This window comes from Pezoporus flaviventris, unplaced genomic scaffold (genome assembly GCF_033815535.1).
Source record: "Pezoporus flaviventris isolate CSIRO_AGI_PZ_B2104156 unplaced genomic scaffold, CSIRO_AGI_Pfla_v1 ptg000096l, whole genome shotgun sequence".
Taxonomy (NCBI): domain Eukaryota; kingdom Metazoa; phylum Chordata; class Aves; order Psittaciformes; family Psittacidae; genus Pezoporus; species Pezoporus flaviventris.
Window position 1 is genome coordinate 3,796,602 of NW_026892644.1, and position 140,530 is coordinate 3,937,131.

The window sequence follows — 140,530 nt, forward strand, 5'->3', positions numbered from 1 at the left end:
AGGCATTGCCCCAGGGTTTCTTTTTTTCTACTGGCTTTGTCTGTATAAACTACATGTTTAATAAATCAAGCATAAAATGTTTCATGGGCAGATTTAGCTTGATTTAGTATAAATGACTCTGCAAAATTCTAACATAAAACTGATTTTGCTTTAATGAGCTAAGAATTATTGCATAAAATTTTGCACTGGCTTTGCTACATCTGCATGAAGTTACAACCTAAAATAACAGACTTCATACACTTTGTGTTTCATTTTATTTTTTCTTCATTTTTAACTTCACCATCTCTGACACAAACAGTAGTTTCTATTTGTATTTTTTATCTGCAGATGTTAGAACAGTTTTCTCTTTTCACACCATCTTATCATTAACCCCTTGAAATTTAGCATGATCTGCAGCTTCCAGGTCTGCTTTGATGTTGTAGCCAATCTCACCACATACGTATGGATGTGAATAAGACAAACAGTCAACCTTACACATTTTTCTTCACTTCCTTTTAAAATATGTGTGCAGGTACCCATGTCCCCTCTGTTGCTGTTTGCACTGAAGACAAATCAGATCTGTTTCTGCCTATAGCAAGTCCTCTTAGCTGTGAATGCAATGGAGAAATATGTTATTCAAGCATAGCCAAACACAGTCGCATATATCAGTTGATGCGATGTGTATAGCATTTCTCGTAACTTCAGTCATTTTTGCTCCATTTAAGTTGTTCCTTGGTTTTCTCTGTTATTTTTGCCTGGTTTTAGATTCAACATATGCAGAAGTGAAAGTGCAGTCCCTAGACAGAAGCGCTGCAGTTAGCTACACGTCATCTGGTGAGTTTTTAGCTGTCTACTAAGTTTATATGAATTTAAACACTGAGAGGAGAGGATGTTGGTCCTTATTTTCAAAAAAATGCAGTGATATGAAACCTTATGGGAGACAGGAAGAAACAGATGTCTGCTTTACATAGCCAGAGCAGGGGGCTGTTCATGTGTTGTGTTATATGCAATGAAACACTTACGGGTTCACTGGTATAGGAACACACAGAAATTCTAGGCCAGACCAAGAAACCACAGCAGGCATACGTGAACAACTAGAGATGAGTAAGAAGAGGGTGGGTGTACACAATACCTTCCTATAATACTTGCTCATGTAGTCAGGGACTTCCCAAGGCAGGTGTATTTCTGTTTATGCACCCTCAGTGGATATCTCTTCTACAAACTTGCCCAATCTCCCCTTGGTTTTATACACAGCCCAGATTCCTACAGTGTCCTTTGATGAGGGGATCCATAGCTCTTTTTAATACCACATGAAGAAACATCTGATTTTTTCACTCTGAACTTGACTTCTATTAGTTTCAGCTGACGTTCCATGAAAGATACAGTAAGCAGCCATAGAATATCAAAGGTCCAAATGACACACAGGATTTTATATAACTCTGACATAGCTTCTTTCTGGTTATCTCTTTTCCATACTGCAGAACCCTAGCCTGCACCATCATTTACTGCTTCCCTTCTCTGAATCTTTTCCCATACTGGCAGTAGAATTGCATTCACCATTAAAAATAGAGGCAAATCATGATTTTATAAAACCATGTGGTAGACAAAACATCCTGTGTTTTGTTCATTTGCCTTCTGAATGATTCCTAAAGTGGGAGGCTGTAGAATGTTCATCCTAGGATATATTCAAAACCTGACTGTGCATGGTCCTGGACAACCTGCTGTAGTTGACACTGCTTGGACTAGATGATCTGGAAAGATGACTTCCAACCTAAATGACTCTGTGACCGTGTGGTCAGGACAGCTGACCTAAGTTCACAGATCTCCTCTAGAACATCCATCTGTTTTTTATTTTCAATGCACATTAGATCTGCTAAATTCCAGTCCCTGGGTGCAGAGATGATAGCTTTAAGACTGAGGTTACAAAACGGTTTAGCAACCCAGCTATCTCACACCTAATGTCTCTTCGAATTTTTTAGCTTATCCTTTTATTTGGGCCATACATCTTCCAGTTCATGCAGCTTCTCACAAGGAACTGCCCTGAAATGGGAGATCTACCCAGTTCTTACTCAGAAACTCTGCTATAAGGGATTAATTTAGCTTCTCTACTATGACCTCATCTTCTGAATGCTTCCTAGACAGCCTACCACCCACTGGCCTACAAAACAAATTATCTGTCCTCTCTTGGACCTGCCTGTGCTCTATAACACCCAGCCAGTATCCACTGAGTTGAGAGACTAATGAGTATTGCAAGGACCCTCTTGAACTAAATCCTAAACAAAAGTCCATAAACAGTAAAAACAAAAAGAGGAGACAGTTCACTTCTCTGAAAAATTTGCTTTTTTTCAGGAGTATAACATGGCAGAACCTTTTTCTGGTAGTCAGATTGGGCTTTGCTTTCATAGTATTTTGAGAGGGCAGATAAGGATCCCGGTGAGCACTTAACTCCAGTATCAAGTGCAGCAGAATATATCAAAGTATTGTAAGCAATGGCAGAAGGGTTCAGGTTGAATGTCTGTGATGGAAAAATATGTGTCCACAGTCTAACTATCACAAGAAGAACAAACATGTGAAGGGACAGCATCAAAGCGCTTTGTCTAACTTAAGAGTTCTCTCACTGTGAGCCTGGAAATGGCATCTTTGAATGAAGACAAAAGGTTCCTTTTCCAGTTGTTTCCCTAATCTTTGTCTTTTTTCTGTCTATCTGTAGGTAAAAGCTGTTGCTCCAGAACATGCGTTGCTGTATTGGTTGCTGTGATAATCCTCCTATTGGTCTTAGCAGTGTGTCTGATACTCATGTGTAAGTCCTACTAAAAATGTAATAACTGCAATTAATTTTGACCCTCACCCACCAACTGACATCTGAGTAATGCCATCCAAAGCCAGCAGCAACAGAAGGCCAGTCTGAAGGTACAAGGCAGTCGTTCTTAGCCAACCATGGCTGTAAGAGGAAATCCATAAAGAGTCAAGTGGTTTGGAAGTTTAAAACTCCAAAAGAAAAAAGCCAAAACACAATTAAAAAACTTGATGATGTTCAGACAGTTGTCATGGTTTAAGCCCAGCCAGCAACTCAGAATCATGCAGCTTCTCTCTCACTCCGCCCCCCCCCCCCCCCCCTCCTTTCTCCCCAACAGCTCCTGGAGGGATGGGGAGGAGAATCAAAAGAATGTAACTCCCACGGGTTGAGATAAGAGCACCCCAGTAACTAAGGTATAACACAAACCACTGCTGCTACCACCAATTATAATAATGATAAAGGAAATAACAAGGGAAGAGAATACACCCGCTCACCACCCGCCGACCGATACCCAGCCTGACTAAGCAGTGATCTAGCTCTTCCGGGTAACTGCCCCTAGTTTACATCCTGTGCATGATGTGCTGTGGTATGGAATACCCCTTTGGCTAGTTTGGGTCAGGTGTCCTGTCTCTGCTTCCTCCCAGCTTCCCCTCCTCCCTGGCAGAGCATGAGACTGAGAAGGTCCTTGGTCAGAGTAAACATTACTTGGCAACAACTAAAAACACTGGTGTTATCAGTGCTGTTCCCAGGCTGAAAGTCAAAAACACAGCACTGCACCAGCTACTAAGAAGGAGAAAAATGACTGCTACTGCTGAACCCAGGACAACAGTAAATAATTTATTATTTATTATTCAAATGTTTTGAAGAAACAAGTCAAGATTAGATAATGCCTATTAGTATTATGATTGCTATTTGTGAGAATATTTTAAGGTGATGACTTTGTAACATGTCACCATCACATCCATAACACCAAAAATCTTTACATAAATATGAATAAAAGCTCACTCATTTGAAAGAGGTAGCTAAGTCACAACTTAAAAGAATTTATTTGCACCTCACTCTAATAAAAGCTTAGTGCTAGGCCCCTCTGCATATATATCACTGAGTTCACAACTATCTTTGAACTACATAAAAAACTGTTTTTTTTTTTAGAAAGCAAGCATTCTTATCTCCATTAGAGAGGAAAAAAAACAAAACACCAACAAATTTTAATAGAGCCACATGGTACATTCCTTTGAATATTTTCAAGGAAATGTTTTTAAATTTCAGATGTGGTTGCTTGTTTCTTTTCATCCTTTAATAGTTAAGCAAGCTTAAAGAGGTTTCCACAGTCAATCACATTCAAGTCCCAGAGTTTACCACCTACTCTGGATGCATACGGAGAAACTCTTCTTGAAGACATGACAAAACCTTTGATCCATGGAACTTTAAAAATAGGGCTGGGGGAGGTAACTGTTTTTCAAGGCAAAAAGTAAAGGAGAGATGTCTAATAGTGCTGTGACCTTTATAAAATGCAAAATAGCACAGGAAGGGCAAAATAATATAACAAAAAAATCCTAACAATATCATAAGGTGAAATTACCACCATTTAATAAGACTTTTAATCAGGAGTTGAATGAGGAGCCACTAGACTCTGATTCAGGTATGGCTTCAGTTATAGTTACTTTGTTGGGTTCAGTACAGCCCCAGGGAACTGAAAAAAATAATCCTAAGAAACTTGAGATCTAGATAAAACTTGAGAAACTAAAGCAAATTAGTTTTTCATTTCAGTAGCATATAGTTTTTACTTGTACTCCAAATAAAAATTGTTGCCAGGTTGAGTGGTTTGTTTCCAAGTTTTTCTTTTAGATGAGTTTTCCATATGGTTTAGTTTTGCCAAATATACCGTTATTGATGAACAGCTTGTTCAAATGAACTAAACTGTCACCTCTTGATATTGCTCCATTTTACAAGAGCTCTGCAGGCCAGAAGGCATTTTCCATTTCTGTTAATGAAAATGACAACAGTCTTACTCAATGGAACATGAGCAGAAATTTTTATGATTTTTATAGTAGTATCATGTTCTTTTATTTTTTCTTGAAAGAAAAGTTATCTGCTGGTAAGTAAAAAATTAGCCCTGCAGTTCATGAGCTGGTCTTCCAATAACAGATAGGTCTGACTTTGAAATACTCTTTCATATGACTTAAATTTTGCTCTTTTCTTAAACCAGGAGTTGATATCTAGCCTCAAGATATATGCATATAAATGCATGTATGCATGGAAAACATACACTTTCAAACCTATTCTTCTGGTTTATTTTCCATTATTGCTCTAGGAGTTCAGTAAAGAGCAAAGAAAGCCTAAATGTTCACAACTAGTGTATGGCCAAAGCATGATAAAGTTCAGTATTAAGTTGCCCCAATTAGAAAATAACACATTATTGCTTTGTTAGTTTTTGGCGCCTTTGAACCATTTTCAATAACGGTGCTGTCTGATACAGCAGATTTCAGAGTTAAAGTTGACAATATTCCAGGAACAATCTCAATCTACCACTTATGTGTTTTAAACTGATTTCCATTCAGTAGGAGAATCAGTGTGATGGTGTTATTTTTTGCAGTGCATACCAGTATGCATTCATTTTGATTTTTTCACATAAATTAATGATTTTGAATTATGTTAGGTAGTTCTAGTACCAATATTTGGTACTATTATACACTAAAGTCTTCAGGTCACCTTTATAAGCAGTACTTCAAGCTTCCACCCACAGAATCAGGCAATGTGCAAAACCCAGCTTCTTCATCTTCTAAGATGAAATGGTCCTGACATTGGTTCATACAATGGTTTTGAGAACTTTTACTGAAGAATAAATTCTGATTCCCCCCTCTTCCAAAACAGGTGATTGTGTCTTCAACTTTTCAATCCTCAGCTTTAAATTCATTATTACAATCAGTGTTAATACTTCGTAAAATATAATGCGTACTTTATTGTGGGTATCTCTGTATACAGGTTTGGATGTAATTCTATATACCAGAACTTCAAGAACCTTTGTTTTCTAATGTTCAGACATACATCTTTCCTTGGTTTTTTTCGTTTAGTTTTGGTTTTGTTGGGTTTTTTAATAGTGGTATCTAAGACTCAACTACTCCTACAGCAATATATTTGAAGTTAATCCCTAAAAGGAACAGGGCAAATCATGCAAGTTAGTCTCTGCAAAATTAGACTTTTACTGATCAACTTTGATCTTTGAATTGTAAATGTAAAACCGGTATTATACATTGTCAGCATTTGGTTTTAGGTGCTACAGTGAAGCTTTTTCTCTCACAACTTTGAAAGTCTGGTTCTTGCTTGCTATTGGGAAAGAAATGTAGATTAAGAAATGTAGGTTTTCCTAGGCAATGTGTTCTTGAAGACCATAGTAGCTCTCACAATTCATACGCCAGCAATTTGTGAAAGAGTATTCAACAACTGTTTTGCACCAGGAGATGCCAGCTTGTTACTATCCCACTTAGAAAGAAAAAAGAAAAGCACACAGGCTCTGTAGGGTATTATTTAAAATGCAATTTATTAGAGTTAATAATATAAAGAAAGAGAGGACAATAGAAAAACCTAGATCTGATCAGATGCTAGGAAACCTGAGCAAAATTACAGAACAAAGGAATCTGGTCCAGTGGCTCTGTTTTCTGGGAAAACAAGTGTAGTCATTTCCCCAGATAATGCTGTTATTTCATACTTCCTTCCTTCCTGTTGCCACCCACTGTCTGGCTCTAGGCTTACGGAAGAAGCTGATTATTCCTTTGTACTAAAATTGAGATTCATATATATCACTGCTCAGTTTGGAGTCTCTGGTGGTCCTTGAAATCCTCCATTGGAGGAGGAAAAACATGAGGAGAAGGCATTCTGTATGGGGTGATGGTGGTAGTAAAAGAGGTCCAGAAGAGCCCTGAGAGTGTAGGGCAAGATGGTCAGACATTCAAAGCAGAAATCGCATTCTTATTTCCAGATCATCCAACCACAAGCAGACCAGCTGACTCAAAAACCTTCTCCATCACCTGTGAAGATGCACATGCACTAGGTAGGTAATACTCTGCCATTCAAAAGACAGTTTCCAGAAGTCTGTTCAATTGTCTTTTAAGGGGGTGGAGGCACTGGGGGAACGTATGTGTCCAGATTTTGTTCAGAAGAACAAACAAAGAATTTGACATCTCAGGAACAAACCATCTTATCATGTACACTCATAGGATAAGCTCTCTAGGCCAGAGACTTTTCATATCTTCATATTCTTTAAAAGTAGTGCTTGGTCAGCACTGCATTACTTTTTCAGAGGTAAGAACTGATTACTCTCTCATGCTAGCACAGAGGAGCTGATGGCTAGGTGAACAGACAAAAATATAACAATCCCTTTGATATCCCACCATTTTCATGAACATGATGCACATACTGCTTCTCAAGCACCTCTCCATTTTTAGCATTTTAACTAAGTGCAATTCCCTTTTGCTGTTTAGGAGCTGCTGGATAACCAACAAAACTATATCAAGCAGTCCCTGTCTCCCTGAATGATATCACCCTTTCCAGGCCTCATTCTCTGTTCCTCCTGGTACCCTGCCTGGCAATGGAGAGAAATGTTCTTTCTTTTAGTAATATCACTATTGCCATATTTTGCAGCAGGCAAATAGGACTTTTGAAAACTTAAAGCTGCTTTTTGACCTGGCCATTTCTCTTTACCTCCTCAGCAAATACTTTAAAGGCTGGATAACGTTATCTGTGATTCTACTTCTTTGACTTATGCCTAGGGCTGGAATTAACTACAGAGAATGGCAAGGATCCCTGGTGGTATGGTGAAAATCAAAAGCAGAAACACAAAGGTACTTCTCTGGCTGCAACTCACTCTCTTGCCTTTCTTTTCTGTTGGGATCCTTTTGTTAGTGTGAACATGGAGTTTTTCACAGCTGTTCTTCCCTCCTGCAGGCTGCCCCAAACACTGGGAAAAAAATGGGGGAAAATGCTACTTCTTTTCTCAAAGGCAGAATAAAGCCAATTGGAATGACTCCCGTAAAGAATGTACTGACATGAAGGCTGACCTGGTTATCATTGACAACAAGGACGAACTGGTAAGATCAAAATTCATGGGGTTTGACCTGTATGCCAAAGGGATAATGGGTTACACTTGCGTATTCTCATGTTAGATGTCTGCCTTCTCATGTTAGATGCCTTTGCACATCTATAATCCACTGCTAGCTGCATACACCAAGCACCCCTATATGGCAGCAAACACCTTCACAGTAAGATGCATCTTGGTGGTTCAAGTCTTGCACCTGGGAGCTTCCCTCTGCAAGCATGCTCCCATGGGAAGGACTAAACTCTCTGCCTAGATGACTTATGTTTTAAAGAGATTTAGCAAACAAACCAAGACATACAAGCAGACACTTATTTGTGAGAGTCTTTTTTTAATGAAAACTGAAAAGGCTTTCCTACCACAATCAGAATAGAAAAGTTATCTCCAGGTATCAGGTCATACATGGCTAACTATAGCATATAGTTTAAATGGTATCACAGGTGTATTATTCTTTTTATTCTATTCCTAAGAATCCCCAGGAAGAGAAATGAGAATAAATTGGAAAAATTTAGCACCTAAAGCCGTGCAAAGAGATGTGTGGCTGGATGCATGGTGTACTTGCAACGTTGGTTATTTAGCACTAAGCTTTCTCTGCACCTCTGGTGAAAACAACATAATTTTAATGTATTATTATTCTTTGTTTCCTTTCTAGAATTTTCTCTACAAACAATCTAGAAGTAGTTACTACTTACTTGGTCTCACATACTCTCACAGTGAGAAGAAGTGGAAGTGGATTAACAACACGGAACTTAGCTCAGACATGTAAGCCTTTTTCAGCAAGTCACTGTGATGCAATGTCTGCAAAAAGTAAAACATAAAAACACACAAACAAACCAAACCAATACAAAAAAACTCCAAACAAAATCCAGACCAAGCAACAGGGAGTACAAGCGAGGTCAGGGACCGTAATCTGCAGCAACCTGAGTCCTTTTGATTCAGGTGCTTCAGCACATCCCTGTGACAAGTCAAAGGGAGCCTGTAAGTCATGTGGGAACACAGGCATGTCACATCAGGATGGCAAGAGAGAACACAGCTGTAGTTCTGGTGAGTAAGGAGGAATCTGATTAGATTGAATTCAGTGAAGAAAGGAAGGGGCAAGGAAGTGTAATGTCAGCACCACTGAATGGAGGCTGCCAAAGAAGGGGAAGGTCTCCAGATAGGAAAGCATAGCCCATATACTTTTGTTGAGGTCTGGGGAAGAATATTAGGGAATGGGAGTGAGAGTCCAGCAAGGCAGCCTCTAATCCCACTGACAATAATACAGCTTAGCAGCAAGGCCAGGTGCCACTCTGCCTTTCACGGAAGTGATATGACTGCATTGAGTTCAGCTAGGTCAGGAATGCAACTAAATCTGGCTTTCTCTCCCTGTTCAGGTTTTGTATAGGAGGAGACTTTACTGACTATTTCTGCACTGTCATTGGATATGGCAAAGTAGAAACTGCACCTTGCAGTGGATCCTTATCAACACAAAATATGTGCGAAAAAGCTGCAGATATTTCAGAAAGCCAGAAGGAGAGCTAAAAAAGAAGAGATCCAAGCAGCAATGTGATCCCCAGCTTTCTGTAGGAATGGCAGATGGTATTTGTGTCATTTATCTCTAGCTGTCTAAATATCTAGTCCAAGGGACTCTTAAAGGATCCCTCTAGACACCCTGCCAAGCATAGCACATTCTTTCCCAAGATGTGTGTCTAAGACTGGATGGGTTCCCCTCTAGAAGGGCATTTTCACACATTAGGAGCCTGGGTGACTTCCTTATACCAGATGCCCAAGTTTCAGGCAGCCACTGTTACATGATATGAGTCCAGCCTTAGGGATAGGTGTGATCACAGACAGATCCTGTCTCTTATAGACACATGCATATGCACCCATACATTCAGAGCCCCGCTTATGAACGAGGAGACACTTCAAAGCCTTGATGTGCACTAGTCCTCCCTGCAGCCACAAGTGAAGGTTAGCACATATATGTATTTTGGATCCTGAAGAAAAGTGCAACCACACTCATTGCCATGTGTCATAGATATAATTGACAGGACAAAGTCAAAAGTGTGTGTGTATAAACCTTACTCTGTAAAAAACTGTCTTTGTTAAAAAACACACTGGATACCAAACCTAAAATGCCAAGGCTAAAATGCGATTCACCAGAACATCCAGAAATGAACCTTCACCACAGCTCTGTGCATAAAATCACCACCAGTCCTATGTAGGTGAGGGAAAGTTTATCAGATTTAAAGCGAGCCTTGCTGGGGAAGGGCACAGGATGAAGAGCATTAGAAACCACCAAAGCCTGAAAAACACAATCACAATAATAGCTCAATTGGACAGAAAATAGTCAAATCAAAAAACAATTATCTGTGAAGAAGCTGGTGAGAAGTATGAGAGTGACCTACAGAGAATGACAATACATTTGGATTATCCTGTTTTTCTTGGATAATGATCTAAGGAGAAAATTATGCATGACGGTTCTTCCTGCACAGAGAAGTTAGAGCCAACAGTGGAAACGGGTGGTATCGGTAGAGCAGAGATGTGACCAGCAAATGGTGAATATTAGCAAAGCTCTCCCACTGTGCCTCAGCAGCTCCTGGGACCCTGAGGCTTTTGTGACTCCGAGGATTGTCACTCTTATTGTCTCCATGGAGGCAGAATCATTTCTGCTTCAAATGGCACCATTCATGGCTCTCTCCATTTGCAGGATGGAGAAAGATCTGCAAATTCCTTGATGAAGTGGCAGTGACGTCATGCTTTCTAATTGGGGGAAAAAAAAAGGTTTTTTGCTTAATCAAAGAATTTATAATCAGAACATTGCAGCCAAGGGTAGTGAAAATGGAATCATACAGGAAAAATTCTCTCATTCTGATTTGAAAGCACATCTTGATGTCTCTCAGACAAGCAATACTCCTCGCTGTCCCCATTCACCAATGGCCAAGTTGACAGGTAAATTAACAGATGGCTAATATTGCCATTCTTCCAGCATATGAATGGAAAACACCTTGACATGCTACTTTCTCACAGCTTTCTTAGATGAACAGAATATCATTGAGGGGGAGTAAGGGAAAAAACCTCATTAGAATAAGCTTGTCAGTTGGAAATAATCTTGTCCATGGCAAATAACCAGAGGAAATGAGAAGCATCTCATAGAAACTGGCTACTCAGAAATAATTTACCATGGTTTTGTGTATTCCAGAGAAGACTGTGGGCCTTCAAAAGCAGGTATCTGTATTAAAATTATGGCAAAGCTAAAGGTCTCAGGAGGATTTAACATCCATAACTAGTAGAGCAATTATCATTAAATTTCAATGACATTCTCAAAAACAGACAGACACCAGACAATAAGGATGAAGATTTTTTCTTCTTTTTCTTCTCCTTTTTCAATTTGAAAGTCTGAAAGCAACAATTTCAGCTGTGCTGTAATTCCAGATACACCGAAAGATCTGTCTTTTGCTGATCCACCCTGTTAGATTGCAAAAGTATACTCAATTTCCATATTGGACAGGAGTCTGGGATTGGAGACAATGCCAGACCTGAAAACTAGACACAGGGACAGGTGACCTATAGACAAGCATACTCCTACAGGTTAGTAAGAATATGAACAGCATCACTATTTAACAGTTTACCAAGGTCCTTGGAAATGGATCTGACTTTGGTAGATGAAACTCTACTGATTTTTGCAATGAAATGTAGAGTTTCCATATTTCTATTGTTATCTATCCCAGACAATGAAGATCTGTATAATTAAGCTCAGTGATACGAGAAGCGCAGTTCACGACTGTTTCTCTAACAGTTTCTTCTTGTCTCAGTGTATTTTAGATAAAGCTTTTAAGAAATTTATCCCAAAATAAAAAACACATACAAAACCACTTTGTATGAGGATGTAAGTTGAGATCTTGTTGATGGAGAGCATCAGAAATGAGAAAGTGTAGATAAAGCGTCAAGAGGAGCAACTGAAGCTGTATTCAAGGCTATTTTAAAAATTTGCTCTAAAACTGCCCTCAGAGGAATCCACCACCAGTCACCTATTTTCAGTGGCAGAGAGGAGATTTTTTTATAAGCCAGATAGCTTTATCATACAGACATCACACTCAGATTCTCACTGAATTTCATCTTGAGAGAGATATCTCTTACAGGATTTTGTTACTTCAGCTGATGCACAATAGTTCAGGATTCCTGCTTGAAATTTACGATTTGCTTTTGACCATAAAAATACTATCATGTAAGACCGGTTGTCCTGGGTTCAGCAGTAGCAGTCATTTTTCTCCTCCTTGGTAGCTGGTGCAGTGCAGTGTTTTGACTTTCAGCCTGGGAGCAGAACTGATAGCGATGTTTTGGTTTGGCCAAGGACTTTGTGAGCCTCATGCTCTGCCAGGGGGGAGGGGAAGCCAGGAGGAAGCAGAGACAGGACACCTGACCCAAACTGACCAAAGAGGTATTCCATACCACAGCACGTCATGCCCAGGATGTAACTGGGAGTTAGCCGGAAGGGTTGGGAGACTGCAGGGTTGGAGGAGGTATCGGTCGGAGCTTGGTCGGGCTTGGGGGGCGAGTTATCGGTCAGCGGGTGGTGAGGTGTTGTATTCTCTTCCCTTGTTATTTCCTTTATCATTATTATCATTGGTGGTAGCAGTAGTGATTTGTGTTATACCTTAGTTACTAAACTGTTCTTATCTCAACCCATGGGAGTTGCATTCTTTTCGATTCTCCTCTCTGTCCCTCCGAGAGCAGGGGGAGGGCAAGAAAGGGGGGAAAGTGAGCGAACGAATTACCTGACTGGGTTTAAACCACGACACCGGTGTACCACTTTTCTATTAGATCATTTGATTCGTACTGTATCTTTCATTGTATCTTAGTGCATTAGGTTTAATTCTTTATATTTACACCACAAATGCCTGTAACATATCTTGAAATCTGTATTCTCCTTTCCTTCTGCTGCACTGCAAAGTTCAAATTGTGCAACTGAGAGATAAGTATCATGGCTGGGTGACAAAGGATACTTTTCCATAAGTTACGTTAATAAAAAAGAAATCAGCATCAATAAATGCATATGGAAAGGACAATCAGTGGGAATCTGAAGTACCTAAAAAACATTTTTTAAAGGAGTTGGCAAATACGGTGTCAGTCTTTTATCCACTGAACTTGCTCATGTAGCAGCGTATTCCAGTACTACCCTCTGAAAATACTGAAGTGAGACGTCACTGAAAAAAATACCAGCTTCAATAGCAGACAGCTCCTGCAAGATATCCCAGTGAAATTTCAGAGCAGCAAGAAAGGGGAAACAATAAGAGAAGCAAAATTGAGAAAACTCATGGCTTGAGATGAAGCCAATTTTATCCGTGAAGACAACAGAAAAAAAGGAAGTGATGCAAGAGCATCCACTCACCACCTCCCACAAGCAAACTTATGCCCTGTCAGTCTCTGAGCAACAGCCACCTTGGAAGCCAACAATCCTCCCTCATCTCCTTCTTTTATTGCTGAGTAAGATGCTATATAGAAGAAAAAACCTTTGATTAATTTGGGTCAGCTCTGCTGGCTATGTGTCCTCCCACCTTCTTGCCCACTTGTGGTAGATGGAGACAGGGCATAGAGTAAGAAAAAGGGAAAGCCTTGATGCCGTACAAGCAGCATTCAGCAACAGACAAATATTAGAGTGTTAGCAACACTGGTTTAGCCACAAATCCAAACCTCTGCATCATACAGCCTGCTATGAAGAAAGTTAACTCCATCCCAGCCATGCCCTGTACAATCTCCGCCCCTTATTCTCTATCATTTGCATCATGCTCATAACCCCTCATCAACACCCACGCTATCCTTTGACATATACATTGATGTCATTCCCTTAAGTCTACAGGGGACCATCAAATGTTAATTCTGATATACATCCAAATATCTATTAAAGTTTGTTCAGATAATTTAGTCTGTGACTCCCTATGTTACAGTGGTCACTCAGGACAAGAGGGGTGGCACGTCATCATGGACTGCTGAGTGCTAAACACCAGTCTTGGTAGGGTTGTTGCTGTACTTGCCCCAGTTCTTGTGAGGCACTTACCCTCCACTGGTTCAGGTGGTTCCTGCTATAGTACTTGATATAACATACAACTCAAATCCTGAATTATTTTCCCCCTAAGTTAATTCCCCTTAAGGTGCATGCCTGTTTTCCCCATCCTCCCACATCACCCTCTAAGCGCACCCACATCCTTGAGTGAAAGCAACCCCACAAATGGATTTAACTGTTCCCAAGGGAGGAGCAATCCTTGCTGTCTTTCCCAGGCAGTTCCCTTACATCTACTACGGTAACCTTACTTCCTCCTACAGTGTGTGGAGTGTTTGCCTGGGAAGGAACAGGTCAGTCAGCAGAACCACTGGTGTTAACCAGCAAAGTGGCTTCTGCTAAGTTTACATCCCAGTGTTTCCATGTCTCAGCACTTACCACTCTCAGGTTAGTCTTCAGCAAGTTCATTGTATTGCTCAATCTTTCCAGAGCAAGCAGGTGACAGGGGATGTGATACATGCAACGAATGCCATGTTCCTTGGCCCTGGTTGACTATGGAATTGTTTTGAAAATAGGTCCTGTTGCCTGACTCAGTACTGAGGTACCATGTTGCTAAACAACTTGCTTTTCAAGGCCCAGGATACTGTTCTGGACAGAGGCATGGGTTACAGGGTATGTTGCCAGCAACCTGAAAGTCATCTCCACCATGGCAAGTACGTAACACTTGTCTTGGCAGGTTCATGGCAGCAATTCCAGTTCAGAACATGCTTGTTATTGCAAACGGGCTGCCTCAGTAGCCTGCTGTTACGAAAGAAGTAAACTACAACAGAATTTCATAGCAAGCACCTGAACCTTTCCAGTTCCTCATTGCTGTCCTGTTCTTATCATTTATGAGTTTGAAGGTCCCTGGAAAGTGTGTGTCTTTGGAACTGAACAAAGCCTGGCCACCAATACCTAGAAGAGTGTTAATATCTATAAAACCACTCAGATATTAGCAGATGTTTTCAGAGCATTTACTCTTTCTATCCAAGAGAAGATAGTGACTGCCCACAGTGTCACAGGGGGCTTGGGAAGAGCTATTGCTCTGCCCTAGGCAGCTGCCACAGTGCTCATCATATTCCCCCTGGGACTGTCCCAACCACACGCTGCTAGGGTGTTGGCAGGCCACTCAGCTGTGCCCCACCCCACATTCATTTTATGAACTCCAGGCGCTGATACTAGCACACATCCTTGCCCTGATTTGTGCATGGTGCCTGCGCACCCACAGCCACTGCTTCCCTGCAGCGCGGGTTTCTGTGTGGGACCTCACCCCGTGTCAGGGGTTAGAAAAGAGGTACCTCTAGGCTACTCACCGCACTGTGTGAATCGCTGCCTCCTAGCTCCTGGGAAGGGACAGTCCCACGCAAATGGACTCATCCATCACAGTTACTCTCTTTGCTTAAAAGGCACCTTCTAGCCCAGGATATAATTTCCAACCATTTCTTGGTTTTCATGCTGCCACAGAAATAAGTAGGCAGTTTCCTTCCACATACCTCTGCCCCCACACGGTCTTATCTAACAGAAAAAAAAGGAAGCCCCTCTGCATAAATTGCATAATTCAGTTTCAGCTGTGAAACTGAATTATGCAAGATAGAATGAAAATCTTCCCATCCAAAATTAACAGCTCTGCAACAAATGCTTCCCTCTGTGATTTCATTGCCCCCTCTTCTGGTGTCATTTATTTGGCAACAGAACTTCTATTCCCAGCTAGATGTTTATAACACTTGCCTTGTGAGAAGTGCATTTGAGGAGGAGGACCGAGGTCAAGCAGTGTTCTTGTCCATCAGGAGTCAATGCTGTGACTTTCAAATGAGGTGTCCTCTAAAATAATTACTATAAAAAGGATGGATATCAGCGTTTGTTAATTAATTGATTTCTTGATACATTCCCAGAACTCCTTATATGAGTGGTATAGTGACTCAGTATTGCAGAATTTCACAGACAAGAAGAATGTGTATATATACGTATATATATACAAACACCAGCATTTAGTACTAGGGCAGTGTTCAGCTCCTCTTCTTTGCAGTAAACCAGAGACACAGTCATGGAAGAAATTTTACTCCATGCATTGGATATGTTTTATAAACCCAACTGCATCATATTTATTTGCACCTAGGCAGGACTGCAGAGGGTGCTTTGAGCCCTCTATTTTATATTTGTATACACAGTATCCAGTATTACTCGAGCTAAACGATAACTACTGGAAAAAAAAACCAACATATAGGTATGTCAGTAGAGTAGATAAGAAAGGAGTCTTGCATCAGCTCTGTGTGCATAATAATCAGTCAAGGAAACACCATACATCTGTTCAAACTACTTGTGCCCACTGATCTAGGATGTTTCAAATATCTTACAAGCAATCTACAAAAAAGCTCTTCTCCACATAGCACTTCTGCATGCTGCAGAGTGATGCCAGCATTTCAGCAAATCTCTCAGCAGCCACTATTGCACATTCCAGTCACATTCAACCATTTGTGGTGCTGGGACCCAGCAATTTTGGTCTGGGAAGTTGCACAACCCGTGGTGCCCAATGGTAGCAGTATGTCAGTGCAACTGTCCCACGCTTCTTTTCCTGCCACAGTAAGTCAGGCCCTTGCAGAACATCTCTTCCCTTTTTCTGTAATTGTATATACCCAACAATTGCCATCTGAAAATAACCAATGACCCACTGCAGTTTAGAAGGTCACTGAGATGCAGACGAGAGAAGGAACATCTTGAGGTAGCCAGAAATCAGTCCTGTAAAATGTTCTGTGTGGACTAAAAATGTTGTCCTGGAAAAAGACAAGTTAGGGATTCATCCTTCTGACAGACCACTGCTGTTCCCTAGCTGCTCTCACTGGAACTCTCCATGCCGGAATGTAAGGGGCACATCATCAATGGCATCCATCTAAAGACACTGCTGACCAGAAAGGATGAGTTTCCAGAATCCATCATGGTCTCTGATGATTCCACTGCTGCTCAGTTCTGCCCACTGCTGTCTCTCTCACTAGTACCCTTCTGTTTTGGTTCAGTTTGGTTTGGTTTGGTTTTCTTACCCCATACTCATATACAGCTAGGCAATTCCTTATGGCCTATTGTCAAGACTAGACTTGTCCTATCTGTTTTGTACAAACTACTGTGAAGATCAGTTAAAGGGGATGTAGTAAAGAACATGCTGTGCTCAAGCAACCTAGGCTCAATCACCTAGCCTTCTTTTCTGAATGCCGCTGCAAATAAGCCTAGAATGGAGGGTGAATAAAGTTCTCTAGTGGACATTTGTCCCTATAATAAAAAATACATGGTTCTAAATGATAAATGTAACAAAAGAAGAAAAGGACTATGCTGCCAAATGGACAGTTCAGCGATGATGCACTGCCAATGTAGATCTGCTGTCAAAAGAGCAAGCAGGCTTATAGAATACATGAAGGATAGTGCTGACAATATTACAGTACTCATAGAAATCAGTGATATTTCAGTTTCCTCTCTAGCGTGTACTCCTCACACCATGAGGCAGTCTGATGTCTTCTGCAGAACCATCACCCCATGCAGGCCTTTCACTGCATTTCTCATACAACATCCTTCCCTTGCTTTGGTCCACCAGGGAGGACAGTACTTCTTGCTACACTACCTTCACCACTATGGCAGGCAATGGTAAAATTGTATGGTAAAACTAGCAGGGAATAAAAACTGTTAAAGTGATACATATTAGGAGAAGAAATCTTTCTGAGCAGTCCAAATGTTATTCATGCCTTTGATGGAAGGTGCTTGGCCCTATCGGCTGCAGCCAGGAGACAACTGCACAGGATGCTGAACAGGAGTCAAGTAGCTCTGACAAGAGGATGACTCACCAATTCAAAAGTCACAGGTGAACACTGCACGAGCTTCTTTCTTCTCCTCTTTGGTCGACAATGGACCTATCAGTAGAAGCAATGGAGGTCTCTGGGTGATGATGTAGTGGCATGATCTCATTTCAGTTCTGGCCTCTAAGAGCTTCCTGGGGTAGATGCACAGTCTGCAGACACTCTGGTGTCTGCTACCCATACAGGAGACATGATGACACCAAACTCAACTGGCAAAATCTACAACTGGACTTTTTCAGACCTTTTTTTTGGTTTCTGCGAAGGCTTCAAATGGTGAGGGACTTTCATAGGGTTAAACGTGATGTTTGCTCTATGGTGAATCACTTAGTATTTAAAACAAATTCTGCACATTCCTGGAAGATAACATTTACAGAAAGTACAGCTACTAATCGGTACTGATGGCCAGACCAGAAGGTTCTGTAGATTAAGCCAAATAAGCTTCTTTATATCATCTGAGTTTTCAACTGCAATTTCCTGTCATGCTTATTTTTATATTCTTATCTGGGTTATTCAGCTTACTAGTGTTAATCGTTTTCATATCATTATAATGTTGTGATGCTTTTTCTTCCATACTCCAACCCTCCTGATTTATTTCTATCCTTCCCCAGGTAATTTTCAATATTAAGATTTTGAGTCCTTGAAGATGGAGGCTATGTCTTCTACTACAAGTGCTATAAACCAGTAAATAACAATCCTAGTGAATAACAGCATCACCAAAAATACAAACATGGCTGATAACATAGCTGGATTCCTTTCTCTTGTGCCTCCTATTCCAAAATAATGCTATTCAAGACTTCTGCAGATGAATGACTGAGCCTTTCTGGTGTAGATGTCTGATGCGGTACTCTCAACCTGGCACTTCATAAAATGCTTAGTACTTCACAAATACTAACTTAACTTCTGCAGTAAATACAATCTGCTAATACCTCTGTTAAACACTTTCTAAAGGAGACTTTTTATGTTCAAAACTACTAAGCACATATGATGTCCCATAAGCCACTTAACGTTATTTCTGCTACATTCATCCTTCACCTTTTTCTTTCATTTTATTGTCTAAAACATGGATATTTCCCATATTATTTTTACTTATCTGATTAGTTTCATGTTATACAGCAGAAATGTTTGCAACTTAAAGATAAGCAAATGCAGTTGTCTTTGCAGGCTGATGATTTCACTTTGGGAACTGCAGGAATCTCCCAATGCCATTCTGAAACTATATCGCCTCAAAAAGTTATAGGCACTAGAACAGTAAAAATGTTATAACTATTAAGAAAGAAATGTATTTTTGTTTAACTGAACACAAGGCTAATGAGAAATAAAGTTCAGGAACAGTAAGCAAACCCAAGTCTTTCAGCATCTTCCTCTTTATTTACTGGTAGCATTTCTATGGTACAGAGGAATATTGAGATCAGGAGTCTTTGATGAAGTACAGTAACAACAAACATAACAAATCAGCTTTGCTTTTAGCTGCATGAAAGGTACTGGTCAATAGATCAACTGAGACTTACAAGCTTTAAAAACAATGGAAGAAGAAACACATTAATTCAGCTCCTTTTCTAATAAATGGATTGGCCCAATTCAGTGGGACCTTAAGAAACTAACACTTGTCTGATATACATAGACTTTACAAGAGTTTCCAAAGCACCCTCAGATATCAGAAGTCAATGTCTCATCTGGGATACAAATGCCTCAAGGTCTGACTAAAGACCTGGAATTCACTAATAGTCCTTCCACTGACTGGGATGGGCAGGGGGAGACAGAGATGAAACCAGCCAAAAGCAGTGTAAATTAGTCCACCACACTCCATGCAATCACAGGGAAACTGCCACTACCATGGGAGCTGTTCAGTGGCAGTTGAACTCAGGTGTTTCTGCAGTACACAGCTATGACCAGAGCACAGATGTTTCCTACGAGGATACTCTGCCTCTACATTTCTGACATGCAGTGATTTCTCCTTGCATATTCTCACTATGTTCATAGCTTGCATTCAGTTCTTGAGAAAAGGTAGGGGTAGAATGTTAGTGGGTAGTAAGAGGCAATCAAAGATTGTGGTAGCAGTGAGCAGGAGGTGGCACTGCAGAATCCAACTGTAACTTTCTGAGTCAGTCCCTCTAGTATTGCAGAAGCTGTTGCTTTTTTCCATGGAAAACAATGGATTTTGTAAAATACCATGCTTTTTACTTAGCATGTTTGTATTTCCCCCTACAATGTGGCAATATTTTAAAGCAATTTTCCACTAATTCAGTTTGCAGGGTATTTTTGTCTTATGCCCTTAAGAAATCCCTATCTTCTTCTTCAATCTTCATTTTATAAAACATGGGAACATGCCACAAAACCAAATCTGCATGTAAAAAAGTAAATACATAGCCCTTGCACTGCCTTGTGGAAGACATTTTTTTCCTGCAAGAATATATTCCTTTCCCAATAAGCTATCCTCAGCACCCCAACAGCCTCTGTGAGGTCTGTGCGAGATGGCTGTGCAGAGGAATTTGCAGACTTACCTTTGCAGAGGCCCATACACCTCAAGCTGGTAAGACGCAAGAAAGGAGAGCCAGCAGCCCAGCGTGGGCCAGACAAGCGTCCCTCTTGCACTCAGTCTGTACATTGCATTCTGCTCGGGTGTAAGGATGAACTCTCCTCCTCCAACACCAGCCTGAACACTCCATGCAAATACTCAACTAGTCTATTGCAGTTCAGCAGCAGCACCCCCCCACAACACACTTCCCCCCCCCAGCCAAGGTGGTGGGAGCCTGCTCCTTACTCTTCTTCAGTCTGGAGGTGTCTTAGCCAAACTGATTGGGGAAAGTAAACGCTGTCTCAGCTACACATACCTGGGGTTAACAACTATAGCAGTTTTAGAACAACAGATGATTCACAATTGAGTATGTTACAGGTTCTCTTTTTTGTTGTTTTTGGTCAGCCTGGAGAATGCCTACAACTGTCAAAAGCATTTTCTGTATTTGTGGGTGAGTAAGGATGCACATAGCACCTGTGAATGCTCTGTGGTTATAAGCCAGAGTAAGTTATTTTTTACCTTGGTGGCAAGCAGGATTGAGCAGCAAGAGAGCAAACCACTTCTTCAGAGTGAATGAGTGCTGAATAACCTGTTCTTGGAATAACAGCTGTGCATACATTTGCATTCCACTATCTCTTTGTATGCAAAACCTGCTCTGTATGAAACAGGTCTTGAACCTCACGCTGCCCTAATTCCACACCCCACTCTCATTCTCTGTCCCTCTGGACTGGGGTCTCACAAGCCCTTTTGAAGTGTCTACAGCTTGTGCTCTCTGGACCCATCAGCTCTTCCCTCTCCCATTCTCCCTCTCCCAGGAATCTTCAGTTCCCTAACTTCCCTGAAGTCACTGTGCTTTAAGCCTTGTTCACACATATCTTTGGGATTCTTTTTAACTCCTGCCTGTTTCTTCTCAAGTGTCATCCCAGGCAGACTGGCCTGTCCATCTCTTCCAATTCATTGCTTAAATGAGCGTCTGCTGCAGACAAAGACTAAAATAAACTGCAAATCTGTTCATATTTATGGAAGTATAAAGTTTATGTGGTTCTCTATTACCTGTAAATATAAACACTTGGAGATCATTTTCAGCAACTGACTCTTGCTAAAAATCCTTGACAAAGTAATTGGAGACTGCAGTGAAAGCATAAAGTGTAACCCTCCATTCTAATGGCTTTCTATCTAAGGTTCTCTCCTGAGGTACAGATGAATGCCAGTTTTGGATAAAACATCACTGAATCCTCATCGGCCTCCCACAGACTTGAAACTGGAAGAGAGCCGTGGTCCTCTGGCTCTGCGAACACGCAGCACAGCCAAATTCTAACATAAGTAAACCAGTTGCTGTGCATAACACAGCAGCAAACTGCCCGTGCTGTGCACTAACCCTCCTGACTGATACGGAACCGGAGCCGAGGAAGTGGATCCTGGCCGCTGACCCCAGCGTCTCCCAACCCCGGGCGCTCCGCCAGTTCCGGCCGCGTGATTTCCCCCACCGGTGGGCCCCCGGCTCCGCATCCATGGGACCGGAGGAGAGAGCCTCCCGGGCGCGGGGGACGGGACGGCGCAAAGGTGAAGGGGCAAAAGGGAGAGGGGCCGGGGTGGACGCCGTGGGGGCTCCCATGGCGGCAGCAGGGCGAGCAGCCAGCAGCCCCCACCGGAGAGAAGGGCCGAGAGGCGCGCGCCGACGGGGGACTTAAGTGTCCGTGCAGCCGCGGAGCACGGATCGCTCCGCCCGGCTGCTGCCCTGCGGCCTCCCGGGAGCCTCCGGGCCTCTGGAAACGTCCCCCCGGCCGGTGCCGACCCGGCTCCGAGGGGCTTATCCGGTGGAGGTCCCGCCGTGCACCGGCGCCGGTCACCCTGGGCAGCCCTGGGCGGGCGGAACCCTAGAAGGAGCCGGGCTCCGCGCTGTGAGACCCACCCCAGAAATCCCGGAGGTACCGGGAATCAGCCCCGTGCCAGCATTCCGTGGGGCTCACCCTGTGCGAGAGGCTAGGTAACCCCCTCTGTGTGCTACGGCGCTTCACAGAGAGGGGAGGCTGCCCTGTGCTGGCAGTGGAGTGAGCACCAGTAGGAGGGACCATCCCTCCCTTTGCGGCCTCGCTGGGGCGCCTCATCCCCTGCTATCGCTTACCAAGTTGGATGCAGGACACGGCAGTGGCAAGTTGGTGAGTTCTTCCCGTCTCCACACCCAGACCGCTGGCTCCTGCAGGGGAGATGGGAAGAGAAGAAGACTCTGAAAAGCTATCACTGTGGGATAAGGCTGGATGTTCCTCAGGAGAAGTTTATGGCTCTGCAGCAGACAACTTATTTCTCTTTATGCCATATTTAGGCATCAGGTCAACCTCAGACACTGTTCATATTTATGTTCCATGCTTGCTTCTTTCTTTTTCAGTGCTTTTTGAGTGTCAGAAACTACCTCGCTATTAGGTTAAGGGCTGGATGAGGTAATGAAAATAAAGAGTAATTCAGAGTTCATGTTAGCTAACTAGCTTCATGACACTCTAAATGCCACACAGTTCCTAGTCTCCAGCCCTGCTCCCGGCTGGCTCTCCACAAAGAGTGACTTTTTGGGGAATAACGTCATGTATCCTGGGCTCTGCTCCTCTGTCAGCTGGTTGTGGTTTGGTTTCAGTTTTGGTTTTGGTTGTAATTCCTGACATTTCTCTTTTCAGGTCTGTTCTCAAATATCTGGTTATGGCAAGGTGTTGCTGGAGTCCTTGCTGTTGCTGTCATTTTGATTTTGTGTATTCAGTTTGGTAAGTGTGTAAATCAGTTAAAAGAAAATATAATTAGCCTTAGAAATTACCAGAGTTTTAGGTTTCCAGAGCCTCAAAAGGTTTATTCAGAACTTGCCTCATCTCAAACTTAAATAGATGTCTTGTGATAGACTGTTTAAAACTGTGGGCAGGTGCAACCCTTACAGAAACTATAGTTGTCAGAAATACGTAAGTTGTAGAAGAGTCCTTGGAGGGTACGTTTCTGTCACTTTCTTGGATACTTCTACCAGCCCACCTCTGATCATCACTTTAAAAGTATGTCAGCAACCATAGGGGTGCAGGAGGCAGGGTATATAATTAGTTTGCAGTAATTGTTTCTGCTCGGCAGAAGTAATAATGCTACAATTAGGCTTGGATGATTTTAGATGATGCAGTCAGAAACCACTGCGTCAGAAACCTTTTCCAGTTGTAAGAAATAGGTAGACTGGTTTATGTCTTTTTGCAGTAAACCGTTCTTCAGATTTTCCCATCTGTCCTTCCCTGGAACTCTGTCCATCAGATTGGCTGTATTTCCAGAGAAAATGTTACTACATCTCTGAGAGTGAAGCCAGCTGGAACTCCAGTCAGAGCTTTTGCTCTTTGCACAATGCTTCCCTCTTGGTGATAGAAAATCATCAGGAACTGGTAAGGAAACAAAAGGGGAAAGGGGAGGGGGAGTCCTGGTTTCACCCATCTCACTTCTAGGGAGTTGCACAATGAACCAGTGTGTTCTTCCAGCCTCTTAGTCCCGACCGTTTGAAGGCTGATGCAGAGACCATAACAAGTCACAGCATGCAGAAAGCTGTGTGCCTCCTTTCCCTGCGCACAGCAAACATCAGGTTTCAGCAGTTGATGTTTTAGAAAATGCCTGAGGGTTAATGCCCCAGTTAAATTTGGGGCTGCTCACAGCTGTAAGTACTCACATTGAAGGCAACTATCAGGGTAAACATTGTTGGGTGTCATTTATCTTAATTAGGTTCTTTCTTAGCTAGATAGGTTAATGACAGCTGAGTTTGTAGTTATGTTAGCCTTGACCTTTGGAATTAGGAGATAGTTATCACAGCTTGGAGCATCTGTTTCTGTATTATACTGCCATATTAAGAAAGATTTCACCTAGCACAAAGACCTAAGAATGTATTCTTCCACATCTGTTACAGACCTTGATATTTTTAAGCAGCCTCTCCTTAGGTCAGTCAGGCCTATCACAGACACCAGTATAAAGAGTGTGTTGGGTGCAGATGTCAGTTCTATTGCACACACTGGAGCAAGGATCTTCCTTAACTCATCTCTGCAATGTCTTTCACAAAGCTGGCTGATAATAAAAACTCAATATGATGAAGACATGTCAGCAATGGGGAAATGCATTAGCTGCAAAGGTGTTTATTGTTCTTCGAAAGCTTTCTTGTGGAGAGACACTAAAATGATGCATTTGCAGTTCCACAGGAGTTCTGAATATTCAGAAGCATATTGCATCCTCATAGCTGGCATTTTTGTCACTACAGTATCTGAGTGCTGCTTTGATCCTGTCTCAATTCATTTGATATCTGATCAGTTGTAACTTAGAATCATAGAATAGTTAGGGTTGGAAATGACCTCAAGATCATCTAGTTCCAACCTCCCTGCGATGGGCAGGGACACGTCACAATAAACCATGTCACCCAAGGCTCTGTCCAACCTGGCCTTGAACACCACCAGGGATGGAGCATTCACAACTTCCTTGGGCAACCCATTCCAGTGCCTTGCCACCCTCACAGTAAAGAACTTCTTCCTTATATCCAATCTAAACGTCCCCTATTTAAGTTTGAACCCATTGCCCTTTGTCCTGTCACTACAGTCACTGATGAAGAGTCCCTCCTCAGCATCCTTGTAGCCCCCCTTCAGATACTGGAAGGCTGCTATGAGGTCTCCATGCAGCCTTCTCTTCTCCAGGCTGAACAGCCCCAACTTTCTCAGCCTGTCTTCATACGGGAGGTGCTCCAGTCCCCTGATCATCCTCGTGGCCCTCCCTCTGGACTTGTTCCAACAGTTCCATGTCCTTTTTAAGTTGAGGACACCAGAACTGCACACAATACTCCAGGTGAGGTCTCCTGAGAGCAGAGTAAAGGGGCAGGATCACCTCCTTCGACCTGCTGGTCACACTCCTTTTGATGCAGCCCAGGATACAGTTGGTTTTTTGGGGTACGAGGGCACACTGAAGCTGGCTCATGTTAAGTTTCTCGTTGGCCAAAAGTTCTTTCAGTGATGTGCATCACAGGAGATCCAGACACTGCAGTACGTTGTAGATTTAATTTTCATTATTGTTTCTTCCAGGAGAAAGGCAGGATCATTGTTTTGCTTTCGAGCCCTGGGTCAAAGGCTGTGTTTTGATAGCTGCACTGAACATACAAAACTATTCTCATATGGGTTTATTTCTGCAGAGTTTTATGATGAAGATAACAAAGCAAGACCCCTGGATTGGACTCTGTAAAAGAAATGAAGAGTTCTTTTGGGTAGATGGGAAAGCGTTAGACACTACACTGTAAGTCAATGTTGAGGGGTTTTGCTGGTGATACTAGATTATAGGGGAGTAAGGAAGGATAACTAAATCCTTGAAAGAAAGAACTGTAGTGATGTTGAAGGGATGACTATGGAGAGAGCATGGAATACAAAAAAGATTTCACTTAGCATTGTTAAAACTAAACCAAATGAATGTTAGAATCTAAATTTGTGATGCCAGGTTCAGAAGCAACAAAGGAACCACCAAGATAGCAAAGCGATGAGGAGGAAGAATTACAGTAATACAAATTCCTCATTATAGAATACATTTTGCAAAAGTGCAAACCTACATGCAACCTGCACGAGGTTTATAGCTAATTATTTGGGAGGCTTTTAAGATGTTTTCCTGCTTCCTATAGGATGTGTCTACAGAAAAGGCTGCTGGAGGGAAAGGTGAAGCTGTGAATTTATGTTACATGAGCTGCTCTGTGGTCATGGCCCTGTCTTCTATCCCACCAATGGCAGGCCTGGGGAGGTTTGGTCCTCCTCCCAGTGGCTGTCCCATCTTCTCAGAGATTGCCGCTTCTTGTCCTGGGCGGCTGCTGGCAGGAGATGGTAGAATTACCGGTGGCAGTAATAAGCATTGAGATTTCAAAAGCCTGAAATTAACTTAAAAAGTGGAAAATTTAAATACTTTTAAGTTTGTGACAAGACTAGTGGTATGTGACTGTATTCAGTCCATTTCCAAGACTTGAGGGCTTGATCTGATAAAGACCTTACACATTTAATGTGAGATGTGAGCAACACCTAGGCATCTCAAGTTGAAAATTGTAGCCTTTCCTACTCTTGCTTATCCCCTGCCTGTGATACAGACATCCACTGAGGCTTTCATTTTCAGTGATGAAGTTCACATTCTTGGACTTCTGCTTCTGTGCTTGCCTCAGAATCCCCCTTCCATCTTTAGAAAGGCAAACATTTTAATGTCTAAGCTCAGTTGCTGCTGCTGTTACGTTAACACTGGCGGGGTTTGTCTCTTGGCTTTTCCAGAGACCACAGTAGTTTGGTTGCACTATTCACAGAATACTGTCACACTTGGTTTGAGAACAGAAATGGCAAAGAAGACCCTTACCCCTTATACAGGGACACCTACAGTGTGGAAATTGAATTTTGCTTCCTGTTTTCCACCACCCTCTTAACCATAGTACAATGTTCAGTTCTGAGGAAGAGGGAAATGAGAGAAGCATTTGTTTCCCAGCTTGTATTGGGATGTTTTAGCTGTATAAAAGGATGTGGAAGTCAAAGGTGGAGCCAGTCTTGATAGGACAGCGTCCTTGAGAAGGGCAAACCTGAATTCCAGTCTCTGCAATACGGGCATATTTGACATTAAGCGACCACTAGACAAGATGGGGGAGTACTGCAAGTCCTAGATTTTGTATTCTGGTGGCCAGGTCCCATTAGAAAAAGATGATCTTAGTGGTGTTCTCTTCAAAGCACAAGCTACCATCCTGTGATGCCTTGACTATGGTAAATCAGGCTTTGTACAAAGAGAACCTGTGATCCTGAAGTTCTCTTTGCTTTATTGCATTACTTGATTGTGGGTGTCAAAGTAATTGTCTTTCATTCTCTTATACAGGATTGAAGTAAAAGGCTCTGGAAACTGTGCCTATCTTGAATCCAAAGGAGTCTCGGCCTCTGGATGTTATTTAACCAGGAAGTGGGTCTGTAGTTTGAATATTGGCTTATCAGGATAAAGGGGGATGAAGCTACCACACCTGATACTTGGTGCTCTGATGTCTGCACAGACTATGTCTATACTCTGGGACCTGGGAACACATCTCAGCTCCTGCTTGTAGGTGAATGGCTTTTCTGGTAGCCAGAATTCTGCACCCATGGAGGAAGCCTCTGTTGTTTAAACGTAACCATTTAAAAGGCTTCAGCATCTTGATAAGCCATTTCATTGCCCCATTTTTCTAGCTACCACTCATCCTGTAGGTGCCTTTTGATGTGTTATCAGTATTTCTTCCATTAACTCTTCTCTTGTAGGATCAGGAGCAACTGCTCTTTTCCTTTTTGTTGTGCAGTCGGAGGTGTTTGTTCTGCATTTTCCTTAGCCAACCTCTGTGTGCAGGGATGGGTTGTGAAGTGTGGGTCTGCCTGAAATTCTGCAGTGCCTCTCAGATACAGGGTGATGCAGAAATGAGCACTGTTGGTTTGGACAGGATCATTGCAGATTCTGCTCTCCCAGTTTGATGAGGTGCATCTTGTGTGACTCTGCATTATATTGTGTTTTGTTAATGTTATTTTACATTAATCTTGCTAAATTAGCTTGACAGTATTAACACTGTGGGATTTATGTAGCTGCACTACATAACCTGAGGTTCTCCTTCCCACAGCAAAAAGAAAAGTCAGGATAGATAAGAGTATTCACCTGAGCATCTGCATGGATGGGGAAGAAGTTTGAGTTGAAACAGTAATAGTGAAGCTGCAGGCATTAATGTTGTAAAGTTAGCTATAGTTTTCAGTGCAAATAGGCGAAGTCATGAGTAAGGAATAAAAGAATTAACAGCAAAGGATGAATAAGAGAATTGAGAGAAAAGGATGTTCCTCCGCGGCTTTCTCATGGCCTGTGCCTGTCTGAGCACGAGGGTGGACAATCTATTTTCTGGAAGAACAGTAAGTGTTTTCTTCTGTGTGCATATTGTTTTCAGCAGCAACATCCCATGCTGTTGAATTGCTATGAGCCTTAAAGGAACTGAGGCACAATCCCGCTGAACCCTGTCCACTCGTGTCTAGCAGGTAACCTGAAGATTTAAAGTGCACTTTGACCCAGAGGAAGCAAAGCAGCTGGTTTTCCTGGAAGGACTACTCCTATCGGGTATCTAGAGAAGGAAAAAATGGGAAATTCACGTGTAAAGCAGGGCAAAAGAGCTTCCTTGCTCGGCATAAAGTCCGGACTGTTGTTTTTCTTGTGATGTGGATGCTATGGAGAGGACTATGGGCTCTGTGGGACTTCTTGAAGGAGCAAGTGGAGCAATTTTTGGAGTAGCCACTAGAGTGCACTGTAGTTCCAGAAAAGGGAAGCTAATTGCGTCTTCTCGATTGCTGAGAATGTAAAACTGCACCATGTTTGACAGCTCATTTGATGTATGTTTGTTCGTTGGGTTTTCTTGTCCTATTTGTCATTATTTTTGCCTTTACTGTGTTTTTATGCAGATTTAATTTCTGTTTACTTTTGTTCAGCATCTTGTTTATGGCTTCGTTATTTTCTGTGGCAATGGGACCTTGCTGTAACAGGACCATGCAGTATGGTTATTGTTAACAACTGACTTTACTATGGTTATTTATATCTGAGCACTAATTTTGCTGAGCTACCCTTTTAATAATTGCTTATATTCTTTATAGGCACAGTAACAGGACTCTATGGTCTGAACAGCCTAATAATCTATGTGTTAATTTATATGTAACTAGTTGGGGAGGTGTTATTCTGCAATCCTTTTAACTTAACTAGCTCTGAAGGATATGGTATGTGCAATAGTCCTGAAAAGGTACTTACTAAATATCTTTACAGAGCCTCTGAATTACAGTGGTTTGTGTCTTAGTATGGTGCCATTAACAGTATTTTTTTAGCTCAGGTACCATATGGGGGAAAAGAAAATCACCAGACTAAAGCAAAAAAGTTCAGGTTTTGAATATGAAAAGATCTTCAGTCATAATGTTGGCATTAACAGGAGACAAGACATTTCACCCAAAGAAGAGAGCATCTTACTTTCTAACGCTTCTGACACACTTTCATGTTTCAGAATGTGTCAGACTTTTAACAAAAGCATGTAACTGAAATGCTGAAGTACTCCTGTGGAAACTGTGCTGAAATGTACATAGAGAAACGCACAAACTACAGTAACCTTGGAGGGAAAGGTGGAATTTTCTGCGTTTGTTCTTGTAAGGTTTTCTAAATATTTGCATTAGGGGCATACTAGAGGTACATTTCACAGAATCAGTGGAAATCGTAAGGGATAAGGAGTATTCATGTACCATGTTGTGTCTTAGCCTTTCTTAATGAACTGATTTACCTGAATGTTGCCTTTAACTACAAAATAACATCACTTTTGCATTTCTTTTCCATCAGTGTCGTCTATAGGTAGAGTCCAAAAAAAGGGAAATTTTGGTTCTTAAAAGAGGTTTTGGAGCAACTGTGAGCACAGTAGGTTATAATGAAAGCTCTGTTGTAATCTTAAGGGGTGCAGTTAGCATCTTCTTCAGTATCCAAAGTCTGTCATGCTAAGAAATGAAGGGTCGAGAACTAATGATCTAACTTTACTCAGAGTAGGGTTTGATGAAGTACTTCAGTGACCATTTCTTTTTTTTTAATTGGTGGAATTACTCAAGACCTAGTGACTGTTTAAAATGTCAGTAAGAGCTTCCTAAGGCCCTGCAAAAACATGTTTAATTATGTTAGTAACAGAGATTGCTCAAATACTAGATGTTTCATGAATATTGTTAAAACCTAAACACCAAAACCAATTAGAGAGAAGGCAGCTCGGGAGTTTTAAGTTTTTCTTGTTAATTCAGCATGGCTCAAGAAACATCTGCCATAAAACCAGCAGTTCAGTGGTGAAGGATATGCTTTAAGTACCTTGAAGTTATATTTCCTCAACTGGAATATATCTATGTAAAAATACGTATGGACAGATATGTATACTGTAGATAGATAGATATATCTTACTCATTTCAGGCTCTTCCCTTGCCTTTGCTTGTCTGTTTAGAATAAACAAACCACTCCTTTTCCCCAAACACATGCTGCACTGAATTTGGGGGATTTTTCACTGTTTTTTTTTTAACATGAGAAAACCAGTTTTTCAAATGAGTCTTTAGCTGGTGATGCTGCATTCTGGAGGGAGTAATTCTGTGTTGTTTATTCATTTGAAAAGAAGTCAGCCACCCTGAAGATACTGTACTGTTCAATCTGTAGCCCCAAAGTAATGAAGATCCATTGTGCTGTGCCAGTGGAACACAGCAGACTGTGCTTGGTATCTCTTTCACTGAAGATCTCTTATGCCTTTTTAACTCTCACTTATACATGCCTACTACCTTCCTAGCATCTCTGTCCTAGCACCTCTGTTAAGTGCAATGTTGCCCATCAATGTGTGCAGATGGAGAGGTGTCAGTCTCTAGGTCTTACCATATTGCTCGTTTTGTTCCATAGCTGCAGTCATTTGCATGCAAAAGCCATAGGACTTTATACCAAGAGCTCATGTGCAAGCAAGCATGTATGTTGGTTACTCATCACAAGTTGCTAGACATTAACCACATCCCTCCACAGGGACACTACACATCTAGTGCAGGTATGAGACAATGTGCCTGGGAAACTGCAGCTGCCTTTAATTGTGTGTATCACAGCAAAGATGAGATAAATGCTTTAAATTTCAAAAGCCATGTTGGACTTGTTTCTCTCTCTCATTGTTAACAAAGACTCTAATTCCAGTCTGTGCAGTTGTGGCAGAGTTGCAGCTTGGATTTTAATGCTAGATTTTGTTTTGCTCTCTTTCCTCCAAACACAACTAATCCCATATGGTTAAGGTAAAAAGTACATGAAATTATAGTAAAACTCTGGAAATTTAGAATCTCCCGTTGACTGGCCCTGAAATTATTGCATAAATTCTAGGAAATGAGTAAGAATTCAGCTTCTAATTTCTTGCGCATCACACAGTTCAGGTGCACAGTGCTCATCTTCACATGAGTACCTCTTCTCCCTTGCCTTTTCCCAGAGGCAACTGCTGCCAGTGACTGTCTGTGAGAAGGCTCAGCACCCCCAGATCCAGACATGCTGATGTGCAGTCCTGTTGCATGACCTTCACACAGGCACCTGGCAGCTTCCGAGTTCCCTGTTTGCATCCAAACAAAAGTCTTAGGGATCACAGAACAGCAAAATACAGATTTCTGTGGAAATCTCTTAATTATTTACATCACATGTTGTTTTATCAGTAAAATGGGTCTTCTGAGAGAAAGCTCTGCCTGTTGGCTGATGATTGGGGGTTGGAACTAGATGATTTTAAGGTCCTTTCCAACCCAAACTATTCTGTGATTCTATGATTTGGCTCAAAGCACCAACAAAGTTGCATTCTTCTTACAGATCCACTTCTTTAAAGTCTGGCAGTTATCTACTTGGATCATGTTTTTTCTTCTGTAAACAGCACAGTTCTTGTCAGTCTCAATTCTCTTTATAGCTTTCCTGGTGAGAGAACAAAAGGAATGCAATGAGTTGACAGCTTTAAATTCAGTACCGAATAAAAATATTGATGATACTCTGAGTGAGGGGTTTGTGTGGTACCCAGTCTGTAACCTGCTGAAGCCCAGTTCCTCAACAGCCATGCATCGGTGGGATGAGCATCCACAGCAGAGATGACTGCAGGCTGCTGAGGGATGTATGCTCAGGAACATTAGTGTAAGAAGGATAAAGAAAGACTCCACATGCAGCCATGGTGATAAACTGTAATGGTAAGAGATCTGCTGCACAGATCCTAGCATCCATGCTATGTGACAGGCATCACTTTCAACAGAGGTGGTCAATATATGGTCTGTAAAGTCAGTTGAGTCTGTTGATAGCGATATCAGTGGGAGAAGTGTGTGTTAATGTCCCTCTACATTCATACATACATGAATTGTGACTGTGGTTGGTCTTGCAGGCAAAAACCAGATGTTTCCAAAGATGCCCAGCAGGACCCAGACAAGCTGGAACTGGCTGTGAAATAGACCCTGAATAGGTGCCTGACGCTGTAGGACTAGATCTGTGCTTTGGGAAAGTAGCTTGGATTCAGAGTTGAATTTCCATGCAAAGTACTATACTTTTGCTATTGCCAAAGACAGCACACACACACAAATCATGACCTGTTTTCTTTTACTCCAGGGTCTTCAACTGAACTCCATTGTTTCTTCATTTCTGGAATCTTCAAGCCAATCCAGATATATTTGGTATCTTTCTCTTTATTGTCTATGAATTCCTGTGGAACAAGCAGAAGCATGTTATCCAACAGTAGAGCGTTTCTGCTGTGCCCAAGTCACGATCCTATCTCATGCACAGCTTTTCATGTAGTCCTTCACATGGAGAGCAACGGCAGGAATCCAGCTGTGGCAAAGCAGCCCATTACAATGGCCCATACGCATGTGACCAGCCACAGTTTTAATCCCAGTTGGCGCTCAGGTTAACTAGCTTCAAAAAACCCCTCAGTGATGCTCCTCACCCTGATGAGCCAGGTTGCAAAGCCTGGGCTTTAGGGTGAGACCTGTTCCTCAGGGAATTCTGAGTTTCTCAGAAGAGCCATTCAGCTACTTTTCTCAAAGGAAAATGAGAAACAGGTCTGGCTGTTTGTATTCTCATTTAGTGGTTGAATCAGACCTCTCTTCCCAGAGCCAACTAATGGAAATGGGTGGGAATTCCCTGCCATTTCCTCCTCCTGGTCAAAAGTACTCTGGTTTCTACCCTTGCATCTCTTGTGCCTCTCCTCTTTAGCTCTACTCTCTTGACACTCTCAAAACAAGCTCCTGTCTGTGGAGAGTCAGATGCTTTGCACGTGATGGGGCTCTCACTTGCCTGCATGTACACCTGACATTTGGCCTATGTTCACCTGGTGAAATGTTTGGCTAAGGCAGATACCCATTGCACAATTTTAGGGCTGCTGAAAGACTCACCATTTCAATTTCATCTTCAATAACAAGAAGCTGGGATTTCCTGGCCAGACAGTTTTTCTGGCTATCATCCCAGCTTACAGCCTCCTCAGAGAAGTAGTAACATCTGCTCCTGTGCAGTTGCCACCCAGGAGGACACAGCTCGCATGTTCTTCCTGTGAGTGGAGAAAGGGAACAGTTAGCTCGCAGAGTGACTTGTTCCATTTGCCTTGTAGCATTTTATGTTCATGTGCCTGGGTAGCATGAAAGCAGCCTGTCCCCATTCCCAAGCCTATGTTCACTGGGTGTAGAGAGATATTTGAAGGCTCCAGTGCCATTCCTCTGCTCAAACTCCCACTCCCTTGCCATGGTGCTACGTGCTTCTGCACTCCCATTGCGCATCACTGGGCTCTCCACCTCCCTGGGCACCTGCCCGGTGGAGAGCATCAGCAGGAAGTACATAGAAGGCTGACAAGACACTTTTCATCTCCCCACATGCAGTCCCTCTGAGGAGACACTGTGTGATGTGGAGTGTGTGGATTTGACACATGATGTGACCAGAAAGCACAGGTGCTTATCCAAACCGTGTCCATGGAGCTGGAGAAAGAACATCCCCCATTATTTCCTTTAATGTTTACAAGCAACGCAGTTACAATCAGTTCTTAGAAAAGGATTGGTATTTGATAGCAAATAATAGATCCACAATAGAAAGACCACAAATTCTTCCCCTTCCTGATCCTTGCAAAAGGATAGGAAATTACCTCCCACTTATTGCAATTACTGTCTGAAAGGTGTTTTCCCGAACAATGGGAGGATCTACAAGATACGGCATTTCTGACAGAAGCTCCTGGCAGAAATAAATGTAAAGAAAGTACCAGAAAGTATTTATACCAAAAGAGGATCAAAACTATTGTCATAAACTGTTAATTCAGATCCTGTCATCACTTCTGTGCAGAATGCCATGTTCCCTGGGTAGAATCAGTGAGTCACCAAAAACTGCAGAGTGTCAGAGAAACAGGAACAGAGACAACAGAATTGTGCACCCAACACATCCTCTGTGCTGGGAAAGGACTAACTTTCCTCACCCTGTCCATCTTCACACAGTTCCTCCATGAGCCATTTCAGGAGCACTGCCAAGACAGTCTTCTCTGAGGAGGTGTGATTGCCAGTGCTATTTACACCAATATGGGACAAACTTTCTGATTTGCTTGCTCTGCACTTCAAAACTTGAACAAAAAAGAGATAATGGTTAGCAACAGGGTCAAGGAAATTTAGTCTTATACTGTGTGAATATGAGGATATGTGTATGTACATATACACTGGGGGGTAGCACTCAGTTATAAGCATACTCAGTGTGTGTATTCTGTGTATACTGCCATACCCTGGCAAAGGGTGTAGCTGCTAAATAATACGGACAGTATAGAAAGTTTATCATTACATAAAGAATACACAATATTTTGGTGAGATTTTAGGGACAGTTGGAAGGAATGTGTTTTCTGAAGTTTTCTTAAACTCTCTTCTCTTATGAGATGAATATCCCTCTGGAACAGTTCTTGTACAGCTGAAGCATGCTATGGATTATGATATTACTAGTACCAGGGAAGTCTCATTAAATGAAATTATCTGAGTCTGGGTTTTATTTCATTTGTTCAAACCTACAAAGAAATTAAGCAAAATGGTCTCAAAGTAGCATTATAGATGCAAGTTTTAACTTCTAAGTCAGGAAGTGCAAATGTTTTGATTGTCATAATGATTTGAAACCTTCTACACTTTTCAGCATCGCTGATGACAAGGTAGACTGCAGCAACTCCACCTCAGCTGCACAATATATGTTAAATGACAGGTAGCAAGTAGAAAGCCACATTTATTTTCCTGCATTTGTGTATAACTTGACACCTTTCATGCAACACTAAGGGAATTTCTCTTTTGGTGTGACTCTGCCTTTGAGGTTTCACCATGTATGCAATGAAGAGACAAAAGATCTACTCACGTTGCTTGGCTAGTACAGCTATGACACCTAGCAGGACAAGCACAAGGGCTCCCAGGACCAGTGCCATGTAGAACCAGGCTGAGCGCCTGTGTTGCCAGCCTGGAGGGAAGTGGGAAGAAAAGTGGCTTTAGGTCTTTGCACTGTTAACACTGCCTTTATCTATGTGAGTTTCTTACGTGGAAGCAAGAGAGAGATCAGTCTGCCGTTTGCAAGCATGCAGGGACATTTTACTCATTAAGAATTTGCATCCATTTTACATACATGCAAGTGAAACTGAAAGATCATTTGGTCAGATAGAACAAGTGATTTTCAATCAATCACTCTATTAAGAATTCACTCTCTCTCCTCTGAGTTAATTTTCTCAGGCATTGCCTTCTGCCACCCACCCACCCACACCTGGCAAGACCCTGCAGAGCAGTTCAGGGAAAGCATCGGGGATGGTCTGTGGTACATTGCTCCTCTCTGGCTGCACTCTCTTGTGTTAACCTGCCTGAAAGCTAACTTACCTGAATTCACTGAAAAGACAACACAACACATACTGACACCATAGCACAGTGAAGTACATCTGACAAGCGTCTCTCCAGCTGTTTGACACTCGTCAGCTTGTGAGAGTGAATCACTCAGGAAGAGGCAGAGCCTGAGGAAATTTGAGGTCATGGTGCTATTTCCACAAGCCACAGGGTTGCACTTTCATACTGCTGTTTTCCTGACCTTGCCTGCATGAGATAGATAGGCAACTCCCCCACTCTCCAGCTGCCTGAGATATGTTTTGTAATGTTCCCTTGCAGCTTTCTGGGGGCCTGATCTTGCCTGGAACATGTCCTTCAATACAGGGAGGCTGGCAGTCCATCAGCACACTAACTGCACATGGGGAGCTGGGTATTACACTACTTCCAAAGCCAAAGGTGTCCCTGTTACTGTTCCTGCAGAGAAACTTAACAGCAGGGCTCCTAAAATCTGTGGAATTTTACTTTCCTTCGCTAAATTTTCAATGTAGGGCACAAAGGCATTTTTAAAAATTATTTTTAAAATCTCTTTCAATATTATTTTTATAGGGTAAATGTATTATCTGAGAACCCAGGAAAAGAAAAAAGAAACCTTATTAAGTGATAAATCAGTTCTTTATCGAGAGATTGTATGTAAAGACTCTTTGATAACAACTTTTACTGTTGGGTAATAGGAAAGATTACATCTATAGTTAGTAACCAACGGCCAAACAAAATAGCACACTACCAGAAGCGGAAGTCTCTGATCTGCTGCTCCTTTTGGGTTTCATCTTCACACGCAGTTCAGCATATGTGATCATGTTTCCTGTTAAGGAGTAGGGAAATGCTGACATTTGTGGTTGTACAAGCCATTAACTGGAGAAACAGTAAAGAATTACACAGAAGACCTAGTCTGCATAAAAAGGGGAATGTGTTTCCATAGCTGCTAGTTCAGCATTTTCTTTTAGGAAAAATCAGTTGAGATGATGACTGATCATTTCCTGCTGCTGCCAGGAAGTAACTAAAAGCCTCCTCCATAATCTCTGCTTGAACGACTTGTGTCCTGTATGGCTGGACCAGGAGGCAGGCAGACAGGCTAAAAGATGGGTAAGACCTGGGTACTATCCATCACAAATATTCCATTGTTGCTAAGCCACCTCAGGAGATATCATAGGGACTTAACAGCCATGACCCCTTTGTGGACCAGGGAGGTCCCAAAGGGAAAACTGCCACTCAGAGAAATGTTTCTGCAGCAAGGTGACTCCTGGGGGCATTCCTGACTTGTGAATGTTTACGCTGGGATATTATGTGATGCCTGTAATAGCAGAGGAAGGGATCTGGTGGTTGAAGATACCATTTCCAGGTGCACATTGCCAAAGCAACAACAAAAAAAAAGCTATTAAAACAGCATGGTGTGAGTTAGATTCTTTATGAAAACATTTAAAATTCTGTTTTATTGGGGTATTTTGTACAGCTACTCCCTGGTTTTATAGATGGTATTTGGACCTTTGGTAGACTCATCTTGATTTCATAAATGGTGAAATTTTACCAATCTGAATCAAGAATAAGCTTCATGCTACAGTCTTAGTTTGTGATCACTGGGGCTTTTAAAACAAAGCAAGCAATTTGTGTTGTGTAAAATCTCACTGATCAGGGAAAAACTTGGAAGAAGAGGGTCTTACTCTGTTAAATGAGGTAGTTTTTGATATGAGAATTACTGAAGTGTGTTGAGGTTTTGCAGTAAGAAAAATAGTGAGGACCTGAGGCAAATAAGATTTATTCATACAGGTAAGCTGTTCTGTGGTTTAGAGAACCTGACCTAGTACACTTTGCTGCTTGCTTTATTGCAATTTATTAGTTCAATGAATTGCAGAAGTGTGTAAGTTCTATTTACCTGCATGGATAAGTAACTGCTCTCAAAAGAAATGCTTATAAAAGTTTTTCTTCTTAGAGTGTAACTATTTTTCAAGCAACAGTTAGGACTTTCAAACTTTTCAGTGCACGAGCCTTATAAATGGAGACACTTCTTATAAAATATGTACTTTAGAAAATCTGCTCCTGTTACTAAGTATTTTCTCTCTCAAATAAAGATCCATTCCTTTAAATAACATCTCTCAGACTGTATGAAAAAGAAATTATTATCCACATGAACTGAATATTGAAAAAAAAGGATTACTTCTATCATGGTGTGTATTGGCACATGGGCATCTGAATGTCAAGTCCTCAGAAGGCAGCATTTTTAAAATACCACATAAACTTAATTTTACCGGATGCTTATGCTCCCTTACCTAGTTTAGCAACAGGTAGCCCTGGTATTAGGTGGAGATCTCTGTCACTTACTTATACTGAAATTTCACTTTATTTCTATATGCAAATTTTCAAGTGCAGAAAGACATCTCTATTTACTGGAAGGTTATACGTGGTGAATGTGCAGACAGGGAATGCTTCTGTCAGGTCAGTCACTCAGAAGTGTCAGGCTTTACAGACACCAGGCTCTTGGGTTTCACTGGACATCAGGTTGAGTGTGAGCCCACAATGCACCCTCATCGTTACAGATCATGCAAGCCACCAGCGGGGCTGAGTTAAGAGACCTCTGGCTTGCAAAGGAGGGGAAGTTCCTGTGCTGCTCCACTTGCTCCTGCTGCAGCCACACCTGGAACACTGTCTCCAGATGTGGTCCACTCCATTCTGGATGGACCTGGGGGAAACTGGAGAGGGTCCAACAGAGAGTGAGCCTGGTCAAGGATTGGACAGGCTGAGGATGGTAGGGAGGGGAACAAGAAGCTAAGGGGAGAACTAATAGCAGCCTACAACTATTCATGGGCTACTTTGAGAATGGAGTTGAACTCTTCTTGGTTTGTTTTTCTGCTAGAGGAAAGGTCTTATAGGTAATCATTTATGAATCATAATGAAGTAACTCTCAAATTATTCTTGAGTAAACTAGGAACTTGAGTCTTTCATTAGAAGATGGATTTCCAGTCTGTAATTATCTTTGTTTGCATTTTTGTAACACTTTTCTACTTTTGAACATCTGTTCTGAAGCACTTGCTAGCCCACCAAAGCATGTTCACAGATAGTACCAAGTACTAACTCCTCCTCAACCTGCTCTAGTAGAGCATCCAAAAATCACCTTGTCCTTGTAATTCAGAGCACCTGACTCACACCTGAAGTCCAACTGGTTGTGCAACAATCTGGTATGGATCTTCTCATTGGAACAGGATCACAACAAATCCATTTTGACCCCTTTTCTGGGTGCAGCCTCCCAAACTGGGAGCTGCAGACATTTTTTATTGATACATTGTGTTAAACATTATTTAACACAGTTTTCCCACTCTATAGATTTCAGTGAGTGAGCTTTCCTTGGCATTATATTGCGAATCTATGCATGTTTTGCAATTATGCCACCAGTGATTTTTATATCACTTTTCTGTACCCTCACAAGACTTGATGATCTTAAAGGTCTTTTCCAACCTAGTTGATTCTACGATTCCATGAAAATACATTGAATAGATTTTGAGATAAGAACAGAAACTCTGTAACTTGACCAAACCAAATCCCTTTAGCATGGATAGGGAAAAACAGAAAATATGATCTATAAAGAGACTTTTATTCTCAAATCCAAATTTTACATATTTAAAACACCTACTCAACTACTAGAAACCTTGGCAGAAATTCAGGTTCCTTCATGTTTACCTTTCATGTGTACCAGATCTTGACAGAAGCTACATGTTAGCAAGGTAAATTACCTATGCTCCCCACTCATAGTTTTTGGTATCTACTCCAGTATGCAGTTTACAGCCTAACTTACACAAAGTGCAGCCAGGAGGAGCTGGGCACATTCTACTTTCTGATAGCCTTGTGATCTTGCCTAAAGTCTGGGAATCTGCTACTCAGAGCATTCATCTGCTGAATCTGCAGTGGCATTTAAATCCAGCCCTCCCTCCCTCCTCCATGGTGACAGTTTTACCCCCTATGCAGTGCTTTCCCTCATGCTCATCTTGAAGCCGCTTCTGTTTTTTTGCAAGAAAGGCAGATATCCCTGGCCAAGAGCAACACCGGCAAAAAATCTGGCAAAGGTAGGGATGTGGGTATGAGCCATTCTCCAGCAGGCATTTCAATGTGTCGTAGAGACAGTGCCAAAGGGAGAGCTTGTGATGCTTGCCACAGCTCCCACCTTGGAGCTGAGAATCCTCACTTTGAGGATCAGATTCAAATTCCCATTCCAAAGGAGGAAGCATTGAAACCTCTTCATGAACAGTGGGACATGCTATAAGTGTGTTTGGCATGTGGATGCTGTCCTGTCTGAAGCAGCTTTGAGCCCAGTCAATGTAGGAGAGAGCACCTTCTAGCTCCTAGAGAAGAATCTAATTCCCAGAAATGGTTGACCGAGCAGCACCTTCTGACATTGCTCTATCCTATTATGCAGCCACTTTGGGCAGTTCATTGCTCACCATGCTAGGATCCCGGACTCTCCTCCGTTAGGTGTAAAGAGCTGCAGGGCATCTCAGGGAGTCATTACTATGCAGTGGGGAAACTTAACACTAACCACTGCTGTACTTACACTGAGCTTAAGTCTGTTTTATGAATATTGCTCAACATGTCCATCACATTTCAGGATTATTTCCTGAATTTCATACCAAGTATTTAAAAATTACAGAACTTATTCTGTGGAAAAAATCCATTTTCTCCCTTTCTTCCTGAAAGTTACTCTTTTCTTTTACAAGAATTTCTTGTCATAAAAGAACACTCACCACCTGGATGACTATGTGTGAATTTCAGTCAGTTTTAAAACATCAAGGAACTGGAATTGTTCATTTGCATTTTTAAAGCATGATGATATGGCTCAAGTTCTTGTCTGTTTTAATAGTGATAAAAGTCATGTTAATGTATGTTAATGATGAAGACAGAGAAAGAATTGTCATCAGGGAGGTATTTCTAGCATGTTCTATGCTTATATGAAGTCCAATATTGCTTAATACTATTTGGTGCTTTTTCCATTTGTGTCAAAGTAGAAAAATAATTGCTAATAAAATCCAAAATAACAGGAAGGTTAACAAACAATAAAAAAAAAAAAAGCCAGCCATAATGATAGCCCTGTAAGTTCAAGCCCTGTCAAACAAACCGTGTTTTAGTATAAGCAGACAAAGGTGGGGAGAGAGAAAGGGCAAGGAGACACCAGGCATTATAAACAGTGAAGGAAGGATTATTTAAGATACTTTTGTCTCTGTGTAACTGAGACAGAATAACTGCGACTTGTGGAAATACTGGGTGCATCTCTAGTGCCCGTATTTTGGTAGGAGATGGAAACACTGGAGAATGACCAGAAAAACTTCAGAAAGCTAGAATGAAAGACTTGAAAGCAAAAGAACACTGAGAAATTACTTTATTACTGTGGCCAGTAACTTCATGTGAGAATATACCGAGTGCCAAAAGCTATCTGATAAAGTCTTAACAAGAACTATCTAGATGTTAATGAGAACTTGAATTGGAAATTAAAGCCTAGCCTATTTAAATTGAAGTTTTTCCTTCAGACAGCATGATCAAGGGACATACTTTGATGTCTTCAAATCAAGATTTGATGTCTTCTTAGAAACTGGGTAAAATTCTAGGCAAACCCTCTGTGGTTTGTGTTGTACAGGTTATGGGAGTACAAACAACATCCATGGATGCATAAACATACAGTCTAAGGTAGTACTTTATGTTAGGTATATAATTAAGTGAACTTTTATTTTTTAGATACACGTCTTGTAAAAATATAATTTTCCCCCTCTGCCCCCATCCTTTTCATGATGGGGGGGAAGAATCATATGGAATCATATTCTATGGTAGAATCATAGAATCACAGGATAGTTAGGGTTGGAAAGGACCTTAAGATCATCTAGTTCCAACCCCCTCCATGGGCAGGGACACCTTGCACTAAAAAGTACATGCATTCAGAACACCATCATCACTATTAATCTACATTGTAAGCAGAACATCTTCTAGAAATGCTCATCACACAATATTGTTTCTTTAAGTAATTAAATGCTCATAGTGAGAAGCTGTTATTCATATTAGCTGTGATCCAGAATTTTGACAAAATGCTTTCGTGAATTAATTTCTTTTTTCCAAGTAGTGGAAATCTTAGCTCTTAAAAAAACAAAAATCATCTCTTTTCCCTGAATACTGACTTAATCCTTTGTAGTCTTTTACAAATATATGAAGTGATCACAGATTGATAATGTGGTTTTAGGAAAATCACTACTGGAAAATTAAAGAGGAAGAGCAGGAGGGTTTTAGGAATCATTCAGTACTTCCTTCAGTGATAGTGACTGCACTGCCACTAGCTTTCTGATTTACTAGATAATGTTCTACTCTTTTTCCATGAAGACATTATAAAATGCATAGATCTGATTTAAAAAGAGAAAAAAAAAAACCAAAAAAAAAAAGGAAAGAGATTATGCTCATTATTCAAAAATATCCAGTTTTTGTTTTGCATACTGTTACTTGAAATAATGGCCAGAACCAAGACACTACTCTGTAGCAATAGTGACTGAGGAGTAGCTTTGCCAATCGGTATCTCATGAGTATCTCTTCCACCACTTGCGAATTTTCACCCTTTTGCATGCAGCATTTTATAGCATTCTTCTAATATTACCCATAGATAATTCTAAAAATTAAAAAGAGAGAAAGAGAGCACTTGAGAGAAGACAGTGTGTGCACAAGAGCTGATTAGGTATTTTACCTGGAACTGATGTCTGAGAAGGAACGTGTGGTCTTTCCCTCGGTAGCATTGCCACGTCTGCATATGTGATATCACCTGCCATTGATGAGTAAGTCCCTCTGTCTTATGGAAAGAGCTGGTTTAATATAGTAAGTTGCATCCTGTATTAGCTTTGCCTGCCTCCAGAAGTATACAGACACTGTGCTATGGCTCTGAGGAAGGCTGAGAAACAGATAAAAGGAAGGAAGTTACATCTTTCAACACACTTTCAAAGTGTATTGACACCATTCTGTCTCTTGTGTGATGTCTTACCCTTCAGAATACAGGAGAAAATGAAGATTAAAAAACAATCTTCTTATTAATATAAAAAAAAAATCTTTTTGGCCAAAGCAGAGCCAGGTTTCTAAGGAATATCCAAACCCAGACTTACACAGGTACAAAAGCTTTGCTGGTTCTCACGAGAACGGCTGAAGCAGTACAGTCTGTGTTGTGGATGTATTATGCTTGTATGCATGATCTTACATAGCCTATTCACCTAAAAGGAAGATAAACAAGATATATATCAGTACAAGATGTTTTGGGGCTAATGCAACTGCAACCATGGTTAAAGCTACAAAAATGTAACTCAAATTTATACCTGCTCTATCCAACAAGTGCTATAATGGTTTAACAACTGAATTTGGATTATGTTAATGATGCATAAAATTTAATTTAAAATCAAATTAAAACTAATTTTGTTTCAATATTTCAGTGTAAGAGTAGTTACGACCAGACTAGAGCCACTCTTCCTAACTTGCTTGAGCTATCCCCTGCTTGAATCAGAAACTCTACAGGCAGAAAGCCTGAGTTGCCTTTAACTCCTTGTTCATGATCCATGTGTTTGCTGCAGGCTATTTTCATGGCAGTGGTATTGTCTTCTATTTTGGAGGAAAAAACAAGCAAACAAAAACAGCAAAAAAAAAAACCCACAGATTTGAATTAAAGCCCTTCTAAAACCTAAAACCACATTTCAGAACACACAGACATGGAGCCCTGTGCATGCACAGTCCAGACTTTCCCTGCTAAGAGCTACATTACTGGGTTTGTGGTTTATTCCCACCTAGAAAATTCCTTTAGATTTTGATGCAGATAGACTCTACAAACCTACATGGGTCAACTGAAAATAATGTTTGTTCTGTGATATAGTCTACTCACGTTTTCTGTTACATACAATAGGCCTTCAACGCTCTGGATTCGAACAAAAAATAATGTTTGGTTTTGTGACCTGTTACTGATCTTTTCCTTCCTACTCTCAGCATTGGTAACAATGTTAAATGCAGAAACAAAAGGTTTAAGGAAAAAAAAAAAAGAGCCCTTGACAATCATGGAACAGATTACTCAGAAGTGCCACTCAGGTACAATTTATATGCACCGTACCTAAATTTTTGTTCCTTTACCATCAGCCACAAAGTGATCAGTATGCAGATGTGGATACTGTTAACTGGATACCAATAAGGTTTGTTTCATGGCAACTACACACCAGCCGTGTCACTGGTCCTAACATGAAACAGAGCTTTTGTCTTCTGATTGAATCAGTTTCCATTGCTTCCCCCTGAACTTCTCACCATCCTTTACAGCAGGCTCTGAAATGGAAAAACAAACACACACACACATACAAACAAAACCAAACAAAAAATACCCCCAAAACACCCAACCCCAAACCAAAACCCGCTTTCCTTTTTAATTTTTCTTGGGGGTTTTTTTTGGTTTGTTTTTTTTTTAATTTTAGTCCAAGAGCTAGATGGCCAAACAGGTTGCTTAAACTCTCATTCTCTCTGTCACTGCATATACACCTAAGCAGTTATTTCTCACATCAGTCTCTCCTAAATTACTCAAGATCATCAAGATGTAATCATGTATACTTGGTGTAAGCATGGGTCTTTCTGAACTAGTGGAAAAAAAATAGTGTTTCTGTTTTAAGGGAACATGTCTCGCCTCTTCTCTCTTCTCCTCTCCTCTCTCCTCTGAAAAATGCATTTTCAGACAAAAGAGGAATCTCAGTAAGTGCAGTGCAGACAAGGCAATTACATCATTTGTGACCTTGAAGATTCTCACTTGCCTAAAGAAAATGACAAATGCACACAGTTATTTTTCAGAGCAAACTTACAAAATAGCCATAAGAGTTTCTCAGTTTAGATTTTAAAGTCTACATGACGTGCTCATTGTTAGGACCGATCACAAAAAGGTAGGATAATTTTAATTTCTATAAGGAATAGGTGATTAGAAGCCTTTGCAAGGCATTTTTCTTGAATTCTTTATATCATACTGTAAAATTATGGTTTTTCCTTACTTTTAAAATGGATACTGCACTGCTACAGAATTTTCATTTGATAATCTTTTTTTCTTTTTATTTTAGCTCTGTAAGTATTTTCATCATTTTCTTTGCTTTCCATTTAAATTCTAGCTTTATTGCTAAATACCCAGATGTGGGTCATCAGGTCTGACCCACTGATCTCTCAGTGCCAACAGTACTTTAAGAAGAAAAAATCCAGGCTGTTGTAGGAAATGACCACAGTAGAACTAGGAGATATTTGTTAGCAAAATGACCCACTGCTCATAAAGACAATAGAAAGCCCCCTCTTTCCTGCCCATGAGTCTGGGGATGAATGAGTCAGATATCCAAGGCTAAGCAGTGTTGCCAGCATGCATATTGCAGGTTCATGGAGTCATCTGGGGAGGGAGGGAGGGACATCTGGAGGCCTCTAGTTCAACCCCTGCTCAGAGTAGGGCTGGTTCCACAGATACATCAAGTTGCTCATGGTTTTGCCCAGGCAGGTTTTAGAAATCCCTGTGGACAGAGATCCCATGGCCTCCCTGAGCACATGTTGCAAGTTTTTTTCTTCTGCCTGGTCACAGTCTCTGGACTGCAACTTGTACACCTTGATTCTTGTGGTTTTGCTGTGCGCCTCTGCAAAAAGACTGCATTTGGTTTCTCTGTAAGCTTCTTCTCTCTAACAGAATACTGCAGACAAGCTAACAGGCAACCGTTAGATTTTATAAAGCAAGCCACTTTCACTATGTGCCATTACATCTTAAAATAAATCAGTGTTCTTGTAAATTCATCTAAACTGAGTTCTTCTGGTTTGTTTAGATGGTGTCACAGGTGCACTTTTATCACATGAACATCTCCAGCCTCTGAAAAAACGTTTTGCTTGTGACAACGCACTGCTGTCTACTGTTGTATTTTGCAGAACAAAAGCTTTAGAAGCACAGCCTGTTTCAGCCTTGTCATTAACCTCTGTCATCTTGTCACAGCCTTTTTGGTTTGTTACTCCTGTGGAAAAACGTCATCTGAATATCAAAATGCTTCTTTACAAGCTATAATCTGGGTTGGGCATCCACGTGGCTTAACTCATCCCAGGATTCACAATCACCTCGTGTCTTCTCGTTTCACCAGGTAGAGCCTTGCCTCAACTTCCTCTTTTGTTCCAGCCACCTGATTAATACACTTAGCTTACAGTACACGAATGCTGGTGAGGCCAGTGAAACAGCAGGGATTGCTGTGTATGTCAGCCACATGTCAGGGAAGGGGAGAGTGATTTTATAGCCTTGAGCTTTTAGGCTGTTTGCAGGAGCATGGAGAGGCAGTTCAGACTTTCTTGCAGCATCTGCAAGGAAAGATGGTGGGGTTGTTGTGTAGGAGTTCTTTGTACATCATTTAGAGTTTGGCAGTTTGGAGCTACACTGGCTCTGTTGACGTAGGCAAGTGAATGCATGCTCACATTCTTCCCCATCTTGACACGTGCTCCTGATTGCACATAGACTCTCCACTTGTAACCATCATGTTAACGTTGCTTAGTAATGTTCTGGTGTTAGCACAGTTACCAGTTCCAGTTCTGCACAGAGTAAATGTGATAACAGCTGTGATAACCCCTTCTGTGGGTGTGACAGTGTGTCCTTCATTGCATGCAAGGGCAAAAGTAGACTTGAAACAGTGATGTGGGCTGCAAAGTAGAATTCAGCACCTTCAGCCACAGAATAGGCAGCTCAGCACAGGGCTCCAGCAGCCTCGGGGTGCACATTTTGAAGAACTTGAACTGCTGCTCTGACAACAAAATGGACCTTTCCACTTCTCGAAGGCTGAGCTGCAACACTGACTTCCAAGCTCAATTGAGTGAATGCCATGAGTTGATCTCCACAATGGGTTTCAGTTCTAAACCCTATGTCACAGAAAAGCCTGTGTGTACAATGAGGCACCCAGAAGACAGACATGATTAGAGCTAAGGCTACAGCCAAAGACCCTTCCTGCCATAAATGAAAGACCATGCATTGTTATCCCACACTGCAGCAAAAAAGATGTCATCTAAACAGCAAACCCATGAATTTCCATGCCAGTAGCTTCATGCTCAGCATGTGGGTCTTTGAGTAGGTAGGAAGCAAACAAGGTTTGAAGCCTGTGAAATACGTTTCATCCCTATGCAGGGTTTTGGGTGGTTTTAGGGCATGTCAACTCTTTTTGAATTTCAGGTTAATACTCAAAGATGTTGCTGTGTAGATTATTTTTCTGAGTGCCATGGATTCCCTTGGATGCATTTTTCAATGCTAAGCAGTACTGGGGTGAGTATGTTTCAGTGTCCTAAGCAGTTTGATGACAGCATGTCAGGAAGGAGCTAGTGAACACCCCTTCCAGCACACTGCCAAATTGCCTTCTCTCCTTTCTTTCATTCTCATATACTTAGTTTTCCTTCAAAGGACTGAAGCAGTGAGCCTGCTGGAACCACTTCCATAGGTAGCATGTTCTTGGTGATGATGTAAGGTATATTCTGGAATGGTATAAGGTCTTCTGGAACCCTGTATCTGTGACTTGGAGAACGACTGGTGGGGAAAAAGTGGTGTATCTCCCTGCAGACCATATGTCTGCACAACCGCATCCAGTGCTTTGGACAACAGAGGATGTCTTTGCAAGGTGAGACACAGCAGAGGTGCTGTTACAGTTGTAGATCACCCTGGCATGACCACAGCCCAGTGGTTGAGTGAGCACATCCTGGTTCAATACCAACAGACTGTAATGCATGGTGCTGGATGTGCCCCTACAGCAAAGTGCAGCACTGCACAATGTGGACTTACAGCATGAAGTCTGCTTGTTTGGCCTTCCATGATGTCCTCTATTCTGCCACACAGGCATAGCTTGCTTTCTTTCAGATCTACCCTGTATCTTACCCTCATGTATTAGAAAGTGTTATCTCTTGAGCAGCATTTTAACCTGGGGGTGTGAGAGTATTTAGCAAAGAAGGGCATGTCACTCTTGCCAGGACACAGTTGGAAAGGCAAAAGTAAAAGGACTTGCCCCAGATCACTCAAAAGGCCAGTGGCAGAGGCTGGAAGATTGCTCAGCATTCCTGTCGCTTAGCACAGCACCCTTTTCAGTAGGCCAGGCTCATTATTAATGCATCATATACTTGCAGAGTATAAAAGTATATAGACATGTATATAATACATATATAATATATAATAGTATTAAGCCTACAATACCAGTCCCCAGAAAAGTGGCTAGCTATCCAAACACAGAAAAGCAGCACCATAGTCCATGCAATAAAACATGCTGTGCAGTGAATAGGCTGTGTGCCCCTATAGCAAAGAAAAATAAGTGCATAAAGGCAGGACTTGCACCAGCAAAAAAAAAAAAAATGCATGAAGGCTTCCAGAGGTCCGATTTATTTGATGGCTTTATGATTCTGTAATGATTTTTGTCCCCTCTGGTAATTTAAAGGAGCACGGAGGCATATAGCCAACATCAGACTGGGAGCTCCGTTTTGGCGCTCTCCAGCTCTTAACTTACTATGTTTTTTTCAGCTCAGTTGTCATAATAAATGAGACCACAACGAGTACTTCCTCCCACAAAACTTGCAGTGCTCTCTAGCGTTATTTCTTTACAACTACAAGTGTGCGACAACTTTATATTGGTCCCTAGAAGGCACAAACACAATCATGAATGAATTTTTCTGGGCCATATAATTTCAAGATTCAAAAGGTAATTCTTTCAGTTACAGCTCTGTAGAGCACCAGTGCTTGTTCGTCCTGAGATCCACTTGCATGAAGCTAAGGGATTTGTTCTCAGCTTTCAACTGAGTGATTGTGCTGGAACTGGACACTGTGCTTCAGTCTTTACAGAACTTTTTGTCAGGACTAGCTAGGAATCCATTAAGAAGTCCATGCCTTTTATATTTTTCATAATATGCTGTATAAATTTTAAGTGCATATATTTTTTTCCAGTGGAAGGAAACATCTTAAACCCCAGAATATAAATGGTGATCAAAATGCCTTGAAGAAGAATAATATATTATACGACCTTACCACATCCAATGTGAGGTAGTGGCACAGTTCTCAGTCACAGGGAGTCAAAGTCAGCAGAACTACAGTGTACAATGTGGGGTGGTACAGAACAGTGAGAAAAGGCTGAACTCAGCCCCTGAAGAATTTTCAGTAGTAAAGCCTGGATCTTGATTTGTTTTCTCTGCAAGTTTAGGTCCCTACAAAAACACCATGTAAAACATTGCAGGGAAAGTAACCGAGCAAGCTAACTAAGAGTTTACTGTCTGACTGCATGGCTTCTACAGCTAGAAGTCTAGACACATAGTGATGTATATATCTAGATGCATAGCCTAGATCAAGACACTGATCATGACATTAAGATTTCAGAAGCAAAGAGGAGAAATTAAAAGCTGAAATAGGAGCCTGCTGAGTTAAAGCACTGAAGAAAGAAAATTCTAGAAGTGTCGCTGTAAAGCAACAGTATGTGCAAAGCAAGCCATGGACAGATCTTGCCAAAGCATCCTCTTGTGATGATGTCGACTTAAAGGGTAGCAGTTAATGGTTTGATCAATAATAGTGACCCTTCCACAGAGAAGTATAAGGCTAAAAGTCCACTTTAAGCTAGGTAGAAAACAGATGTTATACAAATCTCTGACTCTATAATGTACTTAAAATTAACAAGCTGCTTATTTTAATAGCTGTAAGGTCAATGCATCAGCTTGCACAAAGACATGTAGATTATATACTTTCATCCTGAAGAGAGACAGAAGCCTGAAATCTGTCTGGATTTTAATCACAAATAGAATCACAACGCATTGATTCATCACAATTCAGGTCTACAATTTCCCCTTAATCTGACATCAGATATCCTGTCCACTGTAAAGTAGTGTAAACCTTCAAAGACCCTTCAGAAATCCTATTCACTTTCACTTTCCAGTATCTTAGATACCCAGGACTGCACTCTTCTTGCAAATCCACTTGTACAGGGAGTGGCAATTATCAGCATACACTTGTGTCAACTTATAAGCAGCACATTTCTTTTCTTTCTTCCCTTCTTTTAACATAAAACTGCAAGAGACAAGCAACACACAGATATGAAAATCATTGAAAAGTTTTGTAGCATATCAAAAGAGTGAAACCACAAAGACTGGGTATTTTTTCGTCTTATGCTGTCTTTCTTTTGATTCTCTGACACACACACAGGTTTTATTTGTTTAGTAAGCTTCACCCTTTCTCTGTTTCCTTACCTGTTACGCAGCTGGAAGTAAAAAGTTTACACAGCACAGGCACCTACTAATAAAATCAGTTCCTTTTTGAGAGCTATCAGGGGATTTCATTTTTCAACTGCATATATTGACCAGAATTCTGTACTAAGGAAAATCAAAATAGGCTGAGCAGCCTAACTGGAGTATGGGCTTTGTTATCTTACTACTGCTTTCTCACGGTCTAATGGCTGAACAGCCCAGGCACAGAGAGTGGAAAACATGTCACAGAAGCCAACACATATTCACTCCAGAATGAACCTACCTGTACTCTGTATCACTCCAGAATGAACCTACCTGTGCCCTGTAGAAGCAGCTGAAAAACTCCTGCAGCTATAGCATGCTGTGCTTTCATACTTGAACTGTTAAGCCACATGCCTTCATTTGAAGGTGTAACTTCTAATGACAAGTTTATTCACTGCTAAGACAGCTACCGACTGTCTTCCTTTTTTTTTTATAGTCGTGTTTTTTTTTCTCTTCTCCAGGCTGAACAGCCCCAAATTCATCAGCCTGTCTTCATACGGGAGGTGCTCCAGTCCCCTGATCATCCTCGTGGCCCTCCTCTGCACTTGTTCCAACAGTTCCCTGTCCTTTTTACTGTGAGGACACCAGAACTGCACACAATACTCCAAGTGAGGTCTCACAAGAGCAGAGTAGAGGGGCAGGATCACCTCCTTCGACCTGCTGGTCATGCTCCTTTTGATGCAGCCCAGGATACAGTTGGCTTTCTGGGCTGCAAGCGCACACTGAAGCCGGCTCATGTTCATTTTCTCATCAACCAGCACCCCCAAGTCCTTCTCCACAGGGCTGCTCTGAATCTCTTCTCTGCCCAACCTGTAGCTGTGCCTGGGATTGCTCCGACCCAGGTGTAGGACCTTGCACTTGTCATGGTTAAACTTCATGAGGTTGGCATCAGCCCACCTCACAAGTAGGTAAAGGTCCCTCTGGATGGCATTCCTTCCCTCCAGTGTATCAACCAAACCACACAGCTTGGTGTCATCAGCAAACTTGGTGAGGGCGTACTCAATCCCACTGTCCATGTCAGTGACAAAGATGTTAAACAAGACCGGTCCCAACACCGATCCCTGAGGGACACCACTCGTTACTGGTCTCCAGCCGGACATTGAGCCATTGACCACAACTCTTTGTGTGCGGCCATCCACCCAGTTCTGTATCCACCGAGTGGTCCATCCATCAAATTGATGTCTCTCCAATTTAGAGACAAGGATGTCGTGTGGGACACTGTCAAACGCTTTACACAAGTCCAGGTAGATGACATCAGCTGCTCTACCCCTGTCCATCAGTTCTGTAGCCCCATCATAGAAGGCCACCAGATTGGTCAGGCAGGATTTCCCCTTAGTGAAGCCATGCTGGCTGTCATCAAGCACCTTGTTGTTTTTCATGTGCCTTAGCATGCCATCCAGGAGAATCTGCTCCAAGATTTTGCCAGGCACAGAGGTGAGACTGACTGCTCTGTAATTCCCCGGGTCATCCATTTTCCCCTTCTTGAAAATGGGGGTTATATTTCCCTTTTTCCAGTCACCGGGAACTTCACCTGACTGCCATGATTTCTCAAATATGATGGCCAGCGGCTTCGCAACTTCATTCGCCAGCTCCTTCAGGACCCGTGGATGGATCTCATCAGGACCCATGGACTTGTGCACGTTCAGATTTTTAAGATGGTCTCGAACCAGATCCTCTCCTACAGTGGGAGCCAGGTCTTCATTCTCACAGTCCTTGTGTCTGCCTTCCAAGACTTGGGTGGTTTGGTCAGAGCCTTTGCCAGTGAAGACCGAGGCAAAGAAGTCATTCAGAACCTCAGCCTTCTCCAAATCCTGTGTAGGCAGTTCTCCTGAGAGCTTCCTGATGGGGCCTACGTTCTCCCTCGTCTGGTTTTTATTTGCTATGTACCTGCAGAATCCCTTCCTGTTATCCTTAATACACCTAACCAAGTTTAATTCCAACTGGGCCTTAGCTTTCCTAATCTGGTCCCTAGCTTCCCAGACAACATCCCTGTACTCTTCCCATGCCACCTGTCCTTGCTTCCACCTTTTATAAGCCTCTTTTTTCCTTCAATTTTTCCTCAGCAACTCCTTATCCATCCAAGGAGGTCTCCTGGCCCTCCTGCTGCACTTCCTTCTAGTTGGGATGCAACACTCCTGAGCTTGTAGCAGGTGATCCTTGAATATCAATCAAGAGTCTTGGGCCCCCCTGCCCTCTAGGGCTATATCCCATGGAACCTTCCTAAGCAGGTTCCTGAAGAGGCCAAAGTCTGCTCTTTTGAAGTCCAGGCCAGGGAGCTTGCTGCACGCTCTTCTCACTGTCCTGAGGATCTCAAATTCGACCATCTCGTGATCGCTGCATCCAAGGCTGCCCTGGAGCATCACATTTCCAACGAGCCCTTCCCTGTTGGTGAGCACGAGGTCAAGCATGGCACCTCTCCTTGTCAGCTCCTCTATTACTTGCAGAAGGAAGTTGTCTTCCACACAATCGAGGAACCTCCTGGATTGCTTGTGCCTGGCCGTACCGTCCTTCCAACAGATGTCAGGGTGGTTGAAGTCACCCATGAGAACAAGGGCCTGCGAGCGTGAGGCTTTTCCTATCTGTCTATGGAGTGCTTCATCTGCAGGTTCTCCTTGATCAGGCGGTCTGTAACAGATCCCCACAGTAATGTCTCCCATAGCTATGTTCCCTTTAACCCTGACCCACAAACTCTTTGTTGACTGCTCACCTGTCCCCAGACAGAGTTCCATACTCTCCAGCCTATCCCTAAGATAAAGGGCAACTCCCCCTCCCCATCTGCCAAGTCTGTCTTTTCTAAAAAGCCTGTAACCTTCTATTCCAACACTCCAGTCACAGGAGCAATACCACCATGTTTCTGCGATGCCTATTATATCATACCCACGTAGACGTGCACATGTCTCTAATTCCTCTTGTTTGTTCCCCATGCTACGGGCATTTGTATCTTCAAAGGTCACCTAGTCCAACCCCGCTGCAATAAGCAGGGACATCTTCAACTAGATCAGGTTGCCCAGAACCACATCCAGCTTGGTCTTGAATGTCTCCAGGGATAGTGCATCCAACCACCTCTCTGGCCAGGAGTGGGGGCAGTGGAGGAACAAAACATAATAAATATAATATAATATAATATAATATAATATAATATAATATAATATAATATAATATTGTCAGGCAGAGTGGAGGAATTCTGAAAACTGACAACATGGGGAAGGCCTTTGGTAACAGAAAATAGCTTAGTTCATCCTAGAAAAACACAAAACAATATCTGTAGTTGTACTCAAGTGCAATTTATTCAAGACAACTCTTGGTTACCTTCTCTTCCTCAGAGTCCCAGAGAGAATATTCACATTACAGCAGCCAAGAGCCCCAAACTGTCTTATACATCCTCCTCCTCTCTCAAACAGCCCCTTCCCAGGAATTCAGTAAGGGAGCTTTTCACTTGCAAGTATATGAGACTTACATTCCTCTTCGCATTCTGTTTGTATCAAAATAAATTATTGACATAGGTCATAATGACCTGCACAGCTTTTGAAATGCAGAGTGTAAGTTCTGACTTCATTTGCATCAGTGTAAAGCAGGGATAACCTTGGTGCAGGTGGCTGTTGGGTCTGAAGTTGGCATCAGTGAGACCTGATTCAGGATGTGTGTTCTTACACACAGCATCTTAAAAAGCAATTTAGTGACACAGCCTGTCACCTTTAGCACCATGTATGTATTGGCCATTTTACAGGAATTTCTTAAGGCTGTCGAATCATAAATACTAGTCATAAATGCTCTGGAGAGAAAGACAAGGGGAACTGCTATTTGATGGGCCTAAAGCAGATAGGATTTTTCTTATGAGGCTGCTTAATCCACCTGTAAATGATCATACCCTCATACCTGTCACTTCATTCTCCTTCATCCCTAGAAAATATATGTGTATTTGTTAGACAATGTGTATTTCAGGAAGACAAGCATACAGAATCACAGTGGAAACCAAAAATTCTCAAGATCTGAAAAGAGACTGAAATGTCTACTGAAAAACATGTATAAATTAAAGTAAACAGGGATGATCAATAACATTGTCTGGGTGTGCTAAGCTACCAAAAACCCCTTCTTGAATCAGGGACTTCTCTATGTTGCTGCAGTTGGAGTTAGGTCAATAGTTCATTTTCAAAGTCATAGTTATAAATCACGGCGGGGGTGGAGGGGAAGATTCCTGATAGAAATAACATTGTACTGTAGCAAATTCTACATTTGCTTAAGTAAATGTTAGACAATCACAAGGAACTCACAAGGCCCCTCTCAAGGCAGGGCCATTCTCCCAGTAGAAGGTTTTACCTTTTCTTGTGCAACCCAATCCAGCACTTTCAAATGCTTGGCTAATGAATGCTAAGAAAACAAAAAAAGAGTATTTTGGATTTTTGTAAATGTGAGCTCTCACAATGAGATGCAAATTCCTCCAGTGACTTTTGAGTAGAACTAGTTAATCACTCTGTCAACTAGAACACCCATAAGCATTTCACTGATCGTTTTAGAGCTTAATTCTGCCTTTGAATTGACCCTTACAGTATCACAAACTTAAGTGAAGTTGTTCAATTCTACTCTATTGAAAATTATTACTGTTCACTACTCACAAAAATAGCCAAACACCATGTATTGGTTGTGTCTGTCTATATACGTATCAATCTCTATATATGCAGCAATTCAGTCTAAATAAGCTGGTATATACAGGTGCTTCCTGCATTTCAGATGGGCATACTGGGACATCTCCCATTCCCAATGTAATTTATATTTTAAAAATTTTATCAGTGGATGTACAAATAAAAAGAGTAAGACAGTTCAATGCTCCAGAAGTTTGCAACAACCTGTAGCAAACAAAGCAAAGAATGATGGAAGGCAACAGAAACAGCACTTGCAATGGGTTAATGTTTCCCCATGAGATGACTATTAGCTGCCAGCATGGCCTCTAATGGACATGGAAAGAGTGCACCTTTATACGCCTCCACTCTTCCCAGCAACTTCAGGTCAATAGCAACTAACTTTCTGATTCAACTAGTTTATCACTGATCAAAAGACCACAGATCTGTAAAAGTACTGTACACTTTCAGTAGCATGCAGTACTAATATGTCACTAGCATTCACTCACTAAATGCAACTGGACCATAACACAGGAAAATCCAAGTATTTTACAAATTTATTAGCATGAGAAAATGTCCAAACCAGCTTCAGCAGCAGTATATTCCTACAATTGATATAAGAATGCTCCTCTAAAAGGCATTAAGGCACATCTAAAGATGCAAGCAGACAAAGATGCATAATTTCCACTATGCTGAAGAATGGTTTTAAATGTTTGGTTTCCTATAAAAAACAACGTATCTATTTATTTGTCTGTACTGAATGTTGGAGAGATTCATACCTGCTTTGAAGATGAACATCCAGAACAAGAATAAAACTAGGCAAACTGATCTATTACAAACAGCTTTTCATAGTCATTAAAATCAAATCCAGGCACCAAAGCAGTGTGGAGCAGCTGGTACTGCTGCTGCACTTACTGCAGCCACATACATACAAAGTACTTCCTACTATCTAAATTCACACAGTTTACTTATTTTACAAGGATTTAAAGGATAACCATGGCATGCAAAATCAGTGAATGAATGAATGAATGAATGAATGAATGAATGAATGAATGAATGAATGAGATACAGAAGTTGCATTCTGTTTTGTTGTTGGGGTGTTTTCCTCTGCTTTAAGAGGAAGGCTCAAATTCTCTCTTCTGCTCAGTAGAAGAGTATGCTTACCAGTCACAGTTCCTTCTGTGACTGCATGCTACCTTTGTGACTTGCTTTGAGCAAGGTTCAGGGTGCTGGGCAGTCATGCCTGCCCCTAATTCACAGAAATACTGAAGATGAATATTCACCCTGAACCAATTTGGACTCCTGTTTTAGCCACTGGTCCCTCTCTGGATTGTTCTTTGAGTGTAGCTGCCTTCATGGATAACAGAGGAAGCTGAGGGAGTCCAGCTAGTTTGTTTAGGTGCCTGCAACCTCCAACATCACAGTTACTCCTGACCTCCTCTCTAAATTCTCCTTTCTGTTGGTCCTTTGCTCCTCTCTTTAGCCATTGACCTTGTCCTAGGAAAGCAACAGACAGGTCTCCAGGCACTTCTCTAGGCCTTGTGCAGAGCTGCAGCTCTGGAAGCTAGCTTGTTTGGGTGAAGAATTATAGCAAGGGAGCTATAAATTAAGAGGGCAGTCCCTCTCAGAGACGATGCCAAGGAAGAAGGAATCAAAATACATGTGATTTTTGCAGCCCTGCTGTGGTGCTGGCAATGATACCTAAAGCTCAGTGCAACCTCCTATATCCCCTTTTACCTATTTTAGACAATAGGAATGATGTGAAAAAAAACAAAAAATCTAATTATTGTAGCCATGATACTGAAGTGATAGGGTAACCACCAGTATGCAATAAGACACTAGAAAACAGATAACTCCACAGAACATCTTTTGTCCATGAAAGTGCTGGTGAAACTCTACAGAAGGCACCTATGGTACCATAAGAATAAGAGGGCTGGAGCTGCCTTCCTATGAAGACAAGCTAAGAGAGCTGGGTGTGTTCAGCCTGAAGAAGAGAAGGCTCCAGGGAAGTCTTAGAGCCTTCCAAGTACCTAAAGGGGGCCTACAATAAATTTGAAGAGGGACGTGTTACAAGGGCATGTAGTGACAAGACATGGGGGAATGGATTTCAACTGAAAGAAGATGTTCTTTACTACGAGGGTGGTGAGACACTGGCATAGGTTGCCCAGACACTGGCACAGGATGCCCACAGAAGCTGTGGCTGCCCCATCCCTGGCATTGTTCAAGGCCAGGTTGGACGGGGCCTGGAGCAACCTGGTCTAGTGGAAGGTGTCCCTGCCCATGGCAGGGGATTGGAACTGGATGAGCTTTAAGGTCCCTTCCAACCCAAACTGTTCTATGATTCTATGAATGAGAAGACTGGGAAACGTATCATTCAAATGTCTCTCAGGCACAGAGAACCTAGAGTAGATGTAACCCCTGGGGTATCTGTCAGGTCATGGCCCACGTATGGCTGCTTACTCATGCCTCCTCAAGCAGCTGCAAAGCACCCTGTCTCAGCTGTACAGTGGGAGGAGTACTATCCAGGAGTGGCAACTCCTTCATGTGCCAGGGTGTAGGTACTGCCACCTAACAGATTGATACCAGAGCTGTTGCCTTGCTGATGTAAGTTCACAGGGTTTGTCAACATGGTATTTTCTTCACTGAAGTGTCTCATGCTGCCTGCGTTCCCTGATTTAAAAGGTCTAAGGTTTAGATATAACAAGGAGGCACAGGCCCATCTCCCCCTAACAGCCCAAGCCATCAGCGGAGCCTTGCAGGCACAGTGAAGCCATTACACAGCTTCTGCCACCCTGTGCGTTGAGCCTCATCGGGGTGGCTGTGCCTGCACCCTGCACTTGTTAGGCGTGGACACAGCAGCACAACCCTGCCACTCAGCCCCTGCTGCCCGGCTGGCCCGAGGCAGGGGCTAACAAAGCAAAGTGCCAGGTCCTGCACTTGGGCCACAACAGCCCCATGCAACACTCCAGGCTTGGGGAAGAGTGTCTGGGAAGTTGCTCAGAGGAAAAGAACCTGGGGGTGATGACTGACAGCCACTCAACAAGAGCCAGCTTCTGCCCAGGAGGCCAAGAAGGCCACCAGCATCCTGGCCTATATCGGCACTGGTGTGGCCAGCAAGGCCAGGGCAGTGAGCATCCCCCTGTACTCAGCACTGGTGAGGCCACGCCTTGAATGATGTGTTCAGTTCTGGGTCCCTCACTACAGAAGAGACATTGAGGCACTGGAGTGGGTCCAGAGAAGGGCAATGAATCTGTTGAAGGGCCTGGAGCACAAGTGTGATGAGGAATGGCTGAGGGAATTGTGGTTGTTTAGTCTGGAGAAGAGAAGGTGCAGATGGGACCTTATTGCTCTCTACGACTGCCTGAAAGGAGGATGGAGGGAGGTGGGTGTTGGTCTCTTCTCCCAAGTACCAAGCAATATAAGAGGATGTAGCCTCTATCTGGGCCAGGGGAGGTTTAGACTGGGTATTAGGAAAAACTACCTTCACTGAAACAGTACTCGGGCATTTTTCTTGGAGCAGGCTTCCAAAGTGGTGGAATCACCATCCCTGGAAGCATTCAAAAAACCATGTACACGAGGCCCTTGACGACATGGTTTAGTGGTGGACTTGGCAATGCTGGGGGGACGGCTGGACTTTATGATCTTCAAGGCCTTTCCCAACTTGGTTGATTCTGTTCCCGTAACGCCCGCCGCGCGACCCACCCCAGCTGGCACACGTACGGCGCTCCGCAGGGCCCGCACTGACCTCTCGCGAGAGCGGGGGGTTGATGCGGGCGGTTGTGCTGCGGCCCTGCGCGCTCTGTCATGGAGGCGGCAGGCGTCTGCTGCGGGGGACGGGGGGACGTGGCCGTCCCTTGGAGGGTGGGCTCACGGCGGAACCGCTACCTCCCCGGTATGACCCGTTCCGCCGCCAGAGCCCCTCGGCAGCGGGACGGACTCGGGAGAGCCTCTCCGTCAGGGAGGCAGCTTAGTAAGTCCCATTGGTCCCCCTTTGAGGTGGTCCCAGGTCGTGGGTAAGTTAGCTGTCATTAGAACCAGCTGCATCTTATGAGAAAATCAGTAAGCAGCTCAGGTAACAGACCGTTTCTATAAGCACCCGGAATGCATTGCAGAGCACGTTTGGCAGTAAACTAAATTTGGGGACCTTGCTGTATATAGCAGACATAAAAATCAAGCTCCCGATCAGGTGGTGGACTAGCAGGCTTTTAGGAATCCTCTATTACGTTTGCAAATACGGTGAATGTACATTGGAGCAGTAAATAATATTCTTACTAGCTGCAAAATGTGTATTGTGTTACCAGCATTCGTATTTAAGGAAGGAAATTTGCCTCTTGATTGAATATGGTATTTATGAAGGGGGACTAGATTGAAAACCCAGGACATAAAAGTTCTGTTACGTGCAGCGAAGGGGGGCAGGCACTATTATTTCAGTGCTGCCTTGCCAATGTGCTTCAAATTTAACACAGGGTCGCTGATTGCTTTTCATGGCTCCCATGCACTTTGGCTGCAGAGCTGTGCTTTTTTAAGTTTTGCCAAGTGTTATGCCTCAGTTCCCCAGCATCAAGTTCACATATTCATTATTGCTTTCGGATAATAGTGACATGTATCTCACCTGCCACCAGAAGGGCTATGGTAGCTGTTGGTTTTCTTTGCCTCTCCTACTCTCAGGCTTACTTGATGAGTGGGATCAGAGGGTTAATTAATGCAACTGAGAAACAGTTGCTGCTTTAGCTTTTCACACAACAGTAGGGATACTGGTACTGCATGAGAGATGCACTGGGGAAACGAAAGAGGACATGGGGAAGGGTCCAGAAGTCCTTGAGCAGTGGACAGGAATAATGACCATGCAGATTTGGCTGAATTCTCACTCTGACCATAAGCCAAAATAAAACAGAGGGAGCCGTTGTCTTTGACAGTAGACAATTGCACGCTGTCCTACTGTGGACTTCTGATTTTATTTTAGTATTTTTAAATTTTTTTTTTGCCCCCTAACTCACTTGTGACAGAAGACAGTCAGCAATGTGCTGTTCTTACTGGTTGAGACCCTTTCAGTTATCCCCCTACATTTTCCCTGTAAGACCACAGGGTGCAAGGAAGGGGAAGGAGGAAGATACGAGTTTTCACATAACTGTCAAGCTCTAAACAAATCTGGAGGTAGGTCTAGTCACACTTTATGGATCTTAGGTGAGTAGTTATCTTAGTTCTATCTTGCAGCATGCCCTTGATCACCAGTTACTGATTTGCGTTTTAGCAGCCAGTTATCTGTTAGAGTTAGGTATCCACTGGAGTTTAAAAATAGGTCTGGGTTTTTCTTTACTTTCCACAAATGATGCCATCTAAACCAGATCTTTCAGGTGAAGCTCTTTTGCTTGCTACATTCTTTTGTTTATTGTGACAAGAATTGGATCTAGAAACTAGGTCTAAAGCTGATGAGATTTATTTTTTTTCTGGTAACATAGGTCTTACGGTGCTGGTGTGTGATTCAGACCCAAAGTAAATACAGAAAATGTGCCATGGAACCAAACTCTTACCATTTGGCCTACTATAAGCAGATAGAAGGAAGGACAGGGAATGCTTTGAAAGGGGATCTTTTCATACCTATGACAAAGAAAAGTTATTAACTTTAGGCCAGTGCTGAGGTCACTGCACAATACCTCAGTCCTAATCATCTGATTACTAGATTTTTTCCAAAGCTTTTTCTTTGCCTATCATGTTTTCATTCAAGTGGCTTCTCACAACTTTCAAAAATTCCTCGCTGACGAGCAAAATAATCCTCAACCTCCTCCAAATGGCTCTGTTTCCTTACAGAATTTGATAGCATCAGATTGTTACCTCTCCTGTTGTGCTAGCCAGTACTATCTTGTTGTTGCATACATGCTGTGTAATAAGTTTTGTAGGAATAAGCTTTGTTTGTTATTTGTATAATACTGCATAGTACAGATTTTGACTCGGGCATTGAGACTGTAAGCATTACCATAACACACTAGTAATAAAGCAGTAATAATAAAAGGTGCCAACATTTTCTATAAGAACCCAGGTAAGCTATTCCCTGCTGCAGTTGGATGCTTGATGTGCTTTGTGGTTTAATGAATTAACTGTTCATTCAACGCTATTTTTAAATTCTGTGTGATTTTAAGATACGGAGCATAATGATAGGATGAAGCATTATATTTCCATTTTAGTGGGATATAATTTTATTGTGTCATGCTTAGTTACGTTATTTTTCATGTAGGTAATCTCTGCAGCCTGTTTCCACTTGGAAGAGCAATAGATTTTCTTATAGATTCTGTTTGTGCTTATCTTTTTCCAATGGCAGAACAGATTCTGTCACCATCTGACTCGGAGGCAATGGTACTGCAACCTGGGGAGCCTCAGAATCAGGATGACTTGTCAACTGCCAGCCAATTTTCCCTAGTGTACTGGCCACACCAATGTGAAGTCATCAGAGACAGAATCGAGCACATTGGTAAGTTATTGTGTTATGCTTAAAATCTTGTGTATGGGCAAAGAGGAAGCACACCAAGAATTTGTTGTCAGTTTAAGTGAAATCTTAAAAAACAAATCATTATTAGTCCAGATCTGATTGCTACAGAGAAGAGAAAAATAATAATGTAGTTTAAAATGTTGTATGTATGCTTCACCCAAACCCTTCTGGCTTTCTTTTCACTGCTCCTTCTGTTCCTGTGGCCAGCAGTTACATAGTAAAGGTTTCCTTTGGGTGGAAGCAAGAAGCTATTTGTTCAGAATTGTCAGCGTCTGGAGTCTTTTGCTGGGAGAAATACAATGAAGATGTCTTCTTCCTTATTCTAGTATCGAGACAACTCTGGGATCATTTATGTTTGCACACTCAGTCATACACCTTTCTCTTTCCTCATCAGTCTGCAGCAATAACAACAGAGAGTTTGTGGGTCAGGGTTAAAGGGAATATAGCTATGGGAGACATTACTGTGGGGATCTGTTACAGACCGCCTGATCAAGGAGAACCTGCGGATGAAGCACTCCATAGGCAGATAAGAAAAGCCTCACGCTAGCAGGCCCTTGTTCTCATGGGTGACTTCAACCACCCTGACATCTGTTGGAAGGACAGTACGGCCCGGCACAAGCAATCCAGGAGGTTCCTCGATTGTGTGGAAGACAACTTCCTTCTGCAAGTAACAGAGGAGCCGACAGGGAGAGGTGCCATGCTTGACCTCGTGCTCACCAACAGGGAAGGACTCGTTGGAAACGTGATGCTCCAGGGCAGCCTTGGGTGCAGTGATCACAAGATGGTCAAATTTGAGATCCTCAGGACAGTGAGAAGAGCGTGCAGCAAGCTCACTGCCCTGGACTTCAAAAGAGCAGACTTTGGCCTCTTCAGGAACCTGCTTAGTAAGGTTCCATGGGATACAGCCCTAGAGGGCAGGGGGGCCCAAGACTCTTGATTGATATTCAAGGATCACCTGCTACAAGCTCAGGAGTGTTGCATCCCAACTAGAAGGAAGTGCAGCAGGAGGGCCAGGAGACCTCCTTGGATGGATAAGGAGCTCCTGAGGAGAGTTGGGGTCAATGGCTCAATGTCCGGCTGGAGACCAGTAACGAGTGGTGCCCCTCAGGGATCGGTGTTGGGACCGGTCTTGTTTAACATCTTTGTCGCTGACTGGACAGTGGGATTGAGTGCGCCCTCAGCAAGTTTGCCGGTGACACCAAACTGTGTGGTTCGGTTGATACCCTGGAGGGAAGGAATGCCATCCAGAGGGACCTTGACACACTTGTGAGGTGGGCTGATGCCAACCTCATGAAGTTTAACCATGACAAGTGCAATGTCCTACACCTGGGTCAGAGCAATCCCAGGCACAACTACAGGTTGGGCAGAGAAGAGATTCAGAGCAGCCCTGTGGAGAAGGACTTGGGGGTGTTGGTTGATGAGAAAATGAACATGAGCCAGCAGTGTGCGCTTGCAGCCCAGAAAGCCAAGCGTATCCTGGGCTGCATCAAAAGGAGTGTGACCAGCAGGTCGAAGGAGGTGATCCTGCCCCTCTACTCTGCTCTTGTGAGACCTCACCTGGAGTATTGTGTGCAGTTCTGGTGTCCTCAACATAAAAAGGACATGGAACTGTTGGAACAAGTGCAGAGGAGGGCCACGAGGATGATCAGGGGACTGGGGCACCTCCCGTATGAAGACAGGCTGAGAAAGTTGGGGCTGTTCAGCCTGGAGAAGAGAAGGCTGCGTGGAGACCTCCTAGCAGCCTTCCAGTATCTGAAGGGGGCCTATAGGGATGCTGGGGAGGGACTCTTCATTAGAGACTGTAGTGATAGGACAAGGGGTCATGGGTTAAAACTTAAACAGGGAAAATTTAGATTGGATCTAAGGAGGAAATTCTTTCCTGTTAGGGTGGTGAGGCACTGGAATGGGTTGCCCACGGAAGTTGTGAATGCTCCATCCCTGGCAGTCTTCAAGACCAGGTTGGACGAGGCCTTGGGTGATATGGTTTAGTGTGAGGTGTCCCTGCCCATGGCAGAGGGGTTAGAACTTGATGATCTTAAGGTCCTTTCCAACCCTAACTATTCTATGATTCTATGATTCTATAATATGTTACGTCTGAATTTACAATATACAATGTTCTTTAAGTATGTAAGATGTTATTTCCTTGTTCTCTTTGTTGCCCCTAAAGCAAATTTTGTCCACCTCTAGGTCTGCATTTCTACACAAAACAACTCCTTGTTACTGCTGTCTGTATAAGCCTATGGTTGTACCATGCAAAGTAAACAAAAATAAAGCAAATTAGCCATACATACCTGGTCAGTTAGAAAAATTGCTGTCACAGCTAAATTAAGTGACACAAAGCTGCAGGCAGGTAAAGAAAAGTTCAGACAGAGCAAACTCAACAAGCCTGAGTCCTGAGGTCTTACAAATTCAAATTCTTACTAATCTCATATGCTGTTACTAGCAATATCAGTACTGTATTGCAGGGTCATACAGTAAAATATGAACATAAGCTAATAACTGCTTTTATGCAGTCTGTACATACAGCAAGCCTATTTTGGGACAGTGAAGACTTGAGCAGCCCCTGTGCTTTTAAATACAACCAATTGCAGTTTTGAAGTAATCAGTAGAAATAGAAATGCAGAAGTGGGATGGAAACAGCTGTGCCCTGATTCTTTTGCCTTTGAAACTAGATCCCAGTATCTTGAATGGAATGGGACAGGACTGCTGTGAGTATTACAGTGAGAAAAGGCCTACTGTCAGAATGAATCAGTGTTCAAAAGATATTTGACAATGCCAGGTAGATGCCATGTGAGTTACATGGGAACACTGCATTATAGCCATGCAGCATCTGCTGTCAATGTTGTCAGCAGTCAGTGACTTTGTAGTTGTGGCATCTGCTTTCCTAACAGTACCAATGCTGTCCAATGTTCACTGTTATCAGTCTCATCTGTAGTAACCAAGATGTACAGGCAAGAGGCAAGTTTGCACAGCAAAAGTTGGTCCTTGCACAGATCAGTGTGTATTTAGAGTTATAGTGAAGATTTGTTCACAGGTGCAAAAAATTAGGTTCAAAAGGGGACTTTCGTATTCGTTTGTGTGCAACTGGTATAAATAAGATTAACTGCTTTTCGATGTGTCCATATTATGAAGACTCTCATACAATCTTCCTGCTTGTAATCTTTTTGTGTTTCTCTTCTTTTTTTAGATTGGATACCCACTAACCCTGAGCCATTGTACACTGCAACAGGTTTGGAGATGATGCCATCACACCAAACTCCTGACAAAGGCACTGTGATTTTTCTAGGAGAAGGTGGGAACACTCTGAGAAACTTATTGTCAGCTGTAGACAGATGAAGCACCTGCTTTGATCTCCTTTGTGAACCTAATTTAAAGCCTGATGAAATCAATATGATTTTCTACTATTATTTTAAAGCACTTTGGAATAAATTTATTTTTCCTATAGATAGCGAAGGAAATAAGTTACATAGTTATACAGGTGGCTCATCATCCATAAGTTTGGTTCATACTGTTAATTATCTCAGAAGTCCAGCTCAGCTCAAACAGTTGTTCTCAGTGAATAACAACACTATGAAGCAGCCTGAAATGAGTTTGTTACGAAAATAGGAGTGGAGAAAGATAACAACCAAAAGAAAAAGTAAAAAAAAATGAGAGCTGTGTAACTGCAGGATCAACACTAAAGACTGTGTTGGGAAAATCTTTTGTTATCCTATTTGCTATAGTGGTTTTGCCAAGACATAAACAAAATCTGGCCAGACTGGGTAAGTGCTTCATTACAGGCTCCTAAGCCTGGCAGGGATTAATCAGACAGAATTGAAAGGAGTTAGTTGCCTTATTCCATCATCACCAGTTGATTATCATAGTTAGTTATTCTTTCATGTGTTTGCTAAGTTGGTACAGATGACTCGGAGAACTTGGAACTTCTGTCAGTTGCTGATTTTGTGTCTGAGCTACTCCTACATAGAAAGGATGATAACAGTTTTGCAATCATAGGGTGACTAGATGTGGCCATAAAGTTTTCAGAAGCACAATACTGAAGGGGAGCTGTTATCTTTCTTGAGGTCAACACAGTTAGTAAAAGCTTGCAATATACTGAAAAGCATTGATACTTTTTGACATCGGAAATTAGCTAAATTAGCTATTTATGCAGTATGGCTGCATTACCTGTCATTAGTAGGTTGCTACATTTGGTGGCAAAGAAAACTGGTACCTACTGTGTGATGAGGAAGGAACCTCTGTCCTCTGCACTGGGCCTGCTAATTTATTGCAAGGAATAAGATGTGAAGGAACACCCTGACTTCCAGCTCCCCACATTTTTGCAAACAAGGACAGTGATTTCTGTCATGGTCCTTTAGTTGCTGTTCTTCAAAAATGCAGCTTTCCCTGCCCTTTTTTACTAACTTGGACTTTATGCACAGGCGACTGGAAGTGATTCTTATTCTGGCCTGTACAACTCTCCAGCAAAGTGTGTATTTTGGTATAATGATTCCCAGACTTTGTTAATGAAACTTATATAAAATACCATGATAGAGATCTCAGGTTTTATGCATGCATTTCATTCTATAAAATGTGGCTGTTACAGATGACTGATACACTGGAACATGCTGCCCAGAGAAGCTGTGGGTACCCCATCCCTGGCAGTGTTCAAGGCCAGGTTGGATGGGGCTTGAAGCAAGACTTGGTCTAGTGGAAGGTGTCCCTGCTCATGTCAGGGGGTTGGAACTGGATGACCTCTAATGTCCCTTCCAACCCTAACCATTCTATGAGTCTGTGTTTCCAGAAACAGTTTTACTGGATTAACTACTGAAACATTTTTCTTCCTTGATGTTAAGGAAGAGCTTGAAGAGGAAGGGAAGGATAGAGAAACTGTGAGTGGAATTTCAGTTAAACAGAAAGTAATTATTCAAGTAGGTATCCCAGCTAGCAAGGTTAACAGCCCTTCTATAATGAAGACACCTGTGGGTCTCTAGTTAACTTCAGTCATGGAGAGCAATACGCTGAATATGGCTGTATTACTTGAATCACTGTTGCTATGTACAAAAGATACTATATATCTTTTGCATATTCACATATCTTTTGTATATGGCAACAGTGATTCAAAGAATAAAAAGAATGACATATAGGAATCTTGACTTTCACTGTACTGTAAGTACTGTCAGAGCTTTAGTAAGACTACAGGAGAGAATAGGACTGCTGCAGAATAAATCTCTCCACAGCCTCAGATAAGCAACGGCAAACACAGCTCTGATCTGAACAGGGAGTGCTGTACAGCCCTATTCCTGCTTTGTGGTACAGGGTCAGCCCCCCTTACTTGGCAACATGGTAAGGCAACAGTTTCTCCTCAGGTGGATCCAGCTGTAAGGAGATAGAAGCAAGAATACAGGAGCTGAGAATACAAAAGCCTGTCAGTCAGTGCCCCACTGCCAGTAAAAATCCTTCATTTTGCCAGTTAGAAAGCTATGAATTAGGGATATTTCTGCCAGATAAACATATGGTTTGATACCAGCAGTCTGAAACACAGAGTACATTGTTTCAGCTTGGAATACCTTCACTTTACAGCTCCTTTACCCTGAGCTGGCCCTAACCCAAGTGTCGGAGTTCAGCTTTGAAGTTGCAGTTGTCTGTTGCTAGAAGGAATTTTCAGAAGGATGCAGGTATTTCTTAAAATTACTCAGACTCGAAGACATCTGTTCTGCTCCTTCCCCTAGCTGACAAAAAATCCTGCTTTATGTATTCTCAAGTGAAAGATCTCCGCCCCCTGAAACAGATCCTCCCTCAGGAAGGGGATAACACACTAATCTTCGAAGCACGGTTTGAGAGTGGGAATTTGCAGAAGGTGGTCAAAGTGTAAGTTTCTGATCTTTTTTTGTCCTTTATTACAATGTAGTTATTATCAGTGGTGTTATTATCAACAGACTGCTATCAGTGTCTGGGCAGGATGTGTGACTCTGGGTTTGTGAATTGTTCTTACATTAGTTAAATAAGCTTCAAAAGTAGTTTCAGGTAGCCTTCACTTGAAATGGTGTGATAGCCATTCCATAGCGCTGAATGTTTTCTGTAGGTGATAATCACCCACACAAATTCGACACCTTTTCTTAAGTACCTCCTCTTAAAGCATAGTGTACAGAATGTTTCTAGAAGTCCTAATTGTTATTAGAAGTCCTAATGAAGGCAGCAGTTGCATCATTGACACACTTGGTGCAATTAGGCATCTTTTCCTGGCAGCTACATAGACTTCAATTCATGACAGTGTAAATTTGACTCACACATGATTCACTGCAGAGTGCTTTTTCATGGCAGTCCACATTATTTGACACTGCATCATGCTACGTTACTAACCAGCATCACAACTCTTTGTCTTCTTTCTGCCCACAAGCAATGAATTTGAGTACCAGCTGACCCTGCGCACTGACCTCTACACAAGCAGACACACTCAGTGGTACTACTTCCAAGTAAGCAATACGCAGGCAGGGGTGCCATATCGCTTCACTATTGTCAACTTTACCAAGCGGAACAGCCTATATAAGTGTGGCTTGCGGCCGCTGTTGTATTCAGAAGCTGATGCTAAGGAACACAAGGTTGGCTGGCGAAGGACTGGAAATGATATCAAGTATTATAAAACCAATGTGGGCCAAGATGGACGTCAGTATTTCTCACTCACTTGGACATTCCAATTCCCTTATGACCAAGACACCTGCTACTTTGCCCACTGCTATCCTTACACCTACTCCAACCTGCAAGAGTACCTGATGGCCATCTCTAAAGATCCAGTGAAATCCAAATTCTGCAAGATTCATATCTTGTGCCGTTCACTGGCAGGAAACACAGTGTATGCTTTAACTATCACCAACCTATCTACAGGTGACAAGGACACCAAAAGGAAGGCTGTGATACTAACTGCGAGGGTGCATCCAGGAGAAACTAACAGTTCCTGGATAATGAAGGGCTTTCTGGATTACATTCTTGGCGATTCAGGCAAAGCTCAACTCCTGCGGGACAATTTTGTCTTCAAAGTAGTACCCATGTTGAATCCAGATGGTGTGATTGTGGGAAATCACCGCTGCTCTTTAACAGGTCAGGACTTGAACCGCAAATACAGATCTCATGGGAAAAAAATTTATCCTTCCATCTGGTATACCAGAGAAATGATCAAAAGGTAACCTCATTTTCTTTCCCTTTAGAATAGATGATTTACCTTTCACTGTCTCTTTGTTACTGTGACTTCTCTGTGTCCCTAATGTTTTGTTATTTTTTACATCTTTGCCCTGTACCCCAACCTTTCTGACTGTTTTGTTTACCTGCAGTTGCATTTCAGAGTGGGTTATTTTTTCCTTCAGTATCGTACAGATTTTCCTTTAACATATTTTCTCCATTCCTGGTAATAAGTTCTATCTCCAAAATAAGAGTTTTTGTCAAAACATTTTCAGTATGTTTCTTTCCACTATCTTCTGCCAAAATCTACTTATCAAATTCCTTATGTCTTTAATTTTCTTTTTTTCTCACATACAGCCATGTCACAGAATTAAGTTAGGTTCAGAATAGATCCCAGATGTCTATTTGACAGCAAAGATTGCCAAGTTTGCTGTATGTTTTGCTACAAATACATTTGATTTCTTATGCAGACTTACAGGGACATTGATACTCTGGCTATAAAACTAAACCTTCAGCTAGTAAACTAAAGCCCTCTGGTTTAACTTCTCTTACAAATTAATACAAACGGGACTTTTTTCATCTAGTTACAGCATGTTTAAAGTAAGATCTGTGTTCTTCCAGATGATTGTTTTGGCATGTAGGTCCTTAGCTTTCAGGGAATGAGCACTGTGCCTATCCTTATTTTCCACAATTCCTCTCTCTGTCTTGCTATATGGAGAAAGCCTGCACTTGTGAGTGCCCCATAATTAACATTAATAATGTCTGCTGAAGTGCTGCTGACCTTTAGCCTCATATTCAGCTACTGTCAGCTGCAACAGACATGTTTATTACTGCTTCCTTCTTAGTTCCACCATGGATTTCCAACTCCTGCCTAGAGTAAACCCCCAGGTGACACAGTGTTGTGCCATCACATCTTCCCTGGAGAGCTCTGCTTCAACACAAATTGGGCACTGGGGGTATGGGTTGCTAAATCCCAATGTGTCTACCTGAAATATTTTTTTCAGTAATTAAGCAAGAATATATTGCAGAATCTTAGCACGTAAAAAAAATTGATGTCTCCAGTTTGATAAAGGAAGGAGTAGTCATTCAGTCTCATAATAGTACAGCATTTATCATTCAACATGTACAATACTGAAAGAGCAGCAGATAAGAATAGTAGATTTCAGTTGTACAATCTGATCATGTATACATCTAGAGAGCTGAATGTATATAACTGAGCATGGGAGTAAGAACAAACACATGGACAAAGGCTGATGATGCATACACTTGTATCTTACATCTGTGCAGTGACAAGTGAGTTTTTTCAGAAGAAACTGAGTAGTTTGGCTCTAATCTAGCAACACTAAGAGTTTAAGTTAGAGCTCAGAATATGGAACTTGTATTGATTTCTTGCTCTTTAGGTTACAAGTGAGCTTCAGTATAACATACTAGCTCAGACTAGTTTCTGAGGTGGAGGAGAAAAAAAGCCAAACCACTATTCTCTGTTGTCCTGTATTACAGAGTGATGGGGGAACGTGATGTTTTTATGTATTGTGACATCCATGGTCACAACAGGAAACAAAATGTCTTCATGTATGGTTGTGAGAGAAGGCCCCAGGTGAAAGCACCATATGTGCATCCACGTGTCTTCCCACTCCTGCTGAGCAAGAGCTGCCCAGATAAGGTGAGCAAAAGTCTGGCTAGAATCTTGCCTCAAAATTCAAGCACTACCTGGGATCCCTAATTTTTTGTTAAGATATCACATTTAATAAAAGACCATATTTCACCTAGTGAAATAATCTTCATTTGGCTAAAACTAGAAATAGTTGGAGTATGAAGTTTTAACTTCTTTAAAATTCCAGCACTTAAAAATGTATCGTGCTGAATTGAGACATAAAGTTAGCATTTTGTAAAAATTTTCTTTTTTAAAGAATGAAGAAAAGAACAACCCAAACCAGAATGCCAAAGCAACATTGGTTTAACACATCAAAACCTAACATTAAATATTGTGTATTTATAAATATATTTTTAAAATATATTGTAGAATTAAAACCAAACAAGTAAGTAAGAAATTAAAGAAGATAAAATGTTTTTCCAGATTAATCCTTTTGAAAACTTCTGTTGAAAAATGTGTCAAAATCACACTGTGTGAGCTATTTCGGTTGAGGGGAAGTTTAGTACAAAATCATGGCTTTTGAAATACATCATTTTCTGGCAAAATCTTACTACAGTAAGCTGCTTTTGGACAAGAAAGGTTGCAAAGGCTCAGGTATAAAACAGCACACAAACTGAACTACTAGATGTCATTGCATACTTATAGCTAATGCTGTTTTCTTCAGGTATCAATAATGAGGTGGTTGTGAGCTTCAGATTGATGGCATCAAACTGTTGAGGTATTAAATCATGAGAGAAGAGCTATTCTAACTTTTTAGTAAATATACATGCTGGTATGTAACAGGATTTGTGGTAACTGAGCTGGTCAGCTGTCTATATGTCCAAATATTTAGAAACAGTAAGTACAGCCACATTAAAAATTATGTTTAGATGTTTCAGAAATCCTCAGGTAAAATAATCTAATCAAAGGACTGTTATTTTACCTGCATTTCCATTATACCAGTAAAGACAGGCTGAGAAAATTGGGGCTGCTCAGCCTGGAGAAGGCTGATTGGAGACCTTATAGCAGCCTTCCAGTATCTGAAGAGAGCCTATAAGGATGCTGAGAAGGGACTCTTCATTAAGAACTGTAGTGCTAGGACAAGGGGTAATGGGTTCAAACTTATACAGGGGAAGTTCAGGTTAGATGTAAGGATGAAATTCTTTACTGTAAGGGTGGTGAGGCACTGGATGGGTTGCCCAAAGAAGTGGCGAATGCTCCATCCCTGGCAGTGTTCAAGGCCAGGTTGGAGAGAGCCTTGGATGACATGGTCTAGGGTGAGGCGTCCCTGCCTATGGCAGGGGGGGTTGAAACTAGATAATCTTAAGGTCCTTTCTAGCCAAAATCATTCTGTGATTCTATGATCTTCTGGGGTATGTTGTGCAATATTCAGGTAGAATGAAAACTCACATTTGTTTGCCTGGTAGATAAAGTTTTAAAAAAAACTTGCAGGATTAAAATTTAATTACTGCATTTTTCTCTTTACTTCAATGGCTGATGCTGCACCTGTCTTTTAAGTTCTCATTTCCAGACTGCAGTTTCAGAGTACGAAGGAGCAAAGAAGGCACAGGCCGAGTGGTGATGTGGAAGATGGGCATCAACAACAGCTACACTTTGGAAGCCTCTATCTGTGGCTCTAAGTTGGGTAAGACAATTCCCTGTAGCTATTTAATAGGAATAATCAAACAAGACCTTGTTTTTTTCATGGGAAAAAAATGTGCTTTTTCATGTTTTTTCCCTTTTTTGGTGTTCTCACCAGTAGCATTATTGCATATGTATCATGAAACAACATTAGTGGGTGGCAAATTAAAAGCTGTAACTAAGCCAGTTGTATTTTTAGGAATTTTGGATTAGAGAATCAGTTAACTATGCCTTACCCCCTCTGAGTGGATAGATTTGTTCATAAAGGCAGAATAATGATCTATAATACCATTTGTTTAAAACTACAACAGTTATAGACCTGTCTAGCATCTGTCAGTGAATTTGCAGTCAGACACCACCCTGAAATATCACAGTTACCTAGCAGTCAGCAGGATTGCTGACATTTTCATTTCTGTCTTGCTCCTGTTGATGCTGCAGGCTGCAGACAAAGCACTCATTTTGATGTGAAAGACTTGGAGTCAATAGGACAGCATTTCTGTGATGCCCTCTTGAACTATTGTGTTCATAATAAGGAGGTAAGGAAAATCCCCCTACGACTTTTCTCCTGCCTCAGTTCATCCTGCTGTGACAAAACAGTATTATAACCCTCTATAGGGTTATAATAATAATCAATTTGATAATGGCTTTCTTAAAACAGTGAACTAATTTTTTTCATGTTTCTTATTATTATCTGTGCCTGAGGAACATGAAAGTGTAATGAAACAGCAAGCCAGCGTGAGCTCCAAGGTCCTGAATTCTGGTGCGCTAGACTTGGATTCCAGGTAACTATTCAGATATACCACCATTTATTATATGTTCTCTGCATCTCATAAAGAGTACCAGAGTAAATATTACTAAAATTAGACTTTTAATAGTCACAGTCCTTAATTTAACACTCCTTAAGAAATTGCATACAAATCTTATAGCCAAACTTTAATAACCAGTTCAATTGGAAGCAGATCTCTGTATCTACCCCAGGTGGCCTTCCTGAAGCGAAATGAAACTGCATTGATACAGAGCTTGATCTATTGTATCATTTAAATCAATACACTTTTTTTCAGCCTTACGTTTTGCAGAGCAATCTAATATAAGGTATATTATTTGGTTTTGTGTAAACCTAATGTAATTAAGCATGGAAGATACTAGTCTGATTCCATATATGCAAAGGGATTAAGTTCAGGGTAGCTGATAACAGTGCAAGAATCCGTGCGCTGACCAGATGATACCCCTGTTAAACATGATCTGCTCCTCCTGCGCCAGTGATGACTCTGAGTAACTGCAAGATCAGTTGTGCAGGTGATTTGTAAGGGGTGAGTATTTAGTATGAACAGCTGTGGCCCTATGGTCATTTATTAGGGAATAAAACTTTAATACATTTCTTTTTTTCGAAGAACATTAATAGGCTGGATCTATCTCATCAGACTTGAGGTGCCCAAAGTATAGAAATCAAGAACTGAGCTTCACAGACCACAGCTGGTCCTGAACTACAAAAGAGACACATAGAACTAGGAGAAGACTTTCTGGGAACAAAGAAGATGATGTTCTATGGGATGATTTAGGAGGGGAGGGAGAAGGTGTGTGAAGCAGAGCTAAAACCTAGGTAGAAGCAGGAAGTACCCGCTGGATACAGCAGATCTCTTCCAGTAACCAAGCTTTTTCTAAGATGATGATACCCACTTCTTGCAGGTTAGTTGTAGGTCTGTAAAATTAAAATGTGGATGTGGAAGACAGGCATCTCTGCAGCTAGGGTTACTATAGAAAACACACGCTAATGGTTGGAATGAATGGTGCAAACTACTGTTTGCAGTCACCAAATTTGGAAATTAAACAAAACAATGCTTATCTTTCACAGCAGCCAAACTTCTGACAGCCCAAACTCCTGTGATCTTTATGCACACAAGCTAAAACTAGGTACTAAGGTATGCTATGACTTTTTCTTGTCTATTTACATCTCTGTCCTGAATGCCACTTGGGAAAGAATCACTACAGTTTAACAGGCTCTATTTCAAAGAACATTAGCGTTAAGTCACTCAGAATAGTCATTAACAAATCAATAGAGTTCACAGTCCAAATGAACAGTGTGGAACAATAGTATTAATTTTCATGATAGCTTAACCTAGATTGTCCAGATAGTGGTGGTTTTGTTTCAGAAGAAGGTAGCTTTCTACCTGTCAGGTTCTGAAGTACAGCTAAGTAAGCAGATAGAGGGTCAGTGTGTAGGAGGGCACCAGCTTTAAGCACAAGAAGTATGGTACAAGCCCATGTACCCTGTGTCAGCCATTCTTTGCAGATACCCAGTTCTGAGTGTTCAGGAGTTGTGTTCTCTCATGTATGCAGGCAGGTCATCACACTTGTGCTAAGTGCTGTCAGCATCAGACTATCCCATTGTCTACATCTAAGCTTATAGGCAAATGTAGCCCCAGATTTAATAGAGTGCTTTCACTGGAGGGCAATGAGACATTTTATTTTCCTGAAACCTGCATTTACTTGCTTGGCTGAAAAGAATGGGTTGAAACATTTTTTTTTGTCCTCCTTTACTTGGTGTTTGTTTCTTTGGTGCCTGAGATTACCATATTATTACTCAGTGTTTCCTGTAGATAAGCAAAACAAACTTCTTGTGAGTGAATACTTTCAGAAAGTTTGTGGATGAATGTTAGCCAACAATAATAGTTCCTGTAAATTGTTGCTTCCTGTTTGTGACATAAATACAGTAAATAAACAACAGTAAAAGGGGAAACTAGTACCAGGACTGTATACTAATAGTGTGTAAAACAGAAGTGACTGAAACAACCACAGGAAAAAAAATAGGATGGTTTTCTGCTGTGTTAATGAGTTAGATCACACAAGATGGTTTTTGAGTATCAGAACCAGTTTAAGGGATGTAGGCCAGAAGCAGGGACTAAAGTAGTTGGGGGGGGGGGGGGTGTGCAGGGCAGGGCAGGGGGGGCAGGGCAGGGCAGGGGGGACCGGGCAGGACAAAGAACAAAGGAAAAAAGACTTTCTCCTTCAGTAGCAGGAAGCCCTTAGAAGATCTCAGCAGTATGTGAAACCACAGCTTCAGGAGCTTACTTGAACCTCTCTATTTTAAAATATATTGTGTTTTATGAATTAATCACTAATTTAGTAACTATGAGGGGAAGTCTTCTCCAATAGAGATCCCTCTGGGTACAAAGCCCATCCCATCAAGTCCCTGTGGTAAGAGAGGATGAGTATGGTTAGGACTGAACCCAGCTTTGGCCACTTAAGAGCCTGATTCCTATATTGCCAATACCTATAAAAACAAATATACATTGCAAAACTATTTGTTAGGTTGAACTTCACTAGGTCCTGTTCTATAATTTCTGTGTGAAACATAGGCAAAGACATCTGTCATGCAATGAAATTATATGAATTGCATTCGTGCATCTCTCACACAGTGAATTAGAGCATTCTTGCCCCATGTAAATCCACTTCAGTGACTAATTAAGGTTATTAGATCAAAAGTCTTACCAAAATTGTTGTTGTTGTTCTTGATGGAATTTCTTAAAGGCATTTGCAAAAGGTGAATAACAAGGGATATCACAGATACAGTTGTGGGTTTTTTGCTGGAAATTCATGCTGGAGTTGTAAGTAGCCCTCAACAGCACTTTACTGTGTTCAACCTAGAAAACTATGGCCCTCATGTGAAATAGGAGCACTGTTATTGTTGCCTAAAGAAAGCAAACTGTTGTTTGGAAAGATGAAGTCACATTAATTTTTTTATAGGTATTATTCTTTTTATATGCGTGAACATTATAATGCTAGCTGCTTTATTAAGGCTTTCATTGGTTCAATAGGTCTACCCAGCCTTTTTGCATTTTATGCCAGTCTTTGTTTTCAGAAGCCGCAACTTCGGAAAAAGAGTTGTGGCAATTAATACTACTGAGAAAGCACAGCTGTCCAGGTTCCCAGACTAAAAATAAACAAGCCATTGAGTAGGAAGTGAGGTCCCTTGTCAATATGGTATGTTTGTGTCCAGGTTCATAAATATTTGCTGAACAGCATAAGGAATTCAATCTGAAGCAGCTTGCTCCTTCTGGCATTGTGATTATCATGTTTATTTACAACTGGTTTGTTTTGGGTTTTTTTTTCATTGTAACTATACTATTCCCCTATGAATCAAAATGGTTACATACTATTTTCTGTGCAGAAAAAAAATAAAGCATCAGGAGAACATTTTCACAGCACTGCTAAGGACAGAAGTCATGAAAGCAAAAATGTGAGTATTTTTCATCCCTGCAGAAAAATGTTGTGCTCTTCTTCTAACTAGAGACTGATACATGACAACTTAATTCAATCACTATACCTTTAGACAAACAATATTGTCACCAAAAGGTGCTGACCTAGAATGCCCATTGCTTTTTATTGTGTATTTTATCTGTGAATGAAGTATCAACACCAGCAAGTCTGGGGCAGGAAAAAATGGTAAAATTATACATTATTGAACACATTTAGATCTTTCTGTTAAAGAATATGCCTTGGAGCTGGAGATGATACCAGCTTTTCATCAGTCTTCAAAACTACTATCACCTCACTTCCTCAGATGGACCTGTTACACTTCCAGTTTCATTGAACAAGTTTTTTGCCAAGTCCATTGAAGTATTTTCTGGTTTTTTTTCCAGTTCAGTATAGTGCTGTGAAGAGAAAGGGAAAGGTCACAAAACATTTTAGGGATACAGGAAATACATTTTTTTAATTAACTTTGGGATCATTACCAAGCCCAGACTCTGAAATACTTGTGCTGGCAATATTTGTGAACCTGCATCATGCTCCTCCTACCAGTCAGAGTGTGTGATTTGGTACTCAGCATTAGCCTCCCTAGCAACCACCACAGAATTAAATTTACTAAAGGGTCATTGTTAGAACAGTTGATACAAGATCTGATCTTTTTTAAAACTTCTCTATTATTATTGTTTGGTATCCTACATAACTATTTCAACAATGTGAGCCTCGCTGTAGTTGACACACACTTAAAAATCATAGATGGAAATAATGTCGTCTGATGTTATGTTCCTACTTTCATGAAAAGGAATTTAACTATTTTTTACAATGCTGAGCACCCAACAACTTGCAAAGTGAACACAAGTTGCTGACTTCTCTGAGCTTTTGAAAATCAAGCCAAATACTGAATGCCTAGCTTGCCTTCTGCTGGGGTTGTGTAGTGCTGGTGGTGGTGTGTGGAAGGAGAGAGAGAAAAGAAAGAAAAAAGAGAGAAAAAAGAGAAAAGAAAAAAAAAGAAAAAGAGAACGAGAAGGAAAGGAAGGGAAGGAAAAAGAAAAAAGAGAAGAGAAAGGGAAAAGGAACGAAAAAGGAAGAAAGAGCCCAGCCTTTACATGTTAACTCTTTTCCCACTAGTTATTGAACCCTTATGAAACTTCCCGTCATAACCTAGTGTGCACTCATTGAACAAGCCAGAAAGTGGCTGACTGATAATACCTTTTTGTTAGTCTTTTGAAACTAAATAATACTAATTATTCAGTCGTGTTTCTATTCTGTTTCACAGACTCAAGGCATTGAAACTCAACATAAGGTATTTGACACAGTGAAAAAAGGTAAACATTGTATGCTTGTTTAATTCTTCAAATCCCAATAAGTCAATTTTTCTCTATAATCTCAAACCTCAGTAAAGAGTATGTTCCAAAAAGATAAGTACAGAGTTCTTTGGCTGGGGTTTCACCTAGTCTCAGCATTTAGAAGACCTCATTTTTCTTTAGTTTAAACTGTCTTCATTGCATTCTTACCCTCTGCTTTACTGACTGGAACACTGTCTCTGGAGAAAAACTGAACCCAAGGCAAGTTCCAGAGATGTGAAAAAATATTTGCTCATATTGGCAGTATGGTACATACTGGTACTTACGGTACCATACATATGTTATATGTGACAATGTGCTCATTTGGTCCAGAGAAACTAGAGAAGAAAACTTTCATCAGTGAAACAGGGCAGAACAAATCCTATGGAACTTTTTGGTTTCAGTACAGATAAATGAAAGAAGCAAATGTGGAGGCTAAGGAAACAGATCTGGAGGACTTGTGTCATTGCAAACTAGGAAATCTGGGGAAGATTTAGATGTCAAAGTGAACAAGTAGCGCAACGTGAGTTCTGTTCATATACCACAAGGACAAATATGGTTCTTACCTACATGAAAATAGAAGGAGGGAAAAGCTATCTTGACTTCTCCGTAGAACTTCTCTGAGACTAATACTGAATTCCTTTAACTGCTTCTGATGTTAGCATTATTTTTAAGATTTAAAAAAAAAAAAAAAATAATGAAAGTATTTAAGAACCAGAGACAACCTCTAGTCAAGACACTTAAGAGAGTTCAGTCACTTTATGATGAAATGAGACTTCATGGAATGAAAGTTGTCCCCTAAAATATAACAACATTCTTCAGAAGAGTAGCTCAAAGTAGCAGAGAGATCCTCAGCTTATGAAAAAGAAAGCATGAGAAGCTGTGACTGCAGTTGTTGAGACAAATTTGCATTAGAAATGAGATTTGTGGTTTGGCATTGAGTCAGAAAACTCCAGACGTAGTGAGTTTTCTGTCTTGCTTCAGTCAAACACACAGTCTACAACAGGGGTCACAGAAGACTGAATGAAATCGCTAGCCTATTTTTCGTGGTAGGTGAAGCAAATTATGAAATAATCTGTGGTTCTTTCAGGCCTTAAAAATCTGATTTTCATTGTACAGATGACAGAATAGGCTTCTTACAGGAACATAAAGTTTATTGAATTCAGAAGTTTAAGGGTAGGGTTTGGTAGACTGTTAGGGTTTTAATTCAAAACATTGATGTGGACAGAGTACTGAAAAACAATGGAAATTGTTATGCTTAGTGTCAAACTTTGTGGCTTTGCAGATACCCACAAAGCCATAGGAAACAGCCCACTGTCAAGCTTACAAAGCCAACAAGTTAATCTGTGAGGAAAAGAGTGAAGTAAAAATGTCCTGAATACAAAGCTGCCTTTCCTCACCTCACAGTGTCACAAGTTGATTTTTGCCATTGTTTTTATTTATTCCAACAGACACCTGTGAGCAGTGTTAATTACAGCATCGTGTCACTATTTAAAAATTCTTACAGCTTATATTATTGCCAAAAGTTTGCAAAGCTGATAGCACATTTCTCTTCAATTCTGACCTTTCCTACACAGCTGAACAAGCCTCATGAAATAGTCCCAAGAACTACAAAAGGAAAAAAAAAAAGAGGATTCTTCTTATGAAATAAGAGTTTTAAAATCTTTTCCAGATGTCATGCCAGCGAATTATACAGTACAGTATTTCAGCTGTTATTTTCATCAGCAGAGATATAAAATTCCCCAGTGAGGACAGGTTGAGAAATATTAAAAGTCATCCCTAATATCTGTGGGTTTATATACAAGAGGGATTTATGGATTCATAGCAAGCTATCACAGATCAGTTAAACAGAGGAAGGTAAGAACATACTACTTATTCTCTGCTTACATTAAAGATCCTGGAATTAATTCTCAGGACGATCCTTATTCATATGATTTTCACATTCCGGGTGCTGAAAATCTAACAGACTCCGTGCTTGGTTCTGAATTCCTGTCTTGTTTTTCTCAGACATACACCCAGAGCTATTCTGCCTTATGGCTACTTTGGTTTTGTCTTAGAGAACCTAACAAAAACAATACCAAAGCCTAAACCATACACAAAGAACTCCAAAATGGTAGGGTATCTGGAAAGCTAACAGATGAATATATGGTTTGTGACAGCATTTGTAGGAAGGTTCGTGATAGGCTTCACGACTGGATTCATAGATGATTGAGGGAATCATTTGTTCTTTATGTATTTTTTAAACCTATGTAAATATAACTGGAAGGTTTGCCTGCATTTTTCCCTCCCTACTTCATTTTGGCCAACTGGGTCAAGTATTACTAATAAAATTCAGTCTTAACTGTATAAAGCACCTCTTCACTTAGAATAAAAGAAGCTATAAAATGCTGTCAATATTTGTGTCCGAAGGTGCCCTAGGGCACCTTGTTCTTACCCAGTCAGCCACCAGTGAGCACCAGCTCAGTGAGCGCTAGCAGCTGAACAGCTCATGAACATGTATCACCTGGCAAGACCAGTCAGGTGGCACCAGCTCTTCTTTGCTCCCACTCCCATCTTGCTTGACCGGTGGGGTTTGACATAGTATTCATGCTCTGGAGATGTCTGTTATGACTCTAGTCCAGTGTCATTTGAATATCAAACATGTGCTTTCCTTGGAGCAGACACTAGGAACACAAACAGCAGAGTTGCATGACTACCAACACAAAACAGTCATGTTGCCTTTGGCACCTCTACTTCCTGATTCGCAGTTCTGTGTGTAGTGGAGCAATTTCAGTGGGAGCTACGTAGTGTCTTTATCCCCAGATAGCCTTTGTTAGGCAATAGATAAAGAAGGGGAGGTGGGCATATGAGTTATGGTCTGCTAAATAAGAAGAAAGACTTAATCCCCACAATTAGTCATCTGGGTAAATGGCTTGATCTCCATCAGTGTCTGCTTACTGTAACTCCGCTTACTGTAACTGTGTGAGCCTCAGCCAGTTATTGAGTCTGACCTGGCCAAGACAAAATTTGGATGTTTCATTGTGGTGGTTGTTTTTTTTTTTAATTTCTTTTTAAACATCTGATATGCACTTTCAGTGTTTTACTTTTTTTTTTTTCCTCACTTCTCACAGTAGAATTGCCAGTTGCAGCCTCTGCCACACAAGTAGGAGAGGATCTCAGGTAGGATACTGTTCTATTTTACAGGTTTCTAGCATTTTTCACAAAGCAAGAGTGAGAAAATGAACCCAGGATGATTTCTCTCCAAATTCATGCTCCTGCTTTTTATGCTCCTCTGACATTGTGCTTCATCGGTTTTCATTCATAAACTAGACAGTTGTCCTTGGCCACTTCATGCCACGGTTGAGACTGCAGTGGAAAGTGACATTAGAGAAGCAGAGAATCCTCTTTCCTCCATCTCATCTAGAACACCGGACCCCCTCCTTCAGCACATAGCTGAAGCTCCTTTTTCCCTCTTTGCTGCACACTGTCACACAGGCAGTGATTTGGGTCATTCCTGGAGGAAGGGATGATTGCCACTGCCTTGGGAGGGAGGGAAAAGATAGGGCCACATGTCTACTGAGAAACAGGGTAGAGGTGAGAAAATACAAGACCAAGCCAGGCTAGGTAGCACAGACAGTCCAAAACAGACAGTTAATAGTTTAGAATAGCTGGATATCTTAAAATCACAGTATTGTCATGGTGCTGGTGCATAGCTCGTTGCTAGTGCATTCCCTTCACTTCTACATTCTGGTGCTTTGGTCAAGAACAATGAAGGTTGTACACTGATGGGTGTGTGAGGCCCCATGGCAGTAACACTATCAGTGTGGATTACTTTCATAAGCATTCACCTACTGATGGCATACAACGTCCTGTGTCTTGCTGAGTGCACAGCTGGCTGTTCTTGGGTAACAGAGCAAAGTGGAGTTAGCCAGCCAGTTAGATTGCAGCAGATCCTGCCACAAACACCACTTTTTACTTCTGTGATGGAAAAGTAACCTGCTGCTGCTTCCGTGATGGGTACTTCCTGCTGACTCAGACGGGATAGTGTTATAGTGGCTACATGATATTGGCACTAGTGTCCTTAAGACAATGTGATGGCATTGTGGTTCTGTGTAGCTTGAAATATAGTAAATTACTATTTATTAATTTATTTATTATATGCTTCTAAGGAAATGCTCAGACTAAAGTGGCAGGAATTTTACCTGTCAGGATTTTCTGTTCTTTTATGTATATATTGTCATGAATTTGTGTTGAGATAAAATATTTTCCGGCCTGACCTCTGTGTGTTATAGCTCCAAGAGTCACACCCATAATGCTAAAGGAAAGCATGAAAAAACATCTGTGCCTCAGGAGGCAGGAAAAAGTGTGTGCCATGATATGATCCTGTCCACAAGAGAAAATTTCCATTCATCCAGCTTTAATCTGTTCTCCCAGAAGATGAAGAAACAGAAGGGCAAAAGCGTCTCCAAGCCTGCAGAGAAGACATTTCAATCTTTAACAGGTTTCTCCATTATTGTTCTACTAGAAATACACCAAAGAACAGGATTGAGTTTTGTTTGGTGGGTTTCTGAAAGATGTAAGACAGATGGTAGCAGTACATTAGCAGTGCTGGAAAACTCCTTTGCTGTGGCAGATACCAGAGCTGGTTTCATGGAGCTTCCCAGCTGAGACACTGGAAGTCCAGAAACTCATTAACCTCTTTGTAAACAGCTAAGGGAAAAGAGCTTGGAAAATCTCAACTTAATGGCAAAGGATAATGCCTCTGACCCTGCACTATCCTTCTGCAGTTACTGGTAGGAAAGGCTCTAGCCACTGGTTCATTGCTTTTCGCATGTTATCAGAATGCCATAAAAGGATGTACAGTCTGATCCTGGGAAGTGTTGGGATTAACCTTTTCAGAGAGGGGTCAATAGACTATCGTATCACTGCAGCAATAAAATGGGGTCCTGTTCCTACGGCTGAAGTTCCCACATTTTAGCACTAGATTTTGAATCATGCTGTGGCTCTCCTTTCTTAAAGGAAATGTTTCTGCGATAATGCCGCAGTTTCTTGTGAAGGAAACTAAAGCCATGTACTTATTTAGTAACTAGTGACCCTGTAGTAGTTGATACGGATTTGCTTTTTTTGTCCTTTTTGGCTCAGGTCATGATCGTGCAAAGAGCGATTCAAAAAAGGGAGAAAGGAAAATGAAGGAGAGGCTCCCCTCAAAAAACAGAAGGCTCCAGAAAACCAAGACAGCAAGACAGGATGTATATTTTGGGAAGAGTAAATTCTGCCAGGGACAAGACAAGCTGCAATTCCCTCTGCCATTACTGCCTGAAGAAAAGAACAGACAACACGCTGCAAAATACCAGCGTATATTCGTGAGCTCCAGTTCTTTCACCAATGAAGGAACATGAAAGTGTCATGTATCTGATGCGCTTAAACAATTCCCAAGACTTTGGTTGTGGATTATGATTCTACCAGCAAGGGGGTAGATACCTGCAGAAATCAAAATTATTCTTGCTCTTTAAAAAAAAGTAAATAAGTTCACACACATCGTCTAATGTATACCATGAAATTTCTCTTACACATGAAGAAGTATCCCACATTCTAAACCAGTTTAACAGGGAGTCTCTGAAACAATTTCTTAAACAATACCTACTGTTTTTTTGATGCAGACTCCACTTCCAGGAAGAGCTAGGTGAAGAACCAAATTCCCTCCTGCCGCTTTTTTCCTTTTTTATTATTTTTCCCTTCTTCACTCTGGAAGTTTCCTGGGATTCTCAGGTAGAGGGCTTATTCACCAAGCAGCTGAAGCCACCATTCCTTGGTCAGAGTAAAACAACTCAAGTCATAAGCTGCGAAAATCATTCCCCCTTTCACCAACAAACCAAATACGTTACACTCAAAAAAAATTGACGTAAAATCTGAACACAGTCAAGTCTGTGGAACACTTTGCTAAAGGGTATCATGGATGCAAAAAACATACATGGATTCAGGTGAGCATGTGCCTTATAGATAGACCACTGGGAGTTTTGAATATACATATATTGGCTTCAGAAATGTCCTCAGCTGAAAACAGTGATAATCTATGAGGGTGCTTGGGAAAAGTATTGGATATGTTTATTCTGTGCCTGCTTTCCCCTGGAAATCGATGCAGTCAACTTGGAGGCAGGGTGCTGTGGTACATGGCCCCTTAGTCTAAAACCAATATAGCCATTCATGTGTTCTTACATACCTGGGAAATATTTTATTCATTACAATAATATACCTGGATAGTTTGCATCTTCTTAATGTGTATAGCATTGTACAGACATTGGGGAGAAAAGATGAAGAATATGCTGTTTAAGACAAGTACAGACACCACAACAGACACCAATTGGCAAGTCTTAGTTTTCCACACAGACCAGACCTAGACCTTTTTTCAAACACAAAGGGAAGTACAGACAATGTGTGCAGTATCAGGCAGGACTGTTTTATTACCCCGGGTTACTGGAAGGAAATACCCCACACATACGTATCTGTTGTGTGCTGTTGAAGAGACAAGGGAAAACCATGCCACACCACAGCAAGACAAATTCAGGGACAACGACAAAATTAGACATATAGGCACAAAGCCATTATTACGAGGCCTCACAGAGACAACTGGGTCAGTCTTCTGTCAGGGCTAGAACTGGATACAAATGTGGTGAGGAAGAGCACCTATAAAGAGAGAGGCTGCAGTCGGCCGGTCACCAGTCCTAGGGAATGAATTCTGAGAGCTTCACAACTGATACCCTGTAGGGCTAGGGTTCAGTCTCATGGAATACTAAGTGTAACACACGTGCAGACAGCACAAAGTCATTTAGCTTTGCCCTGCCTTGAACGCCTGCTTTTGGGTTGCCAGCAACCTTCTCATGACAGCTATAGGAAGAAAAGCATAGAGTTGGTTTTGTTTCACTGAGATTTATTTTTGGTTGTCAGCAGGTTACAGATGAGAAAAAAAACCAAAAAATACTTGTCATTCTATGATTTCTTCTCACCAGCTTAGGGACTCCCACAGGAATCTCTCAAGTTTGGTGCTATGGGGCAGTACTACCTGTAGCTGAGAAGGTATCTGAGCAACTAGACGGAACAGAGTTCTGTGGGTATTCCTTCAGGAATGAGGACCGGTGTCATAACCAACTTTTTGGAGTATGTGTAGTAGCTTATTTTTAAAATAGTAGGCTAAAATAAGCAAAACACTTTTGAAATTCCCAGCTCATCTCATGCTTTGCTTATGATTGCTAAAATTACTACAACTGCTGATAATGTTGCTGTGTTTGCTTTCACTGCACCACGTAGAAGTCCTGCTCTCTATCTCCTCTGCCTTCCCATTCTTTATCCATAAGACATGTCATGTTGATGATCATCCCCCTGCGTACCCAACATCACAGCTATCACAGCTATCCTCTTCAGTGGCTCCATCAGCAGGTAGACATTGGGCACCTGAAGCCAAAGGGGCAGCCAGGGCACGCCTGTAAAATGTCCCTAGGAAGGAGGATTGCATCCTGGCCAGCCTTCAGGCACAATCTTCCCTACCCAAAGGGGAGAAGGTGAGTGAGCTACTGGGCAGGGAGGCAGCCAAAGGTGTGGAAGGAGGCCTCCAGAGTAAGGCCAGCTGGGACCAAGGGCAAGCCTTGAGCTGGACTTTGACTGGACCTTTCTCTACTGGCAGCCGTGGCATCCCAGGTGGCATTACAATCAGCAAAGACCGAGACCCTGCAGGGGAGGAGACACAGAGCTCCTCGGGGAGCACTGCGGAGCACTTTTACCATAGCTGCACAATCAGGCAACCAGCTCTGGTCAGAAGGATGACGCATTCCAAAAGTAACGTTCCCAACTGGTGCATTTATTGCCCTGAGCAGAGCAGTGCAGGCTGCAGAGATGGAGATGTGTGCAAACGCTAAACCAGAATGAGCGGCCATCTGTCACACTCATGAGGGCTGAAGTGCAGGAGATGGGATCAGTCACCCCTCAGGAGGACAATGGCTCCAGGGAGAAGTGCTGTGTCATGACAGAGCAGGCCCACTGTGGCAGCCATCCTGAATACCCCAGCAAACAGGACCCCAGAGCAAAGTGAGGATGTGTCTGAAGGAGCTGCATACGCCTTCCACCTGTGGCAGCAAAACAGCAAGCCTCCCCTGCAGTCTGAGGTCAGCTGAGGAGTTGGCTGATCACCAGACCCAAATCATACATGCTTTTTCTTCCTGAGTTACAGAAAAGTGAATGGCGTGAGACCAAACTGTGTGACCTCCCCTCTGGAGAGCACAAACATGCCTCCTGCCAGTGGATGGTTCTCCACTGCAACAGAGCTGTTGCCTCCGTGGTCTCTGCTCATCCCTCAGTTTCCCAGCCAGCAGCCCCAGTGTTAGATGACGGCCATGTTCAGCCACAAGGCTTCCTTCTGTGTCCCCACCATTCACCACTTTCAGCTCAGCAGCTGTGTCCTGCTAAGTTTCCTGCTGCAAGCCTTTTGTCCCCATTTCTTCCACCACAACCCCTGCCTAAGCCATCTGTGAGCTTATCCAGATCCTCTTCTGTGCTAAAATTATTGCACGCACACAGGCCAGTTAGGAAGGCACCTGCCCACCACCAGCGGCCTGGCAGCTTTAAGCACTGAGTTTCTCTCAGGGCTTCCTCACGTATTCCTTTCACCTACCTTGTGCCCTTGGGTATGAGTTGCAAGTATTACAGGCTCACAATGTGTGTACTCCCTGGAAGCTTCCAGGCCGTGTCTAAATGTGGAATTACTAGGTGGGACTCTCTGAACAGCTTCATGGCAGGGGGTTCCACACACATCACTCTCCACCACACACCTCCTATTTAGATGACACAGTATCAGGGAGGAGCTCTGCATGAGGCTTCATGGCCTTCAAAACCAAAACTGAAAGCAGAGGCAGCTGCCTGTGGCACAATAGGGGCACTGGTGAGAGCCCAGCTGACGTGGGACTTGGCAGCAGCCACAGACCTGCTCCGCTCACCGGGGGGGCACCTCGTCCCTATCCGGTGTGTTTTGATTCCGCACCCAGACAGATGGGCAGCCCGTAAGTATCCTCCACCGCGTCTCCCACCTTTCTAATGCTGCAGCTGTCGGTGGGAGCTGCCAGGAGAAATGATGCTGCAGGTGCTGATGTCTGGGAGGCAACAGGCGCTTCCCCAGCTGCGGGACATTTCTGGGCCAGGCACTCTGGTCTGTGTGCCAGCAATCCTTAGCTTGTCAGCAGCCTTGTTTCACAGGTGGTCTTCCCCTCTCCCTCCCTGCAGCTGATCCTGCCTGAGGGAGAAAAATGGATCCTGGGGCGGAGTGGGTGGCTTGCAGGAAAGGTGCCGAGTCTAAAGCTGCCTTCCCACTGCTCTCGCACAGCGCTACTCCCCGAGCATCCAGGGTTGGGGGATGCAGGAAAGCCCGTCTCCTGGCTTTTCGGTGCAAGAGAAAATGCCCATTCCCTCACCCCTTTGCATTCAGGCTGTTCAATGCAGTAGGGTCCAGCAGCTCCACAGGGATATTTGTCCCTGCACAGAGACCAGATCCTGTGCCGGACCTGCATGCTTGGCCTCCCTCTCCTGCTGCCTTTGCCCAGGCACTTGGCCAGCCGTGTACTGAGGGGAAGGCACAGCCCCAGCCTGGGAAGGTGCTCACCCGCCTACAAGCCAGCAAAGGGAAGGGCTGTGGAGTTCCATCAGCACAGAGGGTCCCTACGAGCCCCATCTCGCACACACACACCGCGGGGAACTTCTAAGCCATGAACGTGGAGCCTCAATTTCCTGAGAGACTGAGAAACACAGCTCTCCCATGGGAAAAGCACTGTACCTCCAGCGATGCCTGCCCGGAAACAAGGATCTGAAGCCATGCTGGTTCTTGCTGCACTGTGCATTGGGTTCCCCTTTCTTGCACCTTTGAGGCAGAGCCACAGACTCTCACATCCAAAGGCACAGGCGCCTCCTTAGAGGCAGAGGGTCTGCCGAAGCTTGGGAAAAGCCTCAGCTGGACACCGCTCTTTCCTGTTCATCGACCGCTTCTCAGCCAGGCTGCCTCCCAACCAGCCTCGGGGCCAAGCCGCAGACCCCACGGATGCCGGATGTCGTGTCTGTGGCTGAGCTGGTGGCTGGGCGCCAGCTCTCAGCTCTCATTGCCAAACCATACTTCACCTCTAGGCCAGCTGTGTGCTGTCTGACCCAGACAGCAAGGGGCACCCACACCAGGAGCGATTCTGTCCCTGGCACAATCACACCTGGGAACAGGGATTTATCGGCTGGGCTGAGGTGGGGAGGCAGCTGGAGGCTGAGAGGCAAATCCGCCTGCAGTTCGGCAGAGTGAACCGAGAGGCATCACTGGGAAAAAAAACAATTGGTCCTTACAGATGTGAGCCTCAATGCAGAGAAGAGGGCAGAGAGACCATGAGATTTCCCTATGGCTCTCATATACGCATAGATCATACAGCAGCACAGGGTCTCTGAGGTGGTTCTTCTCCACCCCTGCTGTGTATTTCCATGCACCTGCTCAGAATGGCCCTGTGCAGCAGTCCTGCAGTGAGCCCACAGCACGCACCAACACACACCACAGAGTGCTGCTTCCCAGGAACAGCAGTGTGTAACACACACCGCTCGACCTGGGGCACAGGAACAAGGTGACCATTTCTGGCCCTGAGCCAGACGGCAGTGGAGGGGACAGACCAGAACAAGCACACAGTGGACAGAGCTCCCTGGTTCTATCTCTCCCAAGTGCAAGCAGGAAGAGAAGCAAACAGGCTTCCTTTCTTGGAGCTGTCCAAAGACACTGCTCCTCCTCCACCTCCTGGACTTACCAGGGATGTCTGTGCGGAACTGTGACCCTAGGAGCTGTGGGTTTCAACACTGACATCACAGCAGCAGCCTTTGAGACTGCAGAACTGGTTCTGTGTGAGAGCACGTCCACAAAGCTCAGACCAACACAAGCCCACGAAAGGGTGTGCAGGGTGAAGGCTGGCAAAGACTGGGTTGCAGTGGGCCACCATAGCCAGAGCATTGCATGGGGTCTCTCTGCCACAGTGGTGCACAGCACTGCTCTATGCCCTGTCTACAACCTTGCATAAAGAAGCTGCTGCTTCTCCCCCATCCCCTTCAAGGACATGAGGGTCCGTTTTCTCTCCTGCTGTGGTCTTGGTGTGGGGGATGTGGTTGGCAATGCTGGTTGGACCGATTCTTCATTTCAATAAAGGCTCTTGCACCTGCGCCAGCCTCATGTGGTTTATTCATCCCCCTTTCAGGCAGGGAAGAGGATGCTGAGCCATCCTACCAGCTCCATAGGCCACCAACACAGCAGATACACAGCGCACTCCACGCCCTCCCCGCACCATCCTCCCTGCTGTGGGAGCGGACAGCCGCCTCACTGGCCCCTTTGCTCCTGGGCAGTCACAGAGGGGCAGCGTTAGCTGAAAAAGATCTCCCTGACATATTTCAGAACATCATCTTGAGAGTCCTCCCAGCCTGTCCTCTTTGCATCAGCGTCAGGAGGGGATGGGAGAGCTGGACTGCGGTCGCTGCCTCCCCCCGTGCTGGCTGTGTTTCCAGGAGCCTCGCCTGACGTTGGCTGGAGCTCCTGCTCCTCTTCACTCCGGGACCAGGCCTTCTCCTCTTCCTCGCGCTGTAGCTTCTGACGAAAGGGAAAACAAACAGGCCCGGCTGTGCGCGGCTTCACGCCGGGAGCCTCCAAGAGGCGGAGGTGAGGGCAGCCCAGCACCCCGCGGGACACCCCTCGCCGGACCTCGGGGGCCGATGGGTTTGTCTCGCGGCGCCGACGGACGAGAGCAGTGCTCAGGCACCGGCAGCCTCCGACAAACGGAGGGAGGGGCCCAGGCAACCCGGGCGGTGCTCGGCAGCGTTGCCAGCTCCGCCTGCCGGAGAGGGGCCGCCCGGGAGCTGCGGCCTGCAGCGCTTCCTGCCCCTGCACAGCCAGGGCCGGGGGTGAGGGCTCACCTCGGCCAGAACCGCGAGTGCCGCGTTCACCAGCTCCGACTCGTTCATGCAGTGCACTGCCGCCACCGCCCTGGGCGCCGCATGGGGACGGAGACACTCAGCGCGGGACTGGCACGGGCACGCTCCCCCGTGCCCGCAGCCCCAGCGGCCGCGTCGCTACCTGGGCCTTGCCGCCGCCTTCCGCCTTCCGGCCGCTGGGACCGGGGCCGCGGCCGGCCCTTCGTCACCCGCCGTCCTCATCCAGGCTGGGAGGCGCCGCCGCCGCGGAGCCGCCTTCGCCATGCCCGGCGCGGGAGCCTCAACGGGAAGAGCGCGCTCCGACGTCATAAGCCCTCTGTGACGCGTGCAGCGCGTGTAGGGCGAGACAAGGAGGCACAAAAGTACAAAATGTAATCAGTTCTAAGCGATGTTAAAGCTTGATGGCTTTGTAATGGAAAATAACCGCGGTGCTTGAAGGTAGCTGACATACATTCAGGTCCTCAGGACCTGAGCACAAAAGGTGTGGGAAAAGCAGAACAGAAAAACAGGACCTGGGGATGGGGAGTATCTGGGACTAGCAGATGTCCAGGGTGGGCACAGATAAACCAACTGATAAGTAAAACGACAGGATGATTGCTATGCTTGGGGTGTTAATAAACCCATTAAGCTGGTGTAAGCATCTACTAGGGAGTATCCCGGGACTAGCAGATGTCCAGGATGAGATCAGTTAAAGTAACTGATAAGTAGGAGGACAGGGTGATTGCTACTTCTGTAATGTTAATTAAGCTGGTTATGAACACTGTTGAGAAAAACGACCCGTAAAGACCACCGTCACATTTTTGTATGCATGCGGGAAACCTTCTGGAAAATGATGTAATATGTCCAGTGACCATATAAGGATGACCTGTATTCGGGGACACACGTTAGGAGGAGCTATCCCCCGTGTCTCCTGGCGCCGCAATAAAGAATACCTGCTTGTCAACTTGAAACTCTGTTGGCGAGTTTGTTCCTGGAGTTTTCTCCGAATCAATTTGGCGACCCAGATGGGACCCTCTCTGCTCGGCTGCAGGACCCGCTGAGGACAGGGCTCCCTAGGGCCCTCGGGAGTTTTTCCCGGAGGGACCCCTCGACTCATTCGGATCACTGCGGGAGCAGACAAGGACCATCTCATAAAAGGTATTCTTTTCTTTTATATAGTCTGTAAGATGCAGGGGGCATCTCGGTTTGGTAAATTGGTCTGGTAAGCGTACGCACGGTTTGGAAGCCTTCCGTAAATCGAGATAGGAAATCTCGTGGGTAAAGATGTATACCCGGCTGCTAGTGTCCGTTTGGTATACACCCACAAGAAGCAGAGGGTATCTTGTGGTTTGGGTCCTGCAAGACGCAGTGGGTGTCTTGTAGAAAAGCTTTTGGTTTTACTGGTATACAATCACAAGAAGCAGGGGGCATCTTGTGGTTTGGGTCCTGCAAGACGCAGTGGGTTCTGCTTTTGAGGGTTGCCCCATGAGACAATAGCAAGCCCTGCTTAATTCCGTCTTTCTCCTTAACACAGTAGACAGTAATGCACTGGCTTAAGTATTTTCTGCTTTAGACCAGTTGTGAAGTTGAGAACTCAGCCAGCACTTCAGAGAATCATGCAGTAGAAAGATTTAGTACCTTCAGCTGTGGAATCTCCTTGGGCTCTGGGGGTACTGAGCCTAGAGGCTCTTCATGGAGAATACTGCCTGCACATTCTGCACATGGATCCTGTTCCTATGCTCTGTGTGACATGTATCTTTTCTATATTGAAAGGGGTGGAGTGAAAGAAAGGAAGTGCGGAGGCTGGCCCAGCTAGAACACCAATTCGAACACCGTATTTCTGGACAAAATATGGAGACGAAACATCACACTGGAGAAAGAACATGTCAGGCATGGCTTTCTAGTGTTTTAAAGAAATATCCCATTGAGTACAAGTCAAGCTTTACTGAACTCTAATGTAAAAGCACGCACATAACCCTTTGTGAGCAAATTCAAGCCTCATGATCAATTTTGCAAGGGGCTTCCGTGCATGAGCCTGTGCTTTTAAAAAGCTGCAAAAGGCCTTGCAAATGCAGGCTGCCTGCAGCTCTGCTGGGAGGGAAGGAAGTCTTTCTTCCTCTGTTCAGGTAAAGTCTGGGCCTCAAAGGGACGTGTAGTGCTGTTCTCAGTAATTCCTGGTCTGTCAAGCATGTTACTGATGAAGCAAGCCATGGCTGTGCTGCTTACATAGGAGTATGTGATAAAAGCTGACCGTTGCTTTGCTTCACGCTTTCCTTACTAATTTGCTGTGTAGTCTGAAGATGCTTCTGGAGAAATCTCAAGAGAAAGCTGATGGCATAGGTGGGGAGTCCCTGCTCAGTTTCCAGGGGGAGATAAAGGACAGCTGTTCTCCAGTGGCCAACAAAGTTGGTGAACTAAGAAAGGTGAGCTCTGGATGGTTTGGTGGATTTGAGGGGATTATTTTTTCCTGCTCCTTTTGTAGCAGATGCTGATGATGTTGATGAACATGGGTATAGCTATCATGATGAGTAAAAACCAGGAGCCAGGAGTCCCAGCAGGGCTGCTAACATCAATGGCCTCACGGGCAGGGACAGAGTCCCAGGGGCCCCGAGCAAGCAGAGCAGAGCTGCTCCCCAGACATTTTAATACTCTGCCAGCAGGTGATGAACATATCCTCGATGCCCTGCCACCTTATGGGTTGCCACAGAAGTGAGTCCTTTTAGCACTCTCTTTGATTTCCTTTTGTTTTGCCACATGCGAGTTGCTGACATTTCCCAACAGCTGGAGATGCACTTGAAAAAATGCATGCAGCAGGCAAGATGAAACCAAGACCTGCAAGAATAGCTCCCCATTTTACATGCAGTCAGGATGAATGATCTGTCTGTAGCACACTGGCTGTAACTTTATTGTTGAGACCTTTGAATGCTTGGGCTTTGGTATCAGGATCTGCACATTAGTGCTGTACTTCTGTGATCCACTTCCCTATGACTCCTTTGGCCCAGCCTGCTGGAAAACTAATATGCAGCCTTTTCTTTTCCCACCCTTCCCCAGTCACTGCTGAACAGCCACCACAGTCAGCGATGAGCAGATGCCGGAGCAGAGGAACCACCAGTACCAGAATCATAGAATGGTTTCCTCTGGAAAGAACCTTAAGATCAAGTTCCAGTGCTTTACTGCCTTCACAATAAAGAACATCTTCCTCATATCTAACTTGAGCTTCCGCTGTTTTAGGTTAAACCCATTAGCCCTTGTCCTGTCACTACAGTCCCTGATGAAGAGTTGCTCCCCACCATCATTGTAAGCCCCCTTCAGATACTGGAAGGCTGCTCTGAGGTCACCATGCAGCTTCTCAGGCTGAAGAGCCCCAACTTTCTGAGCCTGTCTTCATATGGGAGGTTCTCCAGCCCCCTGATCGGCCTCCTCTCAACTTCCTCCAACAGCTCCATGTCCTCCTTCTGTTGAGGACACCAGAACTGCACAGTACTGCAAATGGGTTCTCACAAGAGCAGAACAGAGGAGCAGAAGATAGGGGTCACAGGTAGCTGAAGGAAGCCTGGAAACCTTTTGCCTTCCACCTTGTGCAGCCACTAGCATCTAGTTCCAGGTGTCGTGCTACAGCTTGGTATTTAAGAAACAGTGTCATCTAGTATGTGTCTTAATTTTGCTGCCCAACTGGAGCACTTAGGACCTAGCACCTTTGGAGAATTAGTCCTGCAGAGGGCCCCAAGAGGGAGCACACATCTGTATGCTTTTCCTCTTGCAAAACTTGAAGCTTGATTCTGCTCAGATCAGGGACTAGCACTGAGCAACTGCTAATAACCACTTAGCAGACTCTTCCTGCTTTTTTGCAGCCATCCTGCTGGTAGTATGGGCAGAAGGTGGTGGGTGAGCTTCTGGAAGCCGCAGAAGCTTTGCAGATCCCATGAGGATCTTGCAGATTTGCAGCCCACTGAGGGGAAAGGTGTGAAGAAGCAGGCACAGGCTGGAGCAGGGGGAATGATACTTCAACCTAAAGAAAAACCTTTGCTCTGGTGAGAGACTGGGGTAACTGGCACAGGCATGCTGGTCCCTCAGAGGTAGGGAGCCAAAGGGGGTCCCATGGCCAGTACAGCAGGGCAGCTTTGGCCTACCCAGCAGGAGGGCCAGGACAGTCCCAGGGTGAGCAGCCAAGGGCCCAGACTCACAAACAAGTGCCTGGTAAGACAGCAGCTCTGAGGGTAAGCCAGGAGGTCAGGCCAGGCTGTGCTGGGGTTCAGGCCCAGTGATGGTGTAGGCTTAAAGTTTAAACTAACAATAGTGTGTGTGTCTTTAACGTAGACTAGACCACACTGTTCTAACTTACTAACACGTAGAGAGAAAAGAATGTTCAGCTGCCAAGGGAAGGAACATCACGGGACTGATAACAACTAAGGAGACAGTAAGTGAGACCAAGGATGCTAGTGTTCAAGACAGCAGACTGGCACCCGGTGTAGAGCGAGACTGGAACAGAACAGAAGCAAGGACATACAAATTGCTAACTCATTACTAGGACCTTGCAAGCGTGCACAAGCAGAGGTCATTCAGTAAACACAGTGAGGAAGATTATCAGCGATCACCAGAGACCCCCACTCAACAAGAAAGCGTATGCATAATTAGAATGTAAATATTATAATTAGCTCCTGGAAAGGCTATGAATACGTATGAGTATGCTAAATATACAGCTGCTGCTGGCAAGTAACAGGTGCACTCTCCTTTGCAAAACGATGCACGTGCGCGCCCAGCACTGCAATAAAAAGTGCCTGCTTTCTAAAACTCCCAAGTTGAGTCTTAGAGAGTTTCTCTGACCGACTTTTATGGTAACAGTGGCAAGCAGGGTCAGATGCTGCTGGAAGGCAACGGCCAAGCAGGCCCACAGGCAGGCCAAGGGCAGGCAGAGCAGGCGGCCTGCAAGCCAGTTTCTGGAACAGCTAGGGCCATGGCCAGGCACAGGCACAGCCAAGACAAGAGCTGAGGACAGCACTCCGTCTCCAGGTGAAGGTGAACCTGAAGACAGGGACACTGCAGCTCAGGTGGGGCCTGAAGGCCTCCGCCTACACCCAGTGGGCCTCCTGAGCCCATGGGCTGGAGGACCAGCTCAGTCTGCTGGTGAGTTATATTTGTACCACAGAGAGGTTGTGGAGTCTCCCTGCTTGGATATGCTCCAGACTGGAGATGGCCCTGCATGACCTGCCCTGCCTGACTCTGCTCTGGGCAGGCCAGGCCAGGGCTAGACAAGATGAGGCCACTTCCAGCCTCCATGACGCTGTGTTTTTAACGCACAGATGTCTCCGCTGATCCAGACATCTCATACCGATACATACGTTCATGCAGGCCCAGTCTTATTTGGACAGACCTCCTGCCTTCTTCACAAACCTTTTGCCTGAGTCTGACCTCCTCTTAACTGTAACTGTGTCTGGCAAGAGACAAAACAACTGCAGACTGTATCCAGCATTGCCAGGCACAAAGATGGCAGCAACCGTTGCAGACACCAAGCCTTCTAGCGACGTGCTACTCAAGATTCCCCAACAGAGGGATCGCAGCTGCTGTAATGGGTCAGCGGAGGCTCTGTTTTTCAGTGCTGCCACTGATTTGGTCCCATATCAGCACTCTGTTGCACAGTGGTTTGGCAAATGTATTTAATGTTTGTCGAGACAAAAGCTACAATGAGAAGAGGGACTGTGTTGCCTTCTCTCTCCCATGCAGTTTGTTCCTGTGGAGTTAACACTGTTTCTGTCAAGGCTGTTGCTCTTTCCCTTCATCACTATCCAAGTTAAGACTTTTGAGCCAGTAAGGTTGTTAATTTAATCTTCCCATCCATAGAGGCAGTGAGGCAGGTCCCACAGTCCATGGCCGTGCTCCAATCCACTGTGACAACGGGAGCTCTGTGTCCTCCCAGGGAAAGGCAGCTCTCCAGAACCTTTTCCTCACCATTTAACTAAAAGAAGGAAAACACGATTTTAAGGAGGCAAGCTTCTTCAGCTGGGGCAGTGCACCAACAGGAGAAGCCAAAGCATGCTACAGACTCCATATCCTTATCAGCATACATAATTAAGCCAAAAATCAGAGAGAAATTGAGAGTATGCAGCACACACGCAGAATTAGATTTCCAGTCTCATGACAGAAGCATGTGTTCTCAGCTTCTGACATTGGCTGAGCTGCAGGAATTGAGCAAGGCAGTCTAAGAGCACAAACTGATGAGGAGCACATAGGCCTAAGCTATAACTCACATTAGTGTGGGTGCTCTGAATGCCCCAGATGCAAAGTAAAAATTCTAATTTGCCTTGCAATGGCTTATACTTACCTGTAATGACTAAAGAATCAGACAAGGGGACTGCAATCAGTAACCACCTGTTGTGGTGACACAGAAATTTGGGTACTTGGAACCATTCAGCCTTACCCTTAATTTCAGTGTACACTAAGAGCAGATAATCAGGCTGGGACTAACATAGTAGCAGCAAGCACACAAGGCAGATTAAAGATCAGCATCAGCCAACAATCACAAATTTTGCAATGAACTGGCAAGTGTCAGTACATTAAAAAAAAAAAAACACAAAACTTCATCCTAGGCACCTGGGCACTAAGGAAAACTGCTGCAGCTAAGCTGAAGAACATGCAGCATCCATACTCTGCCTACATACAGAAAGCTAACCACGTACAGGGGGTTCAAACACTTGCTAAACACCATATCAAACTGAGCAGCAGCTTTCACAGAGCAGGGATGGGTACATGCTGCTCAAGAGCCTCTAGTTGCTGGTGTTGCAGCCTTGTAACAAGAGCTTGTACGGATGCGTAAGAGCATTCCCCACCACTTCTCAGACTTACTTTAAAAATTACTCCCCCAGTAGAGGAACACGTCAACATATAGTTGCCTTCAGAGTCAAAAGCAAAAAGCCTTCCTCGTGGGAACTGGACTTGCTTGTAGCCACTGTACCCAGACAGAACAAAAGGACCCGTAGCTTCGGTGGGAAGATGGTACTCAGACACCTTCAAGCCACTTCTGTGAATATTCCACTGAATAAACTAGAATGACAAAAAGGGATTACAAAAGCCCATAGTTACACTGACTGGGATGAAAGCAGAGGGGCCATTCCTCTTTTAAGCCAACTGGCTATTCCTCACAAACAGAATATGGCATTTTGACATGCGTATCTAAGTGACTATAAAACGCAAGCCGCAAAGGCTGCAGACTGCCTACTATCCAGGCAAGCATAGGCTCTACCTTCCACTAGTACTGCTGCCTATGCGTCCTTCCACATTGCATGCAGTACCCTGGTGGGAATTCACTTAACTCTCACCAGCCCCACCTTCAGGCAGGTGGATCCCTCCCTGAGCTACATCTCTACAGCTCAAGACTGTGGAACTGCAGAAATTGAAGCCTTTTATTATAAGCAACTATAAGGGAGCTGCTGACAAGGAAATCTATACAAAGTGGTCAAAGACCTGCTCCTTGGTGAATCCCCAGATCTGTAATGTGGTGATGTCAGGGGCACAGAAAGGTCATCTTCACATGGATTCCCCAGGAAGCGGATGTTACCAATAGGAGGATCTGCAGACAAGGTCTGAGGCAGCTCCAGCTTTTAATATACTTTCCAGCCACTCTCTCTACAGAAATTGCACAGAGCAGGATGGTGCTCCACACTGAAATTACAGTCAGCAGCCCGCAGACCCCCAGATTCTGAGGCTATTTTTACTGCTATCCCCACCACATAGAGAAGACTCCAGAAGGTATCTCACTCAGCTGAGCAGTAGAAGGTCACCCAGAGCCTACCTTGCCATCCTCGCCTATGCTGTAGACTGTGTTCTCATCACAGCTGAACTCGACAGAGTAGACTTCCCCATCGTGTGCCTTCCAGCTCATGGCGCACTCATGCTGCTGCATATCTGAGGGGAGAGCCAGAACTGAACACAACTCATACTCGCACAGAACTGAGCTGAAGAGAAGTCCTTTACGTTCATAAGGTCTCTGCCCCAGCCCTCTAAACCAGTCTGTGGGAGCTCAAGAGACAATCCTAGCACCCTGTGCTTATCCTCCTGCATGTGGCTTTCACACTGATCACAAAAAAAAATCATTGCCTGTAATTAGGCACCTCTTCCCCTAACTTTACAGGGCTGCTCACTGTCAACTGCAGGCATTCTGCATCTACGCCCCACTGACACCTTTATTCTTCTCCCCCCTTTCTCCACCCTCACAGCTGCTGCCAGCTCTGTCCTCCTAGACACAGGCCTGCAGCCTCCAGCTCAGCAACCAGGCCAAAAGCAGATCCCTTGTTCGCATTCATAGGAGAGGCAGGCCCAAACTGCCTTTACTGCAAGGACAGGCTGAAGAGGACAAAACCTGAGAAACAGAAATTGCTCAGGGAAAGACAGATCGGAAACTAGACCTTCAACTAGAAGGTTACACATTAATTCCTTTCCTCAAGACTCAGCCTCTGGCAGTGGTACTGCTACATGGCACACCCAAGACCACAGGGCTCCAGGGCAAGTCAACTCTCCTCCTCAGCAGGAGGGAAACAACAGATCCAGCAGCACTACCGAGGTCGCCAGCCAGTATTGCCCGGAAAAAGGTTTAATACAATTCCCTCCTGAGAGCTATTGCGGGGAGAAAATAGCTTCCACCTTGGTGTTCAAGCGTGTCCCACAACTGCCTCCCTGCTGGCAGAAGAAGGGTGCTAGGGGTAGCCAGCTAGGGACACCAAGGGGCCACCTCACTGCCCAATTTCACAGCGTCATCTAGGTTAGAAGTGACCTTTAAAGATCATCAAATACAGCTGTTACCCCAGGACTGCCAAGTCTAACACTAAAACACATCCCTAACCACATCTACACATCCTTTAAATACCTCCAGGGGTGGCAACTCCACCAGTTCCCTGGGCAGCCTGTTCCAATGCTCGATGACCCTTTTGGTGAAGAAATTTTTCTTAATATCCAATCTAAACCTCCTTTGGCACAGTTTTTCCTCTTCCCCTATTACTTGATACTTGGGAGCAAAGAGCAACCCCCACCTCACTACGTCCTCCTTTCAGGTAGCTGTAGAGAGTGGTAAGATCCCCCCGAGCCTTCTCTTCTCCAGACAAAACAACCCCAGTTACCTCAGCCATTCCTCATCACACTTGTGCTCCAGGCCCTTCACCAGCTTTGCTGCCACTCTCTGGACCTGCTCCAGCAACTCAACATCTCTTTTGCACTGAGAGTCCCAGAACTGAACACATCATTCAAGGTGTGACCTCACCAGTGCTGAGTACAGGGGGATGCTCACTGCCCTGGCCCTGCTGGCCACACCATTGCTGACACAGGCCAGGATGCCACTGGCCTTCTTGGCCTCCTGGACACAAGCTGGCTCATGTTCAGCTGCATGTCAACCAACACCCCCCCCAGGGCCTTTTCCACCATACCAAAAAGACGAACAATCCCATCTGCAGCACCGGTGACCAGCAGGTTGCCATTGTGGTTGAAAGCTGTGCAGTTAATAGCAATGGGCTCAGGCTCCAGAGAGAACTGCAGCTGGAAGGGAAAGTCTGCATTAATGCTGAGAAACAGAGCTCTGTGGTGCTGAGGAGCTGATCTCCAGGGGAGGAAGGAAGACTATATCTAGCAGCAAGAACTCCTCCAGTTTGGAACCTTTTACCTCTCATAATTATAGGCTTTAAGGCTGGCAGCTGCATTTTACTGTGACACTAACCCAACAATTCACGTCAGCCAAGCCACAGCTTTCTTGGCCATGGTCTCAAGGCTGCAAACCCAGCTTCTGGCAGGCATTAGCCTGAGTATGTTGCTTTCTCCTACACATCAGGGACAGCATTTCTTAAGAGAAAAGGTGAGGAATGGAATGAGGATTTCCTGCCAGAATCTGACCCATTTAAATTGAAACAATGGAGAAGATAACACAAGATGAAACCTCTGAATGAAGCACTTCACTCAAAAGCAGGGAGGGCAGTGGAAATAGCAAGGGAAACCCTTCACTATAGCTCAACTGGAGAAAATCTGAGCAGAAGTGAAGAATCATTCACTCCACTTGGAACGTTTTCAGTCATAAACTACGCAGGCAGCATAGTCCACAAAAAAAAAAAAGCACAAAGCAAACACCCCCCTCCGAAAAAAAAAACAAAACCAAAAATACAAACACAAAAACAACAACAAAAATACACACACACCCCCCCCCCCCCAAAACACAACATACCAAGAAAACAAAAACCTCTACCTAAACCCCAAAGCTGCTCACGCAATTCATTTTTCTCCTGCATGTGACAGAGGGGAAAGCAGGAAGGGGGCTAAAAGAAGAGGATTTAAAGGAAAGTCAGCATAATTTAGAAAGAGAGCTCCTACACACTGAAACAGAAGACGCTCATTTCTAAGCAAGCAGTCTGAGACAAGAAAGCAAGTACCTGCTGCTTCATCGTTTTAGTGTCCCACAGTAGCAGCTTCCCAGGAACTTGGTTCATGCTTTTGCCCCCAGAGCTAACTGCTGAGAAGTCCATGTGGGAGATGGGGCTCTGGGCTGCTGCAGAACACACAAACGAGGCACCACTTGGGCTGCAGGCAAGCGAGAGGATCCTGAAACATAGCAAACAGTCTGAATTGCCTTTTCAGCAGCTGCCTCAAGCACAACACTCAACTACAAGCTCTCCCAGACAGGGTGCATTGTACAGGAGGGCAGAATTCAAATGCTTAGACTGATTTTGCACATTTCCCATTTAACTAAACAGTTTTACGTTGCTCAAGACAGGGACTGCCCTCTGGACAAAGGTTACAGTCCTCCAGTTGCAGGAAAGCAGTGGGAACATTGAGACTTCACCTACCCTTTCACAGTCAAAACCAGCAATATTTATATACAAAAACCAGTATTCCAGAGTTACCTGGGCATGTCTTCATCAATGCTGATTTCACAGAGATTCTTCTTTGCTTCTGTGTCATAAAGACGAACCGTCCCAACCCCGCTGCCAAGCAATAGCTTGAAACCAGCAAGGAGGAGATGAAAGGAATGTGAGTGAACAGTACAATGACACTGTCCAACAATCAACATCACTTTTTTTTTCCTGTTTGTGCACTCAGATTAAACATCACTCCTGTGCCCCCCCATTAGGGCACATCCTGTCTTCCTCTGCATATCATGCTGAGTAAGACTACCTCAAAGCCACAGAAGTCAAAGTAAAAGCACTGTTTTCCAGCAAGAAAAAGATCCAATAGACAAAAAGGTGGACTAAAAGCTACTTTCTAGACTATGGCTCAACATTATAGGATGCCAGACTTACATGGAGTCTCAATATCTAGGGGAGCAAGGAAAGAGTAACACAGAATTAACAACTTAAGTTTAAGAGGAAACTAGCAGAAGCCACATCCTTTCATAGAGCAGAGAATTAAGTCACCCAGAAGGGCTCACACATGCTTTACAAGTGGTGCTACAATTTAAATCAAAAGTAAAACCGTGGAGGGATGCATTACCATAGGAAACTAAACAAGCCAGATCCTTCTTAATTGAGAGCCTGGTTTGCTGCAAAATCCCCATAAATTAAAAAAAAAAACCTATTGGCAAGCAGGAAATAAACTCCACAAAGCAGAACAAACATCAAACCAACTGCATGGACAACTTCCTCAGAAAGACAAGCTATAGCACCAGCTCTTCACAGGTGGCATTATGGGGTTTAGTAGTAACACATTGTCAGTGCCAGAATGTATGCAATATTCCCCTGGTTGCAGGCCTGCCTTCGCACACAGCCCAGTCTCTTCACCAAGGGAGCTCATGAAACACTAGCAACAGCTCCAGGACTCAGAAGAATGCATATAATTTAAGGCTCCTCTATACACACAGTACACAGTATGCTAGAGATTGGAAGGGACCTCAAAAGATCATCTAGTCCAATCCCCCTGCCGGAGCAGGAACACCTAGATAAGGTTACACAGGAATGTGTGAATGTGTCCAGGCGAGTTTTGAATGTCTCTAGGGAAGGAGACTCCACAACCTCCCTGGGCAGCCTGTTCCAGTGTTCTGTCACCCTCACTGAGAAGAAGTTTCTTCTCAAGTTTAAGTGGAACCTCTTGTGTTCCAGTTTGTACCCATTACCCCTTGTCCTATCATTGTTTGCCACTGAGTAGAGCCTGGCTCCATCCTCGTGACACTCCCCCTTTATATATTTATAGACACTTATAAGGTCACCCCTCAGTCTCCTCCAAACTATAGAGACCCAGCTCCCTCAGTCTTTCCTCATAAGGGAGATGCTCCACTCCCTTAATCATCTTAGTTGCCCTGCGCTGGACTCTCTCCAGCAGCTCCCTGTCCTTGAACTGAGGGGCCCAGAACTGGACACAATATTCCAGATGCGGTCTCACCAGGGCAGAGTAGAGGGGAAGGAGGACCTCTCTCGACCTACTAATCACCCCCCTTCTAATACACCCCAGGATGCCTTTGGCCTTCTTGGCCACAAGGGCACAGTGTTGGCTCACGGTCATCCTGTCGTCCACTAGGACCCCCAGGTCCCTCTCCCCTACACTGCTCTCTAACAGGTTGTTCCCCAGCCTATACTGGAACCTGGGGTTCAGATGCAGGACTCCACACTTTCCCTTGTTATATTTCATCAAGTTACTCCCTGCCCAACTTTCCAGACTGTCCAGGTGTCGCTGGATGGCAGCACAGCCTTCTGGCATGTCAGCCACTCCTCCCAGCTTAGTGTCATCAGCAAACTTGCTGATAGTACACTCAATTCCCTCATCTAAATCGTTGATGAATATATTACATAATACTGGTCCCAGTACTGACCTTTGAGGCACTCCACTAGTTACAGGCCTCCAACTAGACTCCGCCCCATAGACTACAACTCTCTGGCTTCTCTCCTTCAGCCAATTCACAGTCCACCTCACTACCTGATCATCCAGACCACACTTCCTCAATTTAGCTGTGAGGATGCTGTGGGAGACTGTGTCAAATGCTTTGCTGAAGTCAAGGCAGACCACATCCACCGCTCTGCCATCATCCATCCACCCTGTTATTTCCTCATAAAAGGCTAAGAGATTGGTCAAGCATGATTTCCCCTTGGTGAAGCCATGTTGACTGCCCCTCATAACCCTCTTATCCTTGATATGCCTTAAGGTGGCACCAAGGATAAGGTGTTCCATCACTTTCCCAGGGACGGAGGTGAGGCTGACCGGTCTATAGTTACCCGGGTCCTCCTTCTTGCCCTTTCTGAAGACTGGAGTGACATTTGCTTTCCCCCAGTCCTCAGGCACCTCTCCCGTTTCCCAAGACTTGGTAAAGATGATGGAGAGTGGTCTAGCAATGACTTCCACCAGTTCCCTCAGCACCCGCGGGTGCATCCCATCTGGACCCATGGATTTATGGATGTCCAGATTGCTCAACTGGTCTCTAACCCATTCCTCAACGACTAAGGCAAACCGCTCTGTTGATCTGACTTCATCTGAGGTCTCAGGGGTACAGGGCTCTTCAGGACTGCCTCCGGCAGAGTAGACAGAGACAAAGAAGGCATTCAGTAACTCTGCCATCTCTGTATCTTCTGTCACCAGGGCACCCATCCCGTTCATCAGTGGGCCTACATTGCCTCTGGTGTTAATCTGTCATGTATTTGAAAAAGCTCTTTTTGCTGTCCTTGACCCTTCTCGCCAGGTTTAATTCTAAGGATGCCTTAGTCCTCCTAGCTGCCTTCCTACATCCTCTAGCAGCAGCCTTATATTCCTCCCAAGTGGCCAGCCCCTCCTTCCATGACCTGTAAACTCTCCTCTTCCACTTGAGCATACCCAGCAATTCCCAGGGCAGGTCTCCTGGCCCTCTTCCTTGACTTCCTACATGTGGGGATGCTCTGATCTTGAGCTCGGAAAAAGCAATCCTTGAATGCCAACCAACTATCTTGGGCCCCTTTACCTTCAAGCAGCCTTGCCCATGGGATTTCCCCTAGCAATTGCTTGAAAAGGCCAAAGTTTGCCCTGCTAAAGTCCAGGGTTGCAATTCTACTTGCTATTCTACTGGTCCTGCCACACAAGATCCTGAACTCCACCATCTCGTGGTCGCTGAAACCAAGGCAGCCCTCAACCCTTACTGCTTTGACCAGACCCTCCTTGTTAGTGAGGATGAGATCCAGCAGCGCTCCTCTCCTGGTTGGCTCATCCACCATTTGCATGAGGAAGTTATCATCCATACACTGGAGGAACCTCCTGGACTGTGGCTGGGTTGCCGAGTGGTCCTTCAAGCAAACATCAGGGAAGTTAAAATCCCCCACGACGACCACGGCCTGTGACTGTGAGGCCGCTCTCAGCTGCCTGTAGAAAGCCTTGTCAACTTCCTCACCCTGATCTGGTGGCCTGTACTCTCTCCACTAAGAGAATCAGAAAAAATAAAGCGCTATAGGGAAACATTTAAACTGTCATGATATTTAAACAAGCCCTGAGCTCCTTATGCACACAGCAACCCCCAATTCATAAGGCACCAGTATAAAACTAGCCACAAAGCCCTTTTCACACCTGCATACCACACCCATGCTCCCCCCTACTCTGCTTTTCGCCCAGGGTGTGAGTGAATAAAGCCCCACAGATCCCTGCTGCAGGGTTCCCATGGGCTATTGCACCAGGTTGTCTCTACCTGCCAAGTGGCTGCCTCCTCTGCCTGAAGAGAGGCACTTCTCTTAAAGGAGCTGCTTTTAATCTGCCACTGTACTCACACTGCATCTTCAGAACTTCTGTCTCAGAGGCAACCAGTGAATTCCTTGCTGAATACACAGAGTACACTCCTCACTCTAGTTTTCTTAGACTTCAGTTCCCCATGTCCCACTAAGTGGAAACTAGCTGTTGCCCTGAGCTTTTCCACAATGCAACTATGTAGAAGTTAATGGGCAGCAACACAGCCCTAAATCATCTGACATGTTTCTCAAGCCTCTACACACAAACTACTCACCAGCCGATCACGCTTGGTTGCCCATTCCAGAGACAGCAATGGAGATTTGGAAATGGATGAAGCTTTAGTTTGCATTATGGGGTTAAAAGACCACACTTTGATGACCCCGTCCACATCCAAGCTGGCCACTCGCCGTCCAGAACAATCAACCCTATGGGCAGAAGGAAACTGATTGGATTTTTTTCTCTCCCTGAAGTTCTTAGATGTGAATATATGCCCCAGTAATCCTTCCTCTCCTGGCCACACACCAATTCCTTCTGCAGGAATCAGAACTTCCTTGCACCACTTCCTGCCCCTTCCACAATGAAGAGCACCAAGCTCCACATGTAAAGTACAACGCCCTTAAGCAGTATCACCTTGCTTTACTAGGGAGTTTCTTCCTGGCTGGCATCTCCCAGTCACAAAAATCTCTGTCCATTCTCACTGCACAACCTACAGGCTATTATCATTCACGCCAACTTTACTGCCCTACAACCAAGGGTACACACACAATGTGCTGGACAGAACAGAGGCTGGGAAAAGGGGCTGGACGGCCTCTACAAAGCCTTCTACAAGAGGCTTCTTCTGCCAGTCCATTACCTGCAGTACATGATGGATGAATGGTGCTCCCCATACTCCTCCTGGCTCAGAACGATGAAAGGCTGCTCCTGCCGGACACCCACAGCCTCTGCATTGCTGGCAGGCATTTTGGCTGAAGTCTCTGTTTGCTCTGCATGCAGCTCTGAGCATGGCTCCATCTCAGCTGTGCTAATATCTGTTTTCTTCTCAGCACTTTGGCCCTGAAGGAAGAAATCCTGTGTGAAATACAAGGAAGCAGCAGCACCTCCAGATCAAGCTCTTCAGCCACCCCAGCCTGCTGGGAGAAAAAAAAAAAACAAGAAGCTACACTGGAAAAGAAGCGCTCTCAGCTCAACACACGTTCTGCCAGGGACCTTTCTGAGCACAATGATGGTGTGTTGCACAACTGCATCATTTAATATGGCTTCCTTGGTTGTAGAGTCCCTTATATCCCCCTCCATGTTCCCAGCCATACACTTTAAAACCAACCACAACATCGCTTTGGCGTACATCAGCTGGTACCAGAGGCCCATTTTGATGCCATCAGGGGACAGATTTACAAGGAAATAGACATATTTCTAGGAACGATTGCACTCAGCAGTGTAAGTTAGGTTGGTATAATTTGCAGTTCAGTAATCTGCACAAAATCTCTTGATGGATGGTAAGCCCCAGTGGATGGATTATCCTCATCTGCCAGGGACTGAATTTGTGCACAATGAGGCAACAGCTGCAGCCAACTGACTGAGGACAATGGTAGACTCAAGGCCAAAAGCTTAAACCCCAATTTGATAGGGCAGACAGCATAAAAGGAATTTTGGAAAGTGAAGGTATATGAACGAGACAAGATTTGTACTGCAGTACAGTGTTTGAAAGCAGCTTTATCTTCCCTTACTACCAGAAGCTGACCAAGAAACAGATACAGCACATAAGCCAGTAAGACATCCGTAAGCACTCCTCTGCTAAACCATCTTCTGAAGATGAAGTGCCCCAAAATGGTGTTAGTATTGACGGTTTTGAATCCCTGATCCCTAATACAGCCTTATTTACAGTAGCTTCACATCTTGAGCAACATGATTCAAGGTCACACACTGAATAATCAAATCAAGCAAAGTCACAAAGCTAGAAAAAAAATGGGAAATAAATCCAAGAATGCCCCTCTCTATGTTAGTTAATGTGAGAAGATAACCAGTGAATGAGACTCATGTGAAAGAAACTGTGCTGCCTCTCAGTTTCCTTTCTGCTCACGTGTTGAGCACAAACAGGATCAGCTTCCCCAAGAGCACCAGAAGCAGCTTTTACAAAGCCACGAAAACACTGTCTTAAGCTGGATCATCACAAAAATAGGAAAGTCAACGAATACTTATTGGGAAACCAGGCTTTGCAATTTTCCAGCCACTGTTTAATTAAAGTGTTTTAGATGAGACATTAATTGAAAGGTTCTCTCGTAACTTTGAACGCTTACTGGTGAAGTAACATCTCCTCTCTAAAGCACCACTCCCCCCCCCACCATAGAAAAGCCACATATATGGACAATAAGCAACAGTCCTTCATCACCGGCTCTCCCCCAAGGCACGGTGTCTCATACAGCCAAAGTAAACATGACTAAGATGTTGCCATCATTCCTCCTGTGCTCTGTATCCTTTGACCACATGGCTTCTGAAAGCCAGAAAATACACATGTGAATGGTAGTAGTCTTTTGACCTTCAGTGGTTAAAATCCAAGACACGGTTTTATTGTTTCATTATTAAATTCCAAGACACAGTTTTTTATTTTATTTGATTAGAAAGCAGGGCACACACCCCCAGGCAAAACTGCAACATACAATGCAAAAACCTCAGAAAAGCAAACTTTGCTGCTGACAGTATTTTTACTCCTACCCAGGAAAACTTTCTATCAATTTTTATCTGTCCTACGCAGAGCCTGCACAAACTGGGAGAGAACTCACTTGGGCAGGATGGGTGAGCCAAGTCCACTGCTTGGTTAATGGAATGGGGATTATAACAAGATATTTGAACATGACCATTCAGGTAGATGAAATATACCCTCCCTAGGACCAGCCTGTTGAAAGTATCATGGGAAAAGACAACTCTTCTTCCATCTGAAATGTCAATGCCGATTCCCTTCCAGGGACACAGAAGTAAACCAAATGCAGAAGGAGTTGATTAACTACAGATTAACCTGTGATACAGCTAGATCTGAGTAGCAATTCAGAAGCTGAATGGGAACACTTGCGCTTGTTTTACCAATTAGCACAACAAATTACAGAAATACCAGCCCTCTGCCTCCCAACCTTACAGTGTTACCCAGTACCTGGAAGGTTCCTTTTGACAGAAGTTCCTTCCTTTCTTTCCCATGCTCTTGCAAACGCTTCTGCCGCTGCTGCAGGGAACTCGATTCACCTGCTAAGCCACTGAAATGGCTCTTCCCGTCCTTAGAGCTCAGTGCTCCTTCTTTTCCTTTGGCACTCTGGAAGGCAGAGGAACAATTTGGCCAAGTTACACTTCTGCTAGGCTGCAAAGCAAAGAGCAAAAGGGGAGACAAAGAAACCAAGCATCTGCAAGGGCTCCAGAAGCCTCCCAGACAACAGCAGCTGTGTTTGTGCTGCATTCAAACCCACCAAGGGTTCCAAGGAAGGAAAGTATATTTCTTTTTTTCAGGTGCACACAAAAGCTTGCAACAGTGCTGTGCTGCAAGTTACCACCTTGGACACTGAGCACCTTTCAACAAACCCAGTTGAGAATTACCTGATGGTTTGTTGATTCTTTCTTTCCTAGCAGCATACTGCTGGTCTGTGTTGGAGAAGCCCCACTTGGATGGGCTGGTCTGGAAGGGCTCTTTTTACTTTGGGAAAGAAAAGAGGACAGAAAGCCTCCCCGGGACTGGAGAGAATGTGCAGTACCCCTCTGACTGCAGGTCATATCGCTAATAAAAAATAAAGATAAATAAAACACAAGCCAAACAAAAACACCAAACAGAATATGAAAGTGTAGCCAGACAACCTCAAAGACCACCCAACAAGTGCCAGCTGTTTGACCCACTGGAGCAGTGATGTTCCTTTCCAAGCTGATGGACCACTATGCATTAAAACACTGTTTTAAAACACCCTCTTGGTTCCTGGAGCAGAACATTAGAATTACTGTAACCAAAGCTCACTTCTCAGAGATGCCATTCAGATTGCAGGCTCAAAGGGGCACCTCAAATTCCTTCCACTCCATCTGGTGAGTTTAGAAAGATCTCAAAGGAAAGGCAGGGGAATCCAGATTTCCAAAGAACCTATTCAGCTGTGATTCCCAATTCAAAGTGTAACACAGCCCTACTTTGAGGGGCATTCAGTATTCATTGTTTCACTGAATACCCTCAGATATTTAGCAAGTCATGTTCAGCAACTCTAAAGCACAGGCCCTCAATATCTCAAAAACTGGACCCAAAGACAACAAGAAATTTTAGGCCCATTTCTGTGATTACACACAGTAATCAGTACTCCCTGCTCAGCCCACAACGCTAAGAGCAGCAGCTGCTTCCCAGAACATAATTGTCTGACCTCACCCTGCTACAGCTCCTTTGGAGCAGAGCAGCATGCAGGAGAAGTGGAATATTATCATCTTCACTGTGTCCATTCTCTGTTCTAGGAAGGAACACTTCTACCAAAGTTGGGTTTTGGGTTGAGCAGAGACACGGAAAAAGCAACCAGAACTAGCCCCCAGACTAACAGAGAAGTTGCACACAAAAAAAAAAATGCCACTTCTTAGACAAGTTTTTCCAATGCAAATGGGCAAATATGAATATGGGAATAAATGATCCCATCCTCCATGTTGCTCTCCCCCACGTGTGCAGATGAACATCAGGGTTTTCCACTTAAGAGGTTAAACAAAACAAACAAGAATAATCTCAAACTCTGTAGCCTGTCTCATGCAGAAAGTGCAGAGCAGTTATCTAAATCGTTCACCGGACACTTAGGTCTATTTAATCAGACAATTTTTACACTAAAATTAAAACTTTGTGTGTGGTCACTGCTAAAATTTTTATTTGTCCTTGTCAGCAGATCAATTTTATCAATCCCCCTCCCATCTGAAGTGAAAGAAGAACATGAGAAAGTGAAAGCCCTGGCAGTTACTAATACCTTGTGCTGAGATAGATACATCTGCTTTCAGATCTTTTTAAAGCAAGAAAAAAAATAAATCCCTAACACAATGAATTCAAACTCCCAGACCTGCTTTGCATGACTGCATAATGGGGCAAAAAGAAACAATTAAACAAGCTGTATCGCTGTGTATGTTGCCTAATTTCCACAGATCAGAATACAGAAGATGCAGCTATAGAACACACTTTAACTGCAGCAAGTCTATGAAGAATTCTGAGCCTCACAGAAGAGAAGCTCCTTTTTCCTTGACTTTGCAAAAGTAAGAAAGCATCTCTATAATAATGACCCCTCTGGGTTATACAGTAACAGCGGCTACAGAACAACATAGGACACTCACCTACTGCTCTGCAAGCACTAACATAAGTAAGAGTCAAGAGACAATCCACTTTATTTGAGCAATACAGCTGGGTATTGCACTGCTATCAGTACCCTGGCTGCCCAGACCACCCTGCTGATGAGAGCAGAGCAGAATCACTTCCATGTGTGCTTGGGCTCTTACTGATTGGCAAAAATCTCTCTCCCAAATGGTGTGAGAGATGCCCATCATGAATTCTCCCATTAAACCACTTAGGTCACCAGAAATTTTACTTGGATGCCTTTCTGCATTGACTTGCAGGGCAGGAAACATGGAAATGACCCTTCAGGGTCCTCCCTAACCCATTAAAAGCAGCAGAGCCTGTCCCTTGCAGGCACTCACAGCTCAGAGTCCCCTAGTCGATCCATGTTGGCCACATATGCAGGCAACTTGTGATGCATGACTGCTTGTTCCACCTCCACTTCCTCTTTCTTCATGCGGGAGGATTCAGCCTGCAAAGCAAACAGCTACAACAAGAGAAGAGAGCCAAATAAACAGAGGGTCACTGAGATTCACCTCCTTCCCACTTGCCGAGGCTGTTTGCTCCTTTTATTTCAACAACCCTCAAGGATGTGGACAGAAGAAAGTTGTTCTCACTAGCTGAGCTCCACATTAGTCCAAGTAGTCAAAACAGTCAGTACTTTACACACATGAAACTGGGGCCGACTTAAAACCCTTCATTCTTCTCCTTGAACTGCTGCTGTAGGGACATTAATGGTGATGGGAAGCAAGAGCCAGCTACAGCAAAGCTAATCAGCCACATGGCGCAGGCATTTCAAGGCCAGGGCAATGCATGTGACTGGCAGTAGTGATGTATGGGCACTGAGCCTAGAAGGTAATCTTCCCACAGCTAAGGGGTCGATGAGCTGGCAGTGTACTGAAGCCAACACCATCAGGTCACCCTGAAATCCAGCTCTGCACACTGCCCAACTCCTTCCCAAGCTTGACAATGAGATTTACCTCATTATGGGGAAGAGCTATTTTTCTCCCCCGCCCCCCCAGCAGAAAGGAACCTCAGGACAGATCTTTTTATGCCTGTGACTCTTTTTCACATTAACAGTTCCTTAGGCTTTTCTATTTCCATGAATTTGTTTTTCAGATGTTACTCTTCGTTTTCCTTTCATCATAGTATTTAAGGAAAGAAATTACAAGAAAAAGGAGCTTCAGAAATTCAGCTTGTTATTCCAGTATTTGTGTTGTTTCAACAGTGAAATCAGAATCACTACTTAATTTCAACTAGCATCAAATTCAATATTCATTCACACCATTTTTTATTTAAACCCCTACTTGGAACACTGTGTGCAGTTCTGATGTCCTCAACATCAAGGCCAGGTTGGACGAAGCCTTGGGTGAGATGGTTTAGTGTGAGGTGTCCCTGCCCATGGCAGGGGGGTTGGAACTAGATGATCTTCAGGTCCTTTCCAACCCCAACTATTCTATAATTCTATGAACATAAGCAGAACATGGAGCTGCTGGAGCAAGTCCAGAGGAAGGTCATGAGGGTTGCTGGAGCAGCTCCCATATGAAGACAGAATGAGAAAGTTGAGGCTGTTCAGCCTGGAGAAGACAAGGCTGCATGGAGACCTCATAGCTGCCTTCCAGTATCTGAAGGGCTCTTTCCAGCCCTAACCATTCTATGATTCTATAGGTAGCCTCTTCCTTTTCTGACCTGATCAGTTCTCCAAAAAGAAGTCTAGTTTTACCTCTACTATTTGTCAGAGAACACTCATCCAGTCTGCAAAATATCAGTCAGCATACAAAACAAAAACAAAGCAAAACAAACAAACAAAAAAACCCAAAACCACAAAAAGCAGCTTTGACTAAAGTACAGAATACAAAAACCAAGGAAATAAAAGAGCTCAATTTCAAAACATACCTTATCCTGCTGTCCCTATTTACTGACCATCTTTGCAGAATTCTCCTATCAAAATCTGCCTGAACCACTGAATCCATACAGTTTACAGCAACAAACCTTGTTTTCCTTTCACAAAAAGTGCCTCCATTTAGAAATCAATTATTCTCTTCAACATTTTTAGGACAAATGAACAGTCCTGATCAACTATCAAAACAGTTGAAACAGGAAGCACAACATACAACATAGTGTTTTATAACACAGGAGGTAAAGCACAAAACTTACTGAAGTATTTATACAGAGCAAGTTTTTAGTTGGTATGTTTGAGGAAGTGGAACTAAAAGTCCTCCTTGCATGAATAAGGCTTCCCACTTATATGCTGTCATCCACATGTGATCTATAGCTTATAAAGCTCTTAAACTGTAGATTTCACAAATCTCTTTAACAGGAAATTACACTGGCAAAGGAACAACACATTACATATTCATACAGTCTCTTTAAGCATCTACTGATGATACTGCCAAAAATAAGACACGGAGATGGGCAACATTTTGTCTGAACTGGTCAGCCCTTCTCATGATTTACTGCAAGGTCTTGAGTTGGAAAACAGGCATTCACAATGTTATCATTAGCTGATCTAAACTGCATGTCAACCACAGTGAACTGGCTACTCAGAAGAAACAGTTCTGCCTCTTTGGCAGAAGTTATTGCCAGTTTCTATTGCTCCATCAGCTAAAATCTGAAAGTGACTGAATGCTATTCACAAGTTTCCATGCAGTCAGCCATATATGCTCCTAACTTGCTACTAGTTTCACCTTGTCTTGTCTTTGTAGTGTAGCAGGAAAGGAGCTTGCACATTATCTAGCCACCTACCAGATAGTACAGGGAGAGGGACAGTCACCTCCAGTGAAGGGACAGTAATACCCTAAACAGGCAACCCTAAGTTTACTGGACACAGCTGAAAGATAAGCCGAAATAACAAATGCCTTATAGAAGAATCTTCCTGGAATAAGTGTCCTTAATTGCAACTGTCTTGAACAGATGGAACCAATTTTACAAAACTCACAGCCTCATGCAGTCAGCAGCTAAAAGAGTGACTTCAGTTCTGACCTTATGCCGCAAGGATTCATTTTCTTCTTGTACAAGACTGCTCTTAAGACATTCAGCTTCAAAGTTCAAAATGACTGGAACTGGTGAGGAAAGTTAAAGAAAATCCAGGCTCAATTCTACAAGCCAGCACTCCATACTGCCATTTGCCTGTAAAATGGCAAAGCTGCCTAGTCCGAGTCCGTACTACTAGCAGGAAGTATGTGCAAGGCCATTAGACTAGTAACAGTGTAGTTACCCAAGCCAAACCATTAGCCATAGTTTAACTCCAGCCAGCTGCTTGCTCACTCCCCCACCCCCTTTGCAGCAGGATGGGGAGGAGAATCAGAAAAAGGTAAACCTATGGGTTGAGGTAAGAGCAGTTTAATAATTGAAATAAAATATAATAGTAAAATATTATAATAGGAAAGAGAGAGGAATAAAACCCAAGAAAAAAAGTGATGCACAATACAACTGCTTACCATCCACTGACTAATGCCCAGCTCATCCCCAAACCACGATCAGCCCCTTCCTTCTAATTCCCCACAGTTTATATACTGGGCATGATGTACTGGGGTATGGAATACCCCTGTGGCTAGGTTGGGTCAGGTACCCTGTCTCTGCTCCCTCAATAGCTTCTCGTGCCCCTCCTCACTGGCAAGGCCTGACAGACTTCTGAAAAGTCCTTGATCAGGGTAAGACTACTTAGCAACAACTAAAACATCAGTACGTTATCAGCATTGCTCCCAAACTAAAGCCAAAACACAGCACTGCACCAGCTACTGGGAAGAAAATTAACTCTATCCCAGCCAAAACCAGAACACTATTTCACACAGGCTTTGCAAGGATTTTTAGATTCTTCCTTTTTACATACCAGAAGTGAAGGACACAACAGGTTGTATTACAGCGTTAATATACACTGAAGAAACAGTTCAAGATGAGCTGTACTCTAGCTGCAGCGCAAACCTGCCAATCATCCAACAAACAAGGTCAGAACTCTGTAGTGTGAGACAAAACCTATTATTTCTGCCAACACTGAACTACCCTATTATAGAGAGCTATCACTCGAGTGATAGGGTTTAATAGGAGCTACTAGCTCAGTTGTGGACTATGACCCAAGGCTGCATGCCTGGTTTGTACTATGCCAAGCAAAGCGGAAAAAGTGTTTCAGAACAAGATGCGCACAAGATTTCTAGTCATTAACATAGGGATGAGTTCAGAGCAAGCAACAACCACAATTATTTATGCCCAGGGAATATAACATCATCGGATATTTGAACAATAAACATTCCAACATCCTCTGGTAAACACCAGCTTCCTATTAAGTCTTGTCTCTAGACAATAACCTGAAAGCAGCAAGTTCTGTAATACTATATTCTTGGCACCACTGTTAATGGTGAGCATAACACCAAGGCAAGGGAGATTTAACTATTAGTTGCAGAAAAGGATATGCATGCACTGAAATAAGACACTCAGGAAGTTGTGCAGAGAAACGATAAACGTATCTGCCCACTGTCGGGAGAAATAGGTGGCGAACGTGGGGTTGGAGTCTGGAGCAGGGAGGAAGGGCAGGACAAACCAATCCTTCCACTCTGCCTGGTTCTGGAGCTCGGAGGCCTGCTTGAGGAAAAACTCCTGCGCCTTGTCATTGCGGCCGGTCTGAAACACAGCAAGAAGAACAGGGCTCATGCTTCCATTAATGCCATCAAATGGGTTCTAGAAATAGTTGCTCTGTGTTATAAACACAGTAATAAATACTGTCACCACCCAACAAAACAAGCGGTTAGAGTTAACAGATTCATCAGGGAATAGAAGAATCTCAAACACAGTAGGAGAAGCTCGCAAATGCACTTAATCCAACCTTTTTTCTAGTCACCACAGTCTTGCTTACGGGCAAATCAAACTAATCATACTGATTTCCAGCTAACCAATGCAGTCTGTGCACTGATGTCAGACATAAGCATTTGTATACAGGACCAAAGTAGCAGATGCATTAGATGGAAACCTTTTCAAGCTACATTATTCAGACACGACAGTCACACCTTCGGGTAAGCACAGGGCAAAACAATACACAAAAAAGCACATTTCCAGAAATGTGCATTAGATTGACTCCTCCACCAACACCCATCATTAAAGATTTTCAGTCAGAAAATGGAATCAAGGGGGAAACTTCACTTCTAAATGGCAAGAAATGGAACATGAATTCCTTACAGGTATTCATCTGTTCTGTTTGCCAAAGCCCACTCTGTGTAGTATATTCCATTCACTTTCCTGGAGTTTCAATAGGATAATCTTTGCTCCCTTTTAAGCTCATTATTTTCTGTTTGATTCAAAGCAAACAAACAAACAAAAAAAGCACTCATTTTCTCTAACAAATTGTCTTGTACAGATTTGAAGCCTACTTCTCCACTCTCTTATAAAATAAAACTCCACCAACTACAATGCTAGACAAAGACTGAATAATTACAGGATCCATATATAAATGAGAGTCAATACAGAACTCAAAAGTGTCACAAGGTACAGCAGACAGTGACAGCAAATACAATCGTAAATATACCTTGGTTCTGAGCTCCCATGGAGGTGCGAGTAGTCATTTTTTTTTAATTCTGGCCCCTTTTACCCTCTTGGTGTTGTAAAGCCTGTGGTGCCTGGAAGGACCAGCTGAGTCCTGCCAGCAGGTTACAGTGGAAGGAACAGAGAATCCTGCCTGTCAGTCCCCTGCACTACCACTGCCTGCTAAATCATTCCTCATTGTGCATCAGAGCAATTGACTACTCCAACCTACATACAGGTGCTTGCGACTTTTTTTCCTGTCTGTTTCTTTAACTTATGAAGATTGCTTTGAGCACTGTTCCTGTCCTCCTCTGTTCTCACAGCAATGCCCCACGGGGAGGCATTTGCAAACCTTGTGGTATCTCCTGGTATCCAATTTATTAACAGAGGCTGAGCAGGACTGAGCTAGCAGTACAGCCAACCTGTCTGAGGGGGACCTACTTTCATGTCCAAGTGTATCTTGCTCACAGCTAAGCATGTAACCCTCTTGCTGGAGCTTCCTTTATCCTGCTTACAAGGTTGTCATGTGAGTCTTCACTAAATCCGCCACTATACTCCTGATGTATGACATGTGAATTGCTTGCCCCTAACCCATCAGGCCTGCCAGAGGCTCACAAGGGTATTTTATTGCTCTGATTTCAGACATCAGGATCTTTGTTTAAAACAAAGCCTAAAAAACAAGTAGTACCTGAACAGTATGGACAAGGTAGTATCGGAATAAGCTGGTTTTCAGCTTGTTCACTGTTGGCCTGTACACATCTTCCAAACGGCTGAAAAGACGTCGGTCCAGATAACTCCAGTAATCCCGCAGGGCTGCCAGATCATAGCTCTGAACAAACTGCTGCAGCTGGTCCACTATCTTATCCACCTAAAGAGGGCAAAACAAGGGAAACTGCAGTCACAAGGGCTCTTCCAGCACAAGAGATTTTCTGTAACTTAATGCTGAGAAGCTTTAACCACACAAATAATATTACAGTTCAGCACTTATGCATTAGCTGCTTGCCTAACCCTTGAAACACTCTGCATTTGGCATCAGCATTCTTCCACTCTGGAGCACCTTTACAAATAAAAAAAAAAAAAGAAAAAAGAAGAAACTTGAAAGAACATAGCCAAACAGATTTTTGACAAAAAAAAAAAAAAAAAAAATCACATTTTGTTAAACACAGCTGATGGGGTGTTTTGCAAGCAAGCAAAACTTTCCTCTTCTTTTAGAAGTCAGTTGATAATGAAGAAACAGGAATAATATGATTAAATGTTGAAAACTTAAGTGCAATGTGGAAAATTTTATTACTTTTAGACTGAAAAAGCTCTATTTAGCCAACAGAAAGAGGAAGGTCCATTGTGCTGCAATCTTTCAAGTACCTTTATCTTTAGTAATATCATCTACTAACAAGGCAGGCATAGAAGTCTGCAACAGATTTCTTTTTGTCCTCATGCTTCTTTGAAAATCATCTCTGCATATGAGTAAGGCAGAATGGTGGTGTGGAAACCAATTTTTTTGTTCAGTGATCTTCTGATGGCCAAGACAGGCATCAGAAAAAACATCTGCACCCTATACAAAATTCAACTACCAAAGTTGTTTACTATGTGGTTTGCTTCCCCCTCATCACTTAATACCTTAGGACATCATCTAGCCTCTGCAGCTTCCTACAGATAAAGGAAATGACAGTCTGTGACCCCAGCGGTCCTATTTTGTTTGATATCATTGCAACTAAATCAAATGTTTGCTGACCTCTAAAAGTTAGCAAAGTGCTGGTGCTCTAAAAATAAAAGCAACATACTTTATGAATAATGAGGTATACTGGTTGCAGTCCTAGTTAAAAGAAAAATCTGACTATTCAGAACACTACATGCAGTGCCCAGAACTGCTGCTACAGAACAAGACACTTGCACAACGGACTGTATTTTTGAGGGTGGCAAATCCCGCGCCAGTTTCCACCCATCCAGCAAGTGAGCTGGTGCTTCAGATATCCAAATTAAGGAGCAGACCTGCAAACCCGCTGGATAAAAAGCCTCATGACTGAGAGCAGCTCCAGGCAAAGCGACATCCGCCTGCCACTGCTCTCTCGTACACACATCTCCACCTTTCCTCTCGGGACGAAACTGAGAATCCTCTGGTGGTTCACAGGTCAGACACAAGGTCCGTGGACAGCAGTTTAGGACGGGCCACGCAGACACGGCCAGCGCGGGGGTAAGCCGGCCGGGAATGACAACTCCCGGCAGCGAAAGCAGGCGAGGGGATGGAGCCCACGGTCCACCGCCGCTGCCCTGTGCTAACGCCGCTTCAGAACCAAGCAGGAGGAGAGCCTTAAACCGACTGAAGCCGCTCAACCGGGAGGCTGCGCCAACAAAAACCGGCGACGAGGCCGGGCGGCGGCCCCTGCCACCGGGACGAGAGGGGTCCCGCCTGCACGGCCCACCAGGCCCAGGCGGGGGGGGGCCCTGAGGCAAGCCGCTTCAGCGGGGGAGCGCGGGGACTCCGGGAGTTTCCCCACTGCCGCCCGGTCCGATCCACGCACCCAGCCCCGGGAGCGGGTAAGCGAAGGGCTCCCCTGGGCCTGCCCGGATGCCGCGCCCTCCCCGGCGGCCACCCGCGCCTGGCAGGGGGAAAACGGCCGCCGCTCACCCGAAAGCCCTTCTCCCGGTCCGCTTTGATCTCCACATCCAGCTGCTTGAGGGCGGCAGTGAAGCCGCGGAAAAGCAAATACTCCCGCACTAGCTCGTCAGTCCGCTCCGCTGCCGCCGCCATGGACACCCCACGACACCGCCCGCCCACGGGCGGGGAAGGAAGAGCCCGGCCCAACGCCAGGGGAACTACAGCTCCCAGCGTGCCTTGCCGTGCCTGTACAGCGCAAGGCATGACGGAGCTTGTAGTCCCCGCAGCTGCACATGCGCACCACTAACCCATCTCGTCGTTGCCCCCTCCCAGCCAGCACCTAAAGCCCGCGTTTTCTTCGCCTCCTTATTGGCTGTCGGCGAGCTCCGGCTGCGTCCCGATTGGCCCTCTGCCACGTGCGGCTCGAGTCGCTGGGCGCGGATGGGCAGGGGAGCGGCGAACATGAGAGGGGGTCGGGCCGAAGCCGGGCCGAGCCGAGCCGAGCCGAGCCGAGCCGGGCAGGGCAGGGCGGGTTCGATCGATCGATCGCTCGGTCGATCCACGGAAGCTTCTGGCAGATTTCCGCAGGGGCTTATCCGGGCTGGCCTCTTCCCTCCCGGCTGCAGAAGAAACAGCAGGGGTAGGCGTTCTTATCTCTAGGCCGTGCTTGCAGTCGGTAAGGGGGCAGGGAGCACTCGTCCAGTGCCAGGAAGGGCTTCCCAAGGCGGGCAGTTTGTGCTCTCTCAGGCTGGAGGTGTGGCTGCAGCGGGCCTGGGTGGGCAAGTATCTGGCTCTCTCACACGTGTACATTTTGTATCGATGCCTGCTCAGATGTCACAGTTAATTGGAGAAAGAATTCCGGCGTGGAGAAGAAGTCTGTCTTTACCATTGGTGGGCCTGAGGAGCCTCAGCACAATGTGAAGCTGAGCCCCACATAGCCCATGAAAATGGAGCATCATGTCATTGTGGGGACAGGTGCAGGAGGCGGTAGGCTTGTCTCAGCTGTGTTTCATGCCCCACAGTTTATCATTAGTGATAGGTTAGGCCTTATTCAGTACTTAGAGGTGACATCCCTCAGGCAAAAAAGAAGATTTCAAACTCATTACTTCCTGTGGAAAAATGAGCTGGAGTGCTCTTTTGAGTCACCCAAGCTTGCCTTTTTCGTCAGTCCACTATGCAGGCTTTAAGGTTTCTTTTTCTTCACTTACATATTTATTCAATATAAATAAATGTTGCATTGCAGCTTTTGATGGAGACAGCTGGAGGCTGTAGGAAGACGCATGCCAGAGTGAATCCCAGTCCCCTGAGACAACTGCAAGAGGCAAAGCCTCACGTGGCCAAGCAGCGCTCATCACAGGCACGCCACCGGGCTACGCTGGCAAACCTCTTCAGCAGCTTGCAGGAAGCTGTTTTGTCCCGGTCAGGCAGTTCAGCATCAAAGGTGCGCAGCAGTGACTGCACTTTGTGCAGTGCTTGTTATATGTGGGTGTGTTTAATTTTAACCAGCTTCCTTAGGATGGCCACTGTATCTTTATGGATGCCAGTCTGTGTGTAATTTCACGTGTGCAGCTTTCCTCGATTGCATTTACTTTAAAGCAGGCAGGTCAGTGTAAGAAAATTGCCCACTTTGTAAATTATGGATCATGGGTTCATCATGGGCCCTATCTGCACTTTTCTCAGAGGGTTTTTGCAGCTTCTTTATAGCTTTGCGGCTTCTTTATGTTTTGTAAACAAACCAAGGGATCCCATGATGAAGTATCTTCATTTTGCAGCATTTTGTTGTGAAATCAGAATAGTGTGTTTAAGGATTAAGAGAATAAGTTGTAGGGGAGGGAGTAATTCATTCAGCCTTATGAGGGTGCACTCTCTATTCAACACACTGGAAAAATAAGTCAGGAAAAAACAACCACCAGTACTGTTTATTGGTCTCTACTAAACTACAACCAAAAAAACCAAACCCAACAAAGCAAAACCCCCAAAACTATTTCCTTAAAACAAAATTGTTTATAAAGATAAAATTGACCCAAAAATGCTACTAGAAAGACGGATATTACTATTCTCAAGGCAGAGGAATAAACACAGGGAGTCCTTTTTATCCTCAACTCCACCACCGCTTCATTTAGTAAGATCAGTTACTTTTCAGTTTTCCAGTTTGTAAAATGGAGAGCATAATGATTGCTTAGGAAGGGAATTGTCCTTGTAAATGGTTTTAAGGCTCCAAATATGCAAAGTACTGCTATCTGGGGCTTGTGCCTGCTGAGCCCCTTACCTCTCATGCCGGTTGAGGTAGGAGTTCAGTTTGCCATGTTCTGAACAAGATGCAAGTTAAGCTGATATCACCATTATCTCAGAAGCCAGGACTAAACAGATAACTTATTTTGTCTAGTCTAAGGGGACTATCTTCACATCAATTCTTGAAATTGCATTTTCATACTATCATGTGCCCCTTGTGTGACACTTAAAGGCCAAGGAGGCTCAGTATCTGTGAGAGCCTAAACACAGACGTTCACTTGTAATCCCAGTGGTTAGTGTCTGACTAAAATAACCCATGTGAAAACTCTACAAGATATTCACCCTGCCTATGGCAATTGTGGATCGTGTCACCAATCACATAAATCTTGAAATATTTTTGAGCTGCATATGTTTAAATGTATTGGCCATATGTTCTCAGCTGTGTTTTCTATAAATGATGGAATGATGTGCAGCAAACTGAAGTTACTCCAGTTTACATAAGTGTAGCTGAGACTACAACAGGGCAAAGGCTTCTCCTGGCAAAATTCTCATGGGAAATGATTAGTAAAGTCTTATGCCTGAATATGGTAGATATCCAGCAAGACTTCAAAGCATGGTATTTCTGGACATGCTCCAAGAAGAGAGTGAGCCAAACAAGACCATCCGCTGACGAAAGAAGGTCAGAGTTAAGTAACAAATGTCTATGTAACTAGGTGTTACGTGTTTGTATTGCATAATATAATTATATATTTATATCCTGTATTTAAGTTTGTTCTGGTATTAGTTCTTTTCCCTTTTCATATGCATGACAGTTGCTGGTGAAAAAACACAGTTGTTTTCACAGAGACACTGATATAACTGAAGGTCAAAATGAAGGAAAAGTGAAGAAAGCAACCAAGGCATGTTAAAGCAGGAATCTAGTCAGAGCAGAGAGCAATCAGTTCTCATTTCTTCTTATGTTTAGTATCAGGTTTTGCGTAAGGCCAAGAAATCTATCCAGAAGCTGGAGCAAACCTTGGGTTCTTTGCTGAAGATGAAAGGTAACTGTATGCAACTGCATTTGCTGTGGACAGAGTGCCTAGTTTTGTTTTGTTAATTTATTTGTTAAATAGAGACAGACAGGTACACGACTGAGCCCATTAAAACATTAAACTGTGGCTTTAGTTGTAGCAGTAAGCAGGGGATAGCAAAAAGTGTATTGACCCACTAAACACTGCACCTCAGAAATCCCCCTCTGACTCTCAGTTGTTCCTACCCCGTCCTCAGCCTAGGTGAAGGAAGGAAACAAGTAATTCCTGCTAACCCATGGCAGCAAGTAGTTCAGGCAGAGTGTCCTTGTCACCCTTCTGCCAATTCACCCCTGGCAGGTTTGGGGCTGGCATGGGTCCCTAGGCTGCATGCTTGGGCTCCCAGTGAGAGGCTGCAGGAGCATCTGCGCTCCTCACAGCTGCAGCAACATGGCACAGTCCAAGTTGAGCCCAGCCAGGACTTAAAACTTCAGAACAGCAGGCTCTGGGTGAGGTAAAGGAGGGGGACAGAGAAGGTTTTGAGGATTTCCTAGAATAGGAAACAGAAGCCTCTAATTAAGAACCTCTCATAGAAATGGGTAAGAGAGATGCTGCAGTTTTGGTTTTTTTCAGCGTGATGGGTCATCTTCATGCACTCTTCCATTATCACTTGTGACAGCATGCATCACACCAGTCTAGCGTGTGCTGTCAGCAGTTGAGGCAGCTCCCACTTTGGAACTTCACACCCTTGCCAACATGCCTTCTGTTTACTGATGCTGGCTACTGCCCTCAGTGGCAGCAAGTAGGACTGGGGGCTGATGGGGTAGAGACTTTGACCATATTTTTATGTCCCTTCAAGCGTGCAAATTAATGTTGGCTAGAAAAAATACCCAGACATTGCTATTCTTTCAACTTGCTCCTCCCAATAATTTGCAACTGTTAGAAGTCCCAGTGCTTAAAATGAGCAATTTCCTCTGAGCACACATTCTTTCATAAATCATAAAAGTCAGCCATAGGTACAGGGAGTAGTTTGACAGAGTAAACCTCTCCTATGAAGAGAGGCTGAAAGAGTTCAGTCTGGAGAAGGCTCAGGGGAGACATAACAGTCTTCTAATACATAAAGGGGGCCTACAAGAAATCTGGAGACAAAGTTTTTACAAGGGCATGTAGTGACAGGACAAGAGGGAATAGATTTAAACTGAAAGGTCGGTTTATATTAGATATTAGGAAGAAATTCTTTACTGTGAGGGTGGTGAGGCACTGGCACAGGTTGCCCAGAGAAGCTACGGCTGCCCCATCCCTGGCAGTGTTCAAGGCCAGGTTGGACGGGGCTTTGAGCAACCTGGTGTGGTGGAAGATGTCCTTGCTCATGGCAGGGGGCTGGAAGCAGATGACGTTTAAGGTCCTATCCAACACAAACTGTTCTGTTGTTTTACAAAATTGAAGGGATCACAAGCAGTGAGGCTGGTTGAGGAGAGTTTGGAGGTAAACTTCCCCTTGCATTTATTTGCATACTAATTAATTCATACTGCTTGTGAATACTGTATTGACTAGTACTTGCCTGGACATTGATTTGCTGGTTGTTTTCACCATCAGGTCTATCAGACCAACATTAGGAAGAAGGTATCGATTCAAAGTTCCTCAATAATCATACACACACACACCCCCCCCCCCCCAATGGTAATTACATTGTAGAAGAGGAAGAAGTTTCTCCTTTTACATCATTTTTGCCTTATGAAAAGCTCTGGCTTGTGAAGAACCAGTTGTTGAAACTATTCTGTTTGACTGGGGCTGAGGGTGAGAGGGAAGCCTAGAGTACCACTGATGTGACAGTAACTTCTCCGCTGACAACAGAATCCTTCAGTCTGGAGGATTGGAATCCATCTGGCTTGGAGGAACTCAGGGAGGAATATGTCAAGAGGCACTTCAGCAATCACAGGTAAGGACTTATACCAATCAAAGAAAGATGATAATACTTTGCACTTGTTTTCATCCCAGCATCTCTGAACCTCTTCGTCATTGTTGTTGTATTTCCAAGCAGAGGCCTTTCAGTGTGAGGTAAAGAGATTTCACCTGGACCCCTGTAATATCGGTGCTGTGAAAAAACACTCTAAGCATGTTGTTGGTCTCGTTTCTAGTCAGTGCTTGTATTTCCTTCCCTCCTATGCAGCTGATCTCCAGCAAGGACTTCTCATTTGCCTGCAAACAAAAAGAGGATGAGAAGGCTGGCTTGGAAAGAATGGCCCTTCACTCGGGAGTGAGCATGACAAGGGTCTTATTAATTCAATTCATAAGTTGTTCATGTGGCTTTTTATTCTGTGTATTCTTGTGTTCTTTCCAGCACTGCAGCAGCCTCCGAAGCTGTAAGTGAGACTGACTCTTCTGTCTCGTATTTGATTCAAGAATGTGAAAAGCCAACGCTGGAAGAGGATAGGAAGCCAGAATTGATCCAGTCTTCAGACACTTCATCCCCAGATCTAGTGGAATTTGAACGGTAGATGCATCCCATGTTGACTTCAGTTTTTTAAGTTGTTTGAAATAGCTGCTGTTCCAGTTGCTGCTGTTCATGCAGCCCTACTGGAACTTGTATCTGCCTTGCAGGAGCTTTATGCCAGCAATTTTAACCCTGCTGGTGATGAACCTGAGCACCTCCTAAGTCCCTTACTGGCAACTTGCATGTCAATGGACTCCCAGCATCATAGCAGCCCCCAGCTCTCCAGGCCTTGGAAAATCCCTGGGGGTTTTCCATGCATCCTCAAGAAAGGGAAAAAAAATTCTTTTAAATATGTCAGTCCATGCATGGCCATGTTTTACCACTGTCCGTACTGCTTGCAGGGTCAGATGCAACAGACCTCCTAACAAAAGTGGTTCAATAGGCAAGGAATAGGAGATTATTCATCCAGAGAGTGCTTTACGTAGGTGCATGTCCGTGTGTATTTGTGGCATCAGTACCACTATCAAGTTGTATCTATGCAACAGGGCTAGATTTTAGGAATGTAAGAATTGCTGTATGTCTAGCTGTATGTGTTCTGGGGAGGTGCAGGAGCCAGAGGTATGCAGACACTTTCCCCCACAGTGATGTTCATTCTGCCTGTAATAGCATTGTTACGAGGAGCTTGGACACTTATTGCCCCTCACAGAAATAGACCTTTAGCTCCTGACAGCTTGCAGTACTTTTTTGTGGGATCAGAGCAGGATGAGGCTGGATCCAGTCAGGGAAGATCATGTAGTCCTCAGCCTGTGGGCTGCAAAATAGTGGTGGTCTGAAAGATACCAGAAAGCACTCTTCAGAATGTCTGCAACATGGCGGGGGGAGAAGGGGAACGTAAACACCTGTATGTGTCAGACTTCTAGCTAGTGGGTACAAGCCTGTAACCTCCTTTACAATCATCTCCCAAGTGCCTAATGCAGGACCTAAAAATCAAAGACCACTGTTCTTGTGTCAGTGATCCATATATTTTAGTCTCTGGTTGAAATGGTAAAAATTACTGGGTTTATTTCGAAGTTATTGGTATCTTAAGAGTGAGTACATTATTCATCACATTCTTCCTCTTGCTGTCAGACAGCACTAGGAGGTACGTAGAGGTCATGGATGCTTTCCAAAAGCATAAATGATAATTTAGTTGTAAAGATTTGAGAAACAGATGGGTATCTAATCTATCCTGTACCATCAAGCAGAGTCAGTTTCACCCTAACCATTTCAGAGTTAAGAATATGCAGTGCAGGAGAATCCACAGGTGCGCCTGGCATCCTCTTCCACATAAACAAAAACTTCCGCGGTTCCTTCTCTTTTCCTTTGAGCCGGTGCTTATTTATAAAATTCCCTTGGATTATTGAGTTTTTCATCAAAGTGAGGCTTCAGTTGTGCCAGCAGATGGCACTAGCCTCTCGCTCCTGTTCCTGCTTTTGCTCCTGTGAGAATCGGCGGTGGCTGTAGTAAGGTATCATTTATAAGACCTTGAAATGTGCTGACTCAAGATTTTCTGGGGGAAGTAAGCTCTACTGCATGAAAGCATGCACGACAGAGCCATAAAGAGCTTCTTCACTGACGAGGCAGACCAGGGCCTGTACTGTATGGACTCTGGCAGTTGTTCTACAGTCATATGGCAGACCACAGTTGGTTCATAGCTTCTCAAAAGCATCTTCTCAAAAAATGGTCTTTTATAACAGGCATAAAACAATAGGGACTCTTCATCAAAGAAAGTAACAGCCTTTTGGTGACTGCATAATCATATTATTTGGGCAGCATCAGAAATGCTTTGAGCTTCAACTGTTTTTTTTTTTTGTTGGTTTTTTTTTTTTCCCATGTCCAGCAACAGGAGCTACATTGGTAGGGTACCCTGTCCAGTGCAAAATGTTGTTGTATCCTTCCAGCCAGAAAGGAGATAGTTGAGTCATGGTTCAAGCTTAATTTCTTTGGCGCAGCAGTTTAATGACCATTCATATTCTTCTGTTTGAGAAACTCCAGATCCTTTGGTTGGAGCTGGACATACAGAATCTTTAGTGAGAGCAATACTGTACATGAGAATGCTTATTCTCCTTCTGTTATTTTGTCTCCAGCAATGAAGGAAAATACTCCAGAGTGTGGAAACCGGAGTTTGAATATGTTTATGCTTGTGTGCAGAATCTTAAGATTTTTCGATATTGGTTTGCTGAAACAACTATGAGGAGAGGGTAGGAGAGGAGAAAATGAGAAAAGAAAGGAAAATGAGTAAAGAAAAGAGACTGAACTCTTCTGAGTTATTTTCTCTCATGCAATACTGTTCAGTTAATCAGGAAATGTGCTCATCTGGGACATCTTCAAGGAATCATTTTGAGCCCAAACTTAGTAAGAGTGACTGCTGTTTATAGAACTCTTAGTTTGTATTCTTTTGATCTTGTTATTTTCATCTGAGAGGCTCTAAGCATTTAATTAACATAAAATAACCTTTCCAAAGTAGATATTATTATCCCTAGTTCACTGTGCCACACAGTGGTAACAGAAGAAGTGGGCTCATTCTGAGGTTAGTAACAGGGTTGAAATTATGGCACATATGTTCCATTACAAATTTCACTACAGACTGCACAGAAGTCAGTGTTAAGGATGTGTTTCTTCAGATATAAAACGGAGGAAATTGAGCTCCTATGCTTATTTAAGTCAGAGCATCCAGGCCTAGGGTAGTCTCTTTCTATCTGTATGTATAGTACCATCAGGATATAGCCTCAGCCAAGGCTAAGTTAGTGCGATGCCACTAAAAGTATAAAAAGTGAATTACAACGTAAAATCCTCAGATATAAAGGCAAGTAACTCAAAATTTATGAAATGCCAGAATGAGGTTTTCGTGTGCAACAAGTACAGTGTGAAGTGCCTGGAGCTTCTGTTGTGAGGCAGCTTTGCTTGGACTGTAGCTAGAACGTGCCTCTTGCAGATGAAACCTTGGCAAAGAGTTGCTAAGACCTTCAAACAGTGTTGGACAACCTGCAGTAATTGTATGAAGTCTTAGGGGGAGAGTGAGCGAAGTAGTTATGAATCAGAGCTACTCCCCAGGCTCCTGCTGAATTATAGTAAATGGCTGGATCATAGCCTGCTCTTAAGAGATGCTCACTTTCTGTTCATTGCAGATACCTGTATTTTTATAAGCACACAGTGGATCTACTGATAGAACATGGAATTGTTTGCACTGAGGAGGTGCCTCTTCCTGAGGTATCCACGGCTATTTCCCACCTCTGGCAAGAGCTTTCAGAAGACAGGAGAGACAGCATCTTGCAGTACTGTAGCCAGAGAGATTTCCTCATGGATCCTAAGGCTGCTTGCCAGGAGCCTGCATGCACTGAAGGTAGTGTGAGGGACAGTCGAGGTAACAGTGAGGAAGCCAGTGATTCCTCAGTCTCCACACCAGAGGAAGTAAGTGCTCAGTAACATACATCTGCCTCTGAAACTCCAAGCTTTCAGATGCTAATTGGCTCTGCAGCTTTTAATTTTTAACATACAGTAGTTGCAATTAAGCTTTCCAAGACCACTTGAATGCAAAAAGTGAAGACAATAAGTAGTCTTTGAGTAAATGTCTGCACTAAATTCTCTTGGTAAAAGAGAGAATTGTCTCCTTGGCAAGCTATAGGAGTGCAGTGGTAGTAATCCCGATATTCTCCACTGACCGGTAGTTTTTGTGCTAAGTAACAGTTAAATTTGCTCTAACTTGCTCCAGGGGTAGGAAGCAAGGACAAGAATTACCTAGTTACTGTTCTCTGCAAACTCTCCAAGGAGCACAGATGATCTAAATCCAGAAGGAATACCCAGTTTGCCAAGGCCTGCTGTGTTTTGGGTTGTGTGGCTTCTTTTCATCAAAGCACTTGGTAGCAAAGAGAAAGTTCCAGTGATACAGGGCTAATGACTGCCTGTGTCATGCACCTCTGCAGAGCCAAGAACTTAGTGACTGAGTAGACCGAGCATTTGTTAAAAAGAGATGAAATAACAGCCAACTCTTTGTAAACTGTTCCTGGAGCACTGATTACTTAAGCAACTAGCTGCTCAAAGACATGTAATTTTATTAGCTGCAGATGTCCACCTTTAGCATGCAAGTAAATGGTATTGACAAGTTCTTTTTGAGTCACATGACACAACTTATATTGCTGACCTCCTTAGGAAATGTCATGGCGGTGTTGCATGTACAGTACTTTCTGGCACAGAAAATGTGTGAACTGCATTATGGCACAGTAAACTAATGAGTTTATCAGTCTGTCGCAGGGAGCATCTAAATTCCTTTGCAAGCCATGTCGCACACAGCGGAATGAGATTTGGGGAGACTGAGGTCTCCAGCCAGAAGCAGCAGCCCATGGTCAAGTCTCTAAAGCACTGATACAATTCATGTTTTACTGATTTTTGGGAGATGTAATGTTAAGTCTAATTCCTAGAAGTTGAAACGCAGGCTGAAGGGAATGTACTAACCTTATGTTCCTAGTCATGAAATACAGTTATTCCCTATTAATCCTGTCTTCACAAAACCCTCTTGGTTTACTCTAGCCGTAAGCATACTTGTAAAAGGAAAGAAAGAATATCATGCTTTTAAAAGCTTCATTTATAAAATTATGTACTAGGTAGAACTTCTGGGTGGCTGGATATGTTGACATCTGAAATGTTTCTCCAATAGGTAATGTTTGAAGATGCGTTTGATGTTGCTGCTGGTTTCCTTGACAGAAGTGAGACTCAGGGAATGTCTAGCCAGAGGTAAATTGCAAACTCACCCCTTTTGCTAGACAGACTAAGTTAGTAGCCCACTATCAATTCTCCATGGCAAGTTTTCTGCATAGTAAGGCAATAGCTTAGCTTCTCTTTTTGTGCCTGATTTTCAGTAAATGGTTACAATAGCAGGCTCCAGCAATTGTGCTCATAATAATACTGTCTCTTAGGGTGCATAAGTGAAATGATTAATAGGCATTTACGACAGAATTAGTAAGAATCACTTACTAAGAACACCCCATCGCTTCAAAGTAGCTGGGCTCCTTCTGATTTTCTTCACTACTCTGCATAGCTTTCCATCTTTTCAAATTACAGTATTTGTAATGCTTTCCTTTTCTCTCTCTCACTTACCAGGTCTAGGAGGACTATAAGGCATTCCCTGGATAAGTCAGCTAGTCATAACTCTACCCACATTTAATGAGATAAAAAAGATAATTTTCTAACATTGCCTCCCTTACCTTTTTCAAGTACCCCAATTCAATCACAAGGAAGTGATCAAGCTAAAGTGTGGTTGACCTGAGTAGTTACATGAAAGAAATACAAGACCTATTAAATAGAAACATCTTTTTCCTCTACAGGTCAGATGAGTTACCTAAAAGAGAACATGTCAGATGCAAAGCTGGCACTGCCTTTGATTTTCAGACCAAAGAAAGAAAAGGGTGCTTTCCTGAAGAGGAAAATCACATTAAAACTCATCTTTATGCATTCTTGTTACTTCATTAGGATTGTTTCTTTTTGCAAATAATGTTTTTATTCTGGGTTTGGTTTTTGTTTTGGTTTGGGTTTTTTTTAATCCCTTTTCCCACTTATTTTTCCATATTTAGAGTTCTTTATTGTGAATCTCTTTTACCACCATTCCACCTTGCACTTCCAGAGCAGAATGAATGGAAAAAAGGCTGTTTTGGCTGTTGATCAGAATATGCTTGAATATATAATAGGGCTTAAGAAATACATATCTATTCAATAACATTTATTAGGTCACAATTGTTGTTTGTTTTTAAAATAAGATTAACTATTCCTTAATACCGCAGTGTATTGCCATCATCTTTGCAATCTGTTTTAGGTCCCAAATTAGATTAGTATTTCAATAGTCAACGTTTATCCTCTTCTCTTCCTTCCCTGTCGCTCTGTGCCTTGTAATTCTAGACAGAGACATGATGGCAGAACTTTGTAAAATTCCAGGGAGGATATAGAGGAGAGGAACAAAATGCATAGCTTTTTTGACAGAAGTACCTGTTACCTGAATACAAACCTGCCAGCAATAGGTGATTGTCATTTCATGACCACACGTTACTGCATTCACTCAAAAACTTTACAAAAGAAGTCAAAGCTGTTCCTCTAAACAACCCTAAAAAAATACACCAACAAATAACCATTGTTGCTCTCTGTTATAATGGATAGATACTTCTCCCCAAAACAATGTTACTAAAGCTGTTACATGGATCTATTTGTTGTGATTCTGGTTTCTTCTATTGTGTTCTCTTCTCTTACATATTTTCCTTGCATTTGTTAGAAAGTATCTCATCAGTACATCTACTTCCACTCTTCCCTGTCTTGCTTGGCTATTGTATTTAATATCAGAATTATCTTGAAAACAATTTGAATATTTTTTTAATTTATAAGAAAAATATGAAGAAGAGAAAGTAAAAATATGGAAGAGCTAAAGTAGGAGGAGAAATGAAGGAATGGAAAGTTGAATGTATTGTCTGGTCCCATTTTCAGTTCAGCATTTGCAAGCTGCACTTACGAAAATCCAAAGGATCACCACATGCTCTATCTGCAGACCACTGACTTCCTAAAAAAACTCTTCTTTGCTGATACACAGTTTTGCCAGGTAAGCTTTGCCAAAGGATTTCTTATCTAAACAGTATGTTTCTGTCATTGTCAAGAAAGAATTTCTGTTTTCTGTGCTTCTGATCATATTGTCCAGAACCATTACAAATGACAGCTTGGGGCTCATCACTTCAGATGTGTCATTTCAAAAGGTCAGTAGGATTGCCTTTGTAAGAGGCAAAGTGTGAGGTGTTGATAGTGCTTAGAAATTATTCAAAATGGCAAATTACATGAGGATCTCTTTTTTTCTTTTTCTTTTTTTAATTATTTTCATGGAAGTTCGTTTTGGAAAAGCTTGAGTGATCTCATCTGAGCAGGCAAAGCTGACTTTGCAGTTCTCCGTTAACATCCAGCCACTCCATTCTGAACTCAGTAGGACCACCTTCTGCTTGTCTGGGTGCCAGGTTCCCTAGGCTGAGCCATCCACTGGCAGGCCTTAGGAGTAGGGTATTCATGTTCTTGAAAGGGCTGATAAACAGCTGCTGAGCTGCCTCTTAACCTCAGCCTTACAGTTGCAGGTTCCCTGAGCCAGAAGTCATGGTGTTTGCATTCTTGCTTTCCTCCCAAGGAGGTGGCTCAGAGCTTGCACATGGGTGGAGGAGCGAAAGGGAGCTATACCTCAGCCAGAGTTGCTTGTTCAGATTCAGAGTCAATTGTACCTCCACAGTAGCCACTCTTTTGCTATTTTTCATCACTTATATTCCGTCCAGTCACTGTTACTTGAGCAGATGCTCCTTTGACGGGAGTATTTCTGATGAGGGGTAACTGGGACAGAAAACTAAGCAGAAACTAGTGATGCACCATTAAGCACGTAGCAACTGCTGCATGCCACTTGATTGCCCCCATCTCAGGGAGACAGTAGCATTAAAGGAAGCTCAGAGAATGGCAGCAGGCACACCAGAAGGCATTAAAGAGGAGCAACTAAGTAGGACTTCTCCACAAAAAAGACTGACATGTACTGTGAGAGAATTTTGATCTGAAATGGTGTGGATTTGGTACCCAAAACGATTATTCACTGTGTCTAACATGAGAATAACTAGAAAATACTCCATGAAATTAAAAAAGAAAAAAACAACCCAACATTAAAAAACACTTGCACATGAAAATTACCAGATTTAACTCCTGGGCACCAATCCATTGACAGTTACTAAATCTGAAGGTCCAGATACAATTCCCAGCTCAGAAGGTCCTCACAGCACAGTTTGCCATAATGTTGGAGCATATATTGTGGAACAGAACACACTGCATGCACAGTTCTTGGACTTTTTGCCTGAACATCTGCTCCTGGCCTTTGTCAGAGACCAAGCACTGATCTACACAGCCTTATTACATAGAATAACTATGTTCTGCATCAAAGCAGAGCTCTTCCATATTTATGTAAATGACCACGAACTGTGCAGGCCTAGAAAACAAAGATACATTATTTTCCAGTTTTAAATTGCTTTTGTGAATGTCATTCCTGGCAGCATTGAGTGGTCCCATTTTGTCCTTCTGCTTGGTGCTGCATTATTATGTGTGAGCCCAAGTCCTTCCCACAGCTCCCAGATGAGGTGGTATAAGAGATAGTATCCCTTTCAAGCTTTGAAGAGGGACATTTGAAATAAGACTAGGAAAATATGAGTAATGGGAAGACAAGCAGGAAAAGAAGCTTAAGTACTGCAGATTGGCAGTTGACTGAGCTCTCTGAATCCAAAAGAAAATAAAAGGATGTGTGCACTTCTTTTAGGGAGGAACTTTGAGTTGTCTGTGATAAGACAATAAAAAGGGTGTGTGAGCAGAAATCAAGGCTAGGGAGTACTGATAATAAGAAGGTCAGAGTCTGTTTTGGTTTAGAGAACTGCAGTACAGCAAATTGCACCAAGAGGCAAAAAAAAAAAAAGGAAATGACAAGATTTTTTTTTGTTTTGAGAGCAGAAATTTGGCTCCATCTCAAACAAACAAATTGAGGCAGTTATGGAAGTGGTTGTATAGATAACTAACCCAAGCAGCAGCAGACAGCTCAGTATAGGCTACATACATTACCCCAGAAACTGGGCTACTTGGAACATCAGCGACTCCTGGACTTGACAGGGAAAGGAGCTCTTCCTGCCCACTGAACCCCATCCCTTGATGCAGTACCTGTGCTAGTGCTACGCTAGCCCAGGAGTCTGGGCAGTGCTGAGATAAATTATCCCAAGGATAATGTGAAGTCTTGGTGCACTGTGCACACACTTTGTAGAAGGCATAGAGGTGGGTAGCAGGTCCAGTGTGAAGGCGAGGCATGCAGTTTGCACCTAACTGAAATACAAAAGACAGCTTATGGTCTCCTTTCATCTGCAGAGCTGATGAGGTGATGGGTTTTATTGCTGCTCAACATATGCCAGTGCTATGTTATGCCATTTCTGGGTAACTGTCCAGGTACAAAGTATTACTGTTGCGTTGTGTATATTCAGGATTTTGTAATCTCAGATCCACTGAGCACAGCCTTTCTTGAGCTGCTGTCCTGGCTCTCAAGGCTGCCAAGGGCATGCACCCCATTGGTACAAAAATCTTGAGAAAGACTTTTGCACAAGAGGAGAGACTAAATCATTTGGACAAGGATGGGGCGGACTCTTAAAAGGATAGTGACCCAAAAATGAGAACAGGAGCATACTTCCATCATAGATGGTAGAGAAATATTTCTGAGTGTGAGATTAAAGCCGTCTTGTCATTTTTCGAGAGCTGTTGTCTTAAGGTCACATAAGAGATGTTTAGCAGCAAAAGTAGTAAAGAATTAGTTTAGATTGAGGTCCAAAGGTTTTCCAGTATCTAAGTAAAAATCTGAGGGTCTTTTCTAAATGGCACTGAGAGCTTTTGCTTCTTCGAAGGCCCAATTTCTGTTAAAACTACAGATTCTTAGGTGAGACACTTAAAAAAACAAGTTGGATTTAGTGCTCCTTACACTATTCATTTTTTAAATGGCACCTATTTTTAAAAAGTAGTTTTGCTCTAAAGAGTCTTGCATCAGTGCAGAAAGTGGATTAGATGGAATGCAGGCATGAACACCTTTATCTCCTACACTTACATTTTTCTCAAGAGCCACTTTCTCTCTTTAAGCTGGTGAAAGACAAAACTATTTCCTGTTGTTGCTAAAAGAGCAGCAAAGCCTGAAGTCAGTAGAAATTAAGGGCTCACAAAGAAGCTCTCATATCTTCAGAGCCTGTTATGTGACCCACTTGCTACCACACTCGGGCCCAGTTGTCTAAATGACATTGATAGACACAGGGTGGAGCCCTGTGATTTTAAAAAGAAATTGATTGAAGATTTGAGCTATTCTTCATCTGGCACCTCAGGCACCTGGCAAGTGTTGGTTGCTGATTCAGAGGAGGGCTCATGACACATCAGCTGGCACATGTCAGCACTTGACCAACCCACTGTATATTTGAAATTCAATCAACTCCTGTAGTTTTTAACCCTGCTTGACTTTGGGGGGGGGTTTCAGGAAGAAGATCTTCAGTTTGATTATGAGACTGTCATGCTGAGATGCACTGAGACCTTCGACGATGAAGATTTCTAAACAGTTTCTCTGTTTGCTAATGTTTTGCCAAGCATTTCTGGGTACACCAAGAGACTGCACCTCTTTCAGTGAAACACCTCTCTCAGCAGAGTGTGGAGATGCTGTGTTAAAGTGGTTTGTTATGGTTAATTTCCCATTCCCTCATCCGTGCTTCTTGGTGTATTGGTTGCGTAATTTATACCTTTGTTACAGGTTTTAGATACTTATAAAATGTTAAGAAATACTTTTGTCTATTGCAGCTTAATGCTTAACCTCACTTCACAGGTAAACTGAGCCATGTACAGTTAAGTGACTCGCCTAGCATAAGCTGTGAAAGAGCTGCAGAGAGGTCACATTAGGCTACTCACCTTCATAGGATGCAGGTCTCAAACTGCAACCTGAAAAAGTCACAAAGTACCTGCACCCTTGCAGTGATTACTATTCTGGTGCAATTTTTCAGCTTGGGCTGACAAGGAGAGAGGGATTGCCTCACAGAGAAATGAGGCTTTTGCATCTCTTTTTAAGGACAGCAGCAGTGACTACCCATTTCCAAATCACCTGGCCCCCGCAGGCACAATACTACACTGGTTTATTTACTTTTGCAAAGTGTGTAAAGCCGAGTGGTCAGCCCTGTGCTCCTCTGTCACATTTCATTCTTTGATGAGTAATGCTGCTCAGATAGTGTCTCAGAATTAAAAATGCTGTGAAGATGAATAAAATCCTTTACATCTCAGAACTATGTTCAAGGGTTAACAACCTTTCTTTATTAGCCCTTCATCCCCCACTTTTGAAGGCCAGTTCAGGACAGAAGTTAGAGAATAGAATATTTCATTTTCAAATGGCTTTCAGCCTGCCAGGTACTAGGGGATGCAGTTTTAAATGGATACCATACACTGTGGAGATGCATTCCTGTGATCGTTACACATGCTTCACTAGCAGAATTTTAGGCTAAGGCTGGCCTGAACAGTAATGCGAAACAACAGGTGTATTCAGGTAATGTGAAAATAATAACTCCTCCAAAAGGTAGCAGGCTTTGTGGAGATGTTCCAACATTAAGGAGAAGATGAAGAACTTACTACTTTGGTCCCTCTGTAGTTTACAAGAGTGCAGGCCTGTACGTCCTCTCCTGCAGAGCCAACGCTACACAGACAATAGCTGTTCTGCCCTGGTGTGCAGGAGGGCTGCTCTGCCTTGGCAGGGAAGCAGCCTTAATTCCTTAGCATGTTATTGCTGAGTGCAGCACAGCAGCCCCTCACTTTACAGCACACTGAGCACAACATAGAATGGTTAAAATTGGAAGGGACCTTAAGGATCATCTATTTCTAACCTCTCTGCCACAGGCAGGGACACCTTCCACTAGACCAGATTGATGAAAGTCCCACCCAGCCTGGTCTTGACCACTGCCAGGGATGGGGCATTCACAACACAGGGCAGTCCTACTGCCCAGGTCCCATCTTTTTATGAGAAAGCTGTGAAAACGAGCCTCTGATTAGCTGTTCTAGAGCCAGTGCACCTTGGTATGAGCAAATACCCATCACCAGGTCTCCTCAGCCAGAACAGCGGGAGCATGTGCTGCGGCTCCCCAGTTGGCTGTCTGACTCTGCACAGCTGCAAGCAGGGTGACCCCACTCCTGGCTGGAATCGGGAAGTCTTGCTGCGCTTAGGATTCAACAGTAGCCCAAAGGGTAGTACAGTCAACAGGTAGCTGGCTGTTCTCAAAGCAATCCAGAACAGCACTCAAGTGTTCACTTTCACACTTGAGGATACCCTGGTTTTCATTTATTTTCATTAAGTAGCAAACAAACAGAAGCTGTGTCGTTGCAGTGCAAAGCCAAAGCTGTTTCCAAACCTCAAGTGGCCACATGCAGCTGGGAGGAGTGGTGGCCCTGCAGCCTAACCACTGCCTACTTCATTTTAACATTTGAAAATGTCCTCCTAAGGCAAATAAAAGGATATTTTATATATTTACAACAAACACACCAAAGGGAGGATTTTAAAGGATATTTAGAAGCCTGAGCTTGAAATAGGGACATAAACAGCTTCTGAAAAACTGCCTTCTAAGCCTTAACAACAGCAGATATGGCTGTCCCAGACCAGCATGCATACCCACCCACCCACACAGAGCTGTCTGTACCTCTTGGGCTGTAGGATGTGCTAGGGTAACCCCCTCCATTGGGAATTGGGGTTTCTCATCGCAGGAGCTGTGAAGTTGCACCCAGCTCTACTCTAGGGAGCTTGCAAGCCAAATATAAGATGGAGACACACAGACAATGTTCTCCACCCTTGGCGTGGGGAACTAGAAGCCAAATGAAGACTTACATTTGCAGGAAAACCTGGGGCAATAGTTTGGGTTTTTTTGAACAGAGCTAAAGCAAATACAAACCTCTGGCACTTGCCAGAATCCTAACATGTCTTAATGAGGAAAAGTAAAAAGATATGGCTGCAGCCTCCACAGAGCTGACACAGAGCCAGTAATTACCAAGGGTTCCCCATCTGTGCTTCCCACCTCGCTTTTTCCATGTGGGGATCCCAACTGCAGCACTGAAGGAAAAGGTCTCACTTGGCAGATGGAGCACCTGAAGGCTATAGAGTACAGCAGGTTTTGGCCCTGCTGGTGTGGCTTGTGTACCTTTGTCATTAGCTGTGGATTCTGTTCCAGTCAAAACTACTCCTCCAGTGTGTGGCAGGTCTGGCCAGCAGCAGCCTGGCAGGTTCAGTACAGGACACGGGAACAGGCTGAGGTAGAGTAACAACTTGCTTTCACACGTGCTGCAGCACAAGTAAATTTGTGAGCGATGATGAGTAACACCATGGGTTTCTTTGCTAGATCTCTGGGAGAACAGGCTGGCTCTAAATAAGCCTAGAGATGTAATCTAGGTTGTGGAAGATGCAGATGCCAGAGTTGAGATGCCTGGGACTAGTCATCTCTGTAAAATCTCTGATGATGGGGAGGGATCAGATTATACTTGTGCAAATTATTTTTTCTCCCAAAGGCATAACAACCACAATCTTCAACAGAGGCACTGCAATCTGCCCATAACAGCAAACTATTTGTACCACAATCTTTCCTCCTTTTGGATCCCAGTGCTCATACAGTTGATCTATTCAGACTTCATTCACTCCCAAAGGAAAAAAAAAACAATATATCCCTTACTGGTAAAATAAGCCACATACTGCTACAGCTGCAGGATGGGACTGAAGAACAGGACTGTAATAAGCATAAGGAACTAAAACTTTACAATTAAACTACCCAGGTTTTGTTCAGTCTTGACCCAAGAGGGCAAAGTGGACATCATATCATGGCCTTCAGCTGTCGAGTGGGGGGTACAGAGAAGATGGGGTCAGACTTTCCTCAGAGAAGAACAGTCATAGGACAAGAGACAACAGACTCAAGGTGAAGCATTAGAAATTCCAGGTAGACATGAGGCAAAATGCTTTTCACCACAGGGGTGGTCAGACACTGGAACAGGCTGCCCCTGAGAGGCTGTGGCTCTCCACCTGTAACTCAACTGGACACAGTCCTCTGCAACCTGGTCTAACAGGACCAGCTCTGGGCAGGGGCTGGCCCAGATGACCTCCAAAGGTCCTTATACACTGATTCTTAGAATGCTATCAGCCACTCACTATGGTGATCACCCTGAGAAATACCATTACACTGTACATTTCATTTATTTTCAATAAAAACCCAACTAAGTTATAAATCTCAGTACTGGAAACACAAGCTCATACTACAACAATGTTATTACACACCACCAGCAGCCAGCACTGCATGCAACTGCATTGGACATGGCCATATAGGTTAAGGCTGTTTCTGCTGACAGTGGACAGGAATAAGAATCTGCAAACTGTTTTCCAGAGAAGTGGTTGTAACTGCAGAATCACCAGACCAAACAAGTACAGTGGAGGGGACACAGGACATAGCAGTAACAGGGATGCATCTCACTGTGAGCAGAAGAATTGTCGCCTTCATCTTTGTAGGGTTTGGTGCTCTGGGGAAGCTGGCTTCCCTGAGACTGCTCAGGGATTCATTGCAGTGAAGCTGGGTTTTTGTTAGGTCAAGAACAGAAGGTCTCTAGATTCCCTCTGCAGTCTAAGATAGGAGAGGCACGTTCAGAAGACAGTCAAGCCCATTAACCTTAGACGCCTCTCTTGCAACCACATTCATTTGACTGACTTTAAATTATGGGAATATGGAATGAGAACAATCATGACCTAAAGGTGCCCACTCCTTCCCCCTGGCCAGGATGAGTGTGAAACACAAGCTGAGAGGTGGGCATTGCCCTTACAGATCTTTTAAGGTGGTGGGGATTAGCCTCAGCCCTAGGGATGCCTGAGAGTGGTACAGGGCCCGCATCAGGGATATCTTCTGTGGTTCCTTGGGCAGCCAGGACAGAGGACAGGAACAGCTCTGCTTCAGCTAAACAGCTGCTCCTTGGGGTCCCCAAGGTTTGGTGCAAGGAAGGAAATTGAACATCTTTTCCAAGCATTTCTTGGCCTTTGGTGTTCCCTGAAGAAGGAATATGTTCTTCCTAGAGGTGGGCAGGCAGGAGCAGAGAGGAGAAAAATTACCCCCTCGAGGTGCAGGGGGCAGAGCTGGGAAGAGAAAGGCATTATCATTCTCCTGGTCTAGCCTCTGACAGCTGCCAGCTCATGTTCAAATGTTGTGGGCTGCAGACATCCTTTTCAGACCTCAGCTTCCGAGATAGGAAGGTGCTTATATCCTTGTATCAGCACCTATCTCAGAGTCTCTTTCTGAGCTTGCTCTAACACTGCTTTCCTGTTTGGCAGCTTTCAGTTCATCCATTCTCTTGCCACCGGATAGCCCTTTGGGGCAAGCAGGGAGATACCGAAACCAAGAGACAGCACAGTATTTGGTGCCTATGCCAAATGGAAGATCATACACCTTGGAAATGAGCTGAGAGATGTCTGCCTCTCCCATGTGGCTGTGCTTCCATGCCAGGAGCCCTCGCTCCTCCTGTGTTCCTGCAACAGCAAAACCGAGAATACTGTGTTTAAAACAGCAGGTGTTTGAGCACAGGACTACCTTGAGTGCCTCACACCCACTTCCGAAAGCCCGGCAGACGCAGCACGACATACAGGTCCCTTGCACTTATACCCTTCTAGCTCCAAATCTCTTTACAAAACTCACTAACCAGCTTCTAGACAATACCCATCTTCCTTCAATGGCTTTCAGTCTTAAGCAGTCTTCTCCATTGCTTGCCCTGGGAATCAGGTATACCTAGACAGGTTTTCACAAGCCACCTGAGATCCAAGAACTGTTCAAAGGGGGATTCATACAGTGCTAGGAAAGCAAAGCTGAATGGTAACTGCCCAGATACTGCAGAATAGAGGAATAAGGTTTAGCTGGCAATTAGTAGTCTGTCATAGGTGTTTACCCCAGCCAAGGAATTGCAAGTGCCTGTAGCTGTTGCAACAGCCGAGTCCCTCTTGGGTAAAGGGAGTGAGCACATCTGTAAATCCTGCCTGGAGGAGCTGAAGATCAAGAGCTACAAGAAAAGTAATGAGACAGAAGGAGATTCACTTTCCAAGGAGCCTGAGACAGTAGAAGCAGTTGGTTAACACGGAGTATCCTTCCTGCTCTTTTTCTGTAGCAGAAAAGACGGCTTCCTCTCCTGTTCTTAAGCCATCCCTCCTCAGGCTCAATGAAAATCAAAGGCTCTTTCCTGGCTGTGTGGACTAGCTGCAGGTGCTACATCCTATCTTTGGTCACCAGACTTTCCTACTGCTTTCCACTGCTGTAGCCCCAGTTCAAGCCTCAGTTTTAGCAGCAAACATAAGGAGGCACACGTTTGGGCTTTCCACTTCTTCTGGTTGCCTTTCTCTCTCCTTTCAACCAGCAAAATGGCCCTAGGCTGGTATTTTCCCTAAAAGACATTTTTCCCAAATAAATCTTTCTCTCAGACTAGGTTGTTCCCGAAAAAATGAGTTAGTTTTTTTATAATCTGCTGTTTTCCATCCGGATACCATGTCAGTGATGTCTGCTGTTTCTCACCCCTCTCTGGGAGAGTTCAGTCACATGGTGTTTCATGGCTGGTAGCACAACTCCTGCCCATAGAGCAGTAGTCATGAAGACAAAAATACGCTAGGAAACAAACCTTAGGGCAGGCACAAACTAGTAGCTTAGCTCATTTCAGCAAATCCTACCTGGAATGGTGTTGTCAAGGATAAACCCCAGGAGTCCACCTACAAACATGCCAGTGGTGAGAAGCACCTGGATCACCTGGTCCAGCTGGATGATTCCTAGCAAAAAAACAAAGCTTTGGTGTAGAGACGCATGTTTGACCGGCAACATACCCAGTGCCAAGAGGCTGCAAGCTGCATGCTTGTTTAGACAAGACTTGCAAATCCCAAAGCAGAACTTAAGATTTGGCAATGCAAGAGAGATTGATCTCACTGCCAGTTCCAAACCTACAGTTTTCTTCTGTGTAATTATCCACTGACCCAGCTGCCAGTGGGCAGGAGGTAACTCATGAACATATTAAGAGCCTACTAACAGTGTAGACCACACCACTGGCCCAGAAAAAGCTGCCTTCTGCTCCAAACTCACTCTGCACCTCCACAACATAACACCAAGCAGTTTCCTACAAAAGCACAAGCTTCAGTTCCCATTAAAACACAGGTATATTTAGCATGTGATTTCACCACGAATTAACCAGGTGTAATGTTTCTCTGTGAGGGCTAACAGACATGAGCAGAGCCCAGTGGCACTGTTAGACCACCTACACAGTGAGTGATTTGTGAGCCCAACTCTTTCAACAGCCCACCGAGCATGCCAGATATACCTTAACAGAGGACACTGCAGCCTTTATGATGAACACATTAGTCACACAAGACACGATGAAGGGGTAAGTGTTGGAGCACTGGAAATGTCAATAAAGTGATCTTGATAGAATTTGGGCATTTTGGAAATACAAAGTGAAATTGCGTATGAGCCCATAAGGAAGCCTCATTCATTAAGATGCTGATCAAAATTCAGCCCTGGAGTATTCTCTTGCTCCATCCTGGGAATGTGTCCCAGGGAAGCACTCTGCAGTTCTTAGCACAACAGGAATCTGGTGAGGTGCAGTCACTGATCGAGACCAGAGATTTCTGCACCAGAGCTGTGCATCAGAGCAAAGGACAAGAGCAGCACTCCCAGAAAGAAACAGGCAACAGTCAAAGCATTTTTCAGGGGGTTATCAGGAAAAAGTGCATTTTATAAGATTTCTATGGATCAGCCTTTGCTTCAGTTTTATGCTACAGGAAATGCTTCTGATGTTGCTTCTTACCTGTTTCCAGCAGCATGCTATTTTTGTTTGCCCAGTTGGGAACTGTGAGGCCAGCAAATACAGAAAATCCAAAGATAAAGATGTTTCTTGAGGAGTTCATATCAGTGTACTGCATAGAGAAATTGTATACATTACATTTGGAATTACCCAAGCCTATGGATTACTGTCATGTTCATGAGACATGCTTGGATGTAAACACTGCCTGCAGGAGCGGACACGGGCAGCAGCCCTGTTGCTGCTGGGGTGTTGGTGATCCTGCTCCTGTCAGTGCCAGCAAACCCTGATCTGACCAGGGAACCCTCTGTGATTTAGCCCTTCTGGGAACATCCCCTCATCTTCTCCCAAGGAACTGCCAATGCAAATGTTTGCATCTGACTCAGCGTGGTAATAACCTGACTTGAAACAGAAGTCCCCTTCCCTAGGGAAGCAGTGGCACTTGCACAGCCATTACCTGCA

At 43.5% G+C, this 140,530-nt stretch overlaps 8 protein-coding genes across 27 annotated transcripts in view; 4 read left to right on the forward strand and 4 right to left on the reverse strand.

Annotated features, from left to right (window-relative positions):
- The window catches only part of LOC133281109 (C-type lectin domain family 5 member A-like), a 12,422-nt gene extending 1,027 nt beyond the window's left edge, over nucleotides 1-11,395 (forward strand). The window contains exons 2-8 of the mRNA XM_061476318.1: nucleotides 745-813; nucleotides 2,690-2,779; nucleotides 6,756-6,827; nucleotides 7,546-7,617; nucleotides 7,721-7,863; nucleotides 8,521-8,630; nucleotides 9,242-11,395. Coding sequence (XP_061332302.1) covers nucleotides 745-813; nucleotides 2,690-2,779; nucleotides 6,756-6,827; nucleotides 7,546-7,617; nucleotides 7,721-7,863; nucleotides 8,521-8,630; nucleotides 9,242-9,389 — 704 coding nt within the window. The 3' untranslated portion in view covers nucleotides 9,390-11,395. The remainder of the gene's footprint in view (nucleotides 1-744; nucleotides 814-2,689; nucleotides 2,780-6,755; nucleotides 6,828-7,545; nucleotides 7,618-7,720; nucleotides 7,864-8,520; nucleotides 8,631-9,241) is intronic.
- Nucleotides 11,396-21,668: 10,273 nt separating this feature from the next.
- LOC133281193 (C-type lectin domain family 2 member L-like) lies at nucleotides 21,669-29,044 on the forward strand. Of its 3 annotated transcripts, XM_061476466.1 has the most exons (6): nucleotides 21,669-21,804; nucleotides 22,908-22,991; nucleotides 23,458-23,636; nucleotides 25,409-25,509; nucleotides 27,100-27,184; nucleotides 28,263-29,044. In XM_061476466.1, the coding sequence occupies exons 1-6, from the start codon at nucleotides 21,753-21,755 to the stop codon at nucleotides 28,269-28,271; spliced, it is 510 nt and encodes a 169-aa protein (XP_061332450.1). In that variant the 5' UTR covers nucleotides 21,669-21,752; the 3' UTR covers nucleotides 28,272-29,044. The 3 variants fall into 3 exon arrangements, with proteins under 3 accessions (XP_061332450.1, XP_061332449.1, XP_061332451.1); XM_061476465.1 differs by having other exon boundaries at nucleotides 27,100-29,044; XM_061476467.1 differs by lacking the exon at nucleotides 21,669-21,804 and adding an exon at nucleotides 22,179-22,396 and having other exon boundaries at nucleotides 27,100-29,044.
- Nucleotides 29,045-30,081: 1,037 nt separating this feature from the next.
- Nucleotides 30,082-43,920, reverse strand: LOC133281191 (killer cell lectin-like receptor subfamily F member 1). Of its 5 annotated transcripts, none has more exons than XM_061476460.1 (8): nucleotides 43,723-43,920; nucleotides 42,328-42,528; nucleotides 36,352-36,429; nucleotides 35,119-35,217; nucleotides 34,214-34,354; nucleotides 33,153-33,304; nucleotides 32,352-32,464; nucleotides 30,082-31,695 (listed from the first exon to the last, which is right to left on the reverse strand). In XM_061476460.1, exons 2-8 carry the CDS (start codon nucleotides 42,407-42,409, stop codon nucleotides 31,563-31,565), a joined length of 798 nt encoding a protein of 265 aa, XP_061332444.1. In that variant the 5' UTR covers nucleotides 42,410-42,528; nucleotides 43,723-43,920; the 3' UTR covers nucleotides 30,082-31,562. The 5 variants fall into 5 exon arrangements, with proteins under 5 accessions (XP_061332444.1, XP_061332445.1, XP_061332447.1 ...); XM_061476461.1 differs by lacking the exon at nucleotides 43,723-43,920 and adding an exon at nucleotides 42,737-42,808; XM_061476463.1 differs by lacking the exon at nucleotides 36,352-36,429.
- Nucleotides 43,921-58,427: 14,507 nt separating this feature from the next.
- On the forward strand, nucleotides 58,428-82,503 carry AGBL3 (AGBL carboxypeptidase 3). Of its 9 annotated transcripts, none has more exons than XM_061476425.1 (15): nucleotides 58,428-58,512; nucleotides 60,783-60,965; nucleotides 64,171-64,275; nucleotides 66,692-66,830; nucleotides 67,360-68,139; nucleotides 69,636-69,798; nucleotides 71,287-71,413; nucleotides 71,848-71,945; nucleotides 72,112-72,191; nucleotides 73,262-73,328; nucleotides 75,578-75,646; nucleotides 76,931-76,988; nucleotides 80,108-80,156; nucleotides 81,269-81,477; nucleotides 82,119-82,503. In XM_061476425.1, exons 2-15 carry the CDS (start codon nucleotides 60,809-60,811, stop codon nucleotides 82,373-82,375), a joined length of 2,358 nt encoding a protein of 785 aa, XP_061332409.1. In that variant the 5' UTR covers nucleotides 58,428-58,512; nucleotides 60,783-60,808; the 3' UTR covers nucleotides 82,376-82,503. The 9 variants fall into 9 exon arrangements, with proteins under 9 accessions (XP_061332409.1, XP_061332413.1, XP_061332410.1 ...); XM_061476429.1 differs by having other exon boundaries at nucleotides 60,816-60,965; XM_061476426.1 differs by having other exon boundaries at nucleotides 58,428-58,469; nucleotides 60,816-60,965.
- Nucleotides 82,504-88,191: 5,688 nt separating this feature from the next.
- On the reverse strand, nucleotides 88,192-89,247 carry CYREN (cell cycle regulator of NHEJ). The gene is made up of 3 exons (XM_061476345.1): nucleotides 89,095-89,247; nucleotides 88,935-89,004; nucleotides 88,192-88,611 (listed from the first exon to the last, which is right to left on the reverse strand). Exons 1-3 carry the CDS (start codon nucleotides 89,214-89,216, stop codon nucleotides 88,387-88,389), a joined length of 417 nt encoding a protein of 138 aa, XP_061332329.1. The 5' UTR covers nucleotides 89,217-89,247; the 3' UTR covers nucleotides 88,192-88,386.
- Nucleotides 89,248-94,271: 5,024 nt separating this feature from the next.
- WDR91 (WD repeat domain 91) lies at nucleotides 94,272-117,196 on the reverse strand. 3 transcript variants are annotated; one of them, XM_061476419.1, is made up of 15 exons: nucleotides 117,014-117,196; nucleotides 115,076-115,255; nucleotides 113,286-113,493; nucleotides 111,859-111,941; nucleotides 109,239-109,363; nucleotides 107,145-107,322; nucleotides 106,711-106,866; nucleotides 104,422-104,621; nucleotides 103,843-103,993; nucleotides 99,803-99,897; nucleotides 99,332-99,500; nucleotides 98,342-98,450; nucleotides 96,718-96,830; nucleotides 95,772-95,969; nucleotides 94,272-94,884 (listed from the first exon to the last, which is right to left on the reverse strand). In XM_061476419.1, exons 1-15 carry the CDS (start codon nucleotides 117,134-117,136, stop codon nucleotides 94,720-94,722), a joined length of 2,253 nt encoding a protein of 750 aa, XP_061332403.1. In that variant the 5' UTR covers nucleotides 117,137-117,196; the 3' UTR covers nucleotides 94,272-94,719. The 3 variants fall into 3 exon arrangements, with proteins under 3 accessions (XP_061332403.1, XP_061332405.1, XP_061332406.1); XM_061476421.1 differs by lacking the exons at nucleotides 111,859-111,941; nucleotides 113,286-113,493; XM_061476422.1 differs by lacking the exons at nucleotides 111,859-111,941; nucleotides 113,286-113,493; nucleotides 115,076-115,255; nucleotides 117,014-117,196 and adding an exon at nucleotides 111,815-111,835.
- A 321-nt stretch (nucleotides 117,197-117,517) lies between these two features.
- On the forward strand, nucleotides 117,518-133,030 carry STRA8 (stimulated by retinoic acid 8). Of its 4 annotated transcripts, none has more exons than XM_061476324.1 (9): nucleotides 117,518-117,655; nucleotides 118,227-118,424; nucleotides 120,180-120,255; nucleotides 122,074-122,161; nucleotides 122,564-122,716; nucleotides 125,824-126,106; nucleotides 127,350-127,426; nucleotides 129,161-129,272; nucleotides 132,732-133,030. In XM_061476324.1, the coding sequence occupies exons 2-9, from the start codon at nucleotides 118,233-118,235 to the stop codon at nucleotides 132,804-132,806; spliced, it is 1,056 nt and encodes a 351-aa protein (XP_061332308.1). In that variant the 5' UTR covers nucleotides 117,518-117,655; nucleotides 118,227-118,232; the 3' UTR covers nucleotides 132,807-133,030. The 4 variants fall into 4 exon arrangements, with proteins under 4 accessions (XP_061332308.1, XP_061332307.1, XP_061332310.1 ...); XM_061476323.1 differs by having other exon boundaries at nucleotides 117,524-117,659; XM_061476326.1 differs by having other exon boundaries at nucleotides 117,524-117,659; nucleotides 122,077-122,161.
- Nucleotides 133,031-136,486: 3,456 nt separating this feature from the next.
- LOC133281138 (solute carrier family 23 member 1-like) overlaps nucleotides 136,487-140,530 on the reverse strand; it is a 23,118-nt gene continuing 19,074 nt past the window's right edge. Inside the window, exons 9-12 of the mRNA XM_061476358.1 lie at nucleotides 140,526-140,530; nucleotides 140,075-140,183; nucleotides 138,951-139,046; nucleotides 136,487-137,768 (exon numbers count right to left, since the gene is read on the reverse strand). The exon at nucleotides 140,526-140,530 is cut by the window's right edge and continues 160 nt beyond it. Of these exons, the coding sequence (XP_061332342.1) occupies nucleotides 137,500-137,768; nucleotides 138,951-139,046; nucleotides 140,075-140,183; nucleotides 140,526-140,530 (479 nt within the window). The 3' untranslated portion in view covers nucleotides 136,487-137,499. The remainder of the gene's footprint in view (nucleotides 137,769-138,950; nucleotides 139,047-140,074; nucleotides 140,184-140,525) is intronic.

Coding starts and splice junctions, on each gene's coding strand:
- STRA8 (XM_061476324.1), top strand. CDS start 118,233: ATGGAGACAGCTGGAGGCTGTAGGAAGACGCATGCCAGAGTGAATCCC. Junction 122,162..122,563: donor AGGCACTTCAGCAATCACAG/GTAAGGACTTAT, acceptor TGTTCTTTCCAG/CACTGCAGCAGCCTCCGAAG. Junction 129,273..132,731: donor CTGATACACAGTTTTGCCAG/GTAAGCTTTGCC, acceptor GGGGGGTTTCAG/GAAGAAGATCTTCAGTTTGA.
- AGBL3 (XM_061476425.1), top strand. CDS start 60,809: ATGGCAGAACAGATTCTGTCACCATCTGACTCGGAGGCAATGGTACTG. Junction 71,946..72,111: donor ATTGTGTTCATAATAAGGAG/GTAAGGAAAATC, acceptor TCTGTGCCTGAG/GAACATGAAAGTGTAATGAA. Junction 81,478..82,118: donor GACATTTCAATCTTTAACAG/GTTTCTCCATTA, acceptor TTTTTGGCTCAG/GTCATGATCGTGCAAAGAGC.
- LOC133281191 (XM_061476459.1), bottom strand. CDS start 38,424: ATGAATAGTTGTAGGCTGCTATTAGTTCTCCCCTTAGCTTCTTGTTCC. Junction 34,355..35,118: donor AGCTGTACTAGCCAAGCAAC/GTGAGTAGATCT, acceptor TTTTTGTTCAAG/TTTTGAAGTGCAGAGCAAGC. Junction 32,465..33,152: donor TTGAAGATGAAATTGAAATG/GTGAGTCTTTCA, acceptor CTTGTTCCACAG/GAATTCATAGACAATAAAGA.
- LOC133281193 (XM_061476465.1), top strand. CDS start 21,753: ATGGGACCGGAGGAGAGAGCCTCCCGGGCGCGGGGGACGGGACGGCGC. Junction 22,992..23,457: donor GATTTTGTGTATTCAGTTTG/GTAAGTGTGTAA, acceptor GTCTTTTTGCAG/TAAACCGTTCTTCAGATTTT. Junction 25,510..27,099: donor AAAGCGTTAGACACTACACT/GTAAGTCAATGT, acceptor TCTCTTATACAG/GATTGAAGTAAAAGGCTCTG.
- WDR91 (XM_061476419.1), bottom strand. CDS start 117,136: ATGGCGGCGGCAGCGGAGCGGACTGACGAGCTAGTGCGGGAGTATTTG. Junction 109,364..111,858: donor ATGAATCCTTGCGGCATAAG/GTCAGAACTGAA, acceptor CTCTTGTTGTAG/CTGTTTGCTTTGCAGGCTGA. Junction 104,622..106,710: donor TGTCAAAAGGAACCTTCCAG/GTACTGGGTAAC, acceptor TTCTTCCTTCAG/GGCCAAAGTGCTGAGAAGAA.
- CYREN (XM_061476345.1), bottom strand. CDS start 89,216: ATGGCGAAGGCGGCTCCGCGGCGGCGGCGCCTCCCAGCCTGGATGAGG. Junction 89,005..89,094: donor AAGGCGGCGGCAAGGCCCAG/GTAGCGACGCGG, acceptor TGCGGCGCCCAG/GGCGGTGGCGGCAGTGCACT. Junction 88,612..88,934: donor CACTCGCGGTTCTGGCCGAG/GTGAGCCCTCAC, acceptor CCCTTTCGTCAG/AAGCTACAGCGCGAGGAAGA.